The sequence below is a fragment of the Diceros bicornis genome, chromosome 11, assembly GCF_020826845.1.
Source record: "Diceros bicornis minor isolate mBicDic1 chromosome 11, mDicBic1.mat.cur, whole genome shotgun sequence".
NCBI lineage: Eukaryota > Metazoa > Chordata > Mammalia > Perissodactyla > Rhinocerotidae > Diceros > Diceros bicornis.
Window position 1 is genome coordinate 52,057,029 of NC_080750.1, and position 121,896 is coordinate 52,178,924.

The 121,896-nt window shown below is 43.0% G+C and overlaps 4 protein-coding genes across 4 annotated transcripts; 2 read left to right on the forward strand and 2 right to left on the reverse strand.

The window, feature by feature from the left end:
- Window positions 1-2,594: 2,594 nt before the first annotated feature.
- Window positions 2,595-120,750, reverse strand: TMEM192 (transmembrane protein 192). The gene is made up of 7 exons (XM_058550311.1): window positions 120,642-120,750; window positions 112,968-113,114; window positions 106,214-106,478; window positions 100,510-100,644; window positions 92,553-92,655; window positions 87,376-92,231; window positions 2,595-2,639 (listed from the first exon to the last, which is right to left on the reverse strand). The coding sequence occupies exons 1-6, from the start codon at window positions 120,666-120,668 to the stop codon at window positions 92,093-92,095; spliced, it is 816 nt and encodes a 271-aa protein (XP_058406294.1). The 5' UTR covers window positions 120,669-120,750; the 3' UTR covers window positions 2,595-2,639; window positions 87,376-92,092.
- On the reverse strand, window positions 13,468-15,031 carry LOC131411447 (tripartite motif-containing protein 75-like). The gene has a single exon (XM_058550308.1). The coding sequence runs from the start codon at window positions 14,904-14,906 to the stop codon at window positions 13,521-13,523; it is 1,386 nt and encodes a 461-aa protein (XP_058406291.1). The 5' UTR covers window positions 14,907-15,031; the 3' UTR covers window positions 13,468-13,520.
- On the forward strand, window positions 50,216-60,054 carry LOC131411446 (tripartite motif-containing protein 75-like). The gene is made up of 2 exons (XM_058550307.1): window positions 50,216-50,380; window positions 58,182-60,054. The coding sequence occupies exon 2, from the start codon at window positions 58,456-58,458 to the stop codon at window positions 59,866-59,868; it is 1,413 nt and encodes a 470-aa protein (XP_058406290.1). The 5' UTR covers window positions 50,216-50,380; window positions 58,182-58,455; the 3' UTR covers window positions 59,869-60,054.
- Window positions 72,002-82,415, forward strand: LOC131411194 (tripartite motif-containing protein 75-like). Its single transcript, XM_058549822.1, is given in 5 exon segments — window positions 72,002-72,436; window positions 72,438-72,688; window positions 72,691-73,007; window positions 73,010-73,457; window positions 82,384-82,415. Coding segments are annotated over 5 exon segments (1,410 nt in total). The 5' UTR covers window positions 72,002-72,074.
- Window positions 120,751-121,896: the final 1,146 nt, after the last annotated feature.

A 121,896-nucleotide genomic window follows, 5' to 3' on the forward strand; every position in this document is an offset into this window, starting at 1 on the left:
TTTTTTGATATTAAAGTATTGAATCAAATATGACAATTTTAACAGGCATTCTGCATGAATTAGTTTTGCATGAATTTGGTAAGAAGGCATTCATTAAGGAAAAATCATTAATACTGATCCTTTGTATAAACATGACGTTTTGTTCATCATGAAATTTTTGCGTTAATTTTGATTTTTAAAAATAGCATTTCTGGGCCAGCCTGGTGGCGTAGTGGTTAAGTGCACGTGGTCCGCTTTAGTGGCCCAGGGTTCTCAGGTTCGGATCCTGGGCATGCACCAACACCATTTGTCAAGCCATGGTGGGGCAGCGTCCTATATAAAGTAGAGGAAGATGAGCATGGATGTTAGCCCAGGGCCAATCTTCCCTGGCAAAGGAGAAAAAAAAAAGAGGATTGGCAACAGGTGTTAGCTCAGGGCTGATCTTTCTCCCCCCCCCCAAAAAAAAGTAGCATTTGTCTTGATTACTGAGGGGTTTTTTTGCACTCCCTTAAATTTTGCACTTAAGAAGTGAGTCTCTCATTTCCCTTATATCATGCTGATAGTGATACCTATGTACATTTGAGTTTGGTGCATTATCTTTTAATACTCTTCTTGGGAAAATGAGGATTTAGGGCAATCCATCTTCAGTCTCTGACCCCTCCTAAATTAGTTATTTCCTTTTTTAAAACATTTATTTTTCCATCTTTATATTACTTTTATATTTTGTATTAGTTTGCTGGGGCTGACATAACAAAATACCACAGACTGGATGGCTTAAATAGCAATTTATTTTCTCCCTTTTCTGGAGGCTGGAAGTCCAAGACCAAGGCGTCCACAGGTGTGGTTTCTCCTGAGGACTCTCCTTGGTTTGCAGACGGCCACTTTCTGACTGTGCCCACATATGGCCTTTTCTGTGTCTACCCTCATCCTTAGTGTCTCTTCCTCTACTTATAAGGACACCAGTTGTACTTGATTAGGTACCACACTCATGACCCTATTTTACCTGAATTATGTCTTTCAAGGCCCTCTCTCCAAATATAGTCACATTCTGAGGTACTAGGGGCTAAGGTTTCAATACAGGAACTGGGGTGGGGCGACGCATAAGTCAGTAGATAAGTTACTTCAACACTATTCAAATCTGCGTCATGTAAGATGCACTGATTACATTTCCTCTGTGCACATAGTATTTTCTCCTAGTTGATCACTGTCTCATGTATTTATTTTCTTTGTTCTCTACTTCCTTGTGCTTATTTTATTCCCAAACTATATCCAAAATTATCTAAATGCCCCCTCAACTCATAGAAACACACCTGGCCTTCTATCACTTTGATTTTGTGGAATCCTCTTGAGGAGGCTCTGACCTGCTCTGACCTGAGAATTGCTGTGTGAGCTGCCGCCCAGACGTCATTCTGAGGATTCGCTTGGTGTCTGCTTTAAGGTGCTTTTCCTTTGGAGATCAGTCCTTTGTTCTGGTGGATTATTTTCTTCAGCAGCTTCCAGAGGAAATGCATGGGAGATAAAAGTTTGGAGTTCTCGCATCAATGAAAAAAGTCCTTAGTCTATCCCTGTGTTTATAATTTTATTTATTTATTTTTTTCCCCCAAAGCCCCTGTAGATAGTTGTATGTCATAGTTGCACATCCTTCTAGTTGCTGTATGTGGGACTTGGCCTCAGCATGACCGGAGAAGCAGTGCGTCGGTGCACGCCCAGGATCCGAACCCCGGCCGCCAGCAGTGGAGCGCGCGCACTTAACCGCTAAACCAGGGGGCCAGCCCTATCCCTATGTTTAATGAAAACTTTGTCAAGATTAATTAAAAAGAATAATAGTATTTTTTACAGTGGAGAATCCTCTGGCAGCCACCACCTTAGCCAAACTGTTCCCAGTTTTCATTTCCAGTAATGATGGTAACCAATAACATGTGCCTCCTGATATGATGCCTCAAAAATTTAACCTCACTTCTTTGCTAATCCTGCCGGTAGTCAGACCTGAATCTAATAATGAGGATACATCAGACAAACCTATTTGGAGGACATTCTACAAAGTAACAGACCTGTACTCTTCAGAAATGTCAGTAATGAAATAGACAGAAACTCAAAACTAAGATTAAAACAAACTAAGGAGATATGAAAAGCACCAGTCCCTCCTGTTTCTCTCTAGCATTACTGTTCTTGTTTCTTCTGTATTCATCCACAAATGTCTTATGCATATATAAATATACAAAGACACACTTTTTAGTTTGTATTAACACAAAAGGGAACAAGTTTGTGCAGTAGTCTGCATGTTGCTTTTAGCTATTAAATATATCTGGATTTTTTTCTTATCCACCTACATAGATCAACTTCATTTTTTTCAGCTTTCGTTGCCTCTTCAATCAAAGCCTGAGGGAGATATACATTTGTGGTAGATTTTATTTTAAGAACCAATAGTGAAATTCTTTTTTTTTTTTTTTTTAATTTTATTTATTTATTTATTCCTCCAAAGCCCCGGTAGATAGTTGTATGTCATAGCTGCACATCCTTCTAGTTGCTGTATGTGGGACGCGGCCTCAGCATGGCCGGAGAAGTGGTGCCTCGGTGAGCGCCCGGGATCCGAACCCGGGCTGCCAGCAGCGGAGCGCGCGCACTTAACCGCCAAGCCACGGGGCCGGCCCCGTGAAATTCTTTTAATAAATTTTTTTTTTTTAGCAAAAGAATTTGTATTGATTTCCATACCTTCCTCATGAAATGGGCATGGCAAATACCATATTACAGGTAATTTTAAATTAACAGGTAATTTTTTAAATTAAGATTAAATTTTCAAAAAATTAAACTTTCAGCTTTACTTAAATAATTTTGATTTAAATGTGGATACTAAACATAATTAGTATTTTGCCGTATAACATAAATAGATAATTTTGAATAATTTAGAGAAAAAAATGTTTATTTGAAGGAAGTAGAACTTAAATAGTATGTAGATGTAGGTATTGCTTAAAGAGATGGTGAGAATTGGGACATACATGATAGTGATTTATGTCATCATAGTGAAATATTTTATCTTTATAAAATTAATTTATGATATGCAACCCCATTACAGTGTTTGATGTGATATAAAACTTCATAGTTCATTCCAGATCTAAATATTGCCTTAAGAATTGTATTGACAATTCCAGTTATTACTACTTTAGCAGAGCCATTACTTGAAATTTTTAAAGCAAAAATGCTCTGAGAGCAAACACTTAAGGAAAACTTGTTTAAAGGGCTTTCCTGGGGCCGGCCCCATGGCTTAGTGGTTAAGTGCACGTGCTCCGCTGCTGGCGGCCCAGGTTCGGATCCCGGGCGTGCACCGACACACCGCTTCTCCGGCCATGCTGAGGCCGCATCCCACATACAGCAACTAGAAGGATGTGCAGCTATGACATACAACTATCTACTGGGGCTTTGGGGAAAAAATAAATAAATAAAATTAAAATTAAATAAAAAAAATAAAGGGCTTTCCTGTCAATAAAAGGCAAATATTGGGGCTGGCCCAGTGGCATAGTGGTTAAGTTCTTGCGCTCCGCTTCGGCAGCCCAGGGTTCGCAGGTTTGGATCCTGGGAGCGGTCCTGCACACTACTCATCAAGCCATACTGTGGTGGCATGCCACATACAAAATAAAGGAAGATTGACACAGATGTTAGCTCAGGGACAATCTTCACCAAAAAAAAAAGGCAAATTTTGTGACTATCTTGATAGTGACGATGATTTTCCTGAAATAAAGGCAAGAAAAATGTATGCAAAAATATAATAGTTGGGGCCGGCCCCGTGGCTTAGCAGTTAAGTGCAACCACTCCGCTGCTGGCGGCCTGGGTTCGGATCCTAGGCGCACACGGACGCACGGCTTCTCTGGCCATGCTGACGCCGCATCCCACATACAGCAACTAGAAGGATGTGCAGCTATGACATACAACTATCTACTGGGGCTTTGGGGGAAAAAATAAATTTAAAAAAAATATATATATATATATGTAATAGTTAAGGGGGCCGGCCCTGTGGCTTAGCGGTTAAGTGTGCGCACTCCACTACCGGCGGCCTGGGTTCAGATCCCAGGCACGTACTGATGCACCGCTTGTCCGGCCATGCTGAGGCGGTGTCCCACATACAGCAAATAGAAGAATGTGCAACTATGATATACAGCTATCTACTGGGGCTTTGGGGAGAAAAAGGGGAAAAAAAGGAGGAGGATTGGCAACAGATGTTAGCTCAGGGCTGGTCTTCCTCACAAAAAAATAAATAAATACATAAAAAATTACATATGACTTTATTTTACTACTCATCCAAACATTGACAGCCTATCAATGGAACACTCAGAAATGAAATCCTACAGTATATGCTCTCTTATTTCCAGTGTCTTTTGTTCAGAATAATGTTTCGTGGGTCACCTGTTCATTCCTTTTATTGCTGAGTAGCATCCCATTGCATAGATATACCACTATTTTTTTTTTTTGGTGAGGAAGATCATCCCTGAGCTAACACCCATGCCAATCCTCCTCTTTTTGCTGAGGAAGACTGGCCCTGGGCTAACATCCGTGCCCATCTTCCTCCACTTTATATGGGACGCTACCACAGCATGGCCTGACCAAGGGGTGCATCGATGCGTGCCCAGGACCTGAACCCCGGGCCGCCAGCAGTGGAGTGCATGCACTTAACCACTATGCCGCGGGGCCGGCCCCATGCCACTATTTTTTTTAGCATTCACCCACTGATAAACATTAGGCCACTAAATGTCTCTCCTTCGTTGGTGGGAGTTGCTTTTTCACCCATCTTTTGCCTTTGTAATTCATTGGCAGTGACCTCAGAGATCAGTAGGTCAGCGTCAACTCCTTTATGCAGTTTAGTAATGGGATATACACTGACCTTAGACTACATTGAGAAGAAAATCATCGAAACCCCAGTAGAAAAGCATGCAAAGATAACAACACAGTTCACACACACATCCAAAAGGTATACAGAACTTTAACAAGTCCACAGCATCATCTATGGTGTATTTTTTGCAAATATGCTTAACTGGAATCAAGCCTCTAAACCTAGTTTTCAGTTTACAGGAAATACAGGGGATAGAGGAACTAGTTAAAGAATACCATGAGGAAATAATCAGTCAAATCAAGAATGTGGTACAGCCTAAAAGGCAATTGGGCTGGAGTTTTCAAAAAGTGAATGTGTCTTGAAAAGATCCAAAGGACAGAAGAATTGTTCCAGATTCAAAGAGACCACAGAAACATAAAACCCCAGTGCAACGCATTAACCTGTTGGATCAAGGATGGGAAAGAGGTGTAAGCATATTGGGGAGACTATTGGAGATACTTCAAAATTGAACACATAGTAATAGTGAAATTATTATTAATTTTTGTGTTTATAAGTACATCATTAAGTAGGATAATATTCTTAGGAGATTTATGCTTAAGCATTAAGGGGTGAAATGATATTTACAATTTGCTTACAAATGTTTCAGACAATAAGAGAAGAGGAGTAGGGGAGGGGAAAGATATATGTAAACACACAGAAATAAAGCAAATTGTGGCAGATAATTGTTGAATTGTTAAATATAGCTGGAAGGGTGTTCATATACTATTCTTTCAACATTTCTGTATGCTTTAAAATTTTCAAGATAAAAAGTAGGAAAATGAAATTTAATCATTGTATTCCCAGGCATGCAGCTTAGTTCCTGGCATACAGTTAGTCCTCAGTAAATATTTGTGAATGAACAAAACCTGGTTAGATTCCTGACTCTCCTTTATCATCTGGTGCCTTGGGAAAGCTCCTTCACCTCCCTGAGCCTCAGCCTGCCTGTCAGTAAACAGCCGGCTGGAGGTGAGGATAAGGAAGTAAGGAATGTCCTTTACTCAACTCTTTACTGCTTACACTATGAGTAGGCATCTCCAAAATAACAAATATCCCAGCCCAGCCCAGATCTTCCTTTCTCAGGAACTCTCTCTTCCCCTAGTCTTCTCTATTTCATTCAAAGGAAACTCGTTTCTCTTAGTAATAGCTAAGGACAAAACCTAAAAAGCATCTCTGATTTCTCTTATTCTTTAACTCCCATAGCCAATCCATCAGCTCATCCTGTTGTCTGTCCTCCACACTCTGCCCCTGCATCTGCTACACCGTCCTCAGGGACACCTGGGAACCCCTTCTCTGGCTTGCCTGACTCTAGTTGGTGCTCCTTTGCCTAAAAGACTGGAAGCATCTGACCCTTACCTGGCCTACCTGCCCCATCTAAGCCACTTCCCTCTGTGCCCAACCCTCTTAATAAGCTCCACATGTTTTTTCCATTCCAGCCACCCCGTAGTTCCTTACTGCATCAGAACTCTCTTAAATTACTCACTTTGTCTGGAACTGACTGTCCTGTCTCCTTTGCCCAGATAATCACTGCTTGCAGTGAGGCCTTCCCTTGACCTGATTCCTTTCCCCAGGAAGGTCTTCCCTGGCCCCTTCAGGCTACGAGAGGTCACCTGCTCCCCAGTCTACTGTCCCATGACATCATAACACACAGCACACCTGGTGAAATGGCACAGGGAGTGCCTATCCTGTGACTAGATTATAAGCTGTCTCATTGACTAGAAACTCAGTAAAACCAGAGACTGAATTTATCCAACTCCATTTGACCAGAGTCTTAGTTAGCATAGTATCTTGTACAGTAAATGTTGAGAGAAGGCACCAATGAAATGATGCCCCAAGAAACAGCCCAGAGCACTGAAGACCAGTTTCCTTTGAGAGAGAAGATCTTTGACCCCTGGGGGAAAATAAAGCTACAGCTACCAACAGGCAGAGAGAATCTGAAGATGTCCTCAGGCAGCTAGACTGTAAACTTAGACCTGAGAAGCTGCCTAGCAGGCCCTGTTCATCTCTGTAAGTGAGAAGACGTTCTGTGCCTGCCCCTGCCTCTCTCCATGCCCGCAAGTCCCTCTTCTCTGTCATGTTAACTGCATCTTGTCCCTCCCATACACAATGGCCACATGTCTGTCCAGGCTCCATTCTCTCTTTTCTCCTCCCATGGCACACCCTGGGCACCCCAAACTGGCAGACTGGGTTGTAGAAAAAGCAAGGTATTTGGATACAAACAGATGTTACATGGGTTGGAGTCCAGACTTACTACTTCCTTCCTCCGTGTGTAACCTGGTTGGGGTAAATAGTTTAGCCTTCCTGAAGGGCAAGGCTTCAGGGACACAGGATAAAATTCTTGTCACTTTCTTTGTCAGGAAGTTAGAGGAACAATGGGCAGGAAACATTGCAGAAGAGTAGGTATGGGGAGAAAGTGAAGTTAAATATTGGTCATATTGGGCTGTTGGCGCCATTGAGAGATCCAAGTAGAGACGTTCAGTGTGCCGTAGGAAATCGTGACATTTACAGGAGAGGTCTCAGCTAGAGGTAGAGAGTGGTAGTCTTCAATCCATAGTTAAGTAAAGCCAGTGGAGTAGATGAAATCCCACAAGGGATTTTGACAGTTGGCAGAGAGTCAGGCACATGACCCTTTGTGATGAGTCTTCATTTGCCAAAGGGCCTTTGCTGATCCAGTAACCAGAAAAAAAAAATATGTTACAGATGAGTCTCTTTGTTAGTGCCCAGACATTACATATTACATCTTAGTGTCCAGACATTACATATTATAAACACACAGAAACACCATTTTTCTGGTTGATAATCAAAAAGCTACATAACTTAATGGATAAAGACTAAAGCTCTTAACCAGATCAAGGTTTGAATCTACCACTTAAAAGGTAATTGAACTCAGGGCTTGGTGTAGGATGGCTGCAATTTTTTTTTTTTTTTGGGTGAGGAAGATCAGCCCTGAGCTAACATCCATGCCAATCCTCCTCTTTTTGCCGAAGAAGACTGGCCCTGAGCTAACATCCGTGCCCATCTTCCTCCACTTTGTGTGGGATGCCGCCACAGTATGGCCTGACAAGCAGTGCATCGGTGCGCACCTGGGATCCGAACCTGGGCCGCCAGCAGTGGAGCGCATGCATTTAACAGCTACGCCACTGGCTGGGCCCCGTGGCTGTGATATTAATACAGTGAAGACTAGCGAGTTAATAACACACAAGTATTTAGAAAGTGCCTGGCAATTGGTAAGAGCAAATTATGTATTAGCTATTATTATTTTGAGTGCTGATCATTTCTTTCATCTGTACTGTGAAACAAAAACTACAGCTAGTGACTCTATCCTAAAACACAGAAACCTGATTATTCTACCCATGACACTGTTTTTTTTTAAAGTGTTACTGGGGCCAGCCCAGTGGCGAAGCGGTTAAGTGCGTGCGCTCCACTGTGGTGGCCTGGGGTTCGGATCCCGAGTGCTCACCGATGCACCACTTGTCAGGCCATGCTGTGGCGGCGTCCCATATAAAGTGGAGGAAGATGGGCATGGATGTTAGCCCAGGGCCAGTCTTCCTCAGCAAAAAGAGGAAGATTGGCATGGATGTTAGCTCAGGGCTGATCTTCCTCACACACGCAAAAAAACAGATACAGCATGGTTCCTGGGATCAGAACATCCGAAGAATTAAACTGGGATTGGACAATATTGTAAGTATTGGTGTGACCACTGCACGTGGGAATAATCGACCTCCATTCAAAATTTGTTCAGATTTCGAGACTGATGATGCCAAACACAAACTAAGAAGATAGGAAGGGGTTTATGACTTGCACAGCTGGGCTGTTGCAGTAGAGCAGGGCAGGCTTGCATATGGTCTGCAAATGGCTTCAGAGAACATTGTGGTTGGGGTGTGGGGCCAGGGTGAGGTCTCCTACCAGGATGGGACTTGCATGGTTTGAATCTCCTGCCAGCACCAAAAGAGGGAGCTCCTGGGCTTTCTTCTCAGACTGCCCAGATGTGGGGCCAAAGGGAGAGAAGGAGGAGTGAGGATCCAAAGCTGTCAGCAGGCAAACACTTGAGAAATAGAGTCAGACTCTTTCTTCACCTCTGATGTTTGACTGAGGATTTGATGTGCCATGTTCTATTTCATTGAATTTGAACTGGGTTGAGTAAGCCATTGTGTTTCGTATGAGGCTGCAGCTCTAGTCCAGTAGGGAGGTGAACGTTCCACTGAATGCCTTGTTCAAGAGCCCTCTGTTGTGTATTCTGAAAATTGAAATGAGTCCTCAGTCACCATCAGGAATTTCTGGTGGAACTCCAATGGGGATGAGGAATATCCTGGTGAGGCCTTGTATTCTGGCCTTAGTAGACGTAGAGATGTGTGTGCCCTTGGCTAGTATTTCGGGTGTCTCTGAGGCTGGAGTTCTTGACCCTGAAGGGGGCAACTGTAGGCAGTGACCCCCGAGTCTGTAAACACAGGCATATTGGGCTGTTTCATGGTCAGGGCTCCCAGTGCTAGGATGACTGCCTGAACTTCAGCCCTTGGATACTGACCCTTGGGGCCCATCGTTTATCAGGACTGTCCTGGTAAAGGAATGAAAAGCAGCAAGTCTCCACTGAGCTCATCACACGCGGCAGTGGTTAGTTACTCCATCCATACAGTGTAGGAACTTCCATTGCTATTCACTCACATGACCTCAAATGGCTCCCCAGGTAGCCAAGGAGTTGGGTAGGGGTGACCTCCCTTAGTACCATGGCGTGTGGCAAGGGATTGAAGATAGGGAAGGCCACGTCCTCCTTCAGGGAGCATGTGCCAGATGGACCAAGTTTGGCTTCATCCTGTAGCAAGGAGTCCTCAAGCTGTGCCAGCCTCGTGGGTTGCTGCGCCCACAATGCAAGGCATATAGGGAAAATGAGTGTGGAGACTTAAAAACTCAGGATTTTGAGAGCCTTTGTTTCTAAGAGATCCTGGTGTGTGGCTAGCAATGGCAACGGCATAGAGCTAAGAAGGTTGGTGTTTTGCATCAGGAACCCAGGGGCAACGTATGGCCATATGGTGGTCCAGAGTCCCTAGGAAGCATGAGAGGAAGTGGCTGCAGCCTCTACCGTGAAGATCTCTCTGGGGGCACCAGCAGGAGTGTCTAATGTATTTCAAAGTAGATAAATATCAAAGCCTTTTCTTGGAGGGGACGTCATTAAAGGTGGGCTGATTTGTAGGAAACAGCATAAATGGCCTTAAGCAAAATTTATAAATGAGGAATATGTTGCCTCCAAACCCAGAAAAGTCTAAAAGATGGTGCACTTGTGCAATACTGTGATCTATAAGAAATATATACCTGGTCATTCAGATGAGAATGACCAGGTATATTTATCATATATATGTGGCCTTTGTCCAGTTTCTGGCTCACAGATCCCAAAAACCTTGGAATGTTTTGTTATGTTAATGATGGTGTTTGTTGGACCCCACCCAAGGCCGGGAGCTGGTTGCCAGGAGAACCAGCCATGTGATCAGAGGATTGGAACTTTCAGTCCTACTCCCTGATTTACAGGGAGGGGGGGGGGGGGGGGCCTGAGGTTGAATCAGTTGTCAATGGCCAAAGACTTAGTCACACATGACTATATAATGAAAACCCAAAAAGGACAACTCATCAGCCCCTCTCATGGAGAGCTTTCTGGATTGGTGAACAGATGGAGTATTGGGAGAGTGGCATGCCCAGAGAGGGCGTGGAAGCTCCATGTCCCTTCCCTCATACCTTTCTCTATGCATCTCTTCCATCTGGATGATCATCTGTATCCTTTATCATATCCTTTAATAAACTGGTAAACATAAGTAAGTCTTTCCCTGGTTACGTGAGCCAATCCAGCAAAATAATCGAACCTGAGGAGGAGGTCATGGGAACCTCCGATTTATAACCAGGCAGTCAGATGTACAAGTCACAAACTGGGACTTGAGGTGGTGTCTTGGTGTCTGAAGTGGGCATGGGTCTTGTGGGACTGAGCCCTTTACCTGTGAAATCTGATCCTATCTCTGGGTAGTTAGTGTCAGATTTGAGTTGAATTCTTGGACACCCTGCTGGCATCCAAGAACTGCTTGTTGTTGTGGGGAAGCCTACACACACATGTTGGAATTGGTTTCAGGAACCCCTTTGTAGCTTGTTTTCATGTTGGAGGTGTTGAGAGGGTCTGTAGGTATTTCTTGACAGTGTCCAGGATGGAGTTGTCCTCAGTTTTCCAGGTGATTTAAAAGATTTTCAACAAGGTACTAGGGCCTTTCACTCTTTGTAGGGCAATGGCCCTTTACCTTGGTGCAAACTCCTTTTGGGTCCTTTTGGGTCCTGAATGAGTGTTTCAGATGGATCTCCATGGAGGAGGATGTCATCAATGTACATCATACATGTGTTCCTGGAGAAAGTTGGATGCAGTTAAGCCCTTACCTGCAAAAATTGTGTGCCAAGACGAGGCTGTTGAGGATCCCATGATTGCCGTGTGTACATGCATGGTATCCCTTTGGAGGTGAAGGCAAACTATGCCCAGGAAAAGCTGTTAAAATAAGCCCTGAACAGAACGTATTAGCCAAATATATAGTAGCCAGATATTTACCAGTTGCCAATGGGATAGAAGCAGTAGTTGCAATAACATTGGGCAGGACCACAGTATTAAGCTTGTGGTAATTCACTGTGAGATATCATTCATTCTTTCAAGGATTATGATCAAGCTTAAGAATAGGCCAAGTTGGAGTTAAAGAGAGAAGCACTAGGGATAATCACCCCTAGTATAAATAGATCTTGCATAATGAATTTTAATTCTTGAGTGCCCTGTTTAATCAACATTTAGCCATATTATCTGTTTTAATGAGGGTGGCAGCACCCACAGGGTCTGATTTGTGAAGCCAATTTGTAAATGCCAAAGATTTCATTTAATTTTAATGTATTACACATTAGGTCAGAGTAACTGGGCATTCTCTGGAATATTTTAGGGCAATGTATATTATGCTCATGGGAATTTAGGCAAGTTCTGATGGTTAAGATGAGGCATATATCTTTGACTCTGTTTCATGTTTGGCAGCATCGCTAAGATTATAAGGGATGCCTTGATTAAATTAATGAGATCCCCAGGTATAGCTGATTTGAGGACCAGCGCTGATGGTGGTCATGAAGATTTAACAAAGGATGTGTTTAAGCAGATGCTGAGGTTAAAACTGCATCTAGATTGTAGAGGAACAAAAGCCTATTCATGTTTTTTGTTGTACAAATTCTTTTAGTGCATTAGGAATTTCCAATTGGGTCTAATTAGGGACCTCTGTTCCAGTTTTTTCTTTCCTCCCCATGAATCCAGCTCCCTCTTTCTTTTTTTGTGTTTTTTTCCCTTCCTTCCTTCCTCCTACTCCTCCTTCCTTCCTTCTTTTCTATTTTTCTGTCTTCTTTCTTTGGCCACTGGATACAGTTCAGGGGCTGATCTTCTCTTCCCAGCTCATATATGTAAGTTTCTCACTCCAGAGAACCTCACATCAGTGTGATCAAGGTTAGGGCCCCCTCTATGGCCATGGCTGGTTTCCAAATTTGAAGGACCTGGGGCTTAAGTCTGGTGTGAATTAACACCTTCAGTGTGCCACAGGGGGCCTTGGGTGTTTTGCCCTGTAACCTTGAGAATCAGGATCTTTGTTGTGACAGAGGCATAGGCGGATGCAGCGGAAGTAGCAAAGGCATCTTGGAGGGTCCTAGTGAGCTGTCTGCTTTAGGAGTTTGGACTTCAAATCTTCATATAATGCTGGTTATTTACAGAGTGACTGCTCTTGCTCCACACGAGTGACTTCTCAGTGGGGCAGGATATCTCACAGGTAGAGTCTTTCCCGAGTGCTCTATAGAACAGGAGCCCATATCCAATTGAGGCACACAACCAATCGGTCACAGAGTCTTGCTCCTAAAACTACATCAGTCACAGCTGATGCCAGGAAAGACACACAATTCATTCTAAGACATATAGGGAGGTCTGGACTGAGACACATGACCCAGAACCACATTCAGGAGGAGCTCCATCCATACTTTTATCCCTGAAGGCCAATAATGATGAAAGCCTCTGACGTAGGACAATTACATCTAGAACAGAGCCTCAGCAGAGCTCCGCAAATGCAGCACAAGGCAGCACAGCTGAAGGTGCACGCTGGCGTTGGACAGCAGAGCCATTACAAGCCACAGCCAGAGGAGAAGGCCCTGGTGCTGGTGCTGCACACTGAATAATCCTCTGCACAATGCCAGTTGTCGGGACCAGCTTGCCTAGCCAGGGTGGACCCCATCCCAAATTTGATACAAATGTCGAAACTGATGATGCCACACACTCCAGAAGGATATGAAAAGGTTTATCACTCAAATAATGAGTTTTATGGCTCTCAGAGTGGGGCCAAAATGACTTGAGGGCCCAGGGAAGGGAGACTAGCTTGAGGTGTTTGTGCTGGTTGCTGGGTGGGGCTGCTGTGAGGCTTCTGGCACTCCTAGGGGCTTGCTGGGTTTGACCTTCCCACCTGCACCAGAGGATGGAGCACCCACGCTTTCTCATCAGCTTTGCCAGGTGTGAGGAAAAGGGGACGAGAGAATGATGAGTCCTAAAAGTGTTCCGCAGTCAAGCATCAAAAATGGACTCAAAATCTTTATTACAGCACCCTCCAAGAACACAGGAAGAAAATAGAACCACATGCAGAAAGGTCCTTCAGGTAGTTCATCGTTCGTCTAGGACCATACTGATTGTAAGAGATTTTGAAGAAGGCCCAATAGAGAAATAAGGCATAAGTTTTCCTGTAAATGTATCAGTGAGTGTATACAAATATGACCTGCTATTCCAATTATAATATGAAACTTCTCCCAACTCATAATCCAGAAAGACACCTATCCGCATGGCTTGCCCTGTGTGCCCTGTACCCCACGTCCTAGTGCACCGCTGAAATTGCCCCCATCCATCCTTTGGGCGTGGTGGAATGAGAGCGTTGTTGCGGAAATTTTTACACACACCCAAGGACCATTCACCTGTGCCTCTTAATTCTACCTGCCAGAAATGCCTGCCGGCATCAAATCCCTCACAACTCAGGACAGCTGGGTAATAAGTAAATGCTTCATGGTGGTCAAGACAGTTTGCTTCTGTTGTTCTATATATCACACTTTTTCTATCTTTTGAGATAATAAGATTGGGATGGGCAGTTTCAGGATCTAACGTCAAATCTACCTGAAACGTGCTCATCATGTTTTGCAGGCCAAAATAATGTGGAGGGAAATTGCAACTCTCTTTCCTTAATTCATATGAAAAGACGGCTGGGCATTTTAGGTGTTCATACCTGTTGTGGATACTTTCAATGCCTATCAGGAACTCCAGGTCTCCTTGGGAACATTTCTCTGTTATTTCACTTAACAGATTTTGTAGCCTGGACATGTGGTTTGAAATTTGGCTTATGTATTGGGTTAGTTTTTCTTCAACATCCTTCTCTTGCATAAGCAGCCTGCCATGAATTGCAACTTGCTCCTTTCTCAGGAAATCGTTAAGTTCTTCAAATTCAGAGCGTAACTCTCTCCTCCATTTTTTCATCTTCCACTGAACTTCAGTGAGAGATTTTGAAACTTGGATTTCACGCCCCAATTCAGCGTCTTCAATCTGCTTCCTCAGGGGCTTGATGTAGCTTCTGAGCTTCCTCCTGTGACTAGCTGCAGCTTGTTCAGTGGGCGTCAGGGGGTGATCCCGGTGGTCAGAGGAGACCCTGCACTGGGGACACAACAGCTCCAGGTCCTCCTCACAGAACAGGGCCAGAACCTGATTGTGCTTCTCACACAGGGGTTTCTCTTCCTGCCCTTTCCTCTTGCTGCTCGTGGTGGGAAGCTGCTTAACAATGTCAGTCAGGTGACATAACTGGGGGTTCTTCTTGAAGCTCCTGTCAGGGCAGTGGTGGAGGCAGACGGGACAGGGGAAGATGTCCTGTAGGTCTTCCCAGCACTGGTGGATGCAGAAGAGACAGAAGTTGTGCCCACAGTGAATGGTCACTGGGTCTCTCAGGTAATCCAGGCAGACGGGGCAGCTGGCCTCTGCTTGGAGGTCAGCCAGGGAGGCTGCAAAGGCCATTGTGCAGGGAGGATGTCTGTCTGAGGAGATTCTCTTCAGTAAATATGATCCTCAAGGAACTAGGAAAGGTGAGAAGCCGACGTGTTGTCAGCAGTCACCCTCCTGAAGACAGCCTGGAGTCTTCCCAGGATCCCAGGCAGCTATAACCCCACAAGCCTGTTTCTGCTTCCTTCCCTTCAACTCTAGAAGCAGCTGCCAGGAGGAGATATGGCCCAGGCAGTCACTGATCCCCTGGCTCTGGATCACCTTTATTCCAATTCATCTTGGCTTATTAGTCCTCTTTGTCAGCAAAGAGCCGCAACTTCAAGAAGTGATGGAAATTAATGACCATGTAGGGAATTCCAGATGTCGACACTCAACTGGACAATTGACCAGATTTCTTCAATATAAAACAGCAAAGAAAAAACAGTAAAATATATATTAAAGTAATGAAGGCCATGTATATCAGGGACAAAGATTTACCTAAGTTATTTTTCTCCAAATACATGTATTTCTAAGGCAAAAAAATACCAATAAGTCAATTGGAATAGTGGAACTCTCATTATATAAAAAACTTCTTGATTATTAACAATATTATGACCTCTTATTAAAAAGAGGCTCCCGCCATTAGACACTATAGTCTAGTCTAGTTTATTTACACATAAACTAACATGTGGTTGGGATTTGCTTCATAATATTGAGGGGCAGATGAATTGGGGACATAAGTTTATAGATGTCTGCATAGAGTTTATTGTAAGTTTATAGATGTCTGCATAGAGTTTATTGTAATATTTTCCCTACTATTTTATATGTTTAAGATTTGTCTAATAAAAAACATTTTTAAAACGCTAACCATTATTGTCAATGTATTGCTGCCCCCATTCCAGCCAACCCAGCTTCTTTCACTTTCCCTTCATTTCAAAGCTCTGAGATCCTTGATTCTCCCCTCTTTCTCTTCACAGTTGACATAAACTGTCCTCATGCTCCTTCCACTCCAACTCCATCTCCTTCCTGGTCCCCACTCCTCCAACCCCACATAAATCTCCCAAATCAAGAATTCAGTTTGTGGCAAGAGTGAGGCCAGGCATAAGGATTCTATCAACTAATATTATGAGGTCACTGTCTACAACCACAGCTGGAACTCGCCCCTCTTACCCCCAAGCACTGCATCCTCCTCTGAACCCACCTACATTAACCACTCTCCTGGCCAGAAGATGTCTTCAAAATGAATGTAATCAACACTTCGTCAGAGCAGCCTCCCAGGACACCCTGGTTAGGTCTGTTTCTCTTCTGCCCTCCTGGACTGGGGGTGAGGTGCCTTGGCAGGGTCATGGCCATGAAGTCGGTTCCTCCTCCACCCCTCTGCCCCCCTAAAGACTCCTGTCCCTTCCCTGAGTCTAGGCTTACCTGTACCTGTGGTCCCAGCTGCACACAAAGATGCTGGCTCTATGTGGGTCCTGGGTCTGCCCACAGTGGGGAGCTGCTCCTATATCCCCAAGGCAGGGATGGTGCTTCCGTCAGCACCAGTTCAAACTGAGCTTCTCCTCTCCTCACTGATCAGTCAAATCTTGCTTGGTCTGTGTCAGAACAGGCAACACAGCACACACAGCCTCTCCGTGTACTGCTGAGTTCTGAATCTGGCTCCTTTCAGCCTTATAATCCTGTAGGGTGTTTCCCTTCCTTTATCTCATTGGACAGACTGCAGATGCAATCAGCCTTGGGGAAATGAAAGGCCCCTGATGACATTTCCCATCTTCCTCTCTGATGGAATTTTCTGCACAAGGGTGTGGTTAGGAGGGTGGGGGTGGGGTGGAAGATTTGACTCACTGTCTCTTGTTTTTATCTCCTCCAACTTCTCCACTGAAATTCCTCCAATTTAATTAGTGATCTGATTTCTGGGTCCATTGAATACTTTGAAAAGACCTCATCTTGACTTTCTCAAGCAGGCAGATGCACAACTTGGTAAATAGCCTTGTCCTGCTCCTTCTCAGGCAGTTTTAATTCCTTCTGTCTGTCAAGAGATTTTCACATATTGAGGTATATGGGGTACTATTTGGGTTCAAGCCTCACTTATGGCCTACCAAATATACATTTTACATCTGCTTTAACCATTAAAGTAAAGAATGCGTACCTTGGGGCGGGGTGGCCTGGTGGCGTAGTGGTTAAGTTCCCATGCTCTGCTTCATTGGCCCAGGGTTCACAGGTTCCAATCCCAGATGCCGACCTACACACTGCTCATCAAGACATGCTGTCGCGGTGTCCCACTTACGAGAGAGAGGAAGATTGGCACAGATGTTAGCTCAGCGCCAATCTTCCTCAAGCAAAAAGAGGAAGATTGGCAACAGATATTAGCTCAAGGCTGTTATTCCTCACCAAAAAAAAAAGAAAAAGAAGGCATACCTCCCTTCCTGTGCCCTATTGGTAACGCCCCGTATTAGTCCCTTTCCTGACATCAGGGTCATATTGACCTGCTAATTTGCAACTAAATACCTCTTTGAAACTTTGAAAATGTATCCTGGGTGTGTTAAATGTGCGCTCTTTGTTTTAAAAAAATATAAGACTGTACTGAAAACCATGCTGCTCCAGAATGCTTTCTTCCTTTCTGGAAAAGGCCTTCCTGGGTTATAATCCTCACTCTGGCTCCAGTAAACTCACCTTATTTCTCTTATCTATAGAATGGTTATTGGTTATTTTGCTTTCACATATCCCTTAAAGGAGGTGTTTCCAGAGTGAGTCTGAAGCTGGGTACCTGAGAGTTACTGTAAATATTCAACAAGATTACCTTTCAACCTTGCTCCCAAAACAGACATAGATAAAAAAAAAAGTTAATCTTGTCAATTTGCTGTTTTCTTGTTTAACCTGAGGGGTGACTCAAAGGTCACAAGGGTGTATGAGCTTATTTTACAGAAGAAATAGAATGCCTTCAAGGAAGTTACAATCACCAGATAACCAACCCCCAGCTGCTGTTGACACCCAGAAGTCAGATTGCCAGGGACTTATTGCAAGTGAGAGAAACAGGAGTTACCCCTTTGTTTCTCAGAAATTCCTCCCGCCAAGCCCTTTAGCTCTATAAAACTCCCTGCTTTCTTCTCTTGTTAAGGCAGAACCTATCTTCCTGCCTTCTCCTTTTGGTCAATTTGAATAAACCTTTCTCCATCTCCAAGCACCAATGTCTCAGTGATTGGCTTACTGCACATCAGACACACAAACTTGAGATAAGAGGTTCCTATCAAGTCCTTGCTTCTGTTTTCTGGATTCACAAACTCATCGTGTAGTTCTTAAACTCCATAGGCTCACGTGCAGCAGACAAGCTTCCAGTAACATCTCTCCTTTCCCTGCTCATTCTAGAGGTGGGGGCTTTGTAGGGATGTTGGAGAAGAGAGGGAGGGGCTGATGCCTGGATAGTGCCAAAGCAGCTGTAGGAGCAGGCTTCCCTAGGTGGAATGTGTCCTAATTTTGCTTTGGAGGACCTGGGCATATAGTTGAAATAAGTCCTCCTTGGTGATTCTGGCATTTTGTGCTATCCTTGGTAATCTCCTCCACAGCACATGGTTTCAGCTGTTACCCAATGACAGTCTACACCTCCAGGCTTGATATCTGTCAGCATGTTTTCATTAATATGGACAACATCTACCTGACATCCTATTCACTGACAGCTCATTCACTCCTATATTCATTCAACAAACTTATTGAGTGCTCGCTAGGCATGACTCTGACTAGCAACCTGGAACACAAGGGTAACCGAACATTTCCTACCAGCAGGAAGCAACAGTGCAGAGGGGCCAGAGATGAGCCATAAAAGAAGGGTTCTGGACTCCTCTTCATGAGGATGGCCAACTCCTGAGAGGAGAGCATGAAGATTTTCCTGTCAGGACAAATGCCTGCACTCTACAACTCTCTGCTGTTAATGGTTTTCACAAAGTCAAATGATATTCTGTGTGTGACAGAAAGCCTCACACTGTAGATTGGAGTCACACAGTGATTCCCCATCTCTATCTGCCTGTTTGGAGTTAATTGCTGTTGATGGCTTCTTGTTGAAACTTCCTGAAGAGTCTATGTGTGTATGAGAAAAGAGCGCATGAGCAGGAGACTGTGTAGAGGAGTCCTCTTTGTTTATCTCCAGATAGGGGTAACCTATGTGTTCCGTTGTACAAGTGCCTATTTGTCATTTATTTTGGTCTGTTTCACCATAGATACTTCATGCTGTTTTAAAATATATTGCCAAATTGAAGGAAAAGTCTGAATGGGAGATATAAATAGGATGGATGTTTTCTGAAGAACCTGTAGGCTGTCTCTTCTTCTAGATTAGTGTTTCCCACAATGTATTTGGCTCTCTCTTTGTTCCCTGAGAACAGCTCTCATTTGCATAGTTATTAACCATGTTGTGGGCACTGTGTGAAGTGCTTCACCTAAAGATCAAATTGAATTTACACTTCACCACTGAGAGGTGGTGCCGATCACTTTTCATATAAAGAAGTGGACAGTGAGTCCTGGGAGGGGTAATTCATCCAGGGTCATAGGCTCCCTCCTCTGTCTTCCCCCAGCACCCTTTCTGTCCTTCCACACAGACATCAAAACACTTCTGGGTTCCTTGGTTGTATTGGGGACTAACTTTGTGATTTTTTATTTAAGATTACACCCCAAGTTAATATTATAATTCTGCTAGACTTTATCAAACAATACATGACTTTTATATTTGAGAAAACAGGTGCTCAAAGAATTAAGGGAGAGAGCTTCTAACCACTTTCAGTTTGGCACTGCACAATTCAAATGGGTTTTTTCTCAAACTCATGAATTTTTTTTTTCCCCCCCCAAAGCCCCAGTAGATAGTTGTAGGTCATAGCTGCACATCCTTCTAGTTGCTGTATGTGGGACGCGGCCTCAGCATGGCCGGAGAAGCAGTGCATCAGTGCGCGCCCAGGATCGAACCCTGGCCGCCAGCAGCGTAGCGCGCACACTTAACCGCTAAGCCACGGGGCCGGCCCTCAAACTCATGAATTTTAATATGCCTCAGTTTATCTTTTAACAGTATCTTACAATTCAATTGTGAAAACTGGAATTAATACATGAAAACCTTATGCCAGAGATTAGGACAATAGAGGTGTTCAATAAATGTTTACTGGTTTAAAAAAAAGAATTAATGTATATTTAAATAAAACTTCAGGGGCCGGCCCCGTGGCTTAACGGTTAAGTGCGTGCGCTCCATTGCTGGTGGCCTGGGTTCGGATCCCGGGCGCGCACTGACACACCGCTTCTCCGGCCATGCTGAGGCCGCATCCCACATACAGCAACTAGAAGGATGTGCATCTATGACATACAACTATCTACTGGGGCTTTGGGGAAAATAAATAAATAAATAAAACTTCAAGGTATATTTAGTTTTTTAATTTTTCTTTTTATTTATTTTTATTATGGTAAAAAACACAAGATTAAATTTACCATCTTTTGTTTTGTTTTGTTTTTGTGAGGAAGATCAGCCCTGAGCTAACATCCATGCCAATCCTCCTCTTTTTGCTGAGGAAGACTGGCCCTGGGCTAACATCTGTGCCCATCTTCCTCCACTTTACGTGGGATGCTGCCACAGCACGGCCTGACAAGCGGTGTGTCGGTGCACGCCCGGGATCCAAACCCAGGGCGCCAGCAGCGGAGTGTGTGCACTTAACCCCTAGGCCACAGGGCCAGCCCCAAATTTACTGTCTTAAACTATACATTTTTACATTTTTAAATGTACAGTTTAGTATATGAAATGTATTCACATTGTTGTACAGCATATCTCTAGTACTTTTTCATCTTGCAACACTGAAGTTCTACGTCCTTAAACGCTAGTTCCCCAACCCTCCTCCCCTTAGCCCTTGGTAAATACCTTCTACTTTCTGTTTCTGTGATTCTATGGTTTTGACTACTTTAGATACTTCATATGAGTGGAATCATCAATATTTGTTCTTCTATGACTAGTTTATTTTTCTTAGCTTAATATCCTCAAGGTTCATCTGTGTTGTAGCATGTGACAGGGTTTCTGTTTTGGACCCATGAATCTGGAGATTCCAGTCAGAAAAGCAAGTGGATGTCTCCATTAGATGTTGCATACAGAAGACTAATGGTCCAGAACAGGACAGGCTGGAGACAAAGTTTGAGCCATCAGCACAAAAGTGTCTTAAATAGTGCTAAGAAGGGGTGATACCACCTAGGGAGACAAGTTACAGATATAAAAAGAGGGCTCTCCAGACAATTTCTAAAAGAAACACAAATTAATGAGTGGATGAATACTGACAGTGGTTATCAGGAAAAACAATGAAATCAAAATAACGTCACCCCCATCAGAGTAACCAAAATTGAAAAGACCCTTAAAATCCAATTGGTAAGAATTGTGAGAAAAATCATACCTTATCAGTGGAAATGTTGTGGGTTCACATTTTCCTTTTTACACTCTTTAAAAATGGAGGTAGGGGCTGGCCCCGTGGCATAGCAGTTAAGTGCACGCGCTCCACTGCTGGCGGCCCAGGTCCGGATCCTGGGCACACACTGACCCACGGCTTGTCAGGCCATGCTGTGGCAGCGTCCCATATAAAGTGGAGGAAGATAGGCACAGATATTAGCCCAGGGCCGGTCTTCCTCAGCCAAAAAAGAGGAGGATTGGCATGGATGTTAGCTCAGGGCCGATCTTCCTCACATAAAATAAATAAATAAATAAATAATAAAAAAATAAAAATGGAGGTAAAATGTGCATGCAGTAAAAAAGTTACTATAGATCCAGGAAACATGACACACACCTTTAATACAGCAATCGGTCAGTATTTCTCAGTAGAAACTCTCAGTACTTTTGACCCAGTAATTCTCTCTCTAGGATCTACAGAAATACCATAGAAAGAGTTGCATGGTTGCCACTAATGACAGACTGGTTACATTGTAATGCTTGACATACCACAGCAGTTTTGTTTTTTGGTTTTTTTTCTGAGGAAGATTATCCCTGAGCTAACATCTGTGCTAATCTTCCTCTACTTTGTACGTGGGTCACCACCAAACCTTGGCTAATGAGTGGTGTAGGTCTGCGCCTGAGATCTAGACCTGTGAACCCTGACCGCAGAAGCAGAGCGTGCTGAGCTTAACCACTATACCACAGGCCTGGGCCCCACAGTAGTTTTTAAATGAGAGAATTACATAGAAGGAAATGACAACTATAACAGGATTCGGAATCTTGAAACAGTTAATTGAATCTTACTCCTCAGTTCAGACCACATTATCATGATTTCATACAAGACCACACTCATTGTTTTAATATCCTCCCTCTTTGTTGATCCTCACTCCCATTCTCCCCACTCCCACTGAGCATCCACTTGAATGCATTTCATTTTTCTTTAAGTATGGGTGTATTCATGTAAAATGTGAAGTACTGCTTTGTATGTGTCTGCCTAATTTACTGATATGTACATTTTATCTGTATATACTGCATAGGAATTCATTTAAGTTTATTTTATATTGGTCCTTGATTTTTAGTTACTGGTCTTCACTTAAATACAGTATTGGTATTTGCTTTTACAGTACCATGTGATACATTAATACATTGATACATGCGAGGTATCAATACTTTGTCAATAACTGTATTTTGTTTGCCTGCGATTATCAGTATTCACCAGTAATAATACACTTCATTTTAGTGATTTATCGTTTATCAGGTTACTTAAAGAATACCACATGTCTAGAGTATGATTTCCTACAGGATTCCAGTATTGTAGTATACTAGAGTCACATGAACTCAATTATATATTTTCACCTACAAAACTTTTATTTCCCAGTTAAATCTTTTAAAAATTTTATTATGGAAATTTAAAAATCTGTTCAAAGTAGAAAGACTAGCATAATGAATCTACATGTAACCATCACCCAGCATGAAGTTATCAATATTCCAAACTAAAAATCAACTTAGAATTAAATTTTACATATATTGAATAAAAAGGACTTAGATTATTTTTCAAAAATTTCTCTATGAAATCAGGTTGCATCTTTGGGATAGTGCTGGTTTTCTGAGCACCCTCAGTTGTAATCTTGTGTCAGGAAGATCTTCCAGCAGGTAATCCAGCTGCAGGCTCTGGGCTGACATCTCCTTTTGCTTTTCTCAACCTTTCTGTTTCCTTGTTTGCTCGTCTAAAAAATGCAAATAATAACAGAAGCTGTCCTACCCGGTTATTACAAGGACAACTCTAAAGTTCTTAGGTCAAGGCCAAAGGCACTTGCTTTAGTGCTCACTGTAGGTGCAGGAGAAGACCTCCCACGCCCTCTGCTTCCTCCCCCTGCCCCTCCCACATTCAGGAGGAAGCCAGGCTTGGATGGGTGGAGCCCTCACAGTCCCACCTTCCCTGGCTTAAGGACTGGCCCCAAAAACCTCCTCTAAGCTAAGTGGGGACGTGAGACCACGTGGTGCAGGAGCCTAGAAAGAGCCACCATGGCGTCCTGAGCACCTACTCCGTGTCTGGCCCCAGATGGGAACTTGCCAGCGAATCCAAACTTGTATTAGGCTTATTTCAAAACACGTGCCATTGCTTATGATTCCTGGCCCCTCAAAGAGCCTTGTCCAAAATCACTTGAAATGTTTGCTAAAAACCCAGATTCCACCCTGTCCTGAGGAGTCAGAAAAGAAGGTGACTGATATCTGTGTGTGACAATCATCCAGAGGTGCTGGTCTGAAGCCAAAGACTCCCCTTGCAGGATGTCTCAGTGAGAGATGGTTTGTCTATAGGTAGGGGGGCTGCAGGGATTAGAGCCACGTAGCCCCAGTATCCTTGTTATTCTGGCCCTATAAGGACTTCATCTTCCTTCATGTAGGCAGTCGGCCTGGAGAGGGTAAGTAGCTTACTCAAGACTAGGATTCTAATATTATTCATTCAACAAATATTTAATGAGTGCCCATTAGGTGCCAGGCCCTGAGCTGGGTGCTTAGGGGTTCAATTATAAGAAAGAAGGATACAGTCCTCTTGTATGGGTAGTTATTGGGAAGAAGGAGCTTGACCTCAGAGAAGAATCACCGCAGTGATTACTTTTACAGAGGGGAGGGGTCTGATGTGGAACTTTGAACTAGGATTATAGGGTAGGGGGGATGTGTGCTATCTGAAGGAAGAGAAGGAGCTAAGGAAGGAGACTGAGGACTGGGACAGAGCTGGACTCCAGGTCAGCTTATTCAAATGCCCTGGGGCCAGAGGGAGGTCAACCTGGAGAAAGTGAAGAAGGAACTGAGCTGAAGGGAGCCTAGGAGGGGTTTGGGGCCAGACAAAGGTCAGACCATGAGGGGTCTTGTGGGCCCAATGAAAGTCTTGGGGAAACCTGGCACATTCTAAATCTCAGGGTACAGAGATCACACCTGTGGCAGGAATAGTGGGGCCAGGTGGACACTGGTGCCTGTCACAGGGTCTTCTTCCTACAGATCTGACAGGGCCTTTTCTGCAAGTCGGAAACCAACCAGCTCCAAAACTTTTTTGTTTTTCATAAATTTGGTGAAAAACTTATTTCGGGCAAACCCTCACCTGAGATGAAGCTGTATGTTGTCTTTCATTATATCACTTGGTTTTGATACTCATGCATCCTGTTCCATAAATAGTACTGAGTTTGATTAGGAAGCTTTTCCTCAGACCCGCTGGGGAGGTGTGCACTAAGGGTTTACTCAGAGGCCTTGAGTTGCTCAGTCCCTGCAGATCCAAAGAAAGATGTGTCATTAGAAAGACTGGCCCTCGCCCAGCGGTGCAGTGGTTAAGTGCGTGCGCTCTGCTTCGGCAGCCGGGGGTTCGCAGGTTCAGATCCCGGGCGCACACCAAGCACTGCTTGTCAAGCCATGCTGTGGCGGCGTCCCATATAAAGTAAAGGAAGAGGGCCGGCCCCATGGCTTAGCGGTTAAGTGCGTGCGCTCCGCTACTGGCGGCCTGGGTTCGGATCCCGGGCGTGCACGACGCACTGCTTCTCCAGCCATGCTGAGGCTGCGTCCCACATACAGCAACTAGAAGGATGTGCAACTATGACATACAACTATCTACTGGGGCTTTCGGGAAAAAAAAAGGAGGAGGATTGGCAATAGATATTAGCTCAGAGCCGGTCTTCCTCAGCAAAAAGAGGAGGATTAGCATGGATGTTAGCTCAGGGCTGATCTTCCTCACAAAAAAATAAATAAATAAATAAATAAAGTAAAGGAAGATGGGCATGTATGTTAGCCCAGGGCCTATCTTCCTCTGCAAAAAAAAAAAAGGGAAAAAAGAGGAAGAATGGCATTGGATGTTAGCTCAGGGCTGATCTTCTGCACACACACAACAAAAGAAGGACTGGCCCTTCACTGCTTCCTGGGAGATGACCTCTGAGCCCTCGGAATATCCTGCCTGATGAAAGTATGTTTGTATTGCTGAGTTCTTGGGCCACACTGCATCAGGTTGATCTCTGAGGGGCTGGAGCCTGAGTAGCCTACGTCAGTCATGCTGGGCTCCATGCCTAACGACTGACCCCCAGAACAATGGGCACCAAGCCTCCTGTGAGCCTCCCTGGTTGGCAGCACTGCGTGTGCTGTCACACGTCTGTGCCGGGAGTAGTAAGTGTGTCTGCAGGACTCCACTGGGAAAGGACAGCTGGGGGGCCCAGCTTCGCCAGAGCCTGCACTATATGCCTTTTCTTTGAGTCCTTCTAACAGTCATCCAGCGTGAGGCTGGTCTTGGGGACCCCTGACACAGGGTGTTTACTTAGTACTTGGGCCAGCTCCCTATACGTTTTCTAATAGGCAAACCTCTGTTAGCTGTGGACCGGGAGTCCGGGTGAGAGAGATGATAGCTACACCACAGGGAAGAATGGGTGGAAAGAGTGGGGAGATCACTGAGTACCTGTGACCTTTCAGGGAGCACCTACTAGATGCTCAGCCTGATGCTGGAATTTTTGCCAAATGTCTTCCTTAGCTCGAGGCTTAAATAACAGGCATTTATTCTCACAGTTCTAGAGGCTGGGAAGTCCAGCAGAGGCTGACAGCACTGTTGGGTTCTGGTGAGAGTCCTCTTCCTGGGGTGCAGATGGCTGCCTTCTTGCTGGGAGAGAGAAGCAGCTCTGGTGTCTCTTCCTCCACCTATGAGGGCACTAATCCCATTGTGGGGGCCCCACCCTCATGATCCCACCCAACCCTAAGCTCCTCCCAAAGGCCCCACCAACTGATACCATCAGATTGGGAGCAAGGGCTTGAGCATATGAATTTCAGGTGACACTAACACCCAGTAATACTTTTGTTTTTCAGAAATTTAATTATCTTTTTCAAAATCCTGCTCTTCATCGACTTAGGAGCTGTGCTTCTCTGAGAACATTTCTTAGACCCTCGAGGCAGTCTCCCCATATGCAACATGGGGATAGGTTCCTACTAACGTGCTTGCCTCACAGTTGTGTGAGAACTAAATGAGAATGCCCAGGGAAGGCTTAGTTCAGCACAGAGCACACACCCAGGGGAGGAGTTTTAACAATATTGTCCTTAAGTGACCAATACAGAGAACTATCAAAGTAAAAGAACAAAACCCCCAAATCGCCCATAATCCCACACAGCTGCCATCACTTATTTTTAAATTAATTCTTCCTTCCTCATACTTTTTATATGTATATGTTTTTATAACAGTATTACTCTATACATATGCTACTTTAGCTTTCGTTTTTTCTCCGTATTTTAGGAAGAAGACAACTTGTGCCTGGTCTCCTGGACCCTTCCTTGTGTACCTTTCCATTGCTCATTTTAATCTATATCCTTTCACTGTGATAAACCATAACGGAGAATACACCAGATTTCCTGAATTCTGTGAGTTCTTCTAGCATACCCTTGAATCTGAGAGTAGTCTTAGGAACCTGTGAACACACTGTTTACTGACTTCTCTCCCCAACCTCACAGGAGGTATAAGACCTCTCTGCCTAATGCATCTCTTCCAACTTCCCCGTCCATCTCCCAATCAGGGCAGCAGCAGCTCTCACCTGGACCACCGCTGGATTTTCCTGCCTGGCCCATTCATTGCCCTTCTGTCCCTCCCCGCCATCATTCTGTTCTCTGGAACGCACTTTTCAAAGAAAAAAGTTGATCTTATCTCCCCTTTGCTTAAAACAGCTCATCACTTTTCATTGCTGTTACAATAAGTATCCTGATCCTAAGACTGGGGGCTTTGAAGGGAGGGAGGTGCTGGTAATGCTTTTTTTTTTTTTTTTTATCTAGTTGGTCATTTCAGATCTGTCTTCTCTTCATGATATTTCATCAAGCTGTACACTAATGAATTCTGCACATTTCAGTATATATCTCAGACTCCAGGAAACAAGTTTTTTTAAAAGAAACACACACCAGCGTCAGCTTCCTCTCTCTATAGAGTCCATAGGTGAAGACAAGGAAAGTATATTTTTGTAAGCCCCTAGGTCATGAGAGAGCCCTTTCTCTCACCAGCAGCTAGAAACCATTATAGTCACTAGGAAGGCAAACTGGAGGTCAGACTCCTGGCCTAATCACTGCTGTGAACATGGGCCTGGCACACAGCAGGGGCACAGCTGGTGAGCGGCAGAGTCAGATTCAGAATCCACCCTCATAGTAACCACATGATTCAGATCTGAGATTCACAGCACAGACTTTACCTGCTTCAGGTGCAATTAATATTCATCATCATAACAAGAATCACTTACCTAGCACTTTCTGTGTTCTATTGCTTGTCTGAGCTCTCTCCTCTCAACTACTCTATGAGCTAGGCTCTCCCATTATCTTTTCATAGTGGAGGGAACTGAGGCACAGGGGTTAGCCAACCCAGGCTCCCAAGCTTGCAGCTAACAACCAGCAGAGCCAGGATTCAAACCCAGAGTCTTGTTCCGGAGTCCACTCTCATCATGACCACACTCTATGGTCAACGGGGGCAGGGCAAAAGACACGGGCGGGGGTGGGGGTGTTCTGCAGCCTGGAGGTTTGGCTACAAGGAAAGCTTAGTGAGGCCCTACCAAGTGGAACATCAGTGGCCATACAGCTAGTCAGTGAGTGACCAGGAATCTGAACTCAGTTTTGTCTGACTGCACACTGAAGCCAGTCCTTGTTACCATGGTTTCCAGTTGCTGGTTCAAGAAGGGGCTTTATCACAATCACCAAAATGCTTGTTGCAAATACAGTTTCCCTGGCCCACCTATGGAGACAAAATAGAAGCAATTTCTTTTTTTAAGTAAACTTTTATTAGAGCATACATATATAAAGACACACACATCCATCATTTTGCATTGCTGGAGGAATGATTACAAAGAGAACAAAACCTTGTAACCACTACCCAGGTCTGAAAATAAAACATTACCTGCTCCCTTTTGCCCCCTCTTGGGCACTCTCCATCATTAGCTCCACTCTCCCCAAAGATAACCACTATCTGCTGCTAAAACCATGGACTGGTTTTGCCTGTTTTTGATCCCCATAAAAGGGGAATCATACATTGTATTTTGTTTTATTTCTCAGCTCTTTAACTCATTAGTATGTCTGAGAAATTAACGCATATTTTTCTGTTTTTCAGATCCTTTTCGTTGGTGGATAGTATTCCATTGTATGACTATACTACAGTTTACTAGTCCTTTCTACTGTTGAAAAACATTGGGTTGTTTCCAGATTTTCCCTATTAGGAATAGTGCTGTTATGAGCGTTCTTGCTCATGTGTACACATTTATGAAAGGTAAATAGCAGGAGTGGAATTGCTGAGTCATTGGCTATGTGCATACTCAACTTTGTTAGAAAGAGCCAAACGGGTTTCCAAGGTTTTGTACCAATTTCCATTCTTATTTTTCCTTAATCAGCTTTCATCCCCTGACACATTATGTCTGTAATGTGTCGATGTTAGAAGCCATGTTGAAATGTTTTGTTACAAGGCATATCTGCCAGAGTCTTATGTGTGTGTTTTCTGTGGACCCCACTCTGCAGAGCAGGGACGTGGTTCTGTTCACTGTCCTTTCCCAAACACTAGAAACCTGCCTGACACTTTGTGCCACTCAACACTCACCTGATGATATGTGAATATACTAATAATTATGTTGAGTTTACAGTATATGTAGCACAAAACAGTTTAAATCAGACCATTAACAGTGATTATTCTGGGGCGCTGGTGGACTTTCTCTTGGTCCTTTCCATAATCTCTTGTTTGTTTTATAACCAATATATATTACTTTTTCAACAAAAAATAGTATTTCCAAGTAGGAAAACAATGTTATGATATCAAAGGGCACCATGTTATATTATTTTGTTAAGTTGAGGGAAGCAGGGTAAGAAAATGTATGTAGAATATACTACCATCTTGGCTAAATAATCCCTTACAAACAAAACATATAAATATGTGGGTATTTAAAATTTCCAAAAGCAAACAGTTAAGAATATGAATCCTGATTATATCTAAGTGGTGAGATTAAGTTGATTATTACACTTGTTAGTTTTTCTATGTTTTTAAATATTTATTCTCTTGTCATATAACAATACTAGTAAAAATATTGATCAAAACAGTAAAAATAGGGGCGGTCCAGTGGCATAGTGGTTAAGTTGGCATGCTCCACTTCAGTGGCCCGGGGTTCATGGGTTTGGATCCCAGGTGCAGACCTACACACCACTCATCAAGCCATGCTGTGGCAGTGTCCTATATACAAAATAGAGGCAGACTGGCATGGATGTTAGCCCAGGGACAATCTTCCTCAATCAAAAAGAGGAAGATTGGCAACAGATGTTAGCTCAGGGCCAATCTTCTTCACCAAAAAATTAATTAATTTTTTAAAAAACTTTAAAAATAATACCAAACAAAAATTGAGTACTTCATGCTGTAGTATGCACTGTACATGCATTCTCATTTTATTTTTATTTATTTATTTATTTGCAGGAAGACCAGCCCTGAGCTAACATCCGATGCCAATCCTCCTCTTTTTTGCTGAGGAAGACTGGCCCTGGGCTAACATCTGAGCCCGTCTTCCTCCACTTTATATGGGACACCGCCACAGTATGACTTAACAAGCAGTGCATCAGTGTGCGCCCAGGATCCGAACCGGTGAACCCCAGGCCGCCACAGCGGAGCACATGCACTTAACCGCTTGTGCCACCGGGCTGGCCCCTGCATTCTCATTTTAAATATGTATTGAATTTCTGGTTATATAGCTAGAGACTCTAGGTGTGAAGCACTATTATTGTCCCCAGTGTACAAATGGACAAAATGGCTTTCAAGTAATAGATAACATGCCCCTGCTCTCACAGCTGTAAGAAGCCGAGCATGATTGGAGTCTTGTAATCTGCACATGAAATGATCATATTAAATATTATCTCTCAGCCAATGAAACCCAGCCCCACGCCCAGCACTTAGCTGCTGCTCCCTCATTAGTAACTTTTGTTTTGCTTAATATTCCCCAGCCTCCCCTCCCATCTGCAACTGTCAGTCAGGGAGGTGTCATTCTGCGGCCTCCTCAGCACTTTGCTCCACTGTGTTTTCTCCCCAGACTCCCAGCCTGTGGGGCCCTCTCCACGGGTCTCCTCTCTGCAGAGTGATGACTCTGGATGAGATCTCATCCAGAAATCTGTCCTGTCCCCTTCTTCCTACCACATTTCTTGTCATCAGGGACTCTTTCTTTGAGTCCCCTGGGAGGACAGTGCCTTTAGGATGCACAGTTACACCACCTTCATCTTGCACAGAGCAACTGACTTTTATGTATCTGGGGGTTGTTTAAACACTTTCCATTACGTGGACTGGAAGTTCTGTAAGGGGAGACCTGTGACGTGTGTTTTCTTGGTCATGGTGTCTTAAACGCCTAGTACAGCAACTGGCTCAGAAATTATGCTCAATAAATATTTCTCAAATTCAGTTTTTTAAAAAATGTTCTGGATGTCATTTGCAAATTGTTCTCTACTGATCATGAACAACCCTGGGTTGTTTTGAGGATTAAAGAACTTAAGTTGCCATTGGGGTGCCCACAATAGCTTTTTGTGTGTGTGTGTGAGGAAGATCAGCTCTGAGCTAACATCCATGCCAATCCTCCTCTTTTTGCTGAGGAAGACTGGCCCTGAGCTAACATCCATGCCCGTCTTCCTCCACTTTATGTGGGACGCCGCCACAGCATGGCCTGACAAGTGGTGCCTCGGTGCGCACCTGGGATCCGAACCTAGGGCGCCAGCAGCAGAGCGCTAGCACTTAACCGCTACACCACGGGACCGGCCCCTAACACAATAGCTATTCTTATCCTTCTACTTCCCTGCCACCCACAGGCCAGTCACATAAAAGCATCTTCACTGAGGCCCACACCCGGGGATCCCCACACGTGTCTTTGATACCAAGCAATGGGCTCGCTCTGCTTGCCATCATCTGAGCCAATTAATCATGAGTTAGAGATCAAGTAACAAAGTTTAATTAGATTAGCTGGCAAATCGGAAGACAGATGACTAACGTCTCAAAAACTCATCTTCAAAGGTTACAGAATCTTTAGGCAGTTATATAGGGAAAATGGGCAGTAAGGAGGGGGTCCACGGATGTTGGTGTCCAGGCATGATGGGCTCCAGGCATCACATTGTTCCATTCTTCTGTCAGCTGTGATGGATACCTTGTAGGTGTGTTTCCTGTCTGTGGTCAGCCTGTTCCTGGAGAGAAACTCAGAACAAAGTTTTAACTTATCAAGCTATTGAGGAGTACATACATAAGCAGAGGCCATAAATCAGGAGAGCATGTGAATTATTTGGAATACATGCAGAGCAGCGAGTAGTCACATGGAGGAGGGGCTGGGGCCATTTAGTGTAACAAGATGGCCTCACTTATGCTCACTTGCATCTTCAGACTTGAATCTACTGGGAAATTTTGTCAAGTGCAGCTTCATTGTACACTGTCCAGACTGTGTATCTCTGCATCAACCAGTTATTAGACACAGCTGCACCAGGAGAGTTCTTTTTTTTTTTTTTTGTGAGGAAGATCAGCCCTGAGCTAACATCCATGCTAATCCTCCTCTTTTTGCTGAGGAAGACCAGCTCTGAGCTAACATCTATTGCCGATCCTCCTCTTTTTTTTTTTTTTTTTCCTTTTTCTCCCCAAAGCCCCAGTAGATAGTTGTATGTCATAGTTGCACATCCTTCTGGTTGCTGTATGTGGGACGCGGCCTCAGCATGGCCTGAGAAGCAGTGCATTGGTGCGCGCCCGGGCCACCAGTAGCGGAGGGCACACACTTGACCGCTAAGCCCCAGGGCCGGCCCACCAGGAGTGTTCTAACTGGGCAGAGCAGCCTCCAGCACTCGTGGAGTTGGGAGAATGGACAGCATCCACTACAACTCGCCAGCAGAAAATACAGGAAGTGGAAAGAAGAGACACTGAGGGCAAATCATGCAGGACAGCCAAAATAATAAAACAGGAGCATCAGGTAGGTGGCTTAACTAAGAAGTCCAGCTTCTTGGGGGCCCCTGGCAGCTTCCTTTCTGTGCAGGGCCCAGAGTGTGGTTGGAAGTAAATTCAGAGGTCAGAGGTCTTCCTCAAATGATCCATGTGTTTTGGCAAACTGAGTAGTTATTGGTGACATTTCTTTCTGGAACCGGGGGGCACAGGGAATTAGCTCCCATGAAGCAAGTGAGGGAGGCCAGGGATAGCTGGAGTGGAGCCATGTTAAGAATTCGGGCACCCGCCCCAATGACCTAGTGGTTAAAGTTCCACGTGCTCCACTTGAGCGGCCTGGGTTCAGTTCTAGGACGTGGAACCACACCACTCTCTGTTAGTGGCCATGCTGTGGCGGCAGCTCACATAACAAAAGAGGAAGATTGGCAACAGATATTAGCTCAGGGTGAATCTTCCTCAGCAAAAATAATAATAATAATAATTTGTGGTTTTGACCCTGAGAGCAATGGGAACTGGCTGGCGGATTTTAAGCAGAGGGACACCAGGAGCGGCAGATGCTTTTTTTTTTTGGTGAGGAAGGTTAGCTCTGAGCTAACATCTATTGCCAATCCTCCTCTCTTTGCTGAGGAAGATTGGCCCTGGGCTAACATCCGTGCCCATCTTCCTCTACTTCATATGTGGGACTCCACCAAAGCATGGGTTGATAAGCGGTGAGTATATCCCCACGCAGGGTCCGAACCTGCAAACCCCAGGCTGCCAAAACAGAGCACTGCAAACTTAACCACTATGCCACCAGGCCGGCCCCCAGCAGATGCTTTTGAAAAGATCTCCCTGCTGCGTTTTAGAGATCAGATCATGGGAGTTGAGTGGATGAGGTGGGGTAAGATTCAGCTGCCAGATTGGATTGTTAGGAGGCTTTTCCCAGAAATTATGGTGCCCTGATGCAGGGAGGTGGGATGAGATTAGAAGAGGACATAAAGGAATATTAAATGATGGGATATGGAGGGAAGGGAAGAGCTCCTGTTGGCAGCCACTGAAATAGCAACCGCTGGGTGAGAGCAGGATTGGATGGGAAGGCGGGTTCAGTTTTGAACACACTAAGTGTTTGATGCCATTAAGAAACCGAAATGTCTAGTTTGCAGTTGGATTTACTGATTTGACATTTAGAGAAGAGGTTTAAGCTAAAAATATGGACTTGAGACACTTTAAAAGAGATAAGGCAGTTGAAGTCGTTAGAGTGGCTGATGTTTGACAGAGTCAGTTGAGAATAAGGCCTTTGAGTTCTCTGATGGGCCTTCATTTCCTTATTTTTTTAACTCCGAAAAATAACTATTTTAAAATATTCAATTTCTAGTCAGAGTTTTTTCTCTCAATGAGCAATCCTGTTGGGAAAAAAAACAAAAAACTTGGTTCTCTTTTAATACAGATTCTCTTGTGTTGTATGTGCCATAATCATTTCCTTTGTCATTGTATGTGGCTTTCATTCAGATGGAATTATCTAGTAGAGTGGGGAAAAATTGCTTGCTTTGAATGCAACTTCCAGATGATCGGTTCTCAAACTTTAGGGTGCACCAGAATCTTCTGCCTTTAATAACAGATTGATTTCTGTGCTTCCCCACCCATACCCTCAGAGTTTCTGATTCAGTAGGTTTGAGATGGGGCTCAAGAATTTATATTTTTAACACATTCCCCTGTGGTCCTGATGCTGCTGGTCTAGAGAGCACACTGAGAACTACCGTTGCAGACCACTGCTTGGAATAGTGTTGTTGGGGCCCAGGGCAGGCCACCCCCAAACACCCCACAGTGGCATACTGATTATTTTGAATTAAAGTTATTTAAGAAGCAAGAAGAGCATTCTGACCCTCCCACCTGTTTACCCTGAAAGCAGGAAATAAATCTCCCAGGTGAAAGGTGCTCTCTCTGCATCCTCATGACCAGAGCTAGGGCAATCAGGGCTGAGAATCCTGCATAAATAAACCTTGCTAATTTACAACCTCAAGCCTAAACTCTGTTTAAAGTCCTCACTAATTATGTACCTCAAACCTAAGATTCTTCGTCCTGTCATTCTTCACAAATTTATTCTTTCTTAGGGTAAAAGATATATATATTGCCTGCTTTGTTCACTCTCTGAGCATCATTTCTCTGTGATCTCTAATACATACATATTAAACTGGGTTTTTCTCCTATTAATGTGGTCTTGTGTCAGTTTTGTTATTGGTCCGGCCACAAGAACACAAGAAGAGTAGAAGGGGCGGGCCCGGCCTGCTGGCGCAAGCAGTTAAGTGCGGACGCTCCGCTGTGGCGGCCCGGGGTTCACTGGTTCAGATCCCGGGCGTGCACCGAGGCACCGCTTGTCAAGCCATGCTGTGGCGGTGTCCCATATGAAATGGAGGAAGATGGGCACGAATGTTAGCCCAGGGCCAATCTTCCCCAGCAAAAAGAGGAGGATTGGCAGATGTTAGCTCAGGGCTGATCTTCCTCACAAAAAAAAAAAAAAGAGTAGAAGGGGGAATTTCCCCCTCCCCAACAGTATCCTCATTATATCTTATTTACATCTTCTTCCCCTATTCCACTAAAATTGTACTTAATGATTTCATCAAAGATCCAGGTTTACAAGCCCACAGAATAGTCTCAGTGCCTATTTACTGCTGCTTCTTGGTCCGTTTAACATTAGGAGACAATCCTCTGTGGTTCTCTTGGGTTTCTGCACATCTTGTGAGCAGAAGCACTGATTGCCTTTTGGTTCTGGACTTTCTTTTCAAGGATGTTTGCATGAGCAACTGCTTAGGAAGATAGAGATAGAATCACCCTCCAGAGCAGAGGGAGGTATGTTTGCTGTACAATGTAAAAACGGTGATACCTCCCTGTGAGGCAAAGATTGCGCAACTTTGCTTGCAGACCAGTAGAGAAGATTGGGTATTCTGAATTTGAGGTTCCTTGATTGTGATGCAAACCCACTATGTGCACAGCATCCATCTAGGCCCACCCCATGGCATGGGGGGACATGGGGAGCTGATTCTAACATAAAGCTTATGCTGCCTGCCCTGCCATGAGTAAGAATGTGCTTTGTGTCTCATCCAAGATGATCCTGTCTCCTGCCAGCATCCATGAAACATGGGCAGGCTAACTTGTTAGCTCAAAAAGAAGGTAAAATCTCAGATCCTTCACAGTTCTTAACATGTACACCCTCAAATGTCTTGTCAAACATTTAAAAGGGTTTACTTGGGGCCCGCCCAGTGGCTCCAGCAGTTAAGTGCACGTGCTCTGCTGCGGTGGCCAGGGGTTCGCCGGTTCGGATCCTGGGCGCGCACCGACGCACCGCTTGGCAAGCCATGCTGTGGCGGCGTCCCATATAAAGTCGAGGAAGATGGGCACGGATATTAGCCCAGGGCCAGTCTTCCTCAGCAAAAAAAAAGAGGAGGATTGGCAGATGTTAGCACAAGGCTGATCTCCTCACACACACAAAAAAAAAGTAAAAAAAAATAATAATAAAAATAAAATAGGGCTGGCCCCATGGCTTAGCGGTTAAGTGTGCGCGCTCCGCTGCTGGCGGCCCGGGTTCAGATCCCGGGTGTGCACCGACGCACCGCTTCTCTGGCCATGCTGAGGCCGCATCCCACATACAGCAACTAGAAGGACATGCAGCTATGACATACAACGAAGGACATGCAGCTATGACATACAACTATCTACTGGGGCTTTGGGGGAAAAAATAAATAAAATTTAAAAAAAATTTTTTTTAATAAAATAAAATAAAAGGGTTTACTCTCCCAGGTCTTGATTTTTAAATATTCATCACCAGTAAAGGAGCCAGGGTGTCATGGAGGAAGGTTTCATTCTAGGTCTGGTATCAGGAAAGAACAGGATGAGGCTGAGACCCCCTGTATCAGAGAGCACGAATGCTCTCAAAGACTAGTGAGGACTTGTCCTAAGGACACAGAGTCATGTAAAGGGGCTCATCTGGGCAAACGTGGGACATGCTGAGCCTCAATAAGAAAAGTAATGGATTAAAACACACTGGATGAAAAAAGAATTTTGAGTCCAAAGGGCGACTTTAAAGAGACAGGAGGAGGAGTCGGGAGGTAAAGCTCTTCTTTAGAGAAGATGCCAGCAGTGAAGTGTAGGACGCAGAACCTGAGAACAACCGTCTGCTACCCACAATGTGATCACTGATGCAGGCAAGAATCATCCCCGGTTGTTAAGGCCTTTGGGGAAAACTTTGTTAGGCAGCAGGGTATCCACTCCTCAAACGCCTTTTAATCATGAAGGGAAAGGGACATTTATCATGGAGACATTCGCAGACACCATTGACCCAAGTGATCACACTGACACTGTGTGTCCCGCAGTGGGATGCAATGGGAGGAATGCCACATGCCTGCATGGTATTCAGGCCAAACACGTCCAACCTGAATCTAACCATGAGGAAACAATTAGGCTAATACAGAATGTGAGACAGTCAAAAAGACAACTGGCCTGAAGTCTTCGTAAAAGTCAATGTCATTGGGCCTGCCCGGTGGTGCAAGCGGTTAAGTGCACACGCTCCGCTGCAGCACCCCGGGGTGCGCCAGTTCGGATCCTGGGCGCACACCGATGCACCGCTTGTCAGGCCATGCTGTGGTGGCGTCCCATATAAAGTGGAGGAAGATGGGCACGGATGTTAGCCCAGGGCCAGTCTTCCTCAGCAAAAAAGAGGACGATTGGCAGATGTTAGCTCAGAGCCGATCTTCCTCGCAAAAAAAAAGTCAATGTCATGAAGGACAAAAAGGGGGAAGGGACAGGATAACTTCGCAGCAATTGGAGAAATAGATATTATTTATTAATCAAAATCATTATATTTCTTAATTTATAATAATATTGTGATTCTATGGGAGACACCCTCATTTTTAGGATGTTAAAGCTGAAGTATTTAGTGGGAAAGTGTCATGGTGTCTGAAACTTACTTTCAAATGCTGTAGGAAAACAAATGAACAGATAAACAAAAATGGATATATAGAGAGAAATAAAGCAATAAGGCAAACATGTTCCTTGGGAAATATAAAGGATGGGTATATAGGTGTTAATTGTAATATTCTTTTAATTTTTTTGCAGGTTTGAAATTTACAAAAAATGTGGAAAAGTAAAAATGTTTGCTTCTAGAAAGAAAGATGGATTGGTGGAATTAGATGAAATAGTGAGTTGGAACCCACTCAGACACAGTCATTTTTTAATTATATGCTTCTATATTATACAAATTACTTTGTATAAAAAACTAAAAGATATATATATATTTTTTTTTTTGCTGGGAAAGGTTCGCCCTGAGCTAACATCTGTTGCCGATCTTCCTCTCTCTCTTTTTTTTTTTCCTCCCCAAAGTCCCACTACATAGTTGTATATTCTAGTTGTAAGTCCTTCTAGTTCTTCTATGTGAGCCGCTGCCACAGCATGGCTACTGACAGATGAGTGGTGTGGTTCCCTGCCCGTGAACTGAACCTGGGCCGCTGAAGGGGAGCATGCCAAACTTTAGCCACTAGGCCATCAGGGCTGGCTCTAAAAGATATATTCTTGGGCCAGCCCCATGGCTTAGCAGCTAAGTGCGCGTGCTCCGCTACTGGCGGCCCTGGTTCGGATCCTGGGCGCACACCGATGCACCACTTCTCCAGCCATGCTGAGGCCGTGTCCCACATACAGCAACTAGAAGGATGTGCAACTATGACACACAACTATCTACTGGGGCTTTGGGGGAAAAAAAGGAGGAGGATTGGCAATAGATGTTAGCTCAGAGCCAGTCTTCCTCAGCGAAAAGAGGAGGATTAGCATGGATGTTAGCTCGGGGCTGATCTTCCTCACAAAAAAAAATAAATTAATTAAAAAAATAAAATAAAAGATATATTCTTAATTATGCAGAACAATCTCCTTCCCATCCTTGATGATCCCACTTTCCTTCACAAAATCAGAATGTTGAATGAAAACGTTTTACACCATACGATATCTATGAAGCAAGTGAAAATACGCATAAGTTCTAGGCACTTCTATCCATCTACAGAGGGTAACATACTTTTTATTAAAGAAAAAATAGAAGCAAGGTTTTGAGTTCAATAATTCCTAAAGTCTCTTCACACTCTGAGTTTTTTATAATCTACTAATTCCTTACCCATTTGCTTGTTGTGGGGCACTGATCTAACACTAATATTTATAGAGTAACTATTTTGTGCCTCTTACTAGGATAATATATATTCTCTTTTATTATTAACAACATTACTGTGACTTGTCTTACATTTATTTTGCAAAAAAAGACATTGAGGTTCAGAGGAATTAAGTAACTTTTCCTAGGACACCTCGCTAGTAAAGAACAGAGCTGAGACCACACCAAAGCTCAAGCTCATTCTCTTGCCCCGTTCATGGCTCATTTCTCATCTTTCCATTTGATAAATACTGCTTGCATGGAAATCTACTTATACATCACGATTTTCTCTTTGACTGTTTTTTGGAAGAGTAGTCTCAAAATGGGAATTACCAGCTGAAGGGGTAATGAAAAGTACAGATCTCTAAGCACTTTGAAACAGCTAGGCTTTTGAGGAGCACAGAGAAGGACATTCTATCCCTGTGGCCTGGAGTCAGTGGCCATTTTAATCCTCCCTGTCCACTCTTGTTTATGGGATACTATTCTTTCTACAACACAGAATTCTTGTGAAGCTTCCATGGGATGTTTGAGTAAAGCATAGAGCACAGGGTCTCTGATATAGTAAAGGACTCAGGGAATGGTAGCTTTTATTTGAAAATGAGAGGGTGAAAAATACTGGAGGAAACACAAATCTAGGGGAAAGAATATCCTACTGCTTCTTCAAAAACATTCTTTTTCCACCATGAATGTAACATTTTCCATTCAGGCTTTTGCTCAAAGTTGAGCCAAAAAAGTGAAATATTTGTGCTGATATGGGAAAATTTCTAAGACCATACGATAAGTAAACAAAAGGAATGAGGGGAAGTTGTAGAACCCGTGTCCTCTCATTTGCAGTCTAGGAGCGGGAATGGACATCTGCCTACATGTGCACAGAGCACTTCCAGGATAGACCATGGCCACCAAAGGACCGAATATCCCTGCATTACTTTTCACCTAGGTGAACTTTTATAACCATGTCATTTTGGTTGTTCACAAGTTTTCCAGCAGGTGGTGCTAGACACACTCAGTGCCCAGGTCTGGAGGACAGGAACTTGTGTTCCTGATGAAAAGAAAAGCCTATCCTCTCTCCTGAATGAAACAGGGCCAACACGGCATTGGTTTTTTTTTTAAGAAGTCACAGGTAAATGTTTTATTGACACATGAATAGGGAGAACGTTCTCATATAAGAAAAAGAATACGCTGTAAAGCCACAGACTGACAAATTCAAATATATTAAAATTAATGTAGTTAAAAGACAGACAACATTGGGGCCAGCCCGGTGGCATAGTGGTTAAGTTCGCACGCTCTGCTTCAGTGGTCCAGGGTTCGCAAGTTCGGATCCCTGGCGTGGACCTACCCACCGCTTATCAAGCCATGCTGTGGCAGGCGTCCCACATATAAAGTAGAGGAAGATGGGCAGGGAAGAAAAATATCAGCAATACATGAGACATAAAAGGGTTAGTTTGCAGAGTAAAACAAACAGACACATAATTTAAAAATGGAAAAAGAGGGGCTGGCCTGGTGGCGTAGTGGTTAAGTTTGTGCACTATGCTTCAGCGGCCCAGGGTTCACAGGTTCACATGCTGGGGCGCTCACCGACGCACCACCTGTCAAGCCATGCTGCGACGGCATCCCATATAATAAGTAGAGGAAGATGGGCACAGATGTTAGCCCAGGGCCAGTCTTCCTCAGCAAAAAGAGGATGATTGGTAACAGATGTTAGCTCAGGGCTAATCTTCCTCACAAAAATAAAAAAATTAAAAATAAATAAATAAAAATGGAAACAGAAGCAAAACATATTTAACGGAAGTTGAAAGACCATCTATGAAAAAATGTCCATCACCTTGGAAATGAGCTAATAGGCAAATAAAATGTCCAGCAGATACCATTTCACAGTGAGTAGAACAAAAATTAGTCAATTCAATAATCCCAAGGGTTGAAGACCATTGTGAACAAATCGATAAATTATATACAAATGGAGGAAGGGTCAAGTGATACAGTCCATTGTTATTTTCTGTAAATTGGTACTTAATCACTGTCTACAGCCCAGCAATTTTCAACAATGTCCACAGAATTTATTGTGTATCTGCACTTGGAGACTCATACAAGGGTGGCATGTATTATTATGAAACGATCTGGAGGATTTATCAGTAGAACAACAAAGCAGAGTATTGCAAAATATGCAGCATGTTACCTGTTCTATGACTGTGATGGTCACCTGCACAGGCAGGTGGACCCCAACCTGAGGTTTGGTTCAGATGTCTATACTGATGACAACACACACATGCCTAGACGGTATGAAAAAGGTTATTACTTCCACAATGGAAGTGTCCAGGGAAGGCAGAGCAGGCCTCTCAAACAGGTGGGAAATGCCTTGAGAGAGTAATGAAAGGAGCAGGGCCTGGGGCTTTATTGAAGGTGAGGGGATGGGCTAGGCTGAGAGCTCCGGTACAGGGACAGGGCCTTCTGTGGAGTGAATCACTTGCCAGAGCCAAAGGAAGGAGCACCCAGGCCTTCTTATCACTGTGTACAGGTGTGGTGCACAAAGGGATGAAGGTTTAGAGCTGTCAGCTGTCCAACATCAAAAAAAGGAGTGAGAGACTTCTGGTCTCTGGTCTGGCATGTAAGGAACTTAGAAGCCTTCAGTCCTCAGAAGAAAAAAGCCAAGAAACTTAAAATCAACAACTCTTCATTCAGAGAACTGAACACACAGGATAAACCACTGTCTCCACAATTAGGAAGAGACAACAAAGTAGCCATTTTAAAATATGCCCAGAATATTCTCTTCTTCTTAATAAGGCATGTCCTCAAAATAATCTTTTTTGCCAGAGCATAGCTGACTGGGGTTTTCCCAGAGTTTAACTGACCTGGGAGGATGGAAATAGTCAACTTGAGTCTCTTCTAGCTGTTTCTGCTCTCAAAGGTGGGGCACTTGTGAAGATGATAGGGTTTTTTTCCCCTTCTGACACCAAATATGTGATGTCTGTTCCAACGCCACTTCTCCAACTCTACGTCACCAAATAGGTGTCCAACAAATCAATTCAATTCTACACTGACTACTCAGAGTTCGTGTCAGACTGCACAGGTTAAGAGCTCAGTTCCACACACTGACCATACTTCAGATGCCAGCCACAAAAGGAATGCCTGGTCTACCAACATTTCTACTCAGTCATCTACAAATTCATAGATTCCTTCCAAACTCTGTCAGGTTTGGTAATTTACTAAAGCAATTAAATGGAAAATGCCAGACATAAACAATTCATAAGTTTTAAATTGCACGCCATCTGAATAGCGTGATGAAATCTTGCACCGTCTGGCTGTATCCCATCCTGGACGTGCATCATCCCTTTGTCCAGCGTATCCCTGCTGGCTATGCTACCTGCTGTTAGTCACTTAGTAACCATCTTGGTTATCAGATTGACTGTCTCAGTATCACAGTGCTTGTGTTCAAGTAACCTAATAATGGCCCCAAAGTGCAAGAGTAGTGATGCTGGCAATTTGGATATGCCAAAGAGAAGCCATAAAGTGTTTCCTTTAAGTGAAAAGGTGAAAGTTCTCAACTTAATAAAAAAAGAAAAAAAAATCATATGCTGAGGTTGCTAAGATCTATGGTAAGAACAAATGTTCTATCCATGAAATTGTGAAGAAGGAAAAAGAAATTCATAATAGTTTTGCTGTCACACCTCAAAATGTAAAAAGTTATGGCCATGGTGCATGATAAGTGCTTAGCTAAGATGGAAAAGAAATTAAATTTGTGGGTGAAAGACATGAACAGAAAACGTGTTCTGACCGACTGCAATGCATTGCACTGTAGGTATGTATGGGTAGGTATATATAGGGTTCAGTGCTATCCATGGTTTCACGCATCCACTGGGGGTCTTGGAACATATCCCCTATGGATAAAAGGGGGCTACCGTATATGATATAGAAATGATGGAGGAGCCGGCCGGTGGCGCAAGTGGTTAAGTGCGTGTGCTCTGCTACAGCGGCCCGAGGTTCGCAGGTTTGGATCCCGGGGGCACACGGACGCATCGCTTATTAAGCCGTGCTGTGGTGGCGTCCCATGAAATGTAGAGGAAGGTGGGCACAGATGTTAGCTCATGGCCAATCTTCCTCAAGAAAAAAAGAGGAGGATTGGCATTGGATGTTAGCTCAGGGCTAGTCTTCTCCACAAAAAAAAAAAAAAAATCACAATAAAAAAAAAAAAAAAGAAATGATGGAGACGTGTCATTTTATCAGCTGAAGACCAGAGATTGTACAACACACAGAGTCAACCCTAACATAAACTATGGACTTTCATGAATCAAAGTTGGCTCATCAGAGGTAACAAATGTACCACGGTAATACAAGACATAAAATATAGGGCAAATTGTGTGGAGGTGGCGGGGTTATGTGGGAAGTCTCTGTACTTTCTGATCAAGTTTTCTGTAAACCTTACTGCTCTTAAAAAAGAAGTAAAATCTACTAGGGAAAAAAAGATAAAGACAGATGCCTTAATATTCACCCCTGATGATTGACTAATGACAGAAATAGACCATCTTCATTCAACTAATCTGAACTTATTTCAATAAGGCATTGTGGTGCTCTGTGAGGCCTGCACCCTGAGACTTGGAAGAGAGGAGAAGTTTCCATTGAATGCCTTGTTCCAGAGCCCAGCACAGTATATCTTGAGAAGTTAAATGAGTGCCTTCGTTACTATCAGTAGAGTCTGGAACTCCCACGTGGATAAGGAGTGTCCTGATGAGGCCTTGTTATTGTGGCCTTAGTATATGGAAAGACAAGTGTTACTTTGATTGACACTGAGGGTAATGGAGATAAGAGATTCCCGGAGTTCTTTTACCACAAAGGGGCAACTCTTAGAGAATCACCCAAGAGTAGTAAACACGTGTAGATGGGGCCAATTGTTGGTTGGTGCTAAGATAGCTGATTGATGTATGGTCAATTATGATGACTCTTGGGTCCGGTCCTTCATCAGAGATGTCCCAATTAAGAAATGAAAAGCAGCCACTCTGTCTGAGCTCCATCATGTACGAATGTGGTGATGTCATAGCTAAAGTCTGTGAGCTCCCATTGCTTTTCACTCAGGGAATCCTACGGAGCTGCCCAGGGAGCCTGGTGGTCTGGGGAAGGGATAACCTCCTTCAGCACCGTGGCATCTCAAGAGAAACTGAGGAGAGGGAAGGCCACTCCCTCCTGCAGGTAGGATATCCCAGAGGGCCCAGGTTTGGCTCCTTCATGTCTCAAGGGGGTCTTGGTAGCCATGCTGAGCTCCTAGGGTGCTGTTTCCAGGTCCCAAGGCAAAATGGATTGCTGAGTAGATGGTCACATGCTCAGGGCTATCTACTTTCAGGATAGCCCCATAAGCAGAGGTAATCGCAGCTCTAATGACAAATAGTGTGAGGTCAAGGGCAGGTTCTTGCATCAGAAGTCTATGGACAACTTAAGGCCATCATGGCTAACTCCAGAAGGCATGAGAGCAGGTCAATGAAGCCTCAATGGGGAAGGAGACTCTGAGCGCAGCAATGGGAGTGCTGGTTGTATGGCAATTTAAAGAGAGTCTCCAGCCTTTTGTGGTAGGGATGACCATTCAAGGTGGGCCAATTTACAAGAAACAGCACAAATGGGTTCAAGTGAAATTTGTAAATAAGGAATGTGTTAGCTCCAGAACAACAAAAGAACCTAGTAGAAGTTGTGGGTGCTGAGGGGACAACAGCTATTTCTTCATGGTGTCAGGGAGGGAGCAAGTCTCAGATTATCAAATAATTTCCAGAAATTTAACAAAGTTGACAGTGCCTCACATTATATGTGGGTCAATGTCCCATCTGCTTTTCTGAGTTCCTTTTTTCAATATTTGCATATCCTGAATATCCTCAGAGGAGGAGGTCATTAATGTAATATTGTACCTCTGTTCTTGGACAAACCAGGATGCACTCCAGATCCTGCCTGCAATGGTTCTGTGGGAGGGCAAAGCTGTTGCAGATCCAGGAGGATAACCCAGTAAAGGTGTATTACATGCCTCTGAAGGTTAAGGCAACCGCAGCTGAGAGGCTGTTGAGACAGACACTGAACAGGACAGACAGCCAAACCTGTGATCACAGGACATTTACCAACTGCTGATTGGTTGGAATCAGTGATTTCCACAATGTTGGGGACTGGGTAGAGAGGTCTGTTTGGTTGCGACCACAGCCTCAGGGTTGTGTCAGATGTCATTCATTCTTTTCAGGTTGAAGAACAGGCCAAATTTGGCTGATCAAAGAAGCACTGGGCATAATCACCCCTTCACTATGGTTCAGCTTGTCCAGGTGGGGGGCACAGGGGAAGAAGGCGGGGTGAGGCTTAAGCTGTGAGCAAACACCCAAAAATGTGGAGTCTGACTGCTCATTACAAGGACAAATGTGGGTGAGAAAAATATGCATCACAATTGCCTGATTTCTATAAAGAAACACTAACAGGAGGCTCAAGAAATGATCAAAACTGTATTTGGAGGTGGGGGTGGCTGGAGTAACAGCGCTGGAGGGGACCAGAGCATGTTCGCAGTGAGTTTTCTTCAGTTAGACTTTCCTATCTTACAGATTTATTTAAAATACACATAGAAATTTATGTATACTATATTTTACTATTTAACAGTCTTTATAAATTTTAACTTTTGTACATAGGAAACCATTCTGAGATTTAATTCCTTTAAACACTAACAGTTACAAAGTGTAAACCATACAAAATGACAATTGTCAAATCTCTGTCTAACTAAAAGGACATGTGGTATCATAGTTTGTCCTTCCCCTGTCTCACACGGGGGTATTTTTAGGAATAAGTGGCATATTATAATGCAATAGGGATTTGAGTTTAGTCCCTTAAATGTAGTAGGATTTTCAAAGATTTACATAAGCTTTGAGTAGTTTTCCTCACATCCATTAAAATGGGAATTCAGTTGGGACCAGCCCGGCAGTGTAGCAGTTAAGTGCGAGCACTCCGCTTTGGCGGCCCAGGGTTCGCAGGTTCGGATCCCGGGCGAGGACTGACACACCACTTATCAAGCCATGCTGTGGCGGCATCCCATATAGAGCAGATAAAGATGGGCACGGATGTTAGCCCAGGAACAATCTTCTTCAGCAAAAAAAGAAGGATTGGCATCGGATGTTAGCTCAAGGCTGATCTTCCTCGCAAAAAAAAAAAAAAAATTGTTGGGTTTCCATTTCTTGCTTACACTTTTGAATATTCTGTTGGTGTGCAAAATGGGTAACTGTTTAGAAAACTGAAGTGAAACGATTTTTGGCTATACCAGTTATACATGAATGTCATGAAAGCATGCATGGTATTGTAACACTTTAAAAAGGATTAAACTAATTTCAATTGTAAAAAAAAAAGCAAGCTATGAAATAATACATATAGCAGATCTCATCTCAGTAATTTTTTTTGTTTTTGGAAAAAGATTACATGTGTCTCTAAATATACAAAAATAAAGAAATAATGATTCAGAAACATGCATCCAGAGAGAACAGGAGCTAACACTGGGGAAGGTGAAGCAACTGTGTTTTAAGGGATGGGTTAGTGGGGTGGGGAAGGGATAGAGTAGAGGAAAAACTGATCCTATACATTTCCATACCATTTGAATTTTTAAAATATGCACTGTTCATTTTGTGGTTAATGAATAATTTTTTCCAAAAAATATTATGTTAATAAACTACCTTACCACTCAGTATGTATAGTGCATTATTTCCATGGTTTTTGCTACTCAGCGGGAAGTTATTCATACATGTTGACTTTTCTTGCTTGTTTTCTTGTTGTTCGATTAGTCATTTTGGGGACCTCAGCAGTTCATTGTATATTGTCATTAGTAGTTCATACAAGGTTAATCTCTTAACGTTTAGTTTTCTCCTTTATCCTCATTCTCTATTCCCATTCTCTCCCACCCAGGCACTCACACTATTGTACTTGGTAAGCTATTATTTTTTTGTGTGTGTGAGGAAGATCAACCCTGAGCTAACATCCATGCCCATCTTCCTCTACTTTATATGGGATGCCGCCACAGCATGGCTTGACAAGCAGTGTGTCCATGCGCGCCCGGGATCTGAACCCAGGCCGCCAGCAGCGGAGCTCGAGCACTTAACGACTATGCCAAGAGGCCGGACCCCAGTAAGCTATTTTAAATATGTATGGATCTTGGAAAAATATGAAGTATTGCTTTGTGTCACTATGGCTGCTAGATTGCTACTAATTTTTACCCCTGTGCTTGGTTTATCTATATATATCATCTATGAATCATTCAAGTGTATTTTGGGTAGGGCGTTGTTTTTAAATTACTGAAATACAGAACTATTATTTATTTTTACAATACCACATGTATAATATATTGGACTTCATTACCCAGAATCACTTGTGTTTGGTTGTCTATAATATGCCAGTATTTACCAGTAACAATATGTTTCATTTTAGGTGTTTGATTTAACCTTTTTTTTCCTGGTTTAGCAACAAAATACTGCCCAACCACGACAAATGAATTCCTGCTGATTTCCAGTATACACAATACTGTGTTTACATGAAAAAAACTATATATATGTATGCTATACATTTTAAATCCACTTTCTATTAATTTCCCCTACTAGCTCCTGTCAGACCCCAGGAACATTGATATTAGAGACACAGTCCCTTCCTTCGTGGAGGTAGAGTCTCCTAGGAGGACAGACCAGTAACAACACAGCGTTTGTCTCAGCCCCCATGTGACGGAGAATTCAGGTAGAGGGTAAGAGGCTGCCCTAACCTTTTCAGAAAATGTCATTTGAATTGTGAACTGTCACACTTTATAGTTTATAATGTAGAAAACCTATGGGGTGGTGATGGTGGCAAGTCCTGTGCACCTTCAGAAAGGTCACAGGTTTCCAGAGGCAGCAGGCAGGGGCAGGGTGCAGGCTGTAACCTCAGGCTCACGCTCCAGGGGAAGGAAGTGCCCCCAGGGAACCCCACTACAGGGCTCTTCACTGCCCCTGGGTTGGGGCAGGATGCGTGGTGGCTGCGCTTTTGGGTTCTGAGTGGAACTTGCCTGGGCTGTAGTCTCACTCTCCATCTCTTAACCTCTCTGGCCTTCGATGTTGTCATCTCTCAACTGGGAGCCATTACTGCTGTAAGGGTATTGAGAGATGAAGAAACATGTATAGCAATGTGCAGGGCACACATATCCTTTAATTATGGTCACGGGATGAGGCTCCTCCGGCACCATCGATTCCCAGAGCAGGTTCCCTCCTGCCTTTGGCTCACTGTCCACTATGGGGAACGACAGTCACCGCGTGGATAAAGCCTCTAAGACTCCGCCTACTTTAGGTAAGGACCATTCACCCTCCACTCATAAAGACCCATGACCTTCAGGACTTCTCTCCCCCAGGAACCTGTGACGTGGACGGGCTGGGTGAGGGGTAGGGGTGCTGAGTGGAGGTGCTGGACGTCACAACGAGGCATGCGGCAAAATATGGGCTTGCTTATCGCGAACCCGACATTTGACTCCAACAACCTGAGGAATTACGGACAGAGGGACTGATGGGCCTGGCTTTCTCGCCTCAGCTCCAAAAATGGCGGTCTCAGCAACCTGAGCTTCCATAGGACAGGCTCAGCCACCCAAGGGTTTCTCAGGAGCTGCACCTCTGAAACCTGCTGTCTGCAGAATGTTCCACATAATTCCTGAGCATCTTCAAGAGGAAATCCCTATAGACTCCAGAGATCCTGTTTTAAAAAAATGAAATAGGGCCGCCCGGTGGCTTAGCAGTTAAGTGCACGCACTCTGCTACTGGCGGACCTGGTTCAGATCCCAGGCGCGCACCGACGCACTGCTTCTCCGGCCATGCTGAGGCCACGTCCCACATACAGCAACTAGAAGGATGTGCAGCTATGACATACAACTATCTACTGGGGCTTTGGGGGCGGGGGGAAGGAGGAGGATTGGCAACAGATATTAGCTCAGAGCCGGTCTTCCTCAGCAAAAAAGAGGAGGATTAGCATGGATGTTAGCTCAGGGCTGATCTTCCTCACCAAAAATAAAATTAAAAAAATAAAAAAGAAATATACCTTCCAAAGATTTCCCAAACCATTTTCAGTTACCAGGGAAATTTCAAAGCAGAAAAAAGTGAAGCCCTGAGCTGTTTACCAAGTTGTTAAACTACATATATGTTTATTTTTGTCAGTCCTTATTATCTACTCATCTGTTATTCATCAATTTATATATTTCTGAATTTATATTTTATAAGAGTAATCTGTTTTATAGATTCATAGCATACAATAAAATGCTTGTTTTTGTTTTTTTTTTGTTTTTTTTTTTTTGTGAGGAAGATCAGCCCTGAGCTAACATCTATGCTAATCCTCCTCTTTTTGCTGAGGAAGACGGGCTCTGAGCTAACATCTATTGCCAATCCTCCTCCTTTTTTTTCCCCCAAAGCCCCAGTAGATAGTTGTATGTCATAGCTGCACATCCTTCTAGTTGCTGTATGTGGGACACCGCCTCAGCATGGCCTGGCAAGCGGTGCGTTGGTGCACGCCGGGGATCGGAACCCCGGCCGCCAGTAGCAGATCACACGCACTTAACCACTGGGGCCGGCCCAAAATGCTTGGTTTTTGAAAGGATGTGGGTGAATTTTTTAATCAATTATCGTTATGTTTGCCTAATGAGCCATCTGCTAAAAATAAATTGTGATGCAGAATTTCAGAAAAATTCAGAAATTCAGAGCTTAGAGAATGCTTCCTAGAGAGTCACAATTAGGCTGGCATCCGAAGAAAGTGCAAGAAAACAAGGGAGTAAACAATGTGTATGGGGCATGAGAGCTGCTTGTGCAAAGGCTGCGTGGTAGGAAGATGAGTGTGGAGGGAGAGGGTAGGATGGTAGACCATGAGACTGCAAATAGATGTAGACCAGACTGTGCAATGATTGGACTTGGGACAATGCAAAGATTATATCTCTTGCCAAAGCAATGAAAGCTGTAACGTTGTTTTAAGTAGCATGATGAAAAGTACAATTTGAAAAAAAGATAGGTACTAGAAAGGGGTGAGGTAGAGTGAATGGGAGTCAATTACTTAACAGGCTGTGTAGTCAGCTGGAGACAGTCATGCTGGTAACTTGGACTCAGATGGGGCTGAGATCTGCCTAAGGATGGGGTGGGGTGGAGGGCTGGAAAGGTCAGGGTCATTCTAATCCCCAGATACACCAACCCCTTGGGGCACAAACAGGAAACAGAGTCAGCAGATGCTCAGAGGCCACCACACTCCAGGCACTGGGCCTCCTGGCCCTGGGGCTTCCTGCTTCGTTGGTGTCCTGGGTGCTCTTTTCCTCCCTAGGCTTCCTTCCCCTGAGCTCCTTCACTTCTTGGAGACAGTGGTTCAGGGAACCTCACGGTTGGCTGGGACTTTTCACAGTTCCTCTGGCAGGTCCAGAGTTGGTCTCCATAAACTGCCCCTCTCTGGGGAAGGGAATTCTGCAGTCACTGGAATAGATTAGGGCTTGTCGTGAGGATGCAGGGAGCAAGGGATGGACTCCACCCAGACCCCAGAACCTGAAGGGTAAAGCCGTCCATTCCTTGCACTGCACAGTGCTGGAGATAGCATCCTGGGAAGAGCGAGTGAAACTAGTGGGCTCCACTTACACTTCCCTGGTGAGAAAAGGCACAGGCCTCACTCAGCCTTGCAATTTTCAGTTTCCTCATCATTAAAGATGGGATTAAATAGCCTCAAAAGGCTCAAGGGAGGATTACAAAGGTGCAAATGAGATCACGCATATTAACACCGCGCCCAGCCCACCCGGCCTATTTAATCACAGGAGATTTCACTTCCCACCAAGGGTCACCCCTAAACATCCTTTAACCTCCCGGCCTGCCCCGCCCCGCTCCTAGAGGGAGAAGCCGGTCTTGGTGGGTAAGATCCTAATAGCTCCACTCTCCTAGTGGTATATTTATGCCATAGTCTCATCACCGACCACACAATCTGCTGCAATACTGGCCTCAGAGGCTCTTCCCGGAGACCAACCGCACAGACCCGCCCAGAGCCGCCAGCCCCAGGTAAGCAGGGAGATGGGACAACGTGGGTACCCAAGGCGGGAAAGTGGTGAGACCGGAGGCTTCCTGAGCGCCTGCTCTTCGCCCAACCCAGAGGTCGCACCTCGAAAGGGAATCCGAACTCGGGTCTGGCCTATTTTAAAACACATGCGTTTTATTATGATTTCCTGGTCCCTCTAGGAGCCTTGTCCTAAGGCACCTAAATGCTTACACGAAATCAGATGCCCAGATCTGACCGTTAAGGGGTCTGAAAGCGGGAATATCTATGTACAACAAAGCGAAAGCGAGTGTCCTCCGAGACCCGCCTCACAGACTCGCCCGTAGCAGCCTGTTCCAGGTGATCAGAGACCGGATGGTGTAGGCGCGGGAGGCGCCTTAGTTCCTGCGTGCCCGCTCCAGCAGGACCCAGGACCGCACGGCACAGGGAAGCCAGACTAGGATTCAGGTTAAAACACATGCTTTTATTAAGATTCAGCGTCCCTCAATGAGCTTTGTCCTAAGTCATCTAAATGCTTGCTAAAAATACAGATATCGCCACCCCAACCTGTCCTCATTGGAGGCTAATTTCTGTGTGTAACAAAGCGCCCAGAGGCGCTGTTCTGAAGCCGCGGGTGGAATCCCCTTCTGGGATGCCTCAGTGATGGGTGGTTTGTGAACAGGCAGGGAGTGGAGGGTTTAGAGCTGTGGGACCCTGATCTGCCTGTTTCTCACGTCCTGGATGGATTTGATCTTCCATAGTCTAACCATCTGCTAGCTTACAGACACTTAGAGTTTAAGTAGGTTGCCCAACATAACTCAGTTTAAAGCGACACCCAGAACCCTGGGCAGATTTTAGTCATTCTATAGGTCATCTGGCTGGGGACTAAGGAGATATATGGAGATACAATCATGGCAGAGACAATATGGCTACAATTGTATGGGGAATCCAGATCTCCAGAACCTGCATAAGTTTGCAGCAATCACAGAGTTTAAAGAAAAATTCACAATACTGTTCTCTGATTTTTGTGTTAGGGGAGATGACCTATCATGGAGTCAGGGGATGCCTGGATCAAAAGGAAGTGACAAATGACTGAGAGCTGGTGGCAGCATGGGAGATAACTAAGGGATCTGCTTGCACAAAGGTGCTGGGGCCAGAGGGAGCTGAACCTGCTAGAAAAGGGAAGGAAAGTGAAGGCTGCAGAGAGCTTGGTGCCGCGAGAAGCTGGAACTGAGGGAAGGACTGGTCTGGAGATGGGACAGCAGTCCTGGAGGAGAGGGTCAGAATGAGATGAATGTGTGGGTGGAGAGGAGATTGGAGGTGGTCCCAGTGGATGCTGATGGTGGCGAGGGTGGTAGTGGTAACAACAGAAGATGTGTTCCTTGACCGTAAGATCCTGAGTACGGAAAGTCTGGGATATTATTACTTACCCTTGAGTACCTGCTGCTAGGCACATGTCCCCTCTTCCGTAAATCCTTTCCGACTTGTCGAGGGTCACGTGGCTGTAAATGGAGGAGCCGGGATTTCAGCCCAGGCAGCCTGGCTTAGAGTCTCTGCCCTCTCCACCCCACCGGGCTCCTTCCGGATCCACTACCCTCTATCTGCAGTCTTGTAAATCTTTGTCGATCAGATGAGGCACAAAGAACAATCTCTCTTGTTTTTCATTCTGATGTCTCTGGATTATTAAAAATGTTCTGCTTTGATTTCACGATGGGTCATTTGTTTCAATGGTTTATCTCCTGTACCCTTTTTACATCCAGGCTGTTCATTCTGTTTTGTTTAAATTTCTTTATATAGGAGCTATTTATATGTTTAACAAAATAGCAGTTTTCTGATTTTCAATCATAGAAAGGGCTATGATTCCTCAGCCAGAGAATTAAAATATTCTTCCATATTTATCCTTATAATCTATGATTTTATCATTTTTACTTTTAATAGACATACAGAGAGAAAATTGCATGATCCTGTAACCCTACAACCACCGTCTAGATTAACAAAAAGATTATTACCAGCATCCCCAGAAACCTGTCTCATGTTCCTCCCAGTCACTAGCCTGTCCCTCTTCCCCGGATATTAGCACTATACTGAGCTCTGACACCATGAAGTAGTTTTTCCTGCACACACAGTCTGTATTATTTTGTGCCTGGCTTTTCTTCACGCATTATATCTGTGAGATTCACCCAAGTTTGGGGATGAGGAGCAGTTAGTGCTGTTCATTGCTGATTAATTTCCCATAGTGTGAACGTACCACAATTCATTTATGCATTCTAATATTGTAGGACATTGGGTTATTTCCACTATAGACCTGTTATGAAATATATTCCTATGAACCTTCGTGTATGTGTTTTGGTGCACATATTTTTATGCCCTTTTGGGTCATATGTCTGATGGTTATATACCCTAAGTAGAAAAACTGGGTCCTATAATGTGTATACATTCAAAGTCAGTTAATAATGCAAAATAGGGGGCCAGCCCAGTGGCATGGTGGTTAAGTTCGCGCTATGTGCTTCGGCGGCCCAGGGTTTTCAGGTTCAAATCCTGGGCGCAGACGTATACGCCGCTTATCAAGCCATGCTGTGGCAGCATCCCACATACAAAATAGAGGAAGATGGGCACAGATGTTAGCTCAGGGCCAATCTTCCTCAGCAAAGTAAATAAATAAATAAATAAATAAAAATAATGCAAAATAGTTTATTGAAGTGGTTGTACGAACTTAGATTTTTACCAACTGTGTATGAACATTTCAGTAACACCACATTTTAGAAGGACTTGCGTATTTTTTTATTGTGAAATTTTTGTTGTACATTATTGTTTATCAGTCACCATATAAGTGCATCCCTCCACCCCTTGTGCCCACCCCTCACGCTCCTAGCCCCTGGTAACCACCAAACAGTTCTATCTGTCTGTATATTGGTTTATCTTCCACATATGAGTGAAATCATGCACTGTTTGTCTTTCTCTTTCCGGCTTGTTTCACTTAACATAATATCCTCCAGGTCCATCTATGTTGTTGCAAATGGGACGATTTTGTCTTTTTTTATGGCTGAGTAGTATTCCATGGTATATGTATACCACATCTTCTTTATCCAATCATCAGTTGAGGGACACTTGGGTTGCTTCCATGTCTTGGCTATAGTGAATAATGCTGCGATGAACACAGGGGTGCATAAGCCTCTTTGGATTGTTGATTTCAGGTTTGTTGGGTAGGTACCCAGTAGTGGGATAGCTGGATCATAAGGTATTTCTATTTTTAGTTTTTTGAGGAATCTCCGTACCATTTTCCATAGAGGCTGCACCACCAGCAGTGGGTTAGGGTTTCCCTTTCTCAACAGCCTCTCCAGCATTTGTTGCTTTTTGTCTTGGTGGTTATAGCCATTCTAATGGGTGTAAGGTGATATCTTAGTGTGGTTTTGACTTGCATTTCCCTGATGATTAGTGATGTTGAGCATCTTTTCATGTGCCTATTGGCCATCTGTATATCTTCTTTGGAGAAGTGTTTCTTCATTTCCTCTGCCATTTTTTGATTGGATGGTTTGTTTTTTTGCTATTCAGTTGTGTAAGTTCTTTATATATTATGGAGATCAATCCCTTGTCAGATATATGGTTTACAAATATTTTTTCCCAGCTGGTGGAGTCCCTATTCATTTTGATCCTGGTTTCATTTGCCTTGTAAAAGCTCTTTAATCTGGTGAAGTCCAACTTGTTTATTTTTTCTTTTGTTTCCCTTGTCTGAGTAGACATGGAATTCAAAAAGATCCCTTTATGGCTGATGACGAGTAGTGTACTACCTGTATTTTCCTCCAGGAGTTTTATAGTTTCAGGTCTCACCTTCAGGTCTTTGATCCATTTTGAGTTAATTTTTGTGTATGGCAAAAGAAGATGGTCCACTTTCATTGTTTTGCAAGTGGCTGTCCAGTTTTCCCAGCACCAATTTTTTTTTTTTTTTTTGTGAGGAAGACCAGCCCCGAGCCAACATCCATGCTAATCCTCCTCTCCTCGCCGAGGAAGACCAGCTCCTAGCCAACACCCACCACCAATCCCCCTCCGTTCCCTCCCCAAAGCCCCAGTAGATAGTTGCATGTCATAGTTGCACATCCCTCCAGTCGCCGCACATGGGATGCGGCCCCAGCATGGCCGGAGAAGCGGTGCGTTGGTGCACGCCTGGGACCCGAACCCAGGCTGCCAGCAGCGGAGTGCACGCACCCAACCACTAAGCCACGGGGCCGGCCCCCCAGCACCATTTATTGAAGAGACTTTCCTTTCTCCACTGTATGTCCTTAGCTCCTTTGTCACAGATTAGCTGCCCATAGATATGAGGTTTTATTTCTGGACTTTCAATTCTGTTCCATTGATCTGTGTGTCTGTTTTTGTTTTTTTGTTTTTTGGGGTTTTGTTTGTTTGTTTGTTTTGTGAGGAAGATCAGCCCTGAGCTAACATCCATGCCAACTCTCCTCTTTTTTTGCTGAGGAAGACTGGCCCTGAGCTAACATCTATTGCCAATCCTCCTCCTTTTATTTCTTTTTTTCCCCTTTTTCTCCCCAAAGCCCCAGCAGATAGTTGTATGTCATAGTTGCACATCCTTCTAGTTGCTGTATGTGGGACGCCGCCTCAGCACAGCTGGACAAGCTGTGCGTCGGTGCAGGCCAAGGATCCAAACCCGGGCCGCTAGTAGCAGAGCACATGCACTTAACTGCTAAGCCACAGGGCCGGCCCCTCTGTGTCTGTTTTTGTACCAGTACCGTACTGTTTTAATTACTATCACTTGGTAGTATGTTTTGAAGTCAGGGATTGTGATGCCTCCAGCCTTGTTCTTCCTTTTCAGGATTGCTTTAGCTATACAGGGTCTTTCGTTGCACCATATGAATGTTAGTATTTGTTCTATTTCTGTGAAGAATGTCCTTGGGATTATGATTGGGATTGCATTGAATCTGTAGATTGCTTTAGCTAGTATGGACATTTTAACTATGTTTATTCTTCCAATCCAAGTGCATGAAATATTTTTGCATTTCTTTATGTCATCATTGATTTCACTCAATAATGTCTTATAGTTTTCATTGTATAGGTCTTTTACTTGCTTGGTTAAATTTACTCCTAGATATTTTATTCTTTTTGCTGCAATTGTAAATGGGATTGTCTTCTTGAGTTCACTTTCTGTTAGTTCGTTGTTGGTATATAGAAATGCAACTGATTTCTGTAAGTTGATTTTGTACCCTGCCACTTGGCTGTAGTTGTTGATTATTTCTAATGGTTTTCCAATGGATTCTTTAGGGTTTTCTATGTATAAGATCATGTCATCTGCAAAGAGTGAGAGTTTCACTTCTTTGTTGCCTATTTGGATTCCTTTTTCTTGCCTAATTGCTCTGGCCAGAACCTCCAGTACTATGTTGAATAAAAGTGGCGAGAGTGGGCACCCTTGTCTTGTCCCTGTTTTCAGATGGATGGCTTTCAGTTTTTCCCCATTAAGTATGATGTTGGCTGTGGGTTTGTCATATATGGCCTTTATTATGTTGAGGTACTTTCCTTCTATACCCATTTTGTTGAGAGTTTTTATCATAAATGGATGTTGGATCTCGTCAAAAGGCTTCTCTGCATCTATTGAGATGATCATATGGTTTTTATTCCTCATTTTGTTAATGTGGTGTATCACATTGATTGATTTGCAGATGTTGAACCACACGTGTGTCCCTGGTATAAATGCCACTTGATCATGGTGTATGACCTTTTTAATATATTGCTGTATTCAGTTTGCCAATATTTTGTTGAGGATTTTTGCATCTATGTTCATCAGGGATATTGGTCTGTAGTTTTCCTTCTTAGTATTGTCTTTGCCTGGCTTTGGTATCAGGGTGATGTGGGCCTCATAGAAAGTGTTGGGAAGTGTTCCATCTTCCTCTTTTTGGAATAGTTTGAGAAGGATAGGTATTAAGTCTTCTTTGAATGTTTGGTAAAATTCTCCAGAGAGGCCATCTGGTCCTCGACTTTTATTTTTTGGGAGGTTTTTGATTACTGTTTCAATCTCTTTACTTGTGATTGGTCTATTCAGGTTCTCTATTTCTTTTTGATTCAGTTTTGGGAGGTTGTATGAGTCTAGGAATTTATCCATTTCTTCTAGATTGTCCAATTTGTTAGCATATAGTTTTTCATAATATTCTCTTATAAGATTTTGTATTTCTGTGTTATCTGTTGTAATGTCTCCTTTTTCATTTCTAATTTTATTTATTTGCGCCTTCTCTCTTTTTTTGTTGGTGAGTCTGGCTAGGGGTTTGTCAATTTTGTTTATCTTCTCAAAGAACCAGCTCTTTGTTTCATTGCTCATTTCTACTGTTTTTTTAATTTCAATTTCATTTATTTCTGCTCTGATTTTTGTTATTTCCCTCCTTCTGCTGACTTTAGGCTTTGTTTGTTCTTTTTCTAATTCTGTTAGGCATAGTTTGAGGTTGCTTATTTGGGCTTTTTCTTGTTTGTTAAGGTGGGCCCCTATTGCTATGAGTTTCCCTCTCAGGACCACTTTTGCTGCATCCCATATGAGTTGGTACAGTGTATTTTCATTTTCATTTGTCTCCAGATATGCTTTGATTTCTCCTTTAATTTCATCAATGATCCATTAGTTGTTTAGTAGCATGTTGTTGAGTCTCCACAGCTTTGTCACTTTCCCGATTTTTTCCCTGTAGTTGATTTCTAACTTCATGGAATTATGGTCTGAAAAGATGCTTGTTATGATTTCAATCTTCTTAAATTTATATAAGCATGCCTTGTTTCCCAACATATGGCCTATTCTTGAGAATGTTCCATGTGCGCTTGAGAAGAATGTGTAATGTGCTGTGTTTGGATGCAGTGTTCTATATATGTCTATTAAGTCCATCTCATCTAGTTTTTTGTTTAGGTCCATTATTTCTTTATTTATTTTCTGTCTGGATGATCTGTCCATTGATGAGAGTGGGGTGTTAAGGACTTTCATATTTTAGCACTTTGAAATTCATTTTGGGGTCTCTGGCACTCAAACTGAGATTGCCCATTTTTGATGCTCCCTTCTAGTGTGTAGCACTGTAGTGATCCCAAATTAAAGTTTGGGGTGCTTACCGGGAAGCATCCTCTGTGGGGTGCCCTGTACTCCAGGTTTGTTCTCTCAACCCTCAAAGTCAGCTGAAAGCTCTACTCACTTTCTCAGCTGTTCAGCTTCCAGTTGGATCAGCAACTGCTTCTAAGGAAAAGCTGTACTCCTTCTTTTTAGGGTCTTGTCCCCACAAATTGTAACCAGTGTATAGCTCACCAATGACTTCAAAGAGTAGTTGTATGAGTGTGTATTTTTCAGCTTCATCTCACATTGAAATCCTGATCTCCAATTTCTTTCCATACAGCATGTGAAAATCAGTTTTCTGAGTAGGAGGGTCCTCAGAGTAAATCTAATCTAGTCCACATCCCATCCACCTATGTACACAGTTGGACACATCCTACAGTTAAATATCTGTGGTATAAGCCAAATAGTGCCAAATCCTTCTTAGGTTTTTCACAAGACTGAAATGATTGAAGTTGGTATTTTTAAACTTGCTTACCTGATTCTCTTGGAGACAAGGATGTTATGTAACTTTCCCTGGGTCCCCCAGATTGTAGGTAACTAAAGCGGGAGGCTGACTCAGGGCCAGGGGATCTAGTCCCACATCTATACACTTTCCCCAGTCCCATGCAGCGCCCTTGTAGTTGACTTGAGTTTAGGTGGATTGTGGTGGTAGATAGAAGAATCAGTGGTTGCTTCAAATGTGGCAGTGAGCAGGGCCACAAGACATATGGTAGCCTTTTTTACATGAAACAATATTTTCTCATCCCCAGGAATGAATAAGCACTTTAGAGTCATGTCTGCTTTCTGACCAAGAGAATTGGGGAGGCTGGATTCAACTACCTGATTGGCTGGAGGTGGTGAGTGGAGCTCCTCTGGGCATCGACCTATGCACCTGAGGCCAGTAGCCTCATAGGAACAAAACATTCAGGACAGGAAGGACGGTGAGATCTGAGGGGGTGTCTGGTCAGTGGAGAGATCCTGCAGAGCCAGAGCCCAATCTCCTGAAGAAAACCCACCTCAGTCTAGTCCTTCATTCACAGCACAATGGCAGTTGAAACAGCCCTGGCAGGACTCCAGGCAGAAGCCAACTGTCCCATCTGTCTGGATTATCTGAGAGACCCTGTCACCATTGAATGTGGCCACAACTTCTGTCGATCTTGCATCCAACAGTCCTGGGAAGATCTATGGGACATGTTCCCTTGCCCTGTCTGCCGTCACCCTTGCCAACAGAGGCACTTCAGGAGCAACATCCAGCTGGGAAGGATGATTGACATCACTAAGCTCCTCCACATCACCAGGAGCAAGAAGAAGAGGCAGGAAAACAGGCGCTTGTGTGAGAAGCACAACCAGCTCCTGACCCTCTTCTGTGAGGAGGACCTAGAGGTGCTGTGTCCCCTGTGCACTCAGCCTCCTGACCACCAGGGCCACCAGGTGAGGCCCCTGGAGGAAGCCGCCTCTCATCACAGGCAGAGACTCAGCAGTTACATCGAGTCCCTGAAGACGCAGGTGGCAGACGTTCAGAAATTAATAAGCATTCAAAGCAAAAAACCCTTAGAACTGAGAGAGAAGGTGCAAAATCAGAGAAGGAAATTAGCCTCTGAATTTGAGCAGCTGAACCAGTGTGTAGAACGTGAGCAAGAGGCAGTTCTGTCAAGGCTGGCCGAGGAAGAGAGGGACATTCAACAGAAACTCAGCGCAAACATAGCGGCCTTTTCAGAGCACGTTTCTACCCTCAAAGGCCTACTGAAGGAGGTGGCAGAGAGGTGTGTGATGTCGGAGGTGAGGCTGCTGACAGATATCCAGAGCCTCCTCCACAGGTGTGACAGCCTGAAAACCCCGGCTGTCTATTCGATCCAGCTAAGGAGAGAAGGATGCAGCCTTCCCCCGCAGTATTCGGCTCTGCAGAAAATTATACAGAAATTTAAAGAAGAAGTTACTCTGGATCCTGAAACAGCACATCCTAATCTGCTTGTCTCTGAGGATAAAAAGTCTGTGACATTTGCGAGGAAAAAGCAAAGAGTTCCTCGCAATCCAAAGAGATTTATGGTTGATCCAGTGGTCCTGGGTTCTGAAGGGTTCCATTACGGCCGACATTACTGGGAGGTCCAGGTGGGTGACAAGCCTGAGTGGGCCGTGGGGGTTTGTAGAGACTCCCTTTCCAGGAAGGGAAAACGGCCCCGATCAGGACAGAGCAGACGCTGGACAATTCAGCTGCAGAATGGTGACTATGTCGCACAAGGTGCCGTGACTGTCACTCTTGTGCTGAAGGAAAAGCCTAGAGGTGTTGGCATTTATCTGGACTATGAGTTGGGTAACATTTCATTTTACAGTTTGAATGACAGGTCTCACATCCATTCTTTCACGGATAAATTTTCTGAAGTCCTAAAGCCTTACTTCTATATCAGACGGGACTCTAAACCTCTGACAGTCTGTGCGGTAAGAGATTATGAAGCATGAACTGTGACTTTGCTTCATTTTCCTCCTGTAATTTATGGAGTAGGTCAAATATTGCACAACTGTCAGTAAATGTAGCACCAACAAAAATTTTTTTAATGCTCATTTTGTTACCGCATGGGGTAACAACGTGGGGCCTTCTGCTTGCTGCAAGACATGCCAATAGTCAAGAGGCAAGGTGGTAGGAGAGAAAGGACTCTTTAATAATCCCCCCCCCCCAAAGCCCCAGTAGATAGTTGTATGTCATAGTTGCACATCCTTCTGGTTGCTCTATGTGGGATGCGGCCTCAGCATGGCCAGAGAAGCAGTGCGTCGGTGCGCGCCCGGGATCAAACCTGGGCCGCCAGCAGTGGAGCGCGCGCACTTAACCGCTAAGCCACAGGGCCGGCCCTGGACTTTTTTATTACAGCTTTCTAGCAAGAGGGCTGACTCATGTCCAGAAAAACCATCTTGACAGGGCACAAAATCTCACAGCAGTTATATAGGCCATTGGGTTATTGGGGAGGGGGTTAGGAATGTTGACCTTCTGCTGTTACAGACTGGGAGTTCCATACCAGATCTTTCAGTTTTCACTGATGATGGCTATCAGCATAGATACTCTGTTTGGGGGTCATCACATTCCTAAGGAACTCAAAAAAACAAACTTATCATCTTATCGCAGCTGGGAGGTACAGGCACAAGCAGGGGTCATAAAATCTACAGAGCAGTTAGATCTCCTGGAGGGTGCATATCCAGCTGGGTTAGTTTGTCAGAGGTCATTCAAAGTTACAATAGGGCTTCTTTTCTACAGTATGGCTTCCCTTATGTCAACCTTGTCTTGAGCCAGTATCAGTTTGACTTAAACGCATGAAGACAGTTTTTCTCATTTTGTTTTTTTTTTTAATTTTGTTCCAATAGCAATAGAGGCAGGGAAGCTAATCAAGATGAGAGGATTAACTACAAAATGTTTCAAGAATTCTAACACTGGAGTGTATAACATTGTAATTTCACAGCTTCAATAAATTTGTGAACTTTTACGTAATTCCTATACCTGTTTCATCAGTACCTTGAACATTCCAGGGAAGAGAAGACACTTGTAGGGAGACAACCCTCAGTGGGTCTCTCACGTTTTCGTGTGTTGGGAGCGAGGCACTGACTGCTCCAGACAATGTTTTCAAGGATGTTTCTATGGGGAACAGTCTTGGAAGACAGAAATGCTGTCTCCATGCAGAGCGAAGGGCAGGTTTGTTTACTGTCCAGTATAATGAAGATAATGTCTCCCTCCAAGGCAAAGGTCAGGCAGATTTCCTGCCCATTATGAAAGATTCAGGTTTTGCTGATTACCCATGGTGTCTCCTCAAACAACTCTCACCTGAAATTTGAAACTATGTCTACTATGTCAAGTAATTATGAACATTAGGTGAGAGGATTAATCCTGTGCCTGGGACACAACTGATATAGAAAAAGATCAGTCTTTTTTTCTTGTATAAGTAACACTTTTCCTTGGTTTTCTGATTTTGGAGGCCTAATAATTTTTATATTTTTGATTTTGAACATTTTAAGCAGCAGATTGTTCTTGGTTGCTCCCCACTGTTGGGGAGATTTCTATCTCCACGTCTTCACAGGGTTAAACTGGCTGCCACTTTTCTCTCCCTGGTTCCAACATTTAAATGTATTTCTATTCTATTTGATTTACATACATGCTTATTTCAGTTTCGAGTGTGGGTAAACTATTATTTTTGTTTTGTTATGAAAAGAAGCATACATATAAAAGTGGATTAAAACATAGATACAATTTAAAAGAGAAAAATAAAATGAATGTCCATGTATAAACCACCCTAATTGAGAAATGAAACATTACACAGTAGTTCAGAGGCCCCTGTGGACGACTCTACACCACATCACCCTCCTTTTCCTCATCATTGAGGCATCTACTATCTTGATTTGATAATAATTCCCTTGATTTCCATGGCAGGTTTACCACATAAGCACATCTTCACAACCAAGAAAGTGTACGTAAAAGCCAGAAACCAATAACACACCTAGCTGAATAATCAATTTATTAATGAAAAAGTATATGATTATCTCAATAGATGCAAAAAAAGCACTTGATAAATTTCATCATCCATAGTTAACAGACTCAATGTGTCCCACATTGAGCTGAAGCCCAAATGCATGTGCTGAAGCCCGACTCCCAGTGTGACTGTATTTGGAGGTAGGGCCTTGGAGGAGGGAATTAAGGTTGAATGAAGTCATGAGGGTGGGGCCAAATCCAATATGACTAGTCAGTGATTTTTTAAGGAAAAAGCAAATTTAGCAGGGGCCAGCCCCATGGCGTAGCGGTTAAGTGTGCATGCCCCGCTGCTGGTGGCCCGGGTTCGGATCCCAGGCGCAGACCAACGCACTGCTTATCAGGCCATGCTGTGGCAGCATCCCACATAAAGTGGAGGAAGATGGGCACGGATGTTAGCCCAGGGCCAGTCTTCCTCAGCAAAAAGAGGAGGATTGGCATGGATGTTAGCTCAGGGCTGATCTTCCTCACCAAAAAAAAAAAAAAAAACAAATTTAGCAAGTTAAGAAAAGGTAATTTCCTTAATCTTTTAGTGGATATAATCTTTAGTGGATAATCTTTTAGTGGATACCCAAAACCCACAGCAGTAGTAAAATTCTCTGACTGTTCTCTGAGAATAGAAATGCGAGAAGGATTCTTGCCATCACTTGTTTAGCACTGTGTTGGGCCCTAATTCAATATAACTGGTGTCCTCAAAAGAAGGGAGACAGCAGGGACGTGCATGCACAGAGAAAAGGCCATGTGAGGACACAGGTCCTTTGCAAGCTGAGGAGGCCTCAGGAGAAACGAAACCTGCCAACACCTTCATCTCAGACTTCTACCCTCCAGAACTGTGAAAAATAAATTTCTTTTGTTTAAGCCACCTAGTATGTGGTGTTTTGTTGTCAGCCTTAAACCAGATTAATACATGGAGTCATGATAAGAAAAAAACAAATATTTAGCAAATTAGCCAAAGAAGGGAACTTCTTAATCTACTGAAGGATGTCTACTAAAAACCTACAGCATTGATAAGATTCTGATAGTTTTCTCTCTGAGAATGGACATGAGACAAGTATTGCTGTCCCCTATTTAACATTGTATTGGCGTTCCTAACCAGAACAATGAGGCAAGAGAAGGAACAAATAAAGATTGGAAAGAAAAACAAAATTTTTGTTATTATCAGATGATATGATTTTTTACATAGAAAATCCAAAATAGTTTACAGATGAATTATTTAAACATAAATTTTGCAAGGTTGCTACATACAAGATTAATATGCAAAATTCAAGTGCATTTCTGTATACTAGCATCAATCAGAAAATGAAATTTAAAGAAATATGCCATTTATAATAGAACCAAAAAATATCATACACCTAGGAAGAAATCTGACAAAAATATGCATGTCTTCTACACAGATGTTTATAAAGCTTTCTAGAGAGAAATTTTAAAAGGACAAGATAAATGAGAGGAAATACCATATAAAACATTAAGAAGACTGTTATAAAGATGTCAATTTTCCCCAATTAAATCCCAATTAGTTAATGGGGGAAAGGGGTCCAGGAAATTGGATTCATACAAAAATCATCCCAGGCTCTGTAAAAGCCTCAAATGAAAGGATATATACTATAATGCATTTAGGAGCTAAAATAGAGGAATATCTTCATGATGTCTGGATTAGAATTTGTTTCTTAAAAAGACAAATGCAGGGCCACTGCAGTTAAGTTCATGTGCTCCACTTCGGTAGCCCAGGGATCGCGGGTTTGGCTCCCAGGCAAGGACCAATGCACAACTTACCAAGCCATGCTGTGGCAGCATCCCATATAAAGCAGAGGAAGCTAGGCACAGGTGTTAACCCAGGACCAGTCTTCTTCAGCAAAAAAAAAAAAAAAGGGAGGATTGGCAACAGACGTTAGCTCATGGCTAATCTTCCTCAAAAAAAAAAAATGCAAATAGTAACAGAAACTGTCCTAAATGGTTATCACGAGGAGAGCTATATTGGGCTGTATATCTCAGGCCCTGTATGGCCTTGATCTTAATCTAGCCAATCTGCCTAAATACAGAGGGCTAAAGCTCAAAGAGGTTAAGTAGTTGATCCAAGGCCACAGAGCTTGTAAGGGAGCACCAGAAATCTAATTCAACAAATATTTCTATTAGGTGCCAGGCCCTGAACTGGATGCTTAAAGATCATAAGAAAACAGGATACAGGCCTCCTCTTTTGGTGGTTAGTGTGGAAGGCAGATCTCGATCTCTGAGAAAATCACAACAGTGATTAAGTTTTACAAGGGAGGGGTGTGTGTGTGTGATTCTGAACCTTGAAATTGGATTATGAGGCCAGGGGGGATGTGTGAGATCTGAAAGAAGAGGAGGACGTAAGGAAGGAGATTGATGGCAGGGCCAGAGCTTTGCTGAACTCCAGATCAGCTTTATTCAAATACCTTTGGGTCAATTATATCTCAATTTAATAAAAGAGAATGTTAGTGCAAGCTGCTTTGAGAACAGGGTTCTATCAGTGAATGGAAGTTACACCCATTTGGTAATGCATAGAGAGAAGTGTTTAAGAACAACTGAAATTAAGATATTCCTCACTGCCCCACCCCAAATGCCCTGGGGCTACAGGGAGGTCAAACTAGAGAAAGTGGAGGAAGAACTGGGGCTGAAGGGAGCCTAGAGTGAGCTTGGTGCCAGATAAAGGGACAGACCGTGAGGGGTCTTACGGGCTCCGTGAAGGATTTGGGGATGTCTGGGCGCGTTCTAAATCCCGCACCTCTGTAAGCAGAGGCACAAATGGTGGGGGCTTTGGTGGACACTCATGGCCAGGTCACATGGTCAACAAGTTTTTGATAAATTTGGTGCAAAATGTATTTGGCAAAACGTCACCTGACATGAAGCTTTTTATAGTCTTAACTATCCCATTTGGTTTGAATATACATGAATTCTGCTTCATAAACATGACTGTGTTTGATTAGGAAGTGTTTCCCCAGCCCCTTCTGGGAATGTTAACATAATACATGATCTATGTATCATAGTCATTTTCTAAAATATGAAATTCTGAATATCGTAGTCCAGTGGTCTAGGAGAAGAGAGAATAGCTGGGACCCTAGTGAAGGATGAGTGGACAGTGGGAAGTTACCTGCTTTTTCCAATCTCCAATATATTGTTCGTATCTTTCTATATCCATACATTTGGTGCTACCATCTTTCTTTAAAATTTGCTTGATATTCTCTTAAGTAGAATGTGTGTAAGATGAATGTAACGTAGTTTATTCAGCTAATAACTGACAGTAGATATTTCCAATGTTTCCACTTTTTTGACGTTCAAACCAGTGCTGAAGAGAACATCTTTGTATATATCTTTGAATATCTGTTCAAGTTATATGCGTGTGAAAAACAAAATTCAACTGAGTAAATTTTAAAGATCTTATTGGCTTTACTCAACGATTCACGAATCAGGCAGCACCCAATGTAGCAGAGAGAAAGGAGCTCCAAGGAGCTGTACAAATGAAAGAATTTTATAGGCGGAAGGGAGCAGGAACAAGGAAGTTATACATGTCAGAAAAGTGTGTTGGTTATTGCAAGGTCACTTTCCTTTAGGGGAGGGCAGGGGTCTATCAGGCAGATTACCTAACTAGTGCTGATCAGGAGATTCCTCATTGGTTTAAGATTCCATTTCTAGGAGAGCTAAAACTGTAATTTAAGTCTTGGTTTGGTGACAAGGGGCTTACCTTAAGTGACTCCATTTTGGGCTAGTTTTCTTGTTTTTAACATGTGTTTTTTAGAATTAGTATTAGTGGAATTACAAGGGCAAAGCAAAGATTTTTCAATTTTTGATGGATATTTCTATGTTGCTTTCTAAAAACAAGGTTTCAACTTCACTTGTCTACAGTGCTGGAATATCTACCTCCCAAAAACAAAACAGGGTATTATCAATATTTTCAATCTTACTAATACAATAAGTGTAGTAAAAGGGGCAAATTGATTTTTCAATTTGTAATTCTTAGATTAATAAGTTTTGCATTTTCCTGCATCTGTTTCTTCTATGCATCTTTTTCTACACTGGAAGTTCAGTTTTTCTCTGTTTTACTTTCTTACCTTGTAGGTATTCTTTGTTTAGAGATAATGACATTTTATTAGTAAATACTGAAAATATTTGTCCTGGTTTTGTTTATATTCAATTTGTCTGTTTTAAATGTTATTTATCGGGCCGGCCCCATGGCTTAGCGGTTAAGCGTGCGCGCTCCGCTACTGGCGGCCCGTGTTCGGATCCCGGGCGCTCACCAACGCACCGCTTCTCCAGCCATGCTGAGGCTGCATCCCACATACAGCAACTAGAAGGATGTGCAACTATGACATACAACTATCTACTGGGGCTTCGGGGATCAAAAAAAGGAGGAGCATTGGCAATAGATGTTAGCTCAGAGCCGGTCTTCCTCAGCAAAAAGAGGAGGATTAGCACGGATGTTAGCTCAGGGCTGATCTCCCTCACAATAAATAAATAAATATGTCATTTATCTCCTGGATCTCATTTCACAGATAGACAGGCATTTCGGCCACATTCAGCCATTGAAGGGGAGCAAAATACACCACCCCAAAATATACCTCTTTGACAAGGATTATTTGGGGCTGATTATTTTTGAAAGGCTGCAGATGCAGGAGAATTTCTGAAAACAGTAGAATATGCCCTTTTGTAAGGGAAATTTACATTTATAAGAGAAATCTCCATTTGCAAGGGTGTCTTCCTCTCTGCAAGAGAAAGAGGAGGATGTCTAAATTTCTAGAAACTCTTATTAATGGATAAGAAAGGGACTTAAATCTACATAACAACCTTACCCTTGTTTACTCTGCTTTGCCTGATAACCTCCCATAACTGCCCCCACAACATCTTCTTTTGTCTTTAGCTGAAGATGGTATTTAAGGTGGTGGTTTGGGCCATTTCGAGGAGTTACTCAGCTTTCCTGGGTATCTCCCATGTATACAGGAGGTATACATGTTATAAAACTTTTATTTTTCTCTTGTTGATCTCGTTTTATTACAGGGGAGACTCAGCCAAGAATGTAGGAAGGTAGAAGGAAATTATATTTCCTCCCCTATACTGTAGAGGAGCAAGAATCAAAAAAGCAAAGCAAACTTAGTAAATGTGAATTTTGAGCCATCAGAAATAATATGTTTCGGGGGCGGCCCGGTGGCGCAGCATTTGCGTGCACCCGCTCCGCCTCACTGGCCCGGGGTTTGCGGGTTCAGATCCCGGGCACACACTGACACACTGCTTGTCAAGCCATGCTGTGGCGGCGTCCCATATAAAGTAGATGAAGATGGGCATGGATGTTAGCCTAGGGCCAGTCTTCCTCAGCAAAAAAGAGGTGGATTGGCATCAGATGTTAGCTCAGGGCTCATCTTCCTCACAAAAAAAAAAAAGAAATACTATGTTTCAAGCTGATACAGGCTCAAGACAAGGTTGACATGAGGGAAGCCATTGTAGAAAAGAAACCTTATTGTAACTTTGAATGACCTCTGACAAACTAACCCAGCTGGATATGCACCCTCCAGGAGATCTAACTGCTATGTAGATTTTATGACCTCTGCTTGTGCATGTACCTCCCAGCTGCGATAAGATAGCTTTGTTCTTTTGAGTTCCTTAGGAATGTGATGACCCCTGAACAGAGAATCTATGCTAATAGCCATCATCAATGAAAACTGAAAGATCTGGTGTGTCGACTCCCAGTCTGTAACACCAGCAGGTCAACATTCCTAATCCTCTCCCCTATAACCCACCGGCTTATATAACTGCTGTAAGATTTTGTGCCCCTTTAAGATGGTTTTTTTCAGGGCCGGCCTGGTGGCTTAGCGGTTAAGTGCGCGCGCTCCACTGCTGGCGGCCTGGGTTAGGATCCTGGACGCGCACCAACGCACCGCTTCTCCAGCCATGCTGAGGCCGTGTCCCACATACAGCAACTAGAAGGATGTGCAGCTGTGACATACAACTATCTACTGGGGCTTTGGGGGAAAAAATAAATAAATAAATAAAATTATTTTAAAAAAAAAAAGATGGTTTTTTTCAGACCTTAGTCAGCCGTCTTCCCTTTCAGCCGTCTTCCCTCTTGCTAGCAAGCTGTAATAAAAAAAAAAGTTCTTGGGCCGGCCCCATGGCTTGGCGGTTAAGTGCGCGCGCTCCACTGCTGGTGGCCCAGGTTCGGATCCAGGGCGCGCACCAAGGCACCACTTCTCCGGCCATCCTGAGGCTGAGTCCCACATATAGCAACTAGAAGGGTGTGCAGCTATGACATACAACTATCTACTGGGGCTTTGGGGGGAAAAAAATAAATAAATAAAATCTTTATTAAAAAAAAAAAAAGTTCTTTTCTCCTACCACCTTGCCTCTTGACTATTGGCATGTCTTGCAGCGAACAGAAAGCCCCACATTGGGTAGTAACAAAGCCTCAAAATTGATGGGGGTTTCCTTAAGTTCTTCTATATTCTCATAAGACAGATGTTTATAGTGATATGATTATTTTCATTTACCTGATTCTAAGAGTTTGGGATTGTAGGGGAGGAAAAAATTTCCTTTTTACCTTTCTAGATTCTGTGGCTGGTCTAAGAATTAAATGACATAGAATAGATTAACAGGAGGAAAAAAACATTTTAATTACATATTTACACACAGGAATTTCACAAAGATATGAGACTCAAAAGTCAACCAGAGAATTGAGACCTCTATACCATCCTGAGTTAAGGAAAGAGAGAGGGTCTGAGGCTTCTGGGTTGGGGAAGGCAATTCACAGGAAGGTGAGAGGAGGAAGTGTTTGGTAAACAAAGGTTGCCCTGTTGAGCAGATAAATCTCTTAGGTGAGAAAGTGATCTCTAGGAATAGCTCTCTTCCTGCTACAGGCCCCCTTTCTAATGTAAATTTCCTTTATAATTGCAGATTTCCCCCACAAATGAAGACATTTATACTTTTCTTTTTTTAGGCAGTTACGGGGGAGGTAAAGAGCTTTTCCTGAGTCTGTTGAATGTTGATTGCCTTCAGCTCAAAATAATCTGCATGCCAAAATGGCATATTTGGGGGTAACACATTTTTTTTTTTTTTAATATGATTGTGGTGTAGGGAAAGACTTTTTTTTTTGGTGAAGAAGCTTGGCCATGAGCTAACATCCGTTGCCAATCTTCCTCTTTTTGCTGAGGAAGATTAGCCCTGAGCTACCATCTGTGTCCATCTTCCTCTATTTTTCATATGTGGGACACCACCACAGCATGGCTTGATGAGCGGTGCATAGGTCTACATCCAGGATCTGAACCTACAAACCCCAGGCCGCCAAAGCAGAGCATGCGAACTTAACCACTATGCCACTGGGCAGGCCCAAGACTTTTTTTTTAATTGAGGTCATATTGGTTTATAACATTGTATAATTTCAGATGTACATTATTATATATCAGTTTCTGTATAGACTACATCATGCTCACCACCAATAGTCTAGTTTTTATCCATCACCATACATATGTGCCCCTTTACCCCTTTCACCCACCCCACCACCCCCTTCCCCTCTGGTAACCACTAATCTGTTCTCTTTATCTGTGTTTATCTTCCACATGAGTGAAATCATATGGTGTTCGTCTTTGTCTGGCTTATTTTGCTTAATATCATACATTCAAGGTCCATCCATATTGTTGCAGATGGCACAACTTTATCTTTTTTTTATGGCTGAGTAGTATTCCATTGTATATATATACCACATCTTTATCCATTCATCCATTGATGGGGATTTGGGTTGTTTCCACTTCTTGGCTATTGTGAATAATGCTGCAATGAACATAGGGGTACATAGATCTCTTTGTATTGTTGATTTCATGGTCTTTGGATAAATACCCAGTAGTGGGATAGCTGGACCATATGGTATTTCTATTTCTAATTTTTTGAGAAATCTCCATACTCTTTTCCATAGTGGATGCACCAGTTTGCATTCCCACCAGAAGTGTATGAGGGTTCCCTTTTCTCCACATCCTCTCCAACACTTCTTATTTCTTGTCTTCTTAATTATAGCCATTCTAACAGGTGTAAAGTGATCTCTCATAGTTTTGATTTGCATTTATATTAATAATTAATATAATTAGTAATAATAAGTAATAATTAATGATGTTGAACATCTTTTCATGTGCCTGTTAGCCATCTATATACCTTCTTTGGAAAAATGTCCATTCGGATCCTTTGCCCATTTTTTAATTGGGTTGTTTGTTTTTTTGTAGTTGAGTTGTATGAGTTCTTTATATATTTTGGAAATTAACCCCTTGTCAGATATATGATTTGCAAATATTTTCTCCCAGTTGGTGGGTTGTCTTTTTGTGTTGTTCATGGTTTCCTTTGCCTTGCAGAAGATTTTTAGTCTGATGTAGTCCCATTTGTTTATTTTTTCTTTTGTTTCCCTTGCCAGAGTAGACATAGTATTTGAAAAGATGCTGCTAAGTCTGATGTCCAAGAGTGTACTGCCTATATTTTCTTCTAGGAGTTTTATGGTTTCAAGTATCACATTCAATCCTTTAATGCTTTTTGAGTTAATTTTTGCATATGCTGTAGGATAATGGTGTACTTTCATTCTTTTGCATGTGGCTGTCCAGTCTTAACCATTTTTTGAAGAGACTTTCCTTACTCCATTGTATGTTCTTGTCTCCTTTGTCAAGGATTAGCGGTCCACAGATGTGTGGTTTTATTTCTGGGCTTTCAGTTCTGTTTCTTTGATCTGTGTGTCTGTTTTTGTGCCAGTACCATGTTGTTTTGGCTACTATAGCTTTGTAGGATATTTTGAAGTCAGGGATTGTGATGCCTCCAGCTTTGTTTTTTTTCCTCAGGATTTCTTTGGCTGGGGTGACATTTTCTGAACCACTTCAGGACATAAAATCATATCCCCCAAGTCACACGAATAGTTGACCAAGGTTGTGTTCTAATTTGGGTGTGGTCCATCTATCTGTCCAGAGGCTATGCCCTTCCCACAGCCCCAGTTGGGGTGAATGGGATGTGGGGATTGTGGCACCAGGTGGGTGGGAGTAGACAGGGCACAATAATAAAGGCAAGGGAATGAAAGATCAGGTTAGGAGAGGATAATCTGTGTTTGACTAGAATGTGGTAGTGGGTAGGACCACCTGAAATAACCCCAAAGTTCTTTTTTTTTTTTTTTTAGGGAAGAAATATCTTCTCAGCAACCTCAACTAATTATGTGAGGTGATGGTGCTCAGGGCAGGCCACCCCAAGATGCACCACTCTGGTGTGTAGATTATTTCAAGCTGAAGACAGTAAAGACTCAGAAAACTCAGGAAGAACATTTGAGTTTCCCCTCCCAAAATGCCTAAAGAACTTAACATAAAAGATCTGTTTCAAGAAGGAGTTACTATCATGATGGCTGTAATATAATGTAAAATAGATGTTACAATAGGAAAGGCACCAAGACCCTCTTATCAAAATTCTGTCTCTTCCTGGCCACATTCTCTGCCTGGCCCTGCTGGAAGTTGCCAGACATTTACATTTATAAGGGAAATCTCCATTTGTAAATGTATCTCCCTCTCTGTGCTGGGAGTGGGGGGGGATGGCCTCATCTCTAAAGACTTATCAGTGTGAAAGGTGAGGCCTTAAATCTGCATAATAACCTTATTCTTGTTTACTGTGCTTTTCTGGTAATCTCCCGTAACTGATTCCCCCCACCCCCAGCATCCTCCTTTGTCTTTGGCTGAAGATGGTATTTAAGACGAGAATCTCTGCTGTTGTGTTGAGAAACTCAGTGTCCCTGGTTTCTCCCATGTATACATGTTATTAAACTTGGTATTATTTTCTCCTGCTAACCTGTCTTTTTAATTATTTGGCCATCCAGAGGAACCTTAAGGGAAAGGGCAGAGGGAGATTCTCCCTCTTCCCCTACAGAGGCAACAAGAGTTCTCCTGACCAAGAAAGCTTCTTAGCTTGGCTTCATTTTCTCTGAGTTTCTAAAGGCTGGAGGAGTGACTGGCCAGTTGACCTGTGACTAGCTGCAGGCCGTGGGAAAGAGCTCCTCTTGGCAGCTGGAAATAAAAGGTCTGAAGACTCACAGGACTTGATGGGCTGCCAGCAAAATGAGGACTGAGATTTGAGGGTGTATCCATTTCTCACTGCAGACCCCAGCCTCCTGAAGAAACCCCCTTCAGTCCAGTCCTTCATTCACGGCCCAATGGCAGTTGAAACAGCCCTGGCAGGACTCCAGGCAGAAGCCAACTGTCCCATCTGTCTAGATTATCTGAGAGACCCTGGCACCATCGAATGTGGCCACAACTTCTGTCGATCTTGCATCCAACAGTCCTGGGAAGATCTATGGGACATGTTCCCTTGCCCTGTCTGCCGTCACCCATGCCAACAGAGGCACTTCAGGAGCAACATCCAGCTGGGAAGGATGATTGACATCACCAAGCTCCTCCACATCACCAGGAGCAAGAAGAACAGGCAGGAAGACAGGCACTTGTGTGAGAAGCACAACCAGCTCCTGACCCTCTTCTGTGAGGAGGACCTAGAGGTGCTGTGTCCCCTGTGCACTCAGCCCCAACCACCAGGGCCACCAGGTGAGGCCCCTGGAGGAAGCCGCCTCTCATCACAGGCAGAGACTCAGCAGTTACATCGAGTCCCTGAAGACGCAGGTGGCAGACGTTCAGAAATTAATAAGCATTCAAAGCAAAAAACCCTTAGAACTGAGACAGAAGATGGAAAACCCAAGGCAGGAATTAGTCTCTGAATTTGAGCACCTGAAGCAGTTCTTAGACCATGATCAAGAGGCAGTTCTCTCAAGGTTAGCTAAGAGAAGGACACTCAACAGAAACTCAGTGCAAACATAACCCCATTTTCAGACTACATTTCGACCCTCAAAGTTCTACTAAGTAAGGCAGTAGAGAACAGTGTGCTGTCTGAAGTGGAATTGCTCTCACAAATTAAGAATTTCCACCGGAAGTCTGAGGATGAGATGAGCCCATCAATCTTTTCCATTCAGTTAAGGAGAGAAGGCTGCAGTTTCCCCCTCCAGCATTCTGCTTTGCAGAAAATTATACAGAAATTTAGAGTAGATATAATTCTAGACCCTGAGACAGCACACCCTCACCTGATGGTCTCTGAGGATAAAAAAAAAGTGTGAGATTTACAAAGAGAAAACAAAACGTTCCTGATTTTCCAAAAAGATTTACAGTCAACGCAGTTGTGCTGAGTTTTCCATATCTTCATTCTGGCAGGCATTTCTGGGAGATAGAAGTGGGAGACCAGTCTGAATGGGCTATCAGGGTTTGCAAAGACTCTCTTCCCACGAAGGCGAGGAGACCTCCATCAGTCCGGCAGGGATGCTGGAGGATTCGACTGCAAGGAGATAGTTATGATGCACCAGGAGCTGTTCCAAGCCCTCTACTGTTAGAAGTGAAACCCAGAAGCATTGGCGTTTTCCTAGACTACGAGCTGGGTGAGATCTCATTTTATAACATGACTGAGAAATCTCATATCTATACCATCACTGACAATTTTACTAGACCTCTGAGGCCTTATTTCCACGTAGAACCTGATTCAAAACCTCTCAGAATCTGTACAGGAACAGATTGTGAATGGAAACTCCCTGACAGGCTAGATCACTTTAATAGTTTTGGTTTTTGTGTTTTTTTTTGTGAGGAGATCAACCCTGTGCTAACATCTGCCAATCCTCCTCCTTTTTTTGCTGAGGAAGACTGGCCCTGAGCTGACATCCGTGCCCATCTTCCTCCACTTTATATGGGACGCCGCCACAGCACGGCTTGCCAAGCAGTGCATTGGTGAGCGCCCGGATCCAAACGGGCGAACCCTGGGCCGCCACAGCGGAGCGCGTGCACTTAACTGCCTTGCGCCACTGGGCCAGCCTCTATAGTTTTGGTTTTTTTAATAATGGAAGGTGGGTAAGCTGTTATATTAAAACGCCAGTCAATCTAATCATCCCAATTTTTTACTCCTCATGAAGAAAGTTTCAACAACTATCCAGAAAACAGTGCTAGTAATGCCTCTCTCCAGGACTGTTGCAGGGGTTTGCTGGATATGAGGCTGACTGTTTAAGATCGTCAGAAAGTGCGGATGGAGTTTGCAAGGGATTAAACCAAAAGAGAAGCAGTCAATGTGGGGTCATCTCTATAAAGGTTGGATTGTGCTATTCCTGCCACATCCAAGCTGTCTACACCCAGGGAGCAGATTGTAACCTTAGTTTTACCAAACGGCACAATTGAAAGAGGTGGGGTGGGCGTCATAGAGCAAGCCTTTAACACATCAGGATTTGACATTTTTTCCATTATCTCTTACAGGTGGCACACACCACATCAGCTTTCTTAGAAACTCTATACATAATTTTCATTTCATCCTAAATTCTTTGCTATTATGCATTGTATTTTACAGCATGGTGACTTATTATAACCTTGTGGAGCATTGTAAAGTTTTATTAATAACAGACATTACAGTTAGATACCATGTCAGAGAATAAAAGATGAGTCACTGGGTAATAAAAAATATGCAAGCATGATGGTGTACCTATTTTTATTCAGAATTTTCTTACAAATATAGCTAACATTTATTGAGCCCTACCTATATCCCAGGAGTGGCAGTATTTCAAAAGAACTCTGAACGGTAGGCACTAGGCCATTACAAAAGATGTCCATAGTACATGTTTAAACTCTGGGACACTACACTAACTTCACCAGAAGGACCTAGGTCCTGCTCATTTTCCATGGTAGACTTAAACTCATTTGCAAAATGTAGATAATCCTTATTTTGCAAGAAAGTTATGAAGATGAAATTACATATGGATGTGTGTATGCAGCAAAGTTAACTTTCATATCTTTCCCTATTTTGAACAAAACTATATACCTTAGCCTTTTTTCCCTCTTGACATGATGTTGATGTTATTTCCCCTTGTTTTTCTCTCCCATGAAAAATCTTTATATTTTTGAGGAAAATAGATATAGTCAATGTGTGGATCTTTTTTTGGAGCCTGATTTGAACAACTGAAAAAGACATTTCTGACTCGGTAAGGGCAATGTGAGTACGGTGGGCATTATGTGATGTCAGGGACCTGTTCATTTTGTTAGATGTGATAACATGAGGATTCAGGAAATGCCCTGATTCCTACAAGGTCATAGTAAGACATATAAGGGGGAAGTTGTGTTTTTATGATTTTCATTATAGAACTCCAACAAAAAAGAGGGGGGAAGGAGGGGAATAAATGAAGCCAGGTGTGACAAAATATTGATAACTATTGAATCTTGGTGATGGTGCATAGACATTTACTTTATGTACTATTCTTTGTACCTGAAATAAAAAGAACAAGCAAAAGTGTTTCTCTTTATCTTTGTGCCCTGAGGGGAGGTTTCCGAATGGACTCTGCCACCTACACCTTGAATGGGCACATTTATAGTTGAATGAACATATTTATCTTTCCTGTCTTGTCAAAATAGGTTTGTAGTGTTGATTTTGGGCTAGTTGCAAATTTCTTGAGGTTTGAGAAACTAGCTATTATTGAACTACAGATAGTAACTGTCCACTTCCTTAGAATTGAGTGCAGATTGGATGTCCTTTGAGCAGTTATCAAGTGGGCTCTGTATTGGCTTTATATTATGTTTTTTACTGTAATAGTATAATGAAAAACATTTTGCTTCTTTTGTCTAATGTCAAGTCTTATATATATGAATTATGATGAACTTTTCAGGACTACATTTTGCTTTCTTTCTGTTTTCAATTGGACAACTTTTTTTTTATTTTGAGGAAGATTAGCCCTAAGATAACATCTGCTGCCAATCCTCCTCTTTTTTGCTGAGGAAGATTGGCCCTGGGCTAACATCCGTGCCCATCTTCCTCTACTTTATATGGGACGCCGCCACAACATGGCTTTTTTGTTTGTTTGTTTTTTTGTTTTTTTGTGAGGAAGATGAGCCCTGAGCTAACATCCATGCCAATCCTCCTCCTTTTTTTTTTTTTCCCTTTTTCTCCCCAAAGCCCCAATAGATAGTTGTATGTCATAATTGCACATCCTACTAGTTGCTGTATGTGGGACGCAGCCTCAGCATGGCCGGACAAGAGGTGCATCAGTGCGCGCCTGGGATCCAAACCCGGGCCGCCAGTAGGGGAGCTCGTGCACTTAACCGCTAAGCCACGGGGCTGGCCTGCCACAGCATGGCTTGACAAGTGGTGTGTAGATCCATGCCCAGGATCCGAACCTGTGAACCTGGGGCTGCTGAAGCGGAGCACATGAACTTAACTGCTATGCCACCAGGCCGGCCCAGAACAATTATTTTTCATCATTACACTGGTAATACAACATGCTTATTGTAATTAAAAAAAAAAACACAAAAAGGGCCAGCCCCGTGGCATAGTGGTTAAGTTCAGTGCACTCTGCTTTGGGGGCCCAGGTTTGGATCCTGGGCGGGGACCTACACCATTCGTCAGCCATGCTGTGGCAGTGGCACACATACAAAAAAGAGGAAGCTTGGTACGGATGTTTCTCAGGGTGATTCTTCCCCAGCAAAAATAAAAAACAAAAACACACAAATAACAGGTGTATAAATAGAAATTATTGGTGTAACCCTCTCCCCTACTCCCTGACCCATACAGACACATACACACAAACCTCTTGTTAACAGGGTTGACATTTTTGTGTGTATATATGTGTGTGTGTGTGTGTGTGTGTGTGTGTGTGTGTGTATATATATATATATATGGCAATTTCTTGGCATATGTAAATTAGTATATATAAAGTCCTCTTTATATGACCTAATCTGTAATAAGGCCAATATTAGGGATAAAAAAATTGGAAGAAAGCAGACCATAGGAGCCTTGCAAGTACAGGAAGGATTTAAGAACAATAGGAAGCCACTGAGGGGGGCTTGAAGCAGGGAACTGAATACAGTCAGATTTCTGTCTCATTGGCTATATCATTCTAACATTCAGATTATTGTTCTGAGCTGGGAATCTAAATTTAGGAGTCATCAGTAAATGCACAGAACCTGGAGCACTGGGGCTAGATAAGAAAACCTGGAAAAAGAACAGAGAGTGAAAATCACAAACTTCATAGGATTGGCTGAGAAGCCATCAGAAGACTGAGGAGCAGGGACTGGCGAGGTGGAGGGAAGTCATCCACTGTGGTGTTGAAACCAGAGAGTTTTTAAAGAGACTGTGGTCAGCTAACAAAATGGTCAGCTCTACCAGATAGTGCTGAGAAGTCCCAGACATGAAAGTGGAGATGTGTCAGTTAAATTTGGAGGAAGTACAGTTTTGGGTGGCTTTAATGTCTGCAAAAGTGTAGAACAATGTCATTCTTCTCACTGTGTGTGTGTGTTGCAAATATAGTTATTTTTCATTAAAATGTTTTCCATGTTAATATTTGATGGGTTTATTATTTTTAAGTGACTTGAATTTTGTTTAGATTTAATTTCTAATTGCAACTACCAATAGATATTATCCACATACAAAAAAGCTCTTTTGGGGTCCTCAACTTTTAGTGGTGGTGTAGGAGAGAAAAAATAATTTTCCCTCCACTCTTCTAGGTTTTTGGGTGAAACCTTGTCTGTAATAAAAGAAATTTTAATTACATATGTATGTATGTACATCCAGGAGCCCCACAGATATGATTCAAAAAGCAGCCAGAAGATTGAGATTTATACATCATCCTGAGCTAAGGAAAGGATCAGGGGTCTGGGGCTTCAAAGGCGGGGAAGGCAATTCATGAAGGTGAGATGAAGAAATGTTGGGTAAACAAAGGTTGCTCTGCCATGCAGGTAAGTCTCTCAGGTGAGGTGATCTCTGCCATTAGCCCTCTGCCTGGTTCAGGCCCCCTTTCTAATGTACATTTCCATTACAAAAGGATAATTTCTATGCTGTTTTCAGAGCTTCTCCTATTATTACCGCCCAACATGGGGCCTTCTGCTCGCAGCAAGACATGCCAATAGTCAGGAGGCAAGGTGGTAGGAGAAAAGGAATTTTTTTATTACAGCTTGCTAGCAAGAGGGAAGATGGCTGACTAATGTCTGGAAAAAACCATCTTAAAGGGGCACAAAATCTTACAGCAGTTATATAGGGGAGAGGGTTAGGAATGTTGACCTTCTGGTGTTACAGACTGGGAGTCGACACACCAGATCTTTCAGTTTCCACTGATGATGGCTATTAGCCTAGATTCTCTGTTCAGGGGTCATCACATTCCTAGGGAACTCAAAAGAACAAAGTTATCATCTTATCACAGCTGGGAGGTACATGCACAAGCAGAGGTCGTAAAATCTACATAGCAGTTAGATCTCCTGGAGGGTGCAGATCTAGCTGGGTTAGTTTGTCAGAGGTCACTCAAAGTTACAATAGGGTTTCTTTTCTACAATGGCTTCCCTCATGTCAACCTTGTCTTGAGCCTGTATCACTATGTATGTCTGCAGTTTTTCAAAATAATCAGCTCAAAATAATCCTTATGCCACCCCAAAATATACCTGTTTGTCATAAGGATTATCTTGAGCTGGTTATTTTTTTTTTTACAAAAAAAAAGAATTTTACAAAAGTTACCCTTCTGTAAGAGATATTTACATTTATAAGGAAAATCTCCATTTGTAAGGGTGTCTCCCTCTCTGTACCAGGAAGAAGGGATGATGAAATCTCTAGAAACTCTCATCAATGGGGACGGCATGGACTTAAATCTGCTTAACAACCTTACCCTTGTTTACTGTGCTTTTCCTGGTGATCTCCCATAACTGGCTCCCTCCCCAGCATCTTTGTCTTTAGCTGGAGATGGTATTTGAGGTGGTGGCTTAGGCCATTCCAGGAGTCACTCAGTTTTCCTGGGTATCTCCCATGTATACAGGAGGTAACATGTAACAAGTTTATACATGTTATTAAACTTCTGTTTGTTTTTCTCCTGTTAGTGTTTTATTACTGTGGGGGTGGGAGTAGGGGGGAGAAAGTAGAAAAACTTAGAAGGGTAGGGGGAAAATTATTTTTCCTCCCCTACAAGTGTAAAGGGGTCCTGAGATTCAAAAGTGAGAATCAGTGTGTTAAAGTTTAGAAGGAAAGAGGATGGAGTTCAGATCACAAGAGGAATGTTTGGCCTTTGACCTGGAGAGGTAACGCCTTGACTTAAAAAGAAGGTGAAGGGCCGGCCCCATGGCTTAGCAGTTAAGTGCGCGCGCTCCGCTGCTGGCAGCCCGGGTTCGGATCCTGGGCGCGCACCGACGCACCACTTGTCCGGCCATGCTGAGGCCGCGTCCCACATACAGCAACTAGAAGGATATGCAACTATGACATGCGGCTGTCTACTGGGGCTTTGGGGGACAAAAAAGGAGGAGGATTGGCAATAGATGTTAGCTCAGAGCCGGTCTTCCTCAGCAAAAAGAGGAGGATTAGTACGGATGTTAGCTCAGGGCTGATCTTCCTTACAACAACAACAACAACAAAAAAAAAAAGAAGGTGATGAGGATGGATGGGATGAGATTAGAGTTTTGTAAATTCATTATAAGAGGTGGAAGGAGTTACCCATCTGATAGACTCTAGTATTTTTCTACATATTTATATTTTTATCTACATATTTATTCACTTAAAAAAATTTTTATTGGTATAAATTACTATAAAAGACATTTAAAATTTCGTGGGTTCTGGTTTCAAGTCATGTTTAGAAAGTCATTTCCTACACCAAGATTTTAAAAATGGTCTCCAATATTTTCTTACACCTTTATGCGAAGGTTAATTTTATGTGTTACCTTGACTGGCCGTGGGGTACCCAGATTAAACATTCTTTCTGGGTGTGTCTGTGAGGGTGTTTCCAGATGAGATTAGCATTTGAATCAGTGGATACAAGTAGATTGCCCTCCCCAATGTAGGTGGGCATCATCCAATCTGTTGAGGAACAAAAGGCAGAGGAAGGAGGAATTCGTCCCTTTTTTTTTTTCCTGCCTGTCTGCTTGAGTTGCCATATCTCATCTCATCTTCTCCTGCCCTCAGACTGGGATTTACACCATTAGCTCCCATGGTTCTCAAGCCTTCAGACTCAGACTGAATTACACTACCAGTATTCCTGGGTTTCCCATTTGTCATGGGAGATCACAAGACTTCTCAGCCTCCATAATCAAAGGAACCAATTCCTCATAATTAATCTCTCTCTCTCTCTCTCTCTCTCTCTCTCTCTACATCCTATTGGTTCTGTTTCTCTGGAGAACACTGACTAATATAATTTATGATTTTAAAGTAGAACTATATAATGGATACATGCTTCTTAAAAAAAATTCAAGCTTTATAGTAACATGTAATTTAGAAAATGAAAGATTCCCTCCATCCACAAAAACAATCATTGTTAATCATCTAACAGTCTGGTGTGTATCCTCCACCATTTTGATTCTTTTTCTTTTTTTTTTTGTGAGGAGATCAACCCTGTGCTAACATCTGCCAATCCTCCTCTTTTTTGCTGAGGAAGACTGGCCCTGGGCTAACATCCCATCTTCCTCCACTTTATATGGGATGCCACCACAGCACGGACTGCCAAGCAGTGCGTCGGTGCGCGCCCGGGATCCAAACTGGCGAACCCCAGGCCGCCGCAGTGGAGCACGCGCACACTTAACCGCTTGCGCCACCGGGCCGGCCCCATTTTGATTCTTATAAAAGTTATACATGCATATACTTTAAAGCCAAAAAGTTCTACTCAACTTATAAAAAACAGCATTCTCTACCCTCCCAACTCTCTCTCCTCAGAGACAACTACTTTCAACTCTTTAGAGTTTCTTTTGGTATTTTTCTCCATCTCTCTAAACAATATCCTTCTATTGCTACTTGGTTTTTTCAGATTTAGACATGATCCACAGCCTTCCACCCTCCATCCCAACCACACACATGCAGTCTTTCCATTGTCGATGCAAAAATCCATAACCAATCTATAAATCAAAATTTGGGTGAGTTTATTATGAGCCAACTTTTGATGACCATATAGCCCGGGAGAGTCCTTTCACAAAGAAATGGAGCACTCCAAAGAAGTGGGGTGTACAGAGTGGTTATATAGGTTATATATATACATCAATGTATCACATATGATTGCAATGTCTCTCTTACAACAGTCGCAAGCTTGACCTGTCGGCACAGTGATTGATGGACACCGCAGGTATCGTGTCCATGGGCCTGGCTGGCGGCAGATCTGTTGTCTCGAGTTGGGTGGTCACAGGATGAGCACAGGATTGCAGGTCATAGGACAGCAATCAAATCCTAGCCTAGGGAGAAATGCTTACCCTTAAGGAAATGCCAATGTGGGGAAAGTTGCATCCATATCTTAAGGGCATTTGTTCTTATCTTTGAGACGTTAATTGCTTAAAGCAGATACACAATGAATGAACAGAGGCCTCTGGCACTTTTTGGAAAAACAAGGTCAGGCCGAATTAGTTTTACACCAAATGGCTTCCTCATATGCTCCAATATATCCTATTGCTTGCCATTTATTTATCACCATTTCCCCAAATCCTTCATTTATTTTTATTATTGTTTTGGTTAACTTACTATTCAGTGTTTAAGTTATGACAGTTAATGCTCATCCATGTCTGATCATTTTTCCTTTTCTACCCAACTTTTAATTTTTTCTCAGGTTAATCTTCCTCCATTTGAGCTTAGTGTTCTATGTATTATTTACTACTTCTCATTAATAATGCAAATCCAAAGTGCTGGTTCTCCATCTCTCTCAGGAATTAAGGAAGACCTCAAATTTTTTGCCCTGAACAAAGGCAGGGATGGACTTGCCATTTACTGAAATGGGGAAGACAGACTGCAGCAGGTTTGGGGCAGGGGACATGAGGAGTTCAGTTTCGGAAGTGCTAACTTTGTGATGTTTATTGGATATCCAAGTGTCAATGAAGCAGTTGGACAAGCAGTTCTGGAGTTCAGGAGAAAGAGCCAGACTGACGACACAAATTTGGGAGATTATTTAAGACAATGAAACTGGACAAAATCACAAAGGGAGAGTGTGTAGACAGAGATGAGAAGAGCGCCCAGGACTGAGCCCTTGGGCTCTCCAACCTTGAAAATCCAGGGAGAGAAACTTCAGATGCCAACCAAAATGCCTGCTGCAGGCTACCTCTCTCACTGATTTCAACTAAAAACCTGGACAAAATACAAAAAGCAATTACCTGAGGACCCTGAAAAGTAAGTAATGGCAGGTGGACTGAGGAGGGAAGGCACAACTTGAAGAGCAACCTGTAAGGTGGTAGTGAATTTCCTGGGGTTTTTCCTCCTTTATCACCCAGCTTAGACCTGAGATGATGAATCAAAGATAGCAAAAACTCAGAGAAATCCATCTTGTCAGAGGACTGGGAAAAGGGCCCCTGAGGAGTGACTTCTTTCTCTGTTTTTCTCTCCTAGCTCTGCCCAGAGATCAGCCCCAGCCCCAGTTGGGGAACTGCACTCCCAGGCTGGGGAACCGGGAAAAGGGACCCCCTACTTGCAAGGATTGGGGAGGATCCCCTGTTATTTTTTCTCTTTTGCTTTTTTGTTTGTAGGGCAGGCCCAGTTGCTCAAAACTGCACAATAGCATGGGAGGCTGAATTTGCAAGAAAACCCCATCTTTCTGGCCATAGGTAATTGGAGAAGGGAGTCAGAGAGTGGGGCAAAAGGAGGAGAGAAGTGGAAAAGGGAATTCCCTAATTCTGTGAGTAGTTACAGGCTTACTCCTAAACTGCACATAAGGGAACAACCCAACAAAGTACAGCAAATGCTTTGAGAAATAAACTAGAATGTAAACCCCTATGAAGTCCCAGACAACTCCTGAGTGGCTCATGCGAGAGGCAGATCCAAACATATAAAGAACTCTTAAAAATCAACAATAGGAAAGCAAACAAATCAATAAAAAATGAATAAATAATTAGACATTTAATCAAAAACAAGCATGGTAAATAAACCCATGAAAAGACGCCCAACCTCCTAGCCAATGGTGAATTGCACATTAAAAACACAATAAGGGCTGGCCCCGTGGCTTAGCGGTTAAGTGCGCACGCTCGGCTACTGGCAGCCCGGGTTCGGATCCCGGGTGCGCACCGACGTACCGCTTCTCTGGCCATGCTGAGGCCACGTCCCACGTACAGCAACTAGAGGAATGTGCAACTATGACGTACAACTACCTACTGGGGCTTTGGGGAAAAAAAAAAAAAGGAGGAGGATTGGCAATAGATGTTAGCTCAGAGCTGGTCTTCCTCAGCAAAAAAAAAAAAAAAACCACAATAAGATACTATTACACACTTATTAGAATAGCTAAAATTTTTAAAAAGTGACAATGACAAGTGTTGGCAAGTATGCAGAGAAACTGGAACTCATATGTGGCTGGCAGGAATGACAAGTGGTACAGTTACTTTGGAAAATAGTTTGGCAGCTCTTCTTTTCAAGTTAAAGGTACACTCACCCTATGACTCAGCAATCCCACTCCTCAGTATTTACCCAAATAAAATGAAAACTTCACTGGAGCAAAGGTCACACAAAAACTTTTATGCAAATGTTTATAGCAGCTCTATTCATAATAACTCCAAACTGGAAGCAACCCAAATGTCCTTCAACTGGGAAATGGATAAACAAACTGGCACATTCATGAAATACTATTCAGCAACAAAAAGGAAGGAAGTATTGGTATTCATGACATGGATGGATCTCAAATGTATTATACTAAGTGAAAGAAGACAGACTCCAAAGGCTGCATACTATATGATTCAATTTATATGACCTTCTGGAAAAGACAAAACTGTAGAGTGGGAGAACAGATCAATCCATGCCAGCAATTAAGAGTGGGGGGAGAGTTTGACTCCAAAGTGAACGTATAACTAGGATATTTTGGGAGAAAGGGTGATGAAACTCTTCTTTATCTTGATTGCTATAATAGTTTCCTACTGTTGCTGTAACAAATTAACCACAAATTTGTGGCTTAAAACAACAAAATTTATTATCTTACAGTTCAGAGGTCAACTGTCTTAAAATCAAGGTGTTGGCAGGGCTGCATTCCTTCTGGAGGCTTTAGGAAAGAAATGGATTATTTCTGTCTCGCCTTTTCCAGCCTATAGAGGGCACCTGTACTCTTTGGATCATGGTCCCTTCCTCCATCTTCAAGGCCAGCAGTGCAGCATATTCAAATCTCTCTGACTTCTACTTCCCTTGTCCTATCTCCTTCACTGACTCTGACTCCCCTGCCTTCTTCTATCCCTTATAAGGACCCTTGTGATTACATTGAGCCCACCCAAGCACTTTGAGATAATCTCCCCATCTTTCATGATACTTAATTTAATCACACCTGCAAAATCCCTTTTGCCATGTAAGGTAACATATTCATGGGTTCTTGGGATTAGACATGAAAATCTTTGGGGGTGAGGGGTGCACATTATCTTGTCTACCACAGCCTATCCTCTGGCCCCACATGCAAAGATTCACATCTGTCCCCCATGCAAAATACATGATTCACCTCATCGCAACCTCCCCCAAAGTCTCACCCTATTACTATAATGGTATTGGTGATATAACTTTATCCATACGTTTTTCAGAAGTCATGGAACTGCATACCAACAGTAAATTTTATGGAATAGAAATGTTAAAACTGGGTATAGAAAAAGAGGAAAAGCAAAGGAGACTGAGAAGAAATCATCAGTAAGGTGGGAAGAAAAGAAAAGATAGTGGTGACCTGGAGGCCAAGTAAAGAAAGTATATCAAGGAGGGCGTGATAAACTCAGATGCTGCTGAGATCCAGGACAACGAGGGGTGAGAACTGGTTTAGCAACATGGAGGCCTCTAGTGACCCTGACAACAGTAGTTTCTGTGGAGCAATCGAGGAAAAAGTCAGATAGAAATGCGGGTTCAAGAGAGAACTGGAGGAGAGGAACCAGAGACAGTTAACATAGACCAGTGCTACTCAAGTAGCCAGTCCGTGAACTACTTGTTACTGGTCCTCCAGGAGATAAGGAGTTTGCACCAGAATGTAAACCAATACATTGCTCCCTTTACTGAGAAACCTTACTACGAAAAAAAAAGTCAGCTGGATCTCAACAATGTTTAGTGACAAAGTTGATTAACTTCTGGCTCAAGACTTGCCCTGTCTTCTCATGGACTGGTCACAGTTGGCGGAGCAGCACCAGACCACAGACCACACTTTGAGCAGGACTGGTAAGGCTTCGGAAGTGTTTTGTTACTTTACAACCTCCACATTTTTTATTGTTGCTTCCTCTCCTATTCTTTGGTCATTGTGAGTTTATGCCTTAAAAAATTCTTTACTATCATTTTAGCAGGGTTTAAGAGGAAACAGTAGTAAATTTGTATATTCGATCCACCCACCATCTTTTCTTGTAAGTATTAGGTTTTCTTTGTATTAATGGCATGTATTATTACTTAAAAAGCAGTTGTACTAAATATATTGAGTTATTTACGTTTTTTATGTAATACATGTTGAACATTTCTTTATTAATTAGAAAATAATACATAGTCACTGTAAAAGTTTTAAATAATACAGAAATAGAATCAACAGCCAAAAATCCTTTCATTTTATTTTCTTCTCCTTGTTCAACCCTTCCGCCTTTCATTCTCCCACTCCATAATCACATACTCTTTCCAGTGTGAACTACTAAGTTTGTTTCATATCCTTCTGGACTTACTTCTATCGATTTACACACACATACACACACACCATTTTTAACTTAAGTGGGATGTCATGACATTATACATATATATTCAACAATTCAATCTGCTTTTTTACTTAATATATTAGAGGCATTACTTCATGTTGGGTCATATATATATCTATAGATATCTACATCATTTTTTAAAATGCTACACAGTTTCATGCCATGAATCCATCACAACTTTAAAGATTCATCTATTGAATCTATACATTATTTCATATGCTCGATATGAAACAATACTGAAGTAAACCTTCACTCATGTAACCTTTCACACATGAATACTTTTGTAGGAAAGATTGTTGGAGTCAAAATTATTGGATCAAATTACCACTGAAAATGCTGTTCCAATTATATGGCCATTATTGCCATACCCACGGGTCCATTTGTGCACACTCCTGCCCAAACCAGATGTAACCAATCTCTTCACCCCTGCTACTCTGACTTGGAAAAAATACCCTATTTAACTAACATTTCCCTGATAGGTAGTAAAGTAAGATATCTTTTCATATATTTTTTGGCCACTGTCTTTCATTTACAAGCTGTATGTATTTGTCCTTTGTTTATTTTTCTTTGCTTTTTTAAATCTTTTTTTTTTTTTAAAGATTTTATTTATTTATTTTTTTCCCCCAAAGCCCCAGCAGATAGTTGTATGTCATAGCTGCACATCCCTCTAGTTGCTGTATGTGGGACGCGGCCTCAGCATGGCCGGAGAAGCGGTGCGTCGGTGCACGCCCGGGATCCGAACCCGGGCCGCCAGCAGCGGAGCGCGTGCACTTAACCGCTAAGCCACCGGGCCGGCCCTGCTTTTTTAAATCTTAAATTTAATATCTGAATAGGTATAAAGGTCAAGTTTCAAAATTCAAAAGGTAGAAAGGGATATACAATGAATTCTCACTGCCACCCTGTCTCCTAGCCACCCAGTTCCCCTTCTCAGAGGCAACCAAAAAGACTAGTTTTTATAGATTTAGAGACAGTCAGTGCATATATAGGGAAATGCATATGTAAGGAAAACGTACACATATCTTTTCTTTTTTTTGTGTGAGGAGGACTAGCCCTGAGCTAACATCCGATGCCATTCCTCCCTTTTGCTTGAGGAAGAGTGGCCCTGAGCTAACATCTGTGCCCATCTTCCTCTACTTTATATGGGACACTGCCATAGCATGGCTTACCAAGCGGTGCGTCGGTACGCACCCAGGATCCGAACCCGCAAACTCTGGGCCGCTGAAGCGGAGCGCACACACTTAACCACTTGCGCCACCTGGCCGGCCCCACATATCTTCTAACACAAATGGTAGCATGCTCTCCACTTTGTACCTGGTTTTACTCAAAAACATTATTTGGAGATTATTTCTTCTTGGTAAATAGAAGGTTGCCTCATTCTTTTTGATGGTGTTATTTAACCAATCCTCTACTGATGGACGTTTAATCTGTATTCTGATCTTGGCTATTACAAATAATCGTGCAATTAATGCTTTAGCATAGTGGGAGTATATCCCTAGGATAAATTCCTGGAAGTGGAATTGCTGGGTCAAAGGACATACCCATTTGTGATTTTAACAGATATTTCTACATTTGCCTTCCACAGGGGTCACCAATTTACATGTCCCAATAGGACACATGAGACGGCTTGTTTACCCAAACCCTTGCTCACAGGGAGTAGTAACATTTTCACATATCTGGTTTGCTATCTCAGTGTAGGTCAATTAGCATTTCTCTTATTGTGACTGAGGTTTGTCATCTTCTCAAAGGCTTATGAAGCATTTGTTTTTCCTTTCCTGTGAAGTCTGTTCATATATTTGGCCCTTTTGGTGGCAGTCCCTTCTTTTTCTTAGGATTTGTAGAAACTTTTATACTAGAGAATTCTGCCCTTGCCTGTGTAAGGGAAAAACACACTTTTGCCTATGTTTCTTCTCTACTCTCAATCCTCTACTACACACTGCTTCACTTTTGACATTAGATCTGTGGATTTTCCACACGTGAACCAATTCTGCGACATCAGCTGGGTGTCCTACAATTTAACTCAATTCTGAAACCATCTACCTGGAGATAGTGTCAGATCTCATAGGTTAAGGGTTCAGTTCTACAAGACTGCCACCCCCACGCATGCACACACTTCAGAAGCCAATCCCAAGTCCAGTTTGTTACCTGTGCTTCCCACGACCCCTGAGAGGTCATCATCAGGACTTTGCTTTTTACAGAGGTAGGGAACCATTAGAGTAACATGATCTGATGTACATTTTAGAAGGAGCTCTTTGGCTGCTGTATTAAACATTGATGTTTTTTATGTGTGTGTGTTGGTGGGGGAGGTAGTGGTGGTTAGAAGCTGAAAGACCACTTAAGAGACTATTACCATAATTCACGTGAAGAAGACAGATTTTGGATCTATTTTAAAGGAAAAGCCAGCGGGATTTGCTGATGGATTGTATGCGGGGTGTGAGAGGAAGAGGAGCTACCATTATGGAGATGGAGAAGGCTGTAGAGGATAGCTCAGCTCTGGACATCCTATGTATGAGATGTCTTTTAGACATCCAAGTGGAGAGCTAAAGGAGGTAGCTGGGTGTATGAGTTTGGCGTTCAGGGAGAAAACTCAGCTGGAGATGCACATTTGGGAGCTGACAGCTTGTAGACTATATTAAAACCATGAGACTGTGTGAGATCACCAAGAGGGTGAGTGTTGATGGAGAAGAAAGAGGCCCAGGGACTGAGCCCTGGAGCACACTAACAAAGAAGACAGATAAGGAATCTGCAAAGGAGACAAAACAAGAAGCCAGTGAAGCTGGAAGAAAACTAAGAGACAGTAGTGAACCACAAGCCAGAATGAAGAAATTAATCAAGTAGGGAGTGATCAACAGAGATGAATGCTGCTCATCGGTTAAGAGGAGACCTATGCACTCGTCCCTCGCTTAAGCAATATGGAAGGAAGGTATGGGTAACGTTGACAAGACCAGTTTCAGTGGAGTAGGAGGGTAAAAACCTAGACTGGATTAGAGAGAATGGGAGGAGAAGAATTAGAGACAGGCTTCTCTGGTTTACAAATAAAACAAAACAATTTTCCTTAGGAAACCTAGGGAATGTTTTGAGATTTCTGTGATTGTCATATATTCAAGGTTTATTTCCTCAAGAATTTAAGAGCCTACCAGATGGGAGTTGTGTATTCAAGACTTAAAAAAGCGTCTCTGATCAGGTTCTGAGATCACTAACATAACAGTGTTGAGGTAAGGTATAGGAAGATAAGGTAGAGGAATATGGGCATGAATGTCAGCCCAGGGCCAATCTTCCTCAGCAAAAAGAGGAGGACTGGCAATGGATGTTAGCTCAGGGCTAATCTTCCTCACAAAAAAAATATATATATATATATTCACTCGAGCCCCTACTGGCTCTCACATGACAGAAGATATCTGACGTGGTTTACAGATTCATCTGTGTGAACGTTTTCACCAGTGCTGCGTGTTTGAAGAGTCATGGCAAAAGAACCCAAAACAAACTAGGAAATGTTTCCAACAAATATAAACTGATGACTTTCCTTATATATTAAGGAAGATTATGTTTTTAAGAAAAAGAATATCCTAGGAGAATAATAAGCAAAAGACAAATATGCATATCACAAAAGATTTATAAAAGGCCAAAGAATATGGGGAAAAAAGGCTCAACTTCATTAGTATTCACAGGAATGCAATTTGAAACAATGACTTTCTTTTTTTAATCCATCAGATGGGCTAGGATTAAAAAGACTGATAACCTCCACAATCGGTAAGGGTATGGACAACAAGCAGTATAAATTAGTACAATTTCTTGGTGGTGGGATTTCAAATAATTTTTTCCTTTATATTTTTCAGTATTGCCATTAAAAAATAATGAGCTTTTAACTCAAGAAGTCACGTTGCTATTGTCATTTGAAATAAAATCTCAAAATTAACAATATAGAAATATATCCACACATATATACAGATATACTTTTAATAAAATGTTACTATACCTGCCTGAGCTCAGGGCCATCTTTCTGCCGCCCATCTTCCGTCCGCATTGCACTACAATCTGATCGCTGCTACTTGCTTGCTTACAACCCCTCAGTGGCTCCCACTCCAGAGCAGGCCCCGCAGCACAGAAAGCATCAAAACCCTCCAAGATCTGACACTCTCCACCTCTCCTCCCATGTCCTACCTCACACTTTTGGTTCAAGCTATACACCGTGCTTATGATCATTTGTAGCCGTCTGCCTTCTTTACTCATTAATTTTTGTGTGTGTGTGTGTGCATGTGTGAGGAAGATCAGCCCTGAGCTAACACCCATGCTGATCTTCCTCTTTTTTTGCTGAGGAAGATTGGCCCTGAGCTAACATCTGTGCCCATCTTCCTCTACTTTATATGGGACGCCGCCACAGCATGGCGTGACGAGCGGAGCATTGATGCGTGCCCAGGATCCGAACCAGCAAACCCCTGGCCACTGAAGCAGAGCGTGCACTTAACCGCTACGCCACCGGGCCAGCCCCATACTCATTAATTTGCCTGGAAATCCTACAGCCCCCTTCCTCCCTAGGGTACTGTCTGACCTGGAGCCCCTATAGTACCTTGGCTGACCAGCATTATTTCACTTAGCACAGAGCCTCGAAATCCTAGTCCTCTCCCTCCTTAGAATGTAAACTACAAACCAGGATCTTTCTTCTTAATTTTTGTATCCATCGTGCTAGCACAGTACCTGCCTGGTGAATAGAATGCTTAACACACTTACATTGTTTTGGTCATTTTTCTTTTTTGCTAATTCTGATACTTACTTTCACTTTATTGTTTGAAATGTTCATTATTCAGTTTAGAAAAGAGTATTGGAGGTTATACAGACAACACACCAGAACCTGAGTATTCTAACTTTTTAACTTTTCCTTTCTCTATAAACCAAAGTTCATCCCATAAACCTTAGAAACTGACTATAGGTCCAAATTGAATCTAAAAATAAATAAGAATTCATCATCTACCACCAGTGTTTTCTTTTTGAAAAGGAAGACAGCTGAAGGCAAAGTTTATAGGCTCTTCCAGAACATAGAGACAGATTTCCAGAGAAGGCAGTGGCTTAGAGACGTACTTATTAAAAAAAGGAGGAAAGATGAAGGGAGGGAGGAAAAGTCAGGAAACTAGGATACAATCTGAATTTTAAAAACACAATTTTGGCTTTAGTTTGTGAATGTTGTCATTTTGGGGATTCAACGATATTACCGGTAGAGGATGCGTAATCACCTTTACCTTAGTAGAAAACTTTTAGAATGCCCCAGCAATGGCTGTAGCTGAAGGAAACAGGTGTTTGCCCTCTGTAAGTAACAGCAGATGTGACCAAATGAACACATCCCTTGTCAAACAGTTGTGCATAGCTCAAGAGTTTTCAAATCACATATTGATTATTCAGCTAATGACCGAAAACTATTAGCAGCATACATTATCACAACATCCCCTCCCCTCATCACGTTAAGCTTTCAACCAGTCTTTCGAAGGCAGCATGTGAAGGTGCCAATAGCAAACTGATCAGTTAAAGGGGCACACTAGGAAAACTGGAGAAATAATGCCATTTACTCATAGAAATGCTTCATTGTATCTGGAGAATTAGATATGTTTAACATCTGCATATAAGTTGATATGACATTTTATTCCCACCATAATTTTTAAATATAATCCAAGACTAAAAAAGTGTCTTTTTTCTTTTTAGACAAATTTAAAGCCTCAAAAGATCCCTTTCCTATAACTGAACTTATAGATCCAATGAAGGTATAGTTAATACAGAAATACACGGCAACTTCCTGAAGAAGGGTGAAAATAAAGAGAAAGTTTCAAGTCTTCTCTAAGTATTTCAGTTGTTGCCACTGGAGATGCCGCTGATGTAACAAGCAGCATCGGTCAGTCTAACACTGGTCATTCTAACACTGGTCAGTCGAACACTGGTCCAAGTCATCTGCATATCCTATTTCTGGAGAATAAGAAACTGTAGGAGTTTGCATAGTAAATCACCTAATGAGACCTTGGTCCTACAGTGAGAAAATTCTTTATAAAAGCTACCTGGGCTAAGCTGTCATCCAATACCACACAAGCATATAAAATACAGGATAAGGCTCCGTCGGAAAAAACATTAACCACAAGAATAACGACTTCTCTCATCAGTTTAAAAGTGGGAAGATCTTACTTGACCAAAGCCCTGTTTTAACTAGATTGTCATGTCAGACTTCCTCTATAAATAGCCAAATTATTACAGGGTTCTAATGTCCTGTGGAAGAAGTGTTGGCCAAGGAGATGTTTAAACTATGCTTTTGATCCTAGGATAAACCAAGCAGTTAAATAATTTCAAAATGTGCAAAACAGACATTGTCCTCGAGTTATCGAGGCTCTACAAAGTATCTTGCAAATGATCCACAAGCCCTTACGTATTAAATAGCCACACAGGTGAGAACCAAATTCAGGCTTCCAGCAAAAATTGTAAAACGTTGCTTGGCAAAAGCTTCAATTGCCTATGACAGCTTGTCAGGTAGCCATTGTCTTAAATTCCTCTGGATTCCTCTGGAATAGCTGTCTTTACCTGGAGCCTCTCACATTCTACTTGGCTGAGGGCTTAGGTCACAGGAAGTGAAAGCCAACAGCCGCTTACTCAACAGCGCGTTGTGTCGCTTCAAGTATCCTATTATGTCTCCTTGCTTTTCAACAACTTCTTCTAGGCTTGAGAGAGTCCTGCAAAGAATCAAGATATTAATGGGTCACACATATGCACCAATACTCAGTCTCTTTGCAAATGGGTCCCTACCAGTTTTCAGTACAGCATATTGTATTTGTTACTTTTCCTTAGATATTATAAGCCAAGGCATGATTCCAAAATGGGATTCTTCCACGAGACTTGGTTTTACCACAGCTGAACAGAAGTAAACAAATCAAACATAATTCTAAATGCACACATGCAAAGTTGTCAACTCCAAGCATAGAATGGTTTCTAGATTTCCAGGGACAACTTTTAATTCTCTTTCTCTAATCTTTTACTCCCCACCCAAAGCTTACCTGAATCCAGTCTCTGAGGTAATATTGATGGGGTGAGCATAGATTTTTTCTTCTTCAAGTACATCAGGTTGTGGTTTGGATTTATTAAATTTTCGAATTTTCACTAAAATAATAAAGTCATTATTGTCAGGTTATCTAATTATGATAAATTCTCTACTTCCATTTAGTCAAATGACATTCATTGGCTATTTTTTCCAAATAAGTTAATAGGCATAAAAATGCTTCATAAAGTGAAGAAAAAGGTTTGTTTATCGACATACTCAAACATTTGAAAGTCAACGATGTGCCAGGCCCGTACTAAGCGCTGGGAATACAGGGATTACCATTTTTATTGATAATAATAGTAGCAGCTACCATTTTTTGTGCACTTAAAACACAGAAGGCACAGGTGAACTGCTTCACGCGCACTGCCCCATGAGGCTCTCAGAACCGCCCCTGCGGCGGGTGCTCTTATCTCTCTTACTTTCTATAATCGAATAATGGGAAGCTCAGGAAAGTCAGAGACGCAGCCAGGGTTCTAATCCAGGAAGCGTGACTTTAAAGCCTCCGCTGTTGGCACTACCCTAGAAAAAGAGCTACTAGTCCAAGGAAAAATATAGATAATAAGCCTACATTCCAAGACAGTACGAAATGGACCCAAAATCAAAGCTTGTACAAAGAGCTATGACAGCCCTGGAGAGCAGCCCCTCACTCAGCAGGAGTGGTGACGGGAGGGAGGATCAGAGAGCAGGAAGTGGTGGGGCCCAAGTCCAGCCTTGAGGGAAACACAGGAAGTAATCACACAGGCTAGGGGAGTGGAGAAGAAGGTGCAGCAGGAGGCTGAACAAACGCTTAGGATCTTGAGAAGGCGTGTGTGTACGAGGGTTGTGGGAGTGGGGCACCGACAGCAGGTGAGGCTGGAAAGGCAGGCAGGGAAGACATGAGTGGCTGGTGGGCCATGCCAAGGCATTTAGATTAGATCCTGAGAGCAAACAGCAGTCATTAAAAGGATCTCGTCATCATCCCTGAAGAGCAGGAATGGGCAGGAGCCAATTCGTGGAGAGCCTTTTATGCCACACTAAGATTTCAGCTTTTCTTCCCCAGGCCATTAGAAACCTCTGAACAGGGAAGTTGTTAATGATCAGAGTTACCTATGAACATGATCACGCTGGCAGGAGTAAGGAATATGAATCAGAGGACAGAAGGAGGGAGACCAGTAGTGTGCCTCCTGGAATTATCCATGCAAGACGTGATGAATACCTAACCAAGGCAGTGGCATTGACAAAGGAAAGGAGACAGATGTGAGAGGCAGGTGGACTGAATAGGACCGATGAAACACTGATGGAGACTAAGGTGGAAGGAAGAATCCAGGATGACACCTAGGGAGGTGCAGGCTGCCACTGTTAGCTGAGATAGGGGAGGAGGGGGAGGATGGGGGAAGGTTTTGAAGAACAGGAGAGGAGGCTCAGTTCAGTTCTGATCTTGTTGGTACCTATGGGACACGCAGATGGAAATGATCACTAAGCAGATGAATATAAAGGTTTGGGTGGCTCTGTTCATTTAGGGGCTGCCCACTAGTGTATAGATGGTAACTAAATATGGCGAATGAAAAAGGATGAGGGCTAGTGAGAGAATGCTGATACCCACCCACCCATATTAAAAAAGCAGGGAAAAATCTGCTAAAAGAGAATGTAAATAAATATCCAGAGAGGTAGGAGCAGAATCAGGAAAGAGCAGTCAGTGTTCACTGCCCTAAAAGTGAAGACGTGTAGAGGATCCAGTGAATTTGGCAGTTTGGAGGCTACTGATGAACTTGGCAGTTCTTTGGGATAAGTGGCATCACGGACTGAATTGCGTTCCCCCCAAATTCATATTTGAAACCCTAAGCCCCAATGTGGAGATAGGGCCTTTAGTGAAGTAATTCAAGTTAAATGAGGTAAAGTGTGGGGCCCCGATCTGATAGAGGAAGAGACACCAGGGATGCGCCTGCACTGAGCAAAGGCCACGTGAGGACACAGCAAGAAGGCAGCCATCTACAAGCCAAGGAGAGGCCTCAGGAGAAACCAAATCTGTCGACACCTTGATTTTGGACTTCCAGCCTCCACAACTGTGAGAAAATAACTCTGCTGTTTCAGTCACCCAGTCTGGGCATTTTGTTATGGCAGCCCTAGCAAACTAACGCAAGTGGGCAGAAGTCAGCTGCAACGAGGTAGATAAGCAGAAACAATGAAGGCTTCCAACTCCTCAGGTCTGACAACAGACAGAGCAGAACAATTTGCATCTCTGAATAACAGCTACTGTACTGTCTGAATAACTCTGGGACCTGGCTGGAACCAGCAGTCTCCACCAGAGAAGGCTACAGGGGAAGAAACAGCAAGGGTTGAGCCAGGTCTTAATGAAGGCAGTGACTGTCAACTCAGACTGAACATGAGAATCACATGTGCAACTCCAAATGAGCCAGAATATTCAACATGTGGGGAGGGGGAGGGGTGGTGGGTTAGACCCGGGCACCAAACTTTTGAAAAGCTCCACATATGATTCTTTCCTGGTGAAGAAGATTGGCCCTGAGCTAACATCCATTGCCAATCTTCCTCTTTTCGCTTGAGGAAGATTGTCTCTGAGCCAACATCTGTGCCAATCTTCCTCTATTTTCTATGTGGGATGCCGCCACAGCATGGCTTGATGTAGGTCTGCACCCGCGAGCCCTGGGCCCCTGAAGCAGAGTGTGCAAACTTAAGAACTAAGCCACAGGGCCGGCCCCAGATTCTTTCCTTTTTCATAACAACTTTTGAGATATGATTCACATACCACGCAATTCACCCATTTAAAGTATACAATTCAATGGTTCAGTATATTCAAAGAGTTGTGCAACCATCTCCACAATCACATTTAGAACACTTTCATCACCCCAGAAAGAAAGCTGGTATCCACTAGCAGGATTCTCCATTTGCTCCCTGCCTCCCCAGCTCTAAGCAACCACTAATCTATTTTTTATCGCTATAGATGTGCCTGTTCTGGACATTTCATATACATGGAATCATATAATATGCAGTCCTTTGTGACTGGCTTCTTCCACTTAGCATAATGTTTTCAAGGTTCACCCATGTTGTAGCATGTTTAGTACTTCATATATTCATTCCTTTTTATGGCTGAATAATATTCTATCATATGGATATAACACATTTTGTTTATCTATTCATTAGTTTATCCTAATATCATTTAGGTTGTTTCCATATGCCTATGATAAATAATGCTGCTTTGAACATTTGTGTACAAGCTTTTGTGTAGATATGTACATGTTTCCAGTTCTCTTGGATATAGACCTAGAAGTGCAATTGCTGAGTCATATGATAAGTCTATGTTTAACCTTTTGTGGAACTGCCAGGCTCCACATATGATTCTGATGTGCACTCTCAGCTGAGAACTAGGCTGAAGAAGCTACAGCGAAGAGGTTAAAGAGAAATGTGAAAACATTAGGCGATATGCAGAGGGTTCATCAGAAAGGACCACGAAGGACCAGGCCGTATGACACAAAAGAACAAAGTGAGGTCATATAACTAGGAGCCCTTGACTTTTAGGTACAGCAAGGAAGTTAGAAATGAGAAGCACCTACAGCTTCAAAGGGCACAGGCACAAAACCTGAGGTGCTACAGCTCCCAGGTTAGAGGAGACTGGGACTGAGCCCCGGGGCTCCACCACCAACAGGTCAGGGAGAACACTCAACAAAGGAGAAGATGGAGCCCAGGGAGGCAGGCAGGAAACCAGGGAAGCCAGAGTCCCAGAGCGTTTCAAGGAGGGAGTGATCAACTGTGTCAACTGTCATCCAGTAAGATAAAGGCAGAGAATCGACTGTTATATAAGGGCTGCCGGGGAATCTGAGCTATGTTTATATCTTATCTCTCTAAAATGGTGTCTTCCACATAATAATTCCTATATAAAGGAACAAACTTGGAACAAGTCTAAGCTTCCTGAATTGGGGCACAAGAGATAATAGGTACACAGTATTAAAGTAAAAATTAAGAGGCAGGAAAAAAAGACTCATAGTCTGACAATATAAAAATGTCCATCTTTGGGCCGGCCGTGTGGTGTAGCGGTTAAGTGCGTGAGTTCCGCTGCTGGCGGCCTGGGGTTCAGATCCCGGGCACGCACCAGTGCTCCGCTTGTCAGGCCATGCTGTGGCGGCATCCCACATAAAGTGGAGAAAGATGGGCATGGATGTTAGCCCAGGGCCAGTCTTCCTCAGCAAAAAGAGGAGGATTGGCATGGATGTTAGCTCAGGGCTGATCTTCCTCACAAAAAAAAAAAAAAAGAGTGTATCTTTAAGACTCATCTTTGCAGTATTTAAAATAAATTAAATTGGGGCCGGCCCCGTGGCTTAGCGGTTAAATACGCGCTCCGCTGCTGGCGGCCCGGGGTTCGGATCCCGGGCGCGCACCGACGCACCACTTTTCCGGCCATGCTGAGGCCGAGTCCCACATACAGCAACTAGAAGGGTGTGGAACTATGACATACAACTATCTACTGGGGCTTTGGAGGGAAAAATAAATAAATAAAAGTTTAAAAAAAAGAAAATAAAATAAATTAAATCGGATGCATTCAGCATTTTTTAGATCGCAGATCAGGCAATAACACCAATGCAAACTGCAGGGAACAAGAATCTTCCACTCCTTCCATCATAAGTCAAGGAAAGCATGCATGCGAGAACATCAAAGTACTAAAAGACAGGTGGACTGTTCACCATTTACATCTTCCATCCTGTACTGAAGCTCTTACAACTTCAGGGCAGTTTTACCAGCTGCTGGAAGGCTGATAACTGAGGAGCATTAATTGAATCTTTGCCTTATTTTCCAATGAACGAAGAGCTAATCAAATTTAGTAACTCAACACTGTTTTAAATTTTATGTTCCAAGTTCCCCTATAGAGGCAGTCAAGCAAATTAGTGCTCAAAGAGAAGAGTCCACCTTGGTTTCTAACTGCACACTTATAATGCAAATAAATTAGTCAAAGTTAGGTTAGAATTAGTATATCAAAGAATCATGTCCTAAAGAGTTACTGTCAACGTTATCAAAACTAGCTACCTTTTAAAATCTTTTTAGTATAGAAAAGCAAGAAAAATGCATATATTAGGGACCAACCTTAAATTTTCTGTGACACTGAACAACAGCAACCTTTGTCCCTAGAAGCTATTCCCTAAATCTCCTGTCAGAGCCTACAGTGCCTTTAAAAGAACATTATAATTTAAAAAGTAAACCTATTATTGAGGATATGGAGGAAAAATAGTCATATTTGAAGCTTCTAAAGAAATTCAATTATTTGCAGAAACCCTACACTAAGTAAATTTATAATTATCATAACAATTATAAACCTTTCCTAGGTACATCATCTATTTATTTTTCAAATCTGAATTACCAATTATCAGGTTTTCTTAAAGTAGGAAGCATATTAATTTGAGATTTAAAAGACAATTTTTAATGGTGTATTTTATTCAGATAAAAAATTTAAAAATTAATGTAAATAAAGATGAAATACGTTTCTAAGTCTTTGACTATAGACCAAAGCAATTCTTTTTAATTAGGAGACAATGGATTAAAATAAATGGTATATGCTAAAGGAAAATTCTTCCTGTTCAAGTTTAGGTGTCATGTAACTAATATAGTTGTGTCCAAGTGTAAAAATTAGTTCCTCTCAGGATTCGTGGAACATCTGCTTCCTCTGCCTCCTTTTAAACGGTCTCAGGTTTTTTGTCTTTTTGTTTTTAACATAACCTGTCTTATTTATAGTATAATTAATTTTAAATGCTACAGCAAATCCTTTAAAAATAGTACAATAAGTCCCAGAGAAATAAATCTTGGACTACATTTTAACAGTATTAATTTCCCCCTATTTACATGACGACGTTCACATTATCTTTGGAATATTGTTGTCACCTCCTTCTATGTCACAGAGCATCCTATAGGTATTGTAGAAAATACTTTACCAATGGCTTATACCCCTGGTTGTAAATAAAAATTGTAGGGACATTATAAAATAACATGCTGATTGAATTCTATTCTCAGATCTAAACTAGAATCCCATTTACAGCACTTGACAGACATGATATGAATGGAGCTGATCTTAATCAACAAGATAATTCAATGTTCATTTCTGTCACATGGATCACTTTACTAAAGTAGTGAGCTATTAACTATACACTGAAAAATGAACTTTACTTTAAAGTCTCATCCTTTTCTATGAAGTTAAGTGGGTGGTGTACATTTCTCTTTTTCGAGTGAGGTACAAATGTAATCCTCTACCTAATTTGGCTAATTGTTAGCTGATAACTACAGAAAAATTTATAAAAGTCAATTAGGAATGTGACATCATTCACATTTACAAACTGGTCACTCCATTCATATTCTAAATACTCTTCTCTAGGCCTTAAGGAGACACACCAAAAAAATGAAAATGTAAAATGAAACACAAGCTGAGACCCATGTGACGTCTTCCTTCCTAACTAGAGAAATGATTGCTTTGAAAATGGATAGATAAGGTATTTTATTACCACAAAACAATTGTTGCTCAGTGCCACAAAGTTAGCTCCTATTATGGACAGATTAAACTGCTTGTCAGTACTGCAGCAGGAATGAAATCTAGGTTTCTCCAGGGCTTGAATTTTTTTCTGTTAAAAAATTCGGGCCGGCCCCGTGGCTTAGTGGTTGGGTGCACGCGCTCCGCTGCTGGCGGCCCAGGGTTAGGATCCCGGGAGCGCACCAACGCACCGCTTCTCTAGCCATGCTGAGGCCGAGTCCCACATACAGCAACTAGAAGGATGTGCAACTATGACATACAACTATCTACTGGCGCTTTGGGGGGGGGGGGAAATAATTTTTTTTAAATTCTGTTTCTGTTTTTTCTGTTATCCTTCCATCTATTTTTCATGTTACCATATCTGCAGCTTACTTTACCACTGAGAGTTTTAAGAGAGACAGACAGACAGACAGACAGAACAACACTCAGAAAGCTCTAAATTTAGAAAGGAGTGGGCTCTTAAATGGTTTATCCCAAAGCAAGTTTGGGCTAAATGCAGTTTTGCATGCATTACTTATTTGCTTACTTATTTTGTATTTTGTTATTATTATTATTTTTTTTTTTTTTGGTGAGGAAGATTGGCCCTGAGCTAACACCTGTTGCCAATCTTCCTCTTTTTGCTTGAGGAAGATTGTCCCTGAGCTGACATCTGTGCTAATCTTCCTCTATTTTGTATGTGAGACGCCACCACAGCATGGCTTGATGAGCAGTGTGTGGGGTCCGCACCCAGGATCCGAACCTGCAAGCCCTAGGCTGCCGAAGGGGAGCAGGCCAACTTAACCACTATGCCACTGGGCCCACCCACGTTATTTTTAATTTTAAATGCCAGACTTACATTTCAGTTGCCTTTGAGGAACCAAAGTTTGTGGGTCTTTTTGATTGTTTTTGTTTTTGTTTTTTTTTGTGAGGAAGACCAGCCCTGAGCTAACATCCGATGCCAATCCTCCTCTTTTTTTTCGCTGAGGAGGACTGGCCCTGGGCTAACATCTGTGCCCATCTTCCTCTACTTTATATAGGATGCCACCACAGCGTGGCTTAACAAGTGGTGCGTCGGTGCGTGCCCGGGATCCAAACCAGCGAACCCCGGGCCACCGCAGTGGAGCGCACCCACTTAACTGCTTGCGCCACCGGGCCGACCCCTTGCTTTTGTTTTTTTAATGAAAAGCCTTCACATTAGTTGACAAAAATTTGTTGATGACACAAATTTAGAAACGTGACTCACTGGTATCTTCCTGTTGGTTTGAAATTAGAGAAGTGTGGATGTGGACAGCAATGAGAGATACAGATGCTAAACAGGTTCTCAGCTACGTAGACAAACTTCCTTGTCGCAAAGCTAATGGGATAGGCTTCAGGTGGGAATGAAACAAGCAGTCAAAGGTCTTTATAAGAACAGCCTAGTTGTAATTCTCACCTGTGTAAACGAGCAGACACATGAGGGAACAGATCAGTTCCAGGGCCAGGACGGCCAGGATGAGGACAAGATACAGTCTGCCGGGCTCAGGGAAGGAATGCTGCACGCACAGGATGAGCAGAAGCGCTGTGCTGCCTGAGAAGGAGAAACACAACATGGTGTCAGCTGGAGCCCAGTGCCCACACCCACGAGGGCATACACACACCCAGACGCATTTTATACTCAGCAGTGAAGGAAGTTAAAGGATAAAGACCAAAAAACGCTAATCTTTTGAGGAAAAAAACCCAACACTTCATCTAAGAGTTAATGATGCCCCATAGAACAAATACACATATAAGAATCTGGACTTTCTTAAAAACTAAGGAACGATTTTTTGCTTCATAGAATGATGAACAATGACATTCCTTTGGGTTCTGTGTGCATTTAAAAAATGATGCCGTTTTTAGAAATTTGCATTATCCTAGTTCTTCAGGCTCCAGAGGCACCTGAGGACCCTAGTAGCTTGTTCTGGTCACATCGTGCGCCAAGGGCAGAGCTGCCCCAAGGTTAAGAACGCTGCAATGATCCAGCCCACCTGGATGAAAATCCGGGACACGCTGCTAACCGTGGACAAATGACCTAACACCTCTGCCCCTCGACGTCCTCGTCTGAAAAATGGGGATAACAGCACCTTCCTCACAGTGCAGTTGTGAGAAGTAAATGAGTTAATATATGAAAAACACTTTGAATGGTGCCTGGCCTGTCAGTATTCAATAAATATGAGCTATTTCCCCCCTGCTCAGCATATCCATTATTGATTCTTGAAGACTATTTTAACCTCGTTCTGCACTTTTATTCTAAAGAACATCAAAAAAATTTAGGGGCAGAAGTGATTCCTATAGCATCTTGTCTTAGAATTTCCTCAAACTTATTTAACGTATTTATTGAAGTCTGATCAGAGTGGTAGGGGGATGCTTATTTGATTTACCATCTATTTCTTGGTACAAAAGGGATGACTGTGAGCCAGAGAGCCATGTTTAACCACCCATCGGAAGTCCCTCTACACAAAGCTATGTTCTAACAAGCACGAACCCCTCCCCTCACACTCACAAACGTCACAGTGCACTAGCATGCTGACAGATTGCTAAATTTGTAAGTTAGTTTTGTGAACAAGACAAATATAATTCTACATTTAAGGGGAAAAAAAAACCTGCACAGAAAGTGAACATACAGTTTTCAGAGGATTTCTTTGTTTTTTTTACTAATTTTATTTATTTATTTTTTTCCCCCAAAGCCCCAGTAGATAGTTGTATGTCATAGCTGCACAGCCTTCTAGTTGCTGTATGTGGGACGCGGCCTCAGCATGGCCGGAGAAGCAGTGCGTCGGTGCGCGCCCGGGATCCAAACCCGGGCCGCCAGCAGCGGAGCGCGCGCGCACTTAACCGCTAAGCCACAGGCCGGCCCAGGAGGATTTCTGATGTACTGGGCACGCCTACATGTCAGCAGGGGCATGGGTCACAGGGCGTCACAGGAGCTCTAGGGACATGAAGTCTGCAGCCCGGTGGGAGAGGCATACTGAAATAAAACATCCCCTAAATGGCATGTGCTGTGCACATTATAAAACTCCCCTCCTTGAGGACGCCCTGCCCAGCGCATCTTGTTCAGACTGATTACATGGGCCCTGGGTTACCGCAACAGCCTCCTCATCAGTTTTGCTCCAATCAGATGCACTCGCCAGCTACAGCCCATGGATCTTTCTAAATCTCACACATCTCAACGTGCCCCTCCCCTGCAATGGCTCCCCTCTGGCATCCCTCAGGATCCGGCCCTGGCCTACCTCTCCAGCCTCGTCCTTCACCCTTTACCCCCTCCCAGCTCACTCCTGCTCGGTGCTGCCCTGCTCACCCTCTCAGGGCTCAACAAATGCTTCCTACATGGCAACTGTACATGATCAGGTTTGGGTTTTTTAATGGTTTTATAACCAAAGACATAAGCCTAAATGTTTCTTGTTTTATTCCATTTGCCACTTAAAAAAAAAAGATTCTAAGAATTAATGGAATACTTACTATTCATTAAAAATACCGGGAGGAAACAAGTTCCTGTGGGCAGGGGAGGTAGTACAGTCATGAGGGCCTGAGCTCGGAGAGCCAGGAGGCCTGGGCTCCAGTGCAGGACCTGCCGCCTCTTACGAACCGTGAGCCCCAGACTCCTGCTCTATAAAATTGGGGAAATAACACTTTTCACACAAGCCCTGTGGTAGGAGGAAATGCACTAACGATGCCTAAGTAGTGTTGGGACCCATGGCAGGCCACCCCAAAATATCCCACAATGGCATGTTGATTATTTTGGATTAAAGTTACTTGAGAAGCAAAAAAGGCATTCTGACCCTCCTGTCTCTGTTCCTCTGAAAGCAGAAAATAAATCTCCCAGGTGAAAGGTACTCTCCCTGCATCCTTATCACCAGAGCTAGGGAATTCAGGGCTGAGAAGCCTATATAAAAAAACCTTGCTTAGGGGCCGGCCCGTGGCGCAAGCAGTTAAGTGCGCGTGCTCCGCTGCGGCAGCAGCGGTTAAGATCCCGGGCGCGCACTGACGCACCGCTTGTCGAGCCATGCTGTGGCGGCGTCCCATGTAGAGTGGAGGAAGGTGGGCACGGATGTTAGCTCAAGGCCAATCTTCCTCAGTAAAAAGAGGAGGATCAGCATCAGATGTTAGCTCAGGGCTGATCTCCACCCCCCCCAAAAAAAAAAAACCTTGCTAATTTACTATCTCAAGCCTAAACTCTGCTTAAATTCCTCACTAATTATGTACCTCAAATCTAAGTTTCTTTGCCCTGTCATTCATCACAAATTTATTTGTTTATTTGTGTAAAATATATATATTGCCTGCTTTCTTTACTCTCTGAGCATCATTTCTCTATGATCTCCAACACCTACTTATTAAACTGGGTTTTTCTCCTGTTAATCTGGTCTCTGTCAATTTTATTATTAGTCCAGCCGTAAGAACACAAGAAGGGTAGAAAGGAATTTTCCCCTGCCCCTACAGTAAGCGTTCAATAAATGGTAGGTATCATCATTATTATAATTTTAGTTTTATGAAATCGATGGCAATTCCAGGCACACGGCATCCAGCCCCTCCTCCAAGCAAGTCCCCATGACAGACTTGGTCATATGCTACACCACAGCAAGACCCTGCCTCTTTGCTCCATTGCACCCAAGAGCAACAGACTCAGTCAGTCATCAGGGAGGACCCGAGCAGGCATTTCTCCAAGGCAGCTGAGAGCACCTCAGGCCCTCCTGAGGAATATGACCAGTGGGAGCTAAGGGTGTGTAGAACACAATCTCTCTGACCTAGGGTCCTAGAATTCCTACTGGGACCCACTTCTATAAATAAGTTTTCCTACCAAAATTGACACTCCAGAGTAGTTCCCTCAAGCTGCACTTTTGCACGTCCTCAATCTCTGGGTTCATCCTTTCAGGCCCCGGAGGGGAACCTGTCTGGGCGCATCTGAAATTTACTGCTTTTCAATGAAGGGCCAAGTTTTGATTTCAATGGAAAAACCGAACAACTAAATATGCAACTTGCTATGTAACTAATAATAGTTGACAGGGTTCAAGATATATTTGGATCTAAGGAAGGAAAACAGATAAATCAGATAAATATTTTCAACTTATCTGGAAGGAAAGGAAAGCCCCTTGGCCCATCTCTACAAAATAAAATAAAATAAATCTATTTTTCTCTCTCTAGAGAATAACAAAAAGTATCAGGATGAAGCTCATCAGTATCCAGCAATACTATCACATGCAATAAAAAGAAGGGTTACACCCTTCTGATGAGCTGGAACGTCTATATCCTCATAGAGTTACCTTCCTTTTCTCCAAATAAGAAAAAAATACTTAAACAAAATAGAAACAGGGCAAATACCTGCCCCGATCTCTTTGACTTTCTGCGTCCTTACATGAGCAACATAAAAGTGATGCCATTTGTGATTAAACTAGGGGTCCAATTGTTTAGAAACTGATTATGATTAAGGGTCACATGTTTAGCAAGAATTTGAAAGTCAAAGAAAAAGTACAGATCAGACAATGTCTTGCTGGGCCTCAAAAATACTATTTCCAGACCATCACTTGAGAAACTGAACATTTTGGTTATAGCACATATAAAGTCTTTCAGTAGTTAAAATTAGGTTTCTGCTTTTATCTTTGTGGGAGGGAGGAAAGGTTGTAGTGACATCGACTGGCAAAAAGAGAGTACTACACATCAAAGGTTGAAGATGTAAACCAAGCTCTTCCTCAGGGAGCAGTAAATGTGATCCCCCCACCCCCCCCCACGCCCGCCTCCTTCAAGGTGAGTCAAGATCAGCCATCCCTATAAAATGCTTCTTTCTCTGCTATAGCACGGCCCTTTAGCTTCTACTGAGAACGTCACTGAGTGGATGAACTCGCAGCTTACCCTTTAAGAAAATGCACTAACAGAACATAGAAGAAAAATAAAAGTTAAAGTTATGTAGAGCTGTTTTTCTGGGTAAAAAATTCATTTCTAATCTGGTTTCAAAATGTTTAAAGATCTATTCTGGACTCAAATTGAAAAAGAGGGTCTTTTAAAAAGGCAGAAACTTTGACACTAAGGCAAAAATACCTAAAGAAGTTCAATTCAATTGAATGCCGTTAAACCTTTAAAATAATTACAACAATAAAGAAAAGCAGGCATTCACGCATTCTAAGTCCTGTGTGGACTTTCTGATCTTGCCTTCATAAATCGTTTTGCAAGGCTTCTGTTTGGGATAATATATCGTATTACATAACAGTCTCTCTTACTGCAAGAAAAGCACTGAGCTTCATAAAAATAAAACAATTCCCTCTTACCCTACAAGTATCAAATAACAACAGCATTTATATCTCCTTGAGATGAATAAGCCTGCTGAGATCAAAAGAGGGGAAAATTCTACATTTCACACAGGGATATATGGATACCACATTCATAATGAAGGGGGGCAGAAAAAGCCACCCCAAAATACACCTTTTTGGCAGAAGGATTATTAAACTGATTATTTTTAAGAAACAGCAGACACAGGAAAAGCTCTGAAAACCAAGAAATTATCCTTTTGTGAGTGATATTTACATTTATAAGGGAAATCTCCATTTGCGAGGGTGTCTCCCCCTCTGTACAGGGAAGAGAAGGATGGCTCTAAATCTCTATAAACTCTTATCAATGGAGAAGGCAATGACCTAAATCTGCATAACAACCTTACCCTTGTTTACTGTTTTTCCTGGTGATCTCCCATAACTGCCTCCCCACAATATCTTCTATTGTCTTTAGCTGCAGATGGTATCTAAGGGGCCATTTCAAGGAGGTACTCAGCTTTCCTGGGTCTCTCCCATGTATACAGGTACACATGTTAGTAAACTTCTGTTTGTTTTTCTCCCTTTGATCTGTCTTTTATTTCAGTGAGAGTCTGAGCCAAGAACCTAGAAGTGTAGAGGGAAATTATTTTTTCCTCTCCTACAATAACAAACACAGATTTCAAAGGAAACTAAGGCTGTATATATTATAAGAAAAGCTTCAAGACATTAAGGTGATCCGAATTTTAGTGGCTGCAACACACATCACTCTCACAAAAATGAGAATATATTTGATTATCAAGTCAAACTTCATGTTTTCTTTCTGCTGTCATTTTTGCCACTCAAGCAAGCCACAGACAAGCTGAGCAGGACAACTGGGCTTACCCACGGAATGTATCATCAGTGCGAGTCTTTTAAGATGCCTCGTTGATCGGTAGATCGCGTTATAGCCTCGGCTTCTTACTTTGCTGTGGTGATACTGGATGTACCGTTCGAGAAGGAAATGCAGAATCCACAAAATAACTTTTCCAAGGATTATGACCGTCTGAACTTTCAGTGGGTTGGTATAGTTTCCTGGGCACTTGTCCTCATTTGGATTAGGGTAAGAACAAAGCACACCTGTTAAAAACGCTAAAATAACAAACACAACCTGGTGGAAAGGAAAGCGGTAGGATTAATATTCAATATTTAGATTTAAGAAACAATAATCACCATCGCAGTACATACTCTTATACCTACGACTGTCACTATCCTATTTTTATAAGTGAATTTAAAAACAGAGGTTTTGCCATTTTTTACAAACGTTTTAAACAGAAAATTTGGAGAAAGATTTGCAGAAAATTTGGAAAATATAAAATCACAAATAAGAAAACAAAAATCATCCCAAATCCCACATAACAGAGACAAGCACTTAATGCTAAATGCAGTTTCCTAGGGCCGGCCCTGTGGCTTAGCAGTTAAGTGAATGCGCTCTGCTACTGGCGGCCCGGGGTTCGGATCCCGGGCGCGCACCAATGCACCGCTTCTCCGGCCATGCTGAGGCCGCGACCCACATACAGCAACTAGAAGGATGTGCAACTATGACATACAACTATCTACTGGGGCTTTGGGGAAAAAAAAAAATGCAGTTTCCTGCCCACTTCTCTTTTTTTTTTTATAATTTTTTATTTATTTATTTTTTTTCCCCCAAAGCCCCAGTAGATAGTTGTATGTCATAGTTGCACATTCTTCTAGTTGCTGTATGTGGGACGCCACCACAGCATGGCCGGAGAAGCGGTGCATCGGTGCGAACCCAGGATCCGAACCCGGGCCGCCAGCAGCAGAGCGCACGCACTTAACCGCTAAGCCATGGGGCCGGCCCCTGCCCACTTCTCTTTTATTGAAAAGAATAACAAGTTAGTTTAGCACCTCAAAGGTAACTATTAAAAATCATGGCTTAAAAAAATTTATTTCTTGGGCCGGCACAGTGGCGTAGTGGTTGAGTTCACAGGCTCCGCTTTGGCAGCCCGGGCTTTGAGAGTTCAGATCCCAAGCTCGGACCTATGCACCACTCATCAAGCCATGCTGTGGCAGGCATCCCACATATGAAGTAGAGAAAGATGGGCACGGATGTTGGCCCAGGGCCAATCTTCCTCAGCAAAAAGAAGAAGATTGGCAACAGATGTTAGTTCAGGGCTAATCTTCCTCATCAGAAAAAAAAAAAGTTTATTTCTAGTTTCAGTTTTAAGAGAACAAGAATAACTATCCAATTAGATTGACAAAAATTTAAAAGATTGGAGCCAAAATACAAGCAAACACCCTCATAAATTGCTGACTGGTCTGGGAATTGCTGTTGAAAAAATAATTTGGAAATATCTATCCCTCAGAAGTAAAAGCACTAGTACATAGGATGTACGGGTATGAGTATTTACTGCAGTATTCTCTATATTTGCAAAAACACTGAAAATTGCCCATGTATATGTGTCCCTCCATAGCAGAATGCTTGAATAAATTAAGGTACATCCACTTATATAATAGAATATTATTCTGCTATAAAATAATTAACTTTAAATCGCTGTGTATTAGTTTGGATGGATGTCTACGACATGTGAAGATTAAAAGAAAGAAGTTGTAGGGTAGTAGTTCAAAGTGTGGTTTCCAGACCAGCCGCATCAGCATCAGCATCAGCATTACTGGGGAAATTGTTAGAAACGCAAATTCTCAGGCCCACCCCAGACCAGCTGAATCAAAATCTCTGGGGGTGTGGCCAAGAAATCTAGTTTAACAAGCCTGCCAGGGAGTCTGATGCACACTGAATTTTGAGAAACACTGCTGCAGAGTAATAAATACAGTACTATCCAATTTTGGTTTTTGTTTTTTTAAGAAACAGGGGAAATCTTTTTATATATGTAATCTTTTTGTATAGATTTGTATACACTTAACAAAAGGCATGGAAAGAGCTGCAACTGGCCCCATTTATTAACTCAGGGAGAAGGGCTGAAGCAGAGAAAAGGGAAGATTATGATTTTATCTTTGTACACTTCGGTAGTACTTTGTTACAATAAGGAAGTATTATTCTGTATTTTAAAAAATCAAAAATTTGGGGCTGGCCCGGTGGCGCAAGCGGTTGGGTGCGCGCGCTCCGCTGCGGCGGCCCGGGGTTCGCTGGTTCGGATCCCGGGCGCGCACCAACGCACTGCTTTGGCAAGCCATGCTGTGGCGGCGTCCCATATAAAGTGGAGGAGGATGGGCACGGATGTTAGCCCAGGGCCGTCTTCCTCGGCAAAAAAAGAGGAGGATTGGCGGATGTTAGCACAGGGCTGATCTCCTCACAAAAATAAACAAACAAACAAACAAATAAATAAATAAATAATCAAAAATTTAAAATGCTATCATTGGCATCCATCACCAAGCATCCAATAGTAGGCAACCTTATCATATAATATATCTAGGTAAAACATATGTGATTTGTCACAGTGGTTTGTCAAGAGCAGTAATTTTTGTATGACAACTCAAGATGCATGCCACCATGAAGCAAAAAGTTGAAAAGTCAACACAGTCCCTATAAATCAATACCTTGTACGTTGAACCCAACTGATCCATTTTGTATAAAGTAGCACATAAAGACATTAATTTTTCTTGTTCTTGAACACTTACGATTTTCTTGTCCTAAAGTTAGGGCAATCAATCCCATAGGATCAAAGACATGTAATTTAATCTAAAAAGCTTTTTTTTAAAGTGGTATGTGTGGGGTGTATATACATAAAAAATATGTTATACAAAAAGTAAAAGGAAAGAAGAAAAACAGGCCACAATCCAGGGACCAGGAGGCTATCGCTGCCATGTGGTGTCACCAGGAAAGAAGTGCTTCAGTTGATATCTGGGGATCAGGAAGCCATGGCAGAACCACACCACACTTACTAGACCCACACAAGGAAAACAGATACACCTCTCTCCTCAACGTACTCAGTTCTGAATTCAAGTCTCCCACAGTGCATCTCACTGAGGCAGCAGCCAATCAAGTCAATCAACCACATTCACCATCCTCATAAACACCCAAGGAGTGGCAAGAATTTGCCCTCTTTTGACTCTTCATATTGCAGCAAAGAACAACTATAACCCCTAGTGCTTCAGACTGCAATAACCAAAATGGAGGAAATGATTAACGGACTTGGAGCAGAGCCACCAATAAGCCTACAACAAAACCATGCATATGTGTGTTTCTGTTTTTGTTTTCATTTAGGGTTTTCCTTTTAATGATGTTGAATTTACTTATTTATTTTTATTGAGATATAATTGACATATAACATTGTATAAGTTTAATGTGCACAACGTGTTGATTTGATACATTTATATATTGCAATATGATTACCATTGTAGCATTAGCTAACACTTCTAGACCATCACATAATTATCATTTCTTTTTGGTGGTGAGAACAATTAACATATCTAGTCTCTCAGCAATTTTGAAGTTTATAATACCATATTGTTGACTATAATCACTATGCTGTGTATTAGGTCTCCTCGACTTATTTATCTACTAGTTGCAACACATGTTTTTAAACATCCCTAGACATTTGTAATTTTATCATCTTATAAAACATGGGGCAACATTATATGTATTTTTCTGCTGTAAATTGATTTCTCTGCTTAACATTATTTCCTAGGTGTAGATAAACATAAATTTCTGTGTCAACATACATAGATTTATCTGTATCTTTTTTGTTTTTATAACTGAAAAAGTAATACATGCCTACGGTAAAAAAAATTTCAAGTAGTACAAAAAGTAAACAGTAAAATATATTAGGTGTCCCTCCCACTGAGGCCCTCAGTGCCAACTAGTGTTAAAAGGGTCTTGTGAATGTGTTAGCACCCAAAAAGGGGGTTCATCTGCCCACCGCAAGACATGCCAATAGTCAAGAGGCAAGGAGGTAGGAGAAAAAGGACTTTTTATTACAGCTTGCTAGCAAGAGGGAAGATGGGCGACTAATGTCCGGAAAAAACCATCTTACAGAACAAAGACTACAGGCCAGTTATACATGGGGCTGGTCTCCGGGTGGGGGAGGCAGCTGGTCTCCGGGCTGGGGCAGACATCTGGTCTTAGTTCCTCATAGTCTTTGGTTTTACTGGATATGCATCAGAGACCGGAGCAACGCCCTACACCCTGATCTTTTAGTTGTCCTTGATGATGGCTATCGGCACAGACTCTCTGCCTGGGGGTCATCACATTCCTGAGGAACTCAAGACAACAAAGTTATCGACTTATTGCAGCTGGGAGGGCCTGTAAAATCTACAGAGCACGTCTGGGCTAGTTAATCAGAGGTCATTCAAAGTTACATTATGGTTCTTTTCTTATAATATGGCTTCCTCATGTCAACCTTGTGTTGAGCCGGTATCAAATGCTTCTGGAAATATTCTATTATATACAGGAATACACATTTTAAAAGGTTCCAGTACCAATTCGAGTGTGTGTGTGTGTGTGTGTGTTGGGACAGGGAGGGAATTTCCCACATCAACAAGCAATGCTCCAACACCATCTGGGTGTCCTACAATTCAACTCAATTCTGACGCTACCTACTCAGAGATAGCATCAAATTCCACAGGTTAAGGGCCCAGTCCCACACGGACTGCCTCCACTTCAGATGCCAATTGCAAGCCCACGTTGTTATCTGTGCTTCTCAATAACCAGCTACAAATCAAAGGTTCCCGTGGCCCCCTCCTTAGACTTCAGACACCAGTCATAAATTTAGGTTGTTACCTGCACTTCTGACAGACTGGCTATAAATCAGAAGTTTCCACAACTGCCTCTTTGGGTTTGACTCCTTTGCAAGAGCAGCTCACAGAACTTAGGAAATCCACTTACTCACTAGATTACCAATTCATTACAGAGGATGTGAATCAACAGCCAGGTGAAGAGATACATAGGGCAAGGTCCCAAACAAAGGAGCTTCTGAAAGTGCCAAACAAAGGAGCCTCTGTCCTCCTGGAGTTTGCAGCCCAGCACGCAGAAGTGTTCTGGTTCACCAAGCTGGAAGCTCTCTGAACCCCATCCTTTTGGGCTTTTATGGAGCCTTCATTACGTAGGCATGACTGATTAAGTCACTGACCACTGGTGATTAATTTTTTTTATTTTTATTTATTTATTTATTTTTTTCCCCAAAGCCCCAGTAGATAGTTGTATGTCATAGCTGCACATCCTTCTAGTTGCTGTACGTGGGACGCAGCCTCAGCATGGCCGGAGAAGCAGTACGTCGGTGTGCACCCAGGATCCGAACCCAGGCCGCTGGCAGCGGAGCGCGCGCACTCAACCACTAAGCCATGGGGCCGGCCCTGGCCATTGGTGATTGATTCAACCTCTAGCCCCTCCTCTTCCCCAAAATCAGGGACTGAAAGTTGGTTGGTTCCCCTGGCAACCAGCCCCCATCCTTAGGTGCCTTCCAAAAGACATCTCATTAACATAAACCCAGTTGTGGTGGGAAGGGCTTGCTATGAATAACAAGACACCCATTTCACCTTCATGGCTTTGAAGTGTTTTCAGGAACTGAGGACAAGAGACCAAATATTATAACAAAAGATGCTCCCATTGCTCTTGTCACTCAGGAAATTCCAAGGGTTTTGGAAGCTGTAAGCCAGGAACACTGGACAGAGACCAAATATATATGAGAAATATGTTTTGGTCATCTGAATAACCAAATATGTATATTTCTCACAAATCACAATATCACACACATACACACCAGCCCTCTTGACTCCCTTTTCAAAGGTGTAAATAGGAACATTCTGTACACACTGTTGTAAACCTGATTCTTTTCCTACCCAACAATGTAACTGTGAAGGCTAGTCTACATTAATATATACACATCAACCCCGCTTCTTCTTTAACAGTTGCACAGCATTCCTACCTACGGACAGGACATGCAAAGTGTCCTCTGGATGGTGGTAGTTTACAGTCTCTTCACATTACAGACAACATTGCTATCATAAACAATATCCTCACACCTAGGCAAATAAATGCTTTGAAGTAGAGACGTGAGTAAAAAAGCATGCACATTTCAAATGTTGATAGATATAGCCAAATTGCCCGCTGAAGAGCTTATATATTTTTTAAGAACATCACCTCTGGATGGATCACTTTCTCCCAGCCAACTTGAGATAGGCAGGAAGCTAGACATGAGCTGGGAGCAAGGTCACTCCACCAGGTACAGTCTCCTCACTACCAGGCATCGGCTCTCCGGACATGCAGCACTCCCCCCGACCCTGACCAAGAGTGGCCCCAAGCCTCATTACACCCTCATTTGCATTGCAGTTTTCACCCCCCTTGGGGGGGGTCACTGCCATGACAGTTCCCGAGAGGCCTTGTATGGAAAAAATCTCCCCCTCCTGACATGGGAGTGGAGACAATGCCCCGGTTGGCACATGTTCCAAGACCTTCACTCGCCCCCGGGACCTACCTTCCTTAGCCACCGACCACCACAACTTTGGTGCAGTTGCTCCCTGGAGCCTGCCCGCCCCTTCCCTGGGGGTGTACTCTCGCTTTGCTAATAAATCCTCCTCTGCTAAAACTTCTGCTGTGTGTCCACTTTCAAATTCTTTTGTGTCTGTGGACCAAGAACCTGGGACCCCACCGCACCGATCCAACCGGTGCTGATGACAAACTTACATGTATTAACAAGAGAAGATTTGCTATGACGACTGTAGGAAGAGGATGGAATCTGCGTCTAATATGAGCATGTAATGAATGTTGTTGGAGATGCTGGGTGTCCAGAAGGGGGTCATCTTCAACACTCTGGGTGAGATCCATGGAACCCTGGGGTACAGAAAAAAGGAGGCAAGCTATAATTACTACTTCCTGGATTATGTTTCTAAGACAAATCTACTAACCTATAAAGCTTTAAAAACCATTACCCAAGTTAGAGGCAAAAAAACACACTACCTATCTAAAGCCAATTTGAAAAAATACCATAAACCTCTAGATAACTACTGTATACAAATTGGTGAAAACAATTATTAAAACAAGTAGAGGAAATCTTAATTCATTTATCTTCAAACAAGGTAATACAGAATGAGATTAAAGCCAATAATCTTCTTCAAGCCTCAAATTTTGGATATTGATTTATTTAACATTATTTATATGACTGATGAAATAATTACATATGGTTGCAATTCTTAAACTATGTCTTGGTGTTCTACAAAATTTTGGAAAGTTGGTAGAAGCTTTACTAAGGGGTCTTAAAACAAACTTTCAATTAGGACAGAAAAATTTTAGAATACTAATAGAAACAGACCCTCAAGGAGATTAGTTTGCAGATGTCAGATTCTCAGTGAAAACAACTAGGTGCAATGTCACTGAAGTAGCCAGCAAAGGTTGAGCTGCAACCTAGAAACCTAGTTAGTCATGATTCAAGTTATTGTCTTGATAGGAACAGTTCTTTCAGGTCACTGGTGCATACTACAATCTCTCCATCTCAAACCCTCCCTGAAAACCATTATATATAAGGCACTGTGTCTGATGGAAAAGAATATAAGACAGTCCCTGCTCAAAAGATTATATTTTGATGAATAAATGAAAAGCAACAAGAAAAGTTAATATATCGACGTATATGAGGAAGCCATTTGGTTTAAAACTAATTTGGCCTGAGCTTGTTTTTCTAGAATGGCCTGACATGGCCTGTCCAGCATGCATTGCACAACTGCTTTAAACATTTACAATATCCCAAAGCACAAAATGATGCCTTTAAAGACAGGAATGGGGCCAGCCCCGTGGCTTAGCGGTTAAGTGCGCGCGCTCCGCTGCTGGCGGCCCGGGTTCGGATCCCGGGCGCGCACCAACGCACCGCTTGTCGGGCCATGCTGAGGCTGCGTCCCACATACAGCAGCTAGAAGGATGTGCAACTACAACGTACAACTATCCACTGGGGCTTTGGGGGAAAAAAATAAATAAATAAAATTACAAAAAAAATAAATAAATAAAGACAGGGATGTATGCCTCCCTCCCATATAAGCATTTCTTTAAAGATAAGCATTTCTTCACAGAAACTAAGGGCCAAACTGACCTACTGTGCTCACCTTGTGACCACTGACCTGCTGTGCTAGCAAAACGTCTTGTGACTGTAGTAAAAGAGATACTCCTGTCATATTTGATGTATATTCCTTGTTCCAAGACGGTATAGAACCACGCTGTACACCTCACTTTCTTAGGGAAGGTCGTTCTCTCAGGCTATATAGTCCTCAGACTGGCTCAGATAATAAACTCACCCCAATTTTGATTTGTAGATTGATTATTGATTTGCATCAACAGTTTTCATTAGTGAGGTTAGGGACAAAGGCTTGCAGGACTAAACAACAACACAGGAATAAATATAGTGCCTAGAATACTATAGGGAAGTACATAATAAATTAGCAAATGAGCAGTACAGATGATGCAACAAATTTAGGTTAGCTAATTGCCCTAGAATGAGAGGGAAATGAAGACTTAACGGGAAAAAGGGGAAGCCCGAGAATAGGATTTGGAGACAGGGTATAAGGCTCTTTACTTTGGGAAGGGTAGAGAGTAGGACAAATGGTGTAAGGCATGGCTATTCGGCACTAGGATTGTAGAGATAATACAGTAATCTGGGGCATGAGCCAGATCCGGGGTGGGCTTCTTTTGTGTGTGTGTGTGGAAGATCAGGACCCAGATCCAGGGTGGGCTTCTCAATTTCCAATCTCAGGCATTCAATGCTGCTTTGCAGAATTTGCAGAATTTGCTTTGCAGAATTTTTTCATGCCTAGACAGCTTCCTATTTGTCATAACTCATGGTATAATTCTGATTATTTCTGTTCTCTTCAAGACTCCTCTGCCTCTAGCTCTTTCTCAGTCAGCAGACGTCCTAGCCTCCACAGCTCTCCCTTCAGCTAATGTCCATGAATCCTTCTGGGCCTGGTTGGGACAATTCTCACAGTCAACCTTCCTGGGCATGCAAGCATCTGGATCAAGCCACCCCTCCGTGTCCTCCCACGCATTTTGTGCTCCCCTTCTCTATCATACTATCCTGTGGTGGTCTTCTTACTTATCTGTCTTCCCCACCAGACCTCATGAGACTCACTAACTCCCCACTTCCTATGTCTCTGTAAACCTAGTGCCCAACAGCGACTCATGGTCGGCGCTCAGCGAGCATGTGATGAATGAATGAATGTTCCAAACCCGTCCTTGCAGCGTTCCCTAACTCAGTTATGGCAGCATCAAAGACCTGGGCTATGATCAAGAGGAGACATGATCAAGAGCTGTGGAGACAATCCACTCTGACCAGAGGCAGTAAGTGCTGTGGTTAAGGGCAGGCTCCCAAGACAGACTGCCCGGGTTCAAATACAAGTTCTACTGCTTCCTAGCCGTGGGCAAGTACTTCATCTCTGTGCTTCAGTTTCCTCATCTTTAAAAGGAGAATAATAACAGCACCTGCTTCATAGCTTTGTTGGGAAGATTAAGTTACTACACACAAAAGTGCTTAGAACACTGCTTGGCCCAGAGTAAGCAATCAATAAGTATTAGCCACCATTATCACTAACTCTTGCTTTTCTACTGCTCCTCAATAATATTCATTATGATTCTAACTCCTAAACCTGTTCTTTCCTCTCTATTCTATCGCAGTCCAGGCCCTCATCTTTTCTCATGGCCTTTGCTAGTACCTTCCAATCTCCAGACCTTAGCAACCTCTCTCACTGCAGTCAGAGTTCTTCCAAAATTAACATTCATATTTCTCTCCCCAAAACCCATTATCTTCAGGACAAAGTCCAAATTCTTAGTCTGGCTCTCTGCTTTATGATTCATTCCTAAGCTACTTTTCAGGATTTGCCTCTTACCATCTCCCTCCCTCCCGATGCTGACTGTTCATCGCTCCATCTCTCAGGAAACCCCTTCAATCTCTGGGCCTCTACTTACTCTTCCCTGCTTGTCAAATGCTTGCCTTAGCAAGAACGCTGCCTTCTCTGATGTCCCTCAACACTGTTCCACTCCCTTTTCAACTGACATTGTAGTTCTCACCTCTGCAAGTTTGACTTAGATCTATTTATTTCTTGCATGTGTCTTGTTAAACTTTTGAACATACAGAAAAGTTATGATAATTTTTTAATGTCTTTGCTGTTTCTAGCATGTCATCTCTGAATTAGTTTCAAGTGACTCATTATATGTCATATTTTTCTGCCTCTTTGCATGCCTGATAATTCTTTTCCTCTTTATTGAGATATAATTGACATATAACATTGCCTAAGTTTAAGGTGTACCACAAGTTGATTTGATACACTTATATATTCCAAAATGACAACCACCATAGCAGGAGCAGCATTAACTAACACCTCCATCATGTCACATAATTACCACTGTCTGGTGATTTTGGATTGGATGCCAAATATCACAAAATTTACCTCTTTGGCTGCTAGACATTTTTGTATTCCTATAAATATTCTTGAGCTTTGTCTGGGATGCAGTTAAATTACTTGGAAACAGTTTGATCTTTTTTTGTCTTGCTTTTATTTTTTTTATTTTTTTGTGTGTGAGGAAGATCAGCCCTGAGCTAACAACCATGCTAATCCTCTCCTCTTTTTGCTGAGGAAGACCGGCTCTGAGCTAACATCTATTGCCAATCCTCCTCCTTTTTTCTTCCCCAAAGCCCCAGTAGATAGTTGTACATCATAGTTGCACATCCTTCTAGTTGCTGTATGTGGGACGCGGCCTCAGCATGGCCGGAGAAGCGGTGCGACGGTGCGCGCCCGGGATCCGAACCCGGGCCGCCAGTAGCAGAGCGCACACTTAACCGCTAAGCCACGGGGCCGGCCCTGTCTTGCTTTTAAGACTTATTAGGTGGGACCATATCGTATTTGGCCTAATTATTCTCCACAGTTGAGGCAAGACCTTTCTGAGTATTCCACCTAATACCCTGTGAATTATGAGGTTTCCAGTCTGGCTGGTGGAATAGGCACTACTCCTGGCTCTGCTGAGCACCAAGTACTGTTCCTTCTAAGCCTTTCAGGTGGTTCTTTTCCAGGCCTCATGGAGTTTCCTCTTAGGCATGCACAGAGCAGGACTCTGCTGAAGACCTGAGGAGGACTCGCCGCACATCTTCAGAGTCCTCCCTCTGTGCAGCTCTCTCCTCTCTGGGTTCTCTGTCCTGTGAACTCTAGCTGCCTCTCTCTCCCCAGACTCCGCTCCACCTGCTGAAGCTCCGCCTGGGTCCCCCTGCCGCTGTCACAGCCTGCAGACTCTCTCAAGGCAGTAAGCTGGGCAATCACAGGGCTCACATCCTTTGTTTCCCGTCCCTCAGGGATCACTGTCCTTCACTGCCTGATGTCTAATCTGAAGAAGTGTTGTTTCATATATTATACATAGTTTTTTGGTTGTTTTGGGCAGAAGGATAAATCTAGTCCCTGTTACTTCATTTCGGCTGGGAAAAGAAGTCCCTACCACACTCTTACACACCTCTATTATAACTCACAATACTAAGCACAAGGTATGAAACTTGTTGGAATAAGGCGTGCTTCACAAGGGCAGGGCTCTGTATTACATTGTGTTCTTTGTACCTTTAGCACCTGATATATAGCAGGTGCTCAGTGTGTGTGCAGAGTGAATGAAAGACTGCCCAATATCTTGAACACTTGGGACCTGGGAATTTAAACAAAGCTAGCATTGAAACCTTAACTGTAAGACAACTGTCTACTTTATTTACCTCCCACTACTTCCCTTTCACGCACCTTCTCCTCTAGCCTAAATGACCTTTCTGAAATGCCCCACAAATATCCCCTCTTCTTTTTTTCAGAATCCAACTTATCTTTCAAAGTCCCAACCAAGATTTATGTTCTCTATAAAATCTGTCCTGCCAAGTGTTTTCTTTCTGCTTTTTTTTTTTTTAATTTTTTTTGTGAGGAAGATCAGCCCTGAGCTAACACCCATGCCCATCCTCCTGTTTTTGCTGAGGAAGACTCGCCCTGAGCTAACATCCGGGCCGATCTTCCTCCACTTTATGTGGGACACCGCCACAGCATGGCCTGATAGGCGGTGTGTCGGTGCGCACCCGGGATCCGAACCCGGGCCACCAGCAGCGGAGTGCGTGCACTTAACCGCTAAGCCACAGGGCCGGCCCCCTTTCTGCTTTAAAACTCTTATAAAATGTACTGCCCATAATATTAATTTGGAATATTTCTTATGCTGCCTTGTATTATTTCCTATATTAACTGTATGCCTTTGGTTTTTCCTGACTACACTGAAGGGGTTCGGGACTATAAGATGACTTCTTCTCTATGTCACTTATTAGATGTTCAGTAAATACTGTGTATTTGGTGGCTATATCAAATACACTGTCCAATGGACCCTACAGGAAATGTATAACATACAAACAGCACCCTGTCATTCTCTGCCACTCACCATCTGCAAGTGAAAGATGCAGGGAAGAAGACTCCTGAATCCAAATAATTTCTTCATTTCCACTATTAATAACTACATTACTACCTGAAAAAGATATCTGTTGTTTTCGCCCACACGGTATCTCTTCCCTCTTCTTTTGTGACAATAACTCTATTTCCTTTGCAGGACCCACCACCTACCTCTGCATTAAGTCTCAATGGGAACATCCTTCAATACTCTTCACCCTCCTCTAGCCTAGGGGTAGTCATGGAACCAAAGAGGGTTGGGCCAATCCAACTCTCTGTGAGCAGCAAAGCACAGGGAGACCATGGCTGAGAGATTCATTCCAGGGCAGACCCTGAAAGGACTCCTGTCACTTAAATCCCTTGAGCTGCCCTTGTTTGTGTACTTTCAGAGGCCTAGATATTCATCCACCCTATGCCCTTTCAAATAAATGCCTTTCTTCCTTAAATTAGGCAGAGTTGGTTTCACTGCTTGCAAACAATGAACCCTCACTAAAAAGCTTTTGCCTCTTTTAATTCATTTAAGTATCTGGGCCTATGACATGGCCCATAATTTTTAGCTTTTTACTGAATGGTAGAAATCATATCCACAAAATACCAAAAGCAGGCAACTTCCTAAATAATTGTTGGGGAAACATTAATCTCCAACTGTTTGGTGAAAACAGATTTCTAGGATTGTACTCATCCTTAAGCAAAAAGCTATAGATTCAAGAACCTGGGGCAGCTTAGCACCAACCAAGAAGCAATTACTGCATGCATTTTTCTACGAGTCTCTCATTTTCCTCTTAGATATTCATTTTTTCCATAAATTTTCAGCTCATGAATCTCACCCTTAAAAATTCAGAAACAATGAATTTTTTAAAAAATATATACGAGTCTCAAATCTACTTTCAGATCTTAAAGTTAGTTTTCCATTTTCTCAAGTGAAAAAAAATTTTTTTTAGTCATATTAGAAATTGCTTGGTCTTTAGTCAAAATAATTTAACCACGGTTACTACTTGCACAAGACTCTAAGCTCTTGTAGGGTATGAACTATGTTTCATGCGTCTTGCCTGATGCACCTCATTCACTGATAGGATCATAGTAATATTCCTATTAATTTATTAATCCAAATTAGTGCTTTAATGTAACTGTCAACTTTGCATTTCTCAAGGTAAAAATTTTATTATGTGCCAATGTGGCAACCCAGTTAATTCTTGGCACAAATACATGTTTTGCCTAAAAATGTTTTAATATACTTAACCAAAGATTTTTGCAATTACGCTATCACTCCGTACTATATACACTGTAGACTAAGCCACTAGTTTTTTAATGATCTGGTTGGGATCCATCTAAGTAAGAAGATTTAAAAATCCTTTCATCCCTTCCATGCCTAGATTCAAAACATCACGACATTGTTTTTCTCCAACGTGGGTTTCCGCGTGATGACAGCGACAGGTCTGCCCGTGGGACGCCAGCGTCCAGCCTGCGTGTCGCAGCGGCTCCAGGTCCACAGCCCTCTAGAGCCAAGGCAGGGGACCCACGAGCAGGGGAAATGCGTCCCCTGCACCCCAGGAGCGTCCGAGCGGAGCCCAGCGGCCCCGCGCCCAGAGACGCGCCCAAAGCAGGAGCTGTCAGGCCAGACGCGCATCACGTGAAGCGCCCAGTTCCGGGATCAAAGACGCGCGCTGCACGTGGGCTGGGCGCCAGCCTGGGACCCCCGCACCCGCGCGCCCACCTCCCAGCAGCCAACGCCGGCCTCCACCCGGGAAAATAAGCCCGGAACCTGCGCGTCGTGGACCCCACCGCCGCCCCGGTGCCTGCTCACACACCCCCGCGCCCGGGCCAGCCCCGCGCAGGAGGCGCCCCCTCCGGCCCCGGCCGCAGTCTCCGCCCAGCACGCCCAGCACAGGAAGAAGGGGATTTCGGGGCCAGCTGCCCGCCACTTCCGTGCACTCACGTCCTCCATCCTGCCCCCGGCCGCCATTTCCAGACGCCCGAGGCCAAAGCACCGGCCAGCCCGGCCTCTCCACCTGAGCCCGGGCGCCGCGGGCCCAGGAAAATTGCACCTTTTGGGACCTGCCCGCCCCCACTCCGGACACACCCCCTCCTGCGTCCGCCCCGCCTCCTCACTCCCGATTGGTCGAGGCGGAGGGAGGGGCGTGCCCCGCCCTGAAGACCAGAGCTGTGGGCCGCAGCTGCTGCTGGGACCTGCTGGGTTCCTGGGGATTACGTCCGCCTCCGCTCGGGTCAGCTATTGGCTGGAGACAGGCGTTCAAGAATGCTTTGCAAGTCCAACAATTTAAGTATTTTCAGCTGCCGCTTGCTTGTTTTGAAAACATTAACTTTCTTCCGTCCTGCTTAGTTTTTGTTGGCAAATAGAACCAGCGGTAGAATCTTGAAGTTCCCATTTATAGCTCGAAACTCCAGTGGGACACCAGGGTCCCACTCTAGAGGGGCATAACAGAATAAAGATTCTAATTTCCGTGACATGTTTACAAATTTCACCCTGAGAAATGAAACAGTTCAGAATTTTTAGGGCCTTTGTTTCTTTTCAAATGGAAAAGAAAACTGTAATGAAAATTTCTGAAAATACACCATTGTGGTAAAAATGTAGGAAAGTAAAATTTTCTGTTAATACCAGCCCCCAGAGATAATCCTGATACCAGCTGAGTATATACACTTTCATACTTTTTAATGGTTATGTGTACATTATGTATAGTGTATTCCTGTTTATGCCATTGGTGAAATAAAATCATTTAAATACCAGCGAAGGGAAAGATAGTGTAAGACTCCATCAGATCTTTAAAATTTCATAATGCTGAGATTCTGTGATTTCTCAAGAACCTTTTCTAGATGAGTGTTTCCCCTCAACAGTTTATTTTGAAATTTTTCAAACCTACAAAAATGTTGAAGGATGTAATGTTGATGCAAGTAATCCATAACCAATCTATAAATCAAAATTGGGGTTAGTTTATTATGACCCAGCTTTTGAGGACCATATAGCCTGGGAGAGTCCTTTCACAAAGAAATGAAGGACCAAAGAAGTGGGGTGTACAGAGTGGTTATATACCATCAAAGAGCATGTATCACATATGATTGTAATGTCCCTCTTACGATAGTTGCGTGATTGACCTACTGGCAAAGTGATTGATGGACACAGCAGGTATCAGGTCTGCTGTCTCCATGGGCGTGGCTGGTGGCAGGTCTGATAT

Excerpts from the sequence above, each read along its gene's own strand:
- LOC131411447 (XM_058550308.1), bottom strand. The coding sequence starts at position 14,906 with ATGGCCTTTGCAGCCTCCCTGGCTGACCTCCAAGCAGAGGCCAGCTGC.
- LOC131411446 (XM_058550307.1), top strand. The coding sequence starts at position 58,456 with ATGGCAGTTGAAACAGCCCTGGCAGGACTCCAGGCAGAAGCCAACTGT.
- TMEM192 (XM_058550311.1), bottom strand. The coding sequence starts at position 120,668 with ATGGCGGCCGGGGGCAGGATGGAGGAC. Across the intron at positions 100,645-106,213 it reads ACTGATGATACATTCCGTGG|GCAGCACAGCGCTTCTGCTC; the intron begins GTAAGCCCAGTT and ends TCTCCTTCTCAG. Across the intron at positions 92,232-92,552 it reads ACCTCAGAGACTGGATTCAG|GACTCTCTCAAGCCTAGAAG; the intron begins GTAAGCTTTGGG and ends GATTCTTTGCAG.